The sequence below is a fragment of the Gobio gobio genome (genome assembly GCF_949357685.1).
Source record: "Gobio gobio genome assembly, chromosome: 3".
NCBI lineage: Eukaryota > Metazoa > Chordata > Actinopteri > Cypriniformes > Gobionidae > Gobio > Gobio gobio.
In genome coordinates this window covers 48,158,063-48,289,132 of record NC_137099.1, presented here as the reverse complement: position 1 = coordinate 48,289,132, position 131,070 = coordinate 48,158,063, and the positions used below count along the sequence as shown (strand labels likewise).

The following is a 131,070-nucleotide window of genomic DNA, read 5'->3' as shown; positions in this document are numbered from 1 at the left end:
TAAATTGTTCTTACTACTAATACTTTTCTCACTCTAGTAAAAGAGTGTGCGCATTTAAAAAAAAAAACATTTTGAATTACGTTTGGATTTTACTTGATGTATATAGCCTAAAACAATAAGCACAAATAACAGTTGGATTTAATCTTCATGATAATGTGGATATAACGTATGAAATGGAGTGAGAATTAAATGTCATTAATTCTTGTAATGTCATTAGATCTTATCGTTCTTCTCACATTTATTTTCTACAACCTAACTTCAGTTCACGACCTCACCATCTGTGTCGCCAATTCCCTTTGTCTCCAGAATGTGCGTACGCACGGCTCAAAGTTTGTTTAAAGGTGCGCACATTCTCTCGCCAAGTTTGTTTTTTATAGATCACAACCTTTGCATGGGAACTGGCGTACGTACGTTTCCAGTCCCGTTTTGTGCGTACGCACGCTTTATAAATGAGACCCCAGGTCTCTCTCGACTTGGTCTCGGTTTAGGTGGTCTTCACCATAGATATACATAATAAAGGCTAGATGTCTTACGGCGGAGTCTCTAACGTCATCACTGGCGGCCATCTTGTTACAGGCAGGGCTCTGTGGTACCTGATGTAAGGCGATCGATCTGCATGAACACAAATACTCTTATCTCACTGAAATCTTGACGGATTTACAATTGGTTTGGTTTCTTACAAACGTTATTAACGTGGCTATAATTATGGATGCTTGAACAAATTATGAATAATTTTTCATAAGTATGCTGTGTCATAACTACATCTCTGACGTTTATAACAAACCAAACCGTTTGAAAATCGGTAGAAAATTGAGCAAGTTATGGTTATTTAAAAAGTGCAAGTACCCATGAAAACAATGTTACTAGTGAGCGAGCTGACTGTGACAAGATGGCCGCCAGGTGCGGACGTCGAACTCCATTGGCCAGCAGCGCGGACGAGACATCTAGCCTTTATTATGGATATCTATGATCTTGACTACAACACTAGTACCTATCCTTGCCAACTACTGTATGTTCTACTACAATTCCTGGTTTTCACCTCAAAGCTTTCAATAACCATTGTTGTTTTTTATGGAGGCTTCTTTCCACCATGCATGGGGAAAAAAAATAAGTAATTGCAGCCTTATATCATAGTTCTAATGTTTCTCAGTTTGCAAGTTTATATCTCACAATTCTGAGGAAAAAGTTTAAATTCGAATTCCAAGTTTATAACTCTTTTCCCTCGGAATTATGAGAAAAATGTGTGAGGGGAAACTTTTTTTTTTTTCTTCTCCTTTCTTGCAATTCTGAGTTTATAACTCGTAATTCTGACTTGGCTTTCATAATTGAAAAATTTAGATTTTTAAAAAGTCTGAATATTTCATTTTTATTCCATGGTGGAAACAAGCTATTCATATCTAAACAAATAGCTAAAGAAACGCATAAAGGGATACTTCACCCAAAAATTACAATTCTGTCATTTAATTCCTCACCCTCAAGTCGTTCCAAACCCGTAAGACCTTCGTTCATCTTCGGAACACAAATAAAGAGATATTTTTGAAATCCGAGAGCTCTCTGATCCCTCCATAGACAGCAATTTTATTACCACTTTCAAGGCCCAGAAAGGTAGGAAAGACATCATTAAAATAGTCCATGTGACTCCAGTGGTTCAACCTTAATTTTATTAAGCGACGAGAATACTTTTTGTACGAAAATATTTTTCTCAAAGCCATGTTTCAGCTCAAGAAAATTACTTGTGTTTCTGTAGGATGGAGAGAACGTCCTCGCCATCATCTTGGATGGAAAGCAGTTCACTCTCTCGTGTCCATTTCCTTACCACCTGTCTCGATTTCTTCCCTACCCTCATTCTCATCCAGTCCATAAACCACTGCTGCACAATCAGGAGCAAGTGTCTTTTATCCCACATGTTCCTGCTCTCCCTGCAGTCCTTGGTACCGTACGGCAGCCCCGTAAACCACATTCATCTAAACCTGCTGTGATCCATCACCTTCCTTATGAACAACCTGCAGTACCGCAGTTCCCTCATACCTCTCATCATGACAAGCGTCCCATCCATCAAATACCCAGTTTTTATCAGCACCAGAAACCGCCTGCTCACATTTATCATCGTCCAGCACCTCCTGTTGAAACTCCTCCTGAACCTTCCTTACAACATCTGCGTCTACCTGTGGATCAAATATCACAAATGCATGAAGAGATGGTACCCCAATACCCAGTGATGCCCCCACTACACTATGCACCGTACCCTATATCCTGTCCCCCTTATCCTGAGTCATTCTGTTCTAAGTACCCCATCCAGTACCATCATCCCCCATATCATCAGCCAGCCACGACCACTGCTTCACAACCAGCCGTCCAGGCAATGCCATGGCTCTCATTTCCTCGACCTACATACAAGCCCCAGATCCCCGTCTTTCCTCCGACTCCCCCTGCAGAACCCGCCAAGATGTCTCAATCACTTGTTTGCACGAAGAACCGATTAATGGCAACTTTGCCCTCAACTAGAATGGACTCCATTAAAGTCAAAGGTGAGCTACAGTATAGTGACATTTTCATTGTACATGCCAGAATATAAACTGCTTTGATGCACATATCAAAACCTTGTGTGTTTTTGCTCTTCTCTGGTGGTAATATTTGAAGATGTGAAGACTGATACCTGGATCTCCATCACATCTGTCCCAGCAACCTGTAACTACACACTCCGCTCCAGAGGTGGCAGTGTTGAGCTCTCTTCACCACTTCCTTCCTGCCACACCCACAAAAAGGTTAGCCGAGCCCTCAGTGCTGAGATTCTGCTCCTTCATATGCAGTCACGTGCAGAGCGGGTGGGGGCTTTGGGTGCTTGAGCCCAAAATTAATCAAAAGTGCCCCTCTCAGACAAATATCAATGATGATATTGTGGTCAATTAAACAAAATAAATTTGACTTATAATAACATGACAATGTGTACAATAGTAACGAACGGCTCAAAAGTCGGAAAATTCCCATAATGCCATAACGCATTGCTATGGGTTGCGTGCGTTTTGATTGACTAGCTGATCTTCCACTGTCTGTTCGGAAAACGGCTCTCAACCCATGTATGGTTCTTTCAGAGAGTAGTGTCTGTGGTTTTACGGGGGGAAAAGTAAACCAAACATTTTTTTCATTAATCAAAGCTAATGTGTCGATTTATTTAAAAATCTATATATTATATATTTTGAAATATTACATAATTCATCAATGCCCGTTTGTCGTGTATAATACACCAACCAATTGTGATCTGGCAGAACAAGTTCAAATTCCATTGGGCAATGTGAAGTGGAGCAGTAATTTTCTGTTCTAATTCATAAATCGGTTGAAAATTACATGGACCGACGAACTAACGTTTGTGGAACGATTTCCTTCGCTGACAAAATGGATGTTAACTGGCAACAAACAAAGCACTTGTCAAAACCATGCAGCAACAAAAGTCACGTTAATGGTAAGTAGTATTAAATTCACTTTTAATTATGTATATTGATACACCATTTATGAAACTATCAAAGTTAATGAAGCCCAAGTGCCTACAGCAATATTGTGAAATATTATTAAAATAATGGTTTTCTATTTTAATATGCTTTAAAATGTAGTTTATTCCTGTGATCAAAGCTGAATTTATCTTCATTACTCCATTCAGTGTCACATGATCCTTCGGAAATCATTAAAATATGATGATTTAATGTCAATGTTGGAAACGGTTGTGCAGCTTAATATTTTTATAACCTGCTGTGATACTCTTTTCAAGATTCTTTGATTAATAAAAAGTTAAAAGAACATCATGTAGTAATATTTTCTGTATTTGAGCAAATAAATGCAGGCTTGATGAGCATACGAGACTTCTTGCAAAAACATAAAATAGTATCCAAAGTTTATGCACACACACGTGCATACATATATTATATTATATAATTTTATTTTAATACACCCCTTTTTAGGGGCCAAGCACCGAAGGTGCGAAGGCACCTATTGAAACCGTTCCCGTTCTTATTATTATTATTCATCTTCTTCTTCTTCTTCTTCTTCTTCTTCTTCTTCCGCCACGAAGTCTATGGCAGCCCATAGAACCGTATGGTAAAAAGTTGTGAAATTTGGCACACTAATAGAGGACAGTCTGACATGTCACCGTAGCAAATTTGGAGTCTCAAACTCAATCCCTCTAGCGCCACCATCAGTCCAAAATTTGACTCATGTTTATGCTAATAACTTTTGAACCATAAGGGCTAGAAACAAAATTCTTTTTTCCTCTGATTCCTTGGCTCAAGACGATTCCATTGCACCATATGACGTCATTTTCCGTCATAAAAATTTTCCCGCCATTTTGAATTTTCCAAAAAACCTACTTTTACGAACTCGTCCTAGACGGTTCATCCGATTTGCACGAAAATTGAACCAGATCATCTTCAGACCATGCTGACAAAAAATCTTGCAAATCAAGTTGATTCGTCAAATCATTTGCGATAAACGCGCAAACAAATTTTACGTAGCGGTTGCAAAAACACTCTTAAGGCAATATCTCCGCAACGCTTTATCGTATTCAAACCAAACTTGGTACATGTCATCACAAGCATGACTTGAGGCAACATACAGCGTTTCGGCGCAGTGCCACCTACTGGTCTGGAGATACAAAAAATTGCAATTTTTGCTTATAACTTCTGAACTGTTTGTCCAAAAATCATAAAAGTGGTCTCGTTACATTCAGGACGGCATGCCGAGTCGTCTGATATTCAATTTTACCATATCGGCCATTTTGGCTGTCGGCCATTTTGAATTTTGTCAAAAAATGCTATATTTTACAAATGCATTAGTATATTGTTACTAAACTCGGTATGTGACTTCCTTGCTATGCCTTGAAGGTACTCAAAAAGTTTTAGGGCAGTGCCACCTTGTGGTCAAAAGATATAACAAACTTGACAAAAATGCTAATAACTTTTGATTCAATTAGCCTAGTATATTGAAACTGGTCATAATAGAGTCATTGGCTCATGCCGATTCAATTGCAACCTATGATGTCATTTTCGGTCATGATAATTTCCCCGCCATTTTTAATTTTCCAAAAAACCTACTTTTACGAACTCGTCCTAGACGGTTTGTCCGATTTGCACGAAAATTGAACCAGATCATCTTCAGACCATGCTGACAAAAAATCTTGCAAATCAAGTTGATTTGTCAAATCGTTTTTGATAAACGCGCACACAAATTTTGCGTAGCGGTTGCAAAAACACTCATAAGCCTATATCTCCACAACGCTTTATCGTATTCAAACCAATCTTGGTATATGTCATCACAAGCATGACCTGAAGCAACATGCAGCGTTTCGGCGCAGCGCCACCTACTGATCCGGAGATACAAAAAATGGCTATTTTTGCTTATAACTTTTGAACTCTTTGTCCAAAAATCATGTCTTCCGCACCATGCTTTGAAGGTACTCAAAACGTTTTGGGGCAGTGCCACCTTGTGGTCAGAGGTTATAACAAAATTTACAAACATGCTAATAACTTTTGATTAAATTAGCCTAGTTTAATGAAACTGGTCATAATACAGTCATTGGCTCATGCCGAGAACAGAGATACTAATTTTTCCATATTTGGTCAAACATCCTGTCCTCAATGTTCTTATTTGATCAAAACCTACTTTTTCAAACTCATCCTAGACCACAATTTCCACCAAAATCGAATCGTATCATCTTCAGACTGTGTCAACAAAAAGTTAGGGATTTTGCATCAATAGATGAAACCGTTTTTGTAAACCGCAGCGACGAAGTTGAGCCATTATGCCAAAATTACTCTTGAGGCTGTATCTCTGCAATGCTTTGACATATTGGCATCAAACTGTGCATGTGTCATTGTTCCCTTATTCTGACCACACCACATCAATTTCGTATCTGTGCCACCTATTGGTCAAAAGTGATAAACCATTAACTTATATTATCAGTGACTCTATATATGATATTTCAGCCATTTTGCCTAATCTTCTTAAACTGTATAATTGTTAATTGTTGCAGTTGGTCTGACACTCTCAGACTACAATGCATTTTCAGCCTTTTGCTTAAAATCATCTTAAAACGTGATTAATTGCTCATTGCTCCAGTTGATCTGACACTGCCAGCCATTTTGGCATGTCTTGTCTTCTTCTTTGCGCTTGGCCCCGGTATTGCTGCTTGCAGCTATATTTTACATTTGAGTCCCTGCCCCTGAATAACTCTCTGCACGTCCCTGTTCATATGTGTTATTGAATAACTCAGTTATTGAATTGTCATGGAATAATTAACCTCAAGTCAAAGTAATTATAATTGTAAGCAATTGTAAGAAATGTAAAGAAATGTAAAGATTTCAGCAAATGTATTGAAATGCAAATTTTGTTTTTAAATTATTTTTTTTCTTCTAGTTAAAATGTAATCAAATTAATTATATATGGCACGGCAATGAACTTAAATAACTGCAATTACAAAATGTGGCTTTGGAAGTCAATTGTTGTTTGTATAGATTTCAGACAGAGGGCATAGTTAAAGGGTGTTTTTTTCCAAAAATATTTAGTTTTATGTTTAATTTGACTCAATGAGTTGATACATAACAAACATTTTCCAGTTGTTGTAGAATGGCTAGAATTATGTCAATAAGCAACTGGACAGTTCACCCCTTTTCCAAACAAAAACAATGTTGCCTTATGAAAAAAAAAAAAAAAAAAATCTTTTTTTTTTTGGTAACTAAACTTAGTTTAGGGTTAAGTTAAAGCTACACTAACTTTTTTTTAGTTTATTCTTAGCTAAAAACACTTAATTCTTTCAAAAATATATGTGGTCATTAATGTATATTTACTTCTTTCAAGTAATAAAGTATTCTCGTAAGTTTATAATATGCCATTGAAAATACATATGGGTAAGGGGTTTGAATGCGGGTCGCCATGTTGCCCCTCCATCTTGAAAGTACATTAGCCAAAGAGGGACATACCCGTAAATTCAAGCTTCGCCTTTTGCGTTTTAAAACTCGATGGCACCGTGTTGAATGTGGACGAGGTCGAACTGGAAGCCATGTTAATCTTGGACTAAATCGGCCACCGTAGGAGTTAAAACGAAATCGGGAATTGAGAGGAAGAGAAACTAATATTCACTGGATGGTCATATGCCTTTTAACCGCTAGATGGGGGAAAATATCACACAGTGTAGCTTTAAGAATGGCTTTCGTTACATTCTGCATATTGTCCCATGGTTATCAGGCATCTCATATGGCACTTTTTTCTCTCCCCTTTTATCTCTTCAGTCCGCCACAGTGATCTCTCTATATATCAGGTTTTGGGATTCCTCTCAACTGCGTTTTCGGACCCTACAGCTTCAGTGTCACCACGTTGAAGATGGAGGCACACAACATGCAGATCCTCAATTTAAACCCCTGCACGTACCCGCTCAACCACCACCTAAATTTCAAGTGGTGTGTTCTAGCCAAAATATGAGTGTAACACTGCCACCTGGACCAACATCTGGCATCATTGTACAAGGTGAGTTTGAGGTTGGTTCAGGGGATGAACATCTGTGTTTTATCAATTCCTATGAAAATGGGGAAATTATAGGTTGATTGAGGTAATTTTATTTAAATAAATTTGTTTTTATTAAATGTTTGACATATTGATTTCTTTTATAGCCGCTTCCAGTGGGATCAAAACAGAAGCTGTTCCTATTTTGGAGGCTCCAAGTCATTGTGGGTACTCTGTAAGAAGGGGTAGAGATGGTGCCATCCACGTCCTCCTGCCTTTCTCTTCCTGTCACATGACTCATAAGGTCTGTAATGTCATTAATTGTTATGCTAATTGTATGACTTTAACTTCATGAATATGTGTTTCTTTTAATCAGGATGGGCAGTACAGAATTATATTCAAATATCAGACACTGAAAGGGCGCACAGTTGAGTCCTTGCTGTCGTGTCAGGCTACTTTCAGTCAAGGTACCGTATGAATCCTTCTTATAAACAGTGCTGGGGAAAGTTACTTTTAAAAGTAATGCATTGTTACTTTTGCGTTACTTTTTCTCATCTGGGCTGGGCTGGGCTGGGCTTAGTCTCAGCCTCAGACGTCACGCCCACCGACCATTGGCTGAACGTCTTCTGCATAAGGCACACAAAATTGGAAATACTTCAGGAATGTCAAAGTCTTCATCTGATTTGCTGAATTCTACAGAATTTCTGGGAGACGCGTGTTTAACATTTGCATGAAAACAAGCATAAGAAGAAAGCCGTCATGTTTACAACTGTGAGCGCTTTTCAGGATAAATGAAACACTGTGCTGTCAAACGTGTATATAGAGTATGTAAAGTTAATGGTATAGAGTTTTACACGCCGGTCTGTTATTGTAGGGACATAGACTTTACATTTCCACTCCCCTAAACTTGATGTCAGACGGCATCTTGGGTGGTCCTTGGCCAATTAAGGCTGCCATGGACTCCGGGGCTGTGTTCCACTCCTTTTTAGACAAGCATGGGCGAACTTCCCTAAGCACATTTTGAAGTGCGTTCCACTTTGTGAAGTGGACGAGGGAAGTTTATATGGACAGATCCTCGTCCCCTCGATTTTGACAGAGGGAGCGAGTCTACTCCAATGTACAAGCAGCTCTATATCCCACAATTCAACTTGATTGTGACGTCACAGCAGATTGCGCTTAACTGACGGGTATGCTATATTAATTTTTTTGAGAATTAATTGCATACTAGTGTATATTAATTATGTTGAGATTTAATCGCATAATACTTGTAGCTACTTTATGTTCACAGTAAAACATTTTAACGTTTTTTTTTTTTTTCTCGTGTAACTTAGTTTTTCTCCAACAGCTCATATCCCTTTTCGGATATTATATATTTTTCCAAGAACTTAATATGCATATGGAACGCAGCCCAGACCCTCAGTCTGAAGTTCTGACTATGTGAGACTAGGCTGGGCTTGCTTGTTTGTTAATTTGCCCCCCCGCCCCTGTAACTCGCATTACTTGTACTGTTACCCCTAGCACAGCCACAATGTTTGAACCCATTCATGAGCATTCTAAAAAAACCTTGTTATAATTCACATTTTTGTTGTGTAGAATGCAATGTCGCACCTGAGCAGCGGTTGGTCTGTGGATCTGTGGCTTTATCATCATCAGAGTGCCATGACAGAGGCTGCTGTTATTGTGTAGACACCCAGTCCTGTTATTACCCCATGGACGGTGAGCTGGACAAACATTACATTCAAACAGAATAATAAACCTTAATTCAAAATTGGTACTTGGTGTGTGGTATGTATTTACAAGTGTAGTCAAATGAATGGACTATGGTGATGAGAGATTATTTACAATTACAAAAAAGTGGCTTTAGAAGTAAATATATGGCCTTAAGAATTGATTAAATGCATTCTTTTAACCTTTTAATGTGTTTATTTTTATTTTTTTTTGTACAAAATTTTAAATATAGATGGATAGATGGATGGATAGATGATAGATAGGAACATTTTCCGGAAGAGAAACATGGTACTTAACACCTGTGCAATTTTGTGTGTATCCCAATCAGAATGCACAATGGATCGACATTTTGTTTTCTCGGTTCACTCATCTGTCGTGGGTGCGCCCTTTTCCCCAGCGACCCTTGTCACGGCTGGAAACAACCCTTGCCCACCTCACAAAGTTACAGCTGACTTGGCCCTCTTCAAGATCCCGCTGGATGAATGTGGGGTGCACAGATATGTGAGTAGATTAGTTGCAATAGGTATGTATCTGAGGTTGTCTTCACACTTGTAGTTCGTTCTTTTTTTCTTACAGCAAATTGTATATTTAGTCCTGGTTCGCTTGGTGAAAACTTTTGAGCTTTGGCTTTTCACATATTTTGCTATGGAACTAGCCAAACATCTGAAACAATGCTGTGTGCTGGACTTAATGTGCGCACATGAACTGTACTGAACTGTAATGGGTAGCAGCTCCTATGACGAGAACAACTAGGTATTCTGTTGTTTTTAGGGTCACATCTTGTGACACCACGTCCTGTTTTTGATTCGTTTAGATGTCTCTGGTCCATGTTGTTCATGTGTCATTCGAACCGCACCAGAGTTCATCTGGAGCACATTTGAATTTGGATGGCAGCATTCATATTTATTCAAATGAACTGAACTGCACTAACAGAGCAATCCCACCAGAGTTAATTTTAATCGAACCAAATCTTCCAAGTGTGAACACACCCTGAGAGTATGTATACATGCAAGTCTAACTGGACTGTCTGTAGGAGGTGGGTAAAACGGTCATCTACATGGTAGAGATCCTCAATAGAGTGCAGCCCATCAGTCTAAATTACGGCACCATCACTAGAGAGTCATCTGTAAGGTATATGTGAAAATACAATCTCACCAATACTCCAAAGAACGAGCAACACGCTAAGACTTCATGTTCCCTGTTATCCCAGGCTACTGGTTGAGTGTCGGTATTTACCCGGGTCTGTGGTTAGTGTGGGTTACCTGGTGAAAAGCCCCTCCCTCGGACCTTCTATCAAAGCTCAGGGGGTGTTCGGAGTTCAGCTCAGGATTGCAAAAGGTTTGTTCACAACAAAACCTAGCTGAGTCATCTTATCAAACATAAATCATGTTCTGCAAGTGTATTCAGTTTCTGTGTTCAGGAAACTGATGCACACATTCATTACTTTGCAACGAAAAAGTGGTTTAGGATTTTGTGCATTAACTGCAGCCTCTCTTCATTCAGATTTGCACTACAACAGCTTTTACCCACAATACCACCAGCCCCTGCAAATGCTGCTGGGGAAACCCCTTTACCTGGAAGTGCGTCTGCTGAACCCTCCAGACCCCACAGCTATGCTGCTGGTGCATTACTGTATTGCATACCCGCGCTCTGCACAATCAGCCTGGATCCTCATTTATGACGGGTAGAAAATCATCTATCACTTGAACTGTCTATCTGCTCAAGCAACAGATTAATTATATACCATTTTTAGGTGCCCAAATTTTCTTGACCAGACCCCAACCCACATGCCTCCTGCTACGCCTGCAGAGGGCCTGACCAATCATGTTAGACGATTCACAATCACTACATTCCAGTTCCTGTCTGAAGATGCCAACATGAAGGCAGATGAGGAGGTAAAAAGCAGTTTTTGAAGTGTTTAGAAGATTAGATGTCATTAATGCACAGCTTTTAAAACGTCTCCTTTTTGGCTCGTCACAGATTTATTTTATGTGTTCGACGGAGGTTTGTCTGCCCTCAGATGGTCCGTGTGTTGAGGGCTGCTTTGCAGGTGAGTGTCAGCCATTCACCCAGTATGCAGTTATGGTCATAATTTATTACATTTTTTAATTTTTTTGAAATATATCTGGCCCTGAATAGGTCTACTGTACAGTCTCTAGAGCTCTTGACAAGAGAAGCTCTGTTTTCCTGCTCTCCTGCTCTTAGTCATTTGTTCAATTTGCTGGTTGTATTTCATTCACCCAAAGCACTCTCTCGCTCTCTCCAGATCCTTCTGTGAAGTTCTGAAAGAAGACTTGTGAGCTGGATAAAGTCCAAATAGTAATAAACCTCCAATTTTTGTTTTCTTTTTTTTGATTTGACAGATGTACAGTGTACACTAACAATTGTAAAGCAATAAAGCTTTGAAATGGTAATTTTCTTGTCATGCTTGTTGTTCTTGTTTTACTTAAATGGCAACAATTAGATGGATTTTAGAAGAAAAAGCTGAGAGAATACTGATGGTCTTGATTTGTTCCTATCTGATATCTCAACATATCATATTGTGAAACAAATAGTTATAAACCAATGCTTTGCAGTGACTAAAATGAACCTGCGGCTGTCAGCTGTATTTCTGTTTGACTCATCTCTGTATCACTGTATGAATCAACGTTGCATTTAATTGTGCACTACTTTTCCTTGCAATCATGGTTTTATTACTGGTATACACTTTCATTTACATCTAACATGTAACGCTGGCTAAAGAAATTGCTTGGTTTTAACAGAAAATATACACTTGATAATTTATAATACTTTTTGTGTTTTGTAAAGCTAATATATGTACATTCAAAAAGGTTGTGGTTTGGTAGCCACTCGGGTCGTGGAGGAAAGGGTGTTCAGCTGAAGGGTCTGTAGTGTTTTCTGCTGTGTGTGATCAGGTTGGAGCTCTGACTGAAGGCTTTACCACACACTTTACACACATGGGGCTTCTCTCCTGAACAAAACACAAAGTAAACCTTAGTGTAAAGTGGGGAGCAATCAAAACATGCACTCAATAAACCGTAGATAGATTGCAGTGGTGTTCTGACAAGTCATTTCATTTAATACAAATGTGTCTATTCTATTTATTTTTAAATCAACACGAGTCTCACCGGTGTGTATGAAAGTGTGTTTCTTCATGTCGGATTTCTGGTGGAATCTCTTGCCACAGTACTGGCAGGGATATGGCCGTGTGTCCGAGTGGATCAGGAGGTGGGTGGACAGAGTGGATGAGCGTTTGAACACTTTTCCACATTCCTTACACTCAAATGTTCGTTCCTGAAATGCAAAACTAACATCATAACATGCACTTTGTACTATGACTAAATTATATGACTGCTTAAGCAGCTCTTTTTATGATAACGCAAATAAGTTGTATGTGTGTGTATGTATTTATATATATATATATATATATCAGCCATAACACTATGACAGGTGACGTGAATAACACTAATTATCTCTTCATCACAGCACCTGTTAGTGGGTGCGATATATTGGGCAGCAAGTGAACATTTTGTCCTCAAAGTTGATGTGTTAGAAGCAGGAACAATGGGCAAGCGTAAGAATTTGAGCGAGTTTGACAAGGGACAAATTGTGATGGCTAGACGAAGGTCAGAGCATCTCCAAAACTGCAGCTCTTGTGGGCTGTTCCCGTTCTGCAATGGTCCAAGGAACAAACAGTGGTGAACCGGCGACAGGGTCATGGGCGGCCAAGGCTCATTGATGCATGTGGGGAGTGAAGACTGGCCCGTATGATCTGATCAAACAGATGAGCTACTGTAGCTCAAATTGCTCAAAAAGTTAATGCTGGTTCTGATAGAAAGGTGTCAGAATACACAGTGCATCACAGTTTGTTGTGTATGGAGCTGCATAGCCGTAGACCAGTCAGGGTGCCCTTGCTGACCCCTATCCACAGCCAAAAGCGCCAACAGTGGGCATGTGAGCATCAGAACTGGACCATGGAGCAATGGAAGAAGGTGGCCTGGGCTCACGTTTTCTTTAACATCATGTGGATGGCTGGGTGCGTGTGCGTCGCTTAACTGGGGAACACATGGCACCAGGATGCACTATGGGAAGGAGGCAAGCCGGCGGAGGCAGTGTGATGCTTTGGGCAATGTTCTGCTGGGAAACCTTGGGTCCTGCCATCCATGTGGATGTTACTTTGACACGTCCCACCTACCAAATCATTGTTGCAGACCATATACACCCTTTCGTGGAAACGGTATTCCCTGGTGGCTGTGGCTCTTTCAGCAGAATAATGCGCCCTGCCACAAAACAAAAATGGTTCAGGAATGGTTTAAGGAGCCAACCATCTCAGTCCAACCGAGCATCTGTGGGATGTGCTGAACAAACAAGTCCGATCCATGGAGGCCCCACCTCGCAACTTACAGGACTCAAAGGATCTGCTGCTAACATCTTGGTGCCAGATACAACAGCACACCTTCAGGGGTCTAGTGAAGTCCATGTCTCGACGGGTCAGGGCTGTTTTGGCAGCAAAAGGGGGTCAACATAATATTCGGTATGTATAATGTTATGCCTGATCTCTCTATATATATATACACACAAACTCACTAATATGATTAGAATCATATTGATTTCTGAAGGATCACGTGACACTGAAGACTGGAGTAATGATGCTGAAAATCCAGCTTTGCCAGAGGTACAAATGTTTATTTTTATTTTTAATTGTAATAATATTTCACAACATTACTGTTTTACTGTATTTAATAATCATCACAAAAATGCAGCCTTGGTGAGAATAGACATTTAAAAACGTAATTATTCCAAACTTTTCAATGGTAATGTTTATATATATATATATATATATATATATATATATATATATATATATATATATATATATATATATATATATATATATATATATATATATATATATATAATTTGTTTTAAAAGTAACTTTTTTCTGAAAAGTAATTACTTAATTCTGTACTCACATGTACAGAACTCAAAAAGGTATAGGACTACTAAACTACATATACTAGCATATATATTGATAATCGACATTATGAGAAATAGTTTCAATTTCAAGAATTACACCTGACTAATGCTGCAGTTACAGTCGTCAGCACCAGAGGGAGACCTTTAACAACTTTAACACAAAAATCATTGCAAACTAATATCATACCTTTACCCTGCATGGCATCACTGAGTCCTTGCTGTCGTGGAATACCAGAGAGCGCCCATGATGATGACTACCATGCGATCTGTACACGTGAGACTCCAGGCGAGCAAGAGAGGAGAAAACCTAATGGAAAAGTTAAAAACAGACCTGTTTAAAGAACACTTTTCCTCCTGTCGCTGGAAAGGCTTGAAGCCAAAATATAGTCTACTTAAGAAGTACTCAAGGAAAATGTTTAGCCATTTATTATTTATGGCCTGGAGGAGCTGATCAAGTGACCCCTGATCCCAGAGTGGATTTGTATTTTAACAAAAAAATGCACAGAGCAGTTTGCTTCAGTGTTTCATAAGAACATAATGATGATGATTATGATGATTTAAAAAAAAAAAATTTTTTTAAGACATAGTCTCCCTCTGGTGCTAACTACTGTATCTGCAGCATTAGTCAGGTGTAATTCTTGAAATTGAAACTATTTCTCTTATTTCTCATAATGCCGACTATAACTATATATGTTAGTATATGTAGTTTAGTAGGCCTATGCCTTTTTGTTTCTGTACTTGTGAGTACAGAATTAAGCAATTATTTTTGATGCAAAATGTTATACCTTGCCACATAAGCTGCAGTGTTTGGGGCCCAGATCCCTCCGAGGACCCGTCAGAGAACAGTCTCTGCTGTTGAGCCCTTGCATGTCTGCTATGTCTCTAGAGTTGACAGGTAACCAGGGCACTGGAGACGGAGGAGGGCCGTACCGGAAACCTGCTGGATCTGCAGAAACCAATGAAGAACAAGTCTTAATCACACAAGACGATCTGCAAATTTCAGCACACATTTATTGCTGTACTAACTTTGCTACAAAAGCAAAGGTGTTTTAAAAAAAAAACCTTTTGGGATAGTTCACCCAAAAATTCTGTCATCATTTACTCACGCTCAAGTTGTTCCAAACCTGTATAAATGTAGTTGTTCTGCTGAGCACAAAGGAGGATATTTGGAAGAAAATGGCTGCCGAGATCTGCTTGATTACAAACATTCTTCCAAATATATTCCTTTGTGTTCAGCAGAAGAAGGAAATTCATACAGGTTTGGAGCAACTTGAGCGTGAGTAAACAATGACCGAATTTTCATTTTTGGTGAACTATCCCTTTAACATACCTGTTTTCCAGCCATTATCGGGACTCTTGTGTGTGCTATTTTGCTGCATGATTGGAGAATATGGTTGTATCTCTTGGCCTGATTCCTCTGGAAGTGTAGCAACTTTTACGGGGACAGACCAGCCCACCAGGCCTAGATAGGGCACGTCAGCTATGGGAAGAGAACGAAAGCCTCCCTTCCTGCTCTTTTTCACCAGAAACGAACGAGGCATGATGAACAGAGAAGCTAGAACCAGTGACAGGGAAGACTGTCGTGCAGGGCTAGAAATGGAGAGAGGAAGATATATGACTACCATATAAAGGGACATGATGCATTTGAAATCTCAGCATAATACTGATTTAAATGACTGAATGAATGTGGAGCTCTAACATACCAAGTTTTGATTTACAAAATGTATTGAACCGTTTTCACACTATAGAGGAAAGCACAAATTCTGGAGTCTAAAATAATGCTATATCGCTCTGCATGCTCGGCTCTGATTCAGCATCTGTGACTCAATATTTTGCAAGAAACAGCTGTCATGAGGGCAAAAATGCATTTCCTTAATAAAAGGATAAAGCGATTTTTATTTTATTTTATTATAACTAATTAAATACAAACCCAGGATACTCATTTGTTCTCATCTTGTAAGACTCAACTGCTAACCAGAGCAACATGACAGTGTTTTTTTCTGTTGAAACACTAGACTTGGCCTTATTTATGATAATTTTAATAAATTAATTAGATGTTACACTGAGCCAAGGTGAACTACATTCAAATATTCTGTAGCGCCTGCTGTGGTATATCTCCTCTTATTTTTATTATGTCAAACAGGCCTCTGTTTTAAAAAAAATACTTAAATTTTAAATATTGGGGTATTTTCAAATATTTTTTTTTACATTTATATTATATTGTTGTATATTGTTATTAAGTTGATATTGTTATTTTTTTTAAAAACTGAAAATTATAACTTCTTAATGGTTGTTTCTGGTGTACATAAAATATATATTTAACAGCATAAGTCAAATTTATTATATGAATTGAAGGTGCATGTAACATTCGTATTGCCTTAATATGAGTTCATTAAATGCTCATACTGTAAGTTTAATTTAAACAGTCAGGATAATTGTTATGATAAATCATTTTGGTCTTGGTCCTGTTTGGTATCCTTCAACATTTAGTCATGAGGCTGGTAAAATATAAACACATAAATAATAAACAATAAAAAATTGTAATCTTGTGTTCTGGGACAAAAGCAAGCTCTAAAACCTAAAACAAATGTTTTAAAATTGTATAAAGTTTGCAAAATAAATAGTACGCTATTACTCCAATGAATGGATGAATAGAGACTACAGTGGTTTAAAAGTTATTTTCCTCTATTGATTCACCACAGAGAGAACATCTTACTGCTGAGAAAATATATCACACGTTTTAAAGGTAAGCCGTTTTGTGTTTCTGGTATTGCAATGATCTGTGTGTAATTACTTCATATTATTAATTTTAAATTTCAACAGAGACTTTGTGACCATAGTGAATATGGAAAAAATCTTTAGGGTGAAGACTCTGATATTACATAGCTACATTTTAAACATGTTTCCATAAATATCTGAGAATGACGCATCTGCAAAACCAAAATTATATTTTAACCCTTTCCTTCTTTCCAGGACACAGTAGTATTGTTTCAAAAGATATATAAATATATATATACATTTTAAAGATTAATATTTGATTTAATGATATAAAGTAGGCCTATTAATGTATACCTACAGGCGGTTTTAGGGGTAGCCTATTATCAAAATGTAATGACACGATTTTGTAAAGGCTATACATAAAAAATAAACCCTTAACCTAATTTCAAAGCAGATATGTCGCTATTTTCAAAAATAACCGCCAGTTTACTGCCATTGGTGCCAAACGAATTTATCTTAAACTTATCTTAAATGAATGATCATGACTTACCTGATGTACCCCGAGTCAGCCAATAGTTTTCGAGGTGTTTCTATAATAAAATGCACATTAAATGCAGTATAATTCTCACTTTTATCTAACTGTATTTATTGCAAAGAGATTAGGCCGAACTACGGTGTCGTATGTGTCTCTGTCACCAGCAGTAATAAATCACTGAGGACAGGTGCGCGTTCCTTAAAGCGCAGCAAAACTGAAACTTGGCGACGAGGTAACGCGCGTTCACAAGCGCCGGCCGACCACAGACGCGTCAGTTTCCGCCGCGCGCTCTGCCTCGAGCTCTTCAACCCGACTGATACTAACCGTAACTGCTGCTGCAGTGTGAAGGAAAACTACCAGCAAAATAAATCAGGGTGGTCTCGTCGAAAACAAAACACTTTCTGTTGCATATACATCTGAAAAGCACTTATTTTGTTCAGCTGTGGATGTGACTAATAAAAACACACTTGTGCGTTGCACAAATGCTGCAGTAGCCTAGTCATTCACTGCAGATCTAAACCATAAAAAGGCCCAACAGTGCGATATGGTTTTAAGGTGTGATTATGACACATCATTCTACCTCGAATTTGCTTTTGCCCTGGCATGCTAAGGCAGCAAACAGCCTCAGACCCCCATGCAGACGGATGAAAAACAGAGGAAGAGAGGGAAAAGTGATGAGACTGTAGAAAGACTGATGAACCGTGGAGAGTGTGGTTGTGTGAGGTGCAACAAAACTTTGCTTTTTCTTGCCCATGCCTTGAAACCGTATAACTGACATTAAGTCCTCATGCATTTAGGCCAACCAACATGACATTTTCAGTCTAGGCCTGAGAATAGGAAGAAACTCTCATAGTTTGGTTAGGTTTATTGGTTAAGCCAGATGTAAAGAAAGCACCATTCTGACTTTTTAAAAAGCAAGTCTACATGTTTTCCACAAAAATAAATGGATCTATCTTTTTTTTTTTAAGAGTTATGACAACTTCGAATTCAATTATTTTCAACCAGGAAACTACTGGTGTATTGATTTACAGGAACTTAATAATCTGGAACAAAGTAATTTTTAAATTGATTACTCAGCTAAATTAAGCCACTCCAGCTACTTGATTTGTAGCCCTGGAACCAATTTAAGTGTGTGTGTATTTATTTGCCAAATACACTCCTTCAGGATTTGAAGTTTCGGGAAAAAAAAATTTCTGAGTATGGCCCTGTATGATGTCATAAAGGGCGGAATTGCTTGTAAGGGCACTTCAACCAGAGCAAGAAAAAGAATTTAGTCAGCCACCAATTGACTTATCGGTAAGCCCCGCCCCCCTTAGTTACTGTTGCTAACTCGGACAAACAAACGGAGTTGCTATATCTTACAATGACAGCTGTCAGTGTGAAAACATTATCCCAAGATGTTTTTGGACACAGAATGTAGCGTATATCCCGTCCGAATGATGGCCAAACTTTACTGATGGTTTATCAAGTTTATTATGTCCTTTTTCACTCCAAAAAATCATCGTAAGAGCTGAACAAACAAAGCTTAAGAAGTGCGCATTAACGTCTCATCCACAACTAGCTCTCTCCGTTGCATTACCATTAACATACACAGCAAATTACACAAAAACACTCATACAACTAACAGTAAACAAACATAGACCGTATGCCTTTTCGAGGGTGCAGTTAATAACTGGTAAACTTTGTATCTGCAAAACAACTCCGAAAAACTGCGTGCAAGCTCTTCCTTTCACTATGTTACCCGTACGTTACCGTAGACTATAATACCCATCAAAATAGGAGTCCTCCTTAGTAGGACAGATAATGTAAGTTAGACCTTAAACATATCTAAAATTAAATTAATTTATATATAACCAGTTTAATATGGAGAGGCACTGAAATGTAGACCTTCGTGTTTTTGACCAAAGTTACATTGTTAACGTTACATGACGTGAGAACAGTTAGTTATTACGGTGTGTATGTTAGCAGGGACTTTAATCGTAACTTAACGAGAGTATGACAAACTCTCAAAAATCCTCTCAGGATCCCTGGAATCAGTGTTACAGTACCTCAGGCACGACATTTTAGCATTTTTGGAGCATAAACACCATCAAACCGATGAGAGCTTCGGATTTTCCAATGTTTCTCTATGGCGCTGAAACCTATAGATGTCCGAGTTCCGATCCCATCGCAACTGATACTCAACTGCTATTGGCTCATCTGCGTTCGAGGGGAGGGGCTTACCGATAGTTCAATTGTGCGAGAGAGGCCTGTAATTTTCATCGTAGGTACACTTCAACTATTAGAGACAGAATGAGAAAAAAAATCCAGAAAATCACATTGTCTGATTTTTAAAGAATTTATTTGCAAATTATGGTGGAAAATAAGTATTTGGTCAATAACAAAAGTTAATCTCAATACTTTGTTATATCCCTTTGTTGGCAATGACAGAGGTCAAACGTTTTCTGTAAGTCTCCACAAGGTTTTTACACACTGTTGCTGGTAGTTTGGCCCATTCCTCCATGCAGATCTCCTCTAGAGCAGTGATGTTTTGGGGCTGTTGCTGGGCAACAAGGATTTTCAACTCCTTCCAAAGATGGGGTTGAGATCTGGAGATGGGCTAGGCCACTCCAGGACCTTGAAATGCTTCTTACGAAGCCACTCCTTCGTTGCCCGGGTGGTGTGTTTGGGATCATAGTCATGCTGAAAGACCCAGCCACGTTTCATCTTCAATGCCCTTACTGATGGAAGGAGGTTTTTACTCAAAATCTCATGATACATGGCCCACTAGCATAGCCTGGGCCCACCCACATTGACAGCTTGCCCATTCTGTCAGATCCAGGGAAATAATTTTTTTAAAATAAAACTATTTTCTAACGTTTAACAATTCTTCAGTAATTATTTTAAATGTGATTTATTTTGTCATGTATTAGAACTCTATTCTAATATTAATATAAATATGCTAATTAGTCTCTTCAGTTACGTCACGCCAGTAGTAATGTTATGTTCGCGGCAATAAGCGGTATCGAATCCAACTAGCAGCGCCTTTTTGTCATTAAAAAAATGGCTAAACTGTAAGTTATGACAGTTTAAGAAAGAAACACGTCTTGACAAAGATGACAGGACACCATAACCCTTTTGTCGTTTGAAAGTGAACTAACTGATAAGTGATAAATATCAACATCTTCAATTCAAAACCCAGCCAACTCCGACTTGTTTAGAGCAGACATCAGCCATACAAGGTAAGCTATGGGTAGGTTTTTAGTCAGGCCCGCTGTGGCATGGCAATCATATATTTGCATGTAATATTTGTGAGCACGTTTATTATTGGCAGGTTGTCGATACAGGACATTGTGATTTCTCTTCGTGATATAGTTATCAGGTTACAGCATTACACGTTACAGCCGCCCACACTTTGATTGATCGCACGGAGCTTAGTGCTTACAGTATTTAGTTTCTGTGACACTATTACAGCAATAGCGGAATTTTAAAGCAACCTTGCAAACGGTCCATCCGCACGTCGTGCTCAAACATTACAAACATAGCTCGCACAGGGGCTTGAGAAGGCATCAACATGTAGAAGTTGACTATATTAAAATACAATAGACAATAAAAGGTCCAACATATAGGCTACGGAATACTTTTAGCTAAATTTCAGTCGGATATTTGGATTTTTCTTCCAAATTAAGGGGGTAATAAGAATTATTCCGGCCCACCCACACTATTGGAGGCCCACCCATCATCAACTTTCTGCCTACGCCACTGACATGGCCCCATTCATTCTTTCCTTTACACGGATCAGTCGTCCTGATCCCTTTGCAGAAAAACAGCCCCAAAGCATGATGTTTCCACCCCCATGCTTCACAGTAGGTATGGTGTTCTTTGGATGCAACTCAGCATTCTTCTCCAAAAACGACAAGTTGAGTTTTTACCAAAAAGTTATATTTTGGTTTCATCTGACCATATGACATTCTCCCAATCCTCTTCTGGATCATCAAATGCTCTCTAGCAAATTTCAGACGGGCCCGGACATGTACTGGCTTAAGAAGGGGGACACGTCTGGCACTACAGGATTTGAGTTCCTGGTGGAGTAGTGTGTTACTGATGGTAGCCTTTGTTACTTTGGTCCCAGCTCTCTGTAGGTCATTCACTAGGTCCCCCCGTGTGGTTCTGGGATTTTTGCTCACCGTTCTTGTGATCATTTTGACCCCACGGGGTGAGATCTTGCGTGGAGCCCCAGATCGAGGGAGATTATCAGTGGTCTTGTATGTCTTCCATTTTCTAATGATTGCTCCCACAGTTGATTTCTTCACACCAAGCTGCTTACCTATTGCAGAGTCAGTCTTCCCAGCCTGGTGCAGGTCTACAATTTTGTTTCTGGTGTCCTTTGACAGCTCTTTGGTCTTGGCCATAGTGGAGTTTGGAGTCTGACTGTTTGAGGTTTTGGACAGGTGTCTTTTATACTGATAACGAGTTCAAACAGGTGCCATTAATACAGGTAACGAGTGGAGGACAGAGGAGCCTCTTAAAGAAGAAGTTACAGGTCTGTGGGAGCCAGAAATCTTGCTTTTTTTGTAGGTGACCAAATACTTATTTTCCACCATAATTTGCAAATAAATTCTTTAAAAATCAGACAATGTGATTTTCTGGATTTTTTTTCTCATTCGTCCTTTCTTCGTTGAAGTGTACCAATGATGAAAATTACAGGCCTCTTTCATCTTTTTAAGTGGGAGAACTTGCACAATTGGTGGCTGACTAAATACTTTTTTGCCCCACTGTAGTTTTGCGTTTTTAAATTAGTTTTTATGCACATACAGACATTTTTGTTTTTCAGTAACTGTTGTTAATTTGAAGGATGCATATACTTCTCTATAGGTACTCAAGATTAACATGAGACTGTCAGAAACTGTGTGTGTTATGTACACTTTAATCTGATCTATTTAAGTTAAAATCCACAGCTATAGCATATGTTAAATGTAACCATTAGCATTCAATGAACATGATATTAGCTATAATTGTCACTGGCATTAGTGCAGTCATTGCTTATAGAGTCAATGTGTTTACCTTCATGAAGTATAACCACAAAATGTCAACTTTACCAAAACTCTTTTAAATGTCAAACATAACAGAATCAAGACTATCAGGACTTTCCCTTCACTAATAAACAAACAAACAAACAAACAAACAAACACATAATATCACTTAATTTCAACATTTATTCTCCTCATCCAGTCCTATGAAAAGCATGCTGCACCAGAAATGCGCTACCCAACTTCCAAATTTTCAAGACAAAGTTACTACATCTATAAAAAAAACAAAAAAACAACAACAATTAACAAAGATATTGTAGTTTAAATGATGCACAATGTTAGGTTAAGGTAATGATCAACACCATTATGTCAACTGAACTCAATACAATCATGTTTGCAACTTAAAATACATTTTTTATTAAATCAACACATTTGAGTTTTTAACTTGAACTATGCTTTTATTTAAGTTGTGGTAACCGGTCTCCTCAAATACTTTTTAGAGTGTACTTTTGAAATATGTTTAAAACGGTGTACACACATGAGATAAAGACTTTAGAGGCCTAATTAAAAGTGTTTTATTCAATATGGAACAGGCTTACTCATGGGAGACAGCATAATAGATTCACATTACTAGCTGAATTTCCAACCAAAAATATTTATTTTTGCATCATGCCACATAGAGTGAAATCTTTTATTGTTTTAGGTCCTGTCAGTATAAACCTTCAAGCAATTTTAAACTATTTGAGCGCACAAAGACGAGCAAGAGAACGGAACTTGGAACTCGCATGCTGTTTTCACAGAGCTACGCGAACACCCTCGACGAATGTCCTCGTAAACATTTGCTTATGGCTTATGTGAACGTAAACAATTGAGAAGGAAAATGGATGCGTATCATTATATTGGATCAGTGCATTAGCTCTTAAAGTGACAGCAGCCTAATATACCTGCTGTCATTCATTTTAATCAAACAAAATAGCAAAATAAAATCACTTTTGTAGATTAATTACAAAATCACCCCAACTCTTTCCAAAAAAATATATGATCAATAAGTTATGACAGCATATGTTTTTACTTTGCATTGCATAAAATATGTTAAGCCATTTTCAACTTTTTTTTAAAGTTATACAAGATTCAACTAAGTCCGTTTAATGTAATTTAAGTTGAATTAAATACAGTGTGGTAAGCAGCGAGGCCGAGGGACCGTGAGAGCGGAGGAGCTCGGAGGCATAAAAGGAGGAGCGATGACAGTAAAGGACGAGAGAGGACCAGGCCTGGATTTTACATTGTGTTTTGTTTATGTTTCGCCTCCTTCTTCCCTGAACAAAAGAACTTTGTTACATTGGTGCCGAAACCCCGGAGGAAGGAGGGACATGCTGCCGGAGAGCCCTCGCTTTTGAGGGGGATTGCGGTGCTGAGGAGGATGGGCAGTTTGGAGGAAAGCGTGAGGCAGTGGTGCTGGAGCGATGGAAAACCTGGTGGGACGGAGAACTTGCTGCCGTGCTCCTGGGTCGAGGTGAGGTGGCTCCCGCCCTAGAGAGAGCGGAGGAGTCGCTTGCGTTCGCTGTGGGCCGGAGCCTGCTACCATCCGCCATGACGGGGAGAAGCAAGGAGCGCGGGACTCGCTGCCGGCTGCCATCAACAGGAGGAGCCACTGCCGGCCGGCAGGGGACGGAGCTTCTCGACTGGCTGAGGTCCGAGCGGCAGTGTGTCCGGGAACTGGACCAATATTTTTTTTTGTTTTGTTCTCCTCTCTCCCCTCCCTCGTCTCTGTTGCTCCTCATGCTTACGACTCCTTTTCTCACGCCTCGTCTGTTTTACCCCCAGGTGCCGCGCCTGGAGTGAGGCGATGGGGGTATGTGGCAAGCAGCGAGGTCGTGAGTGATAGAGCGCCAGCTGCGCGCCGGCCTCGTGTCTCACGGAGGAGCTCGGTCCTCGAGCGACGACAGTGAAGAATGAGAGAGGACCAGGCCTGGATTTTACATTGTGTTTTGTTTATGTGTGTGCGCGGAAATCATCCGTTAGGGGTTGCCACTTTTACTTACTTTCTGTTTGTTTATTTATTTGATTAAAGTATTTAGAATATTCGCTACATATATATTTTTATTTGTTGAATTTCGTTACATAATGCAACTTTTTTTTTTTTTTTACTACGTATTCATCTGGTAAACCATATATATTTTTTTCATATTGCAATAGGCCTATATATAGCAGAAAAACTAAATATGGTAATATCAGTTTCGTCCAATATCATGCAGTAGAGCAATATCAATTTAGTAGTTTTGAAAGTGAAAATAAAATAATTTGAAAAATACTATGAGGTGGCGATTTTGTATGAATTCCTACTATGTGAATCACCAATACTTATGATTATTAGAAGAAAGTAAGCATGTAGGTCCACAATCTACAAATTAAATTGTACGAATTAGCCACCAATTCACCAAAACTTGAGATTGTGTTGGTCACTCTGGTGGTCTTCAGTCATTTTAGATGGATTTTTTAAATATATATATTTTTCTAATATTTGTATTAATGGACATAATTGTTGCATAATTCAGAGGTGAATATTGTATAGCAGCACCATAAAACCACAAAATTTTATTGAAACAAAATATTTAAGTATATTTTAAGTAAATATTTAATATAAGTTTTGCTGATTATCTCCGGCTGTTTTGACCACAAGGATGAATAAATGATGAAAGTGTGAAAGAAGTTAAAACAAAATAATACCTACACAACACCAAGATTTGAACTTTGCGAATGTAAATGTTTATTCTTTTTTTTTTTTTTTTTAAATACATTTTATTTATCATCAAATACAGAACACTGGATCATCATTTGATAACATTGCCATTTATATAATCTTTAGTACTGTCATTCTTAATAACACATCAGTAAAATTGTAGGAGAGAGAGGATGTAAATTGATGGGTGTAACAGGGAGACTACTGGACATTTACAGACTGGTGAAAGGAGGTAAGGCAGCTATTGGAGCACTATCGAGGAGATGTCACATCAGCCTCTGCTTAATGACTTCATACCCTCGCTGGCCATTTATTTAATATGGCTACACCTGAAAGCATAATGTAATGTGTATGAAGTCTTGACCGCTGCTTTTGGGGTTGCTGTTTTGATGCACACTGTGTTTAAAATAGCACAGTCATACTACATTTGAATACATATAGTGCATAGTACGCACATTTTCTCTATGCTTGTAACACTGATGGCATTACATGCGCTATATACACAAATCAAATAAAATAAATAAATAAATAATGCAGGGTTCTCCACACTTTTTTCTCATCTTTTTAAAACATCCTGATATAAGAGGCATTAAACAATACATGGAAAGTGTTTGCATACACTTAAGCATTTTTGTTGTAGTTAGGAAACAAATCGTGGTTTCATTATGAACATTGTTGACATGACAACCATAAAAAAACAAGAAGAAAAAAAAACTCATGAAAGATGCTACAAAAAACAGTATATAAAGGTATTCAGCTTTATCTGGAACAGGGATAGTGTTTCTGAGATTTGTGAAAGACTCTATGCAGGGAAAACTGACTCATAATACCACATCATAATCATCACCATACTATTTTTCATTCATCCGCAGTACTGATCACAAAATAATGTAGCCAAAAGGTTGAAATTAGAGCTCAAAATGAGACAGAAATGTGTTTGACCATCTTAGTCACCCCTTGACAAACTAAAAATGGTACGTTCCTGGTCAGGTTACAATAAATGATCTTTACAAAGCCTTTCAAATACTGTTAAAACAAAACCAAATCAATTGACAACAACAATGGTTACCAAACTCTCATCGTCTCAAGTTCCTTTCAAAACAGCCATTTCTGATTTCCTATTAGCAAATATTTTTCAGAAGCTAAAACTCACACCACAAAACCGTTGTGTGTGTTGTAATCAAGTTGTGAGGACAGTTTCCTTCAACTGTTTGAAATCCAACAGTCCCAAACCAGAACAAATGTTGGTAAATACTGCTTGAATAACTACTGCGTGTTTGAGGTTTTGCTTTAAGGACCAAGAAATGAAGGGTGCACAGCAACTTCCTTCACTTGCTGCTTCTCTTGTAAAGAACACCAATTTATAAACGTTACACAGTTCTGAAACCGGTTTTGTGGATGGTTTGAAATGTTACAGAGGTCACTGCGGAACAGGAAGTATGTTCTAAATCAGAGTAAAAACCTAGTAGAGTTGATGCTAGAGGTGTTTAGTTTTCATTTGCACGACAAAATAAAAGTCTGTATGCATAAAATATTATGATTGGACTGGTATTTCTCAGTCTATTTTCTTCTTTCTTTCAGCTATAACATGTACATAAGCTATTTTTTATAAGTAAAAGGGTTCGATGAAAGGAGAAATAGTCACTCCACACAATCAATTCCACGCTCATAAACAGAAGTGTCAGTCAATAAAACAGCAACCCCAGATTATCTCGAGAACCACTCAAAAGGAGACACGCTTTATGAACACACTAAAACGGCTTCCCATTTCATGTTCAGCACATACTGTAAATGTTTTTTCCAATGTCTTGTAATGCATCATAGTGTCATAGATATGACTGAGAGCAGCTTCTCACTGGCTTTTGTCAATAACCAGTAAAGGGTGCAAATGTCTCGTCTGAACAAAGGGACGGAAATGTTGTTTCGCTCGCAAAAAGTCATGTAAACACCTCAAATGTCGGATGAATGCAACGATCGACGAGCTTTAGCAAAATGAGGCAGTAGTGGGGAAAGGCAATGACACTGATGCACCATGTGTGGTCAGACAAACATGACATTGTAGACAGTACCGAGACAGATGGAAGTCTTAGACAGGTTACGAAATAGTGGGTAAAGTAATTAAAAGGAAGAAAAAAAAGTGTTATCAAGTGTATAATATACGTGTATATATACAAAATCTCACATTATTTTGTATTAACTCTCATGTAGTTTAGTAGTTACGTTTGTTTGTAAACCTTCTGTAGTTCAATCAAATGCAAGCAAGCAGTAGCTCCACAAATCATAAAGACTTTCTTCAACCATAAGCAAGCCATCACAAAAGCTTCAGGAAGCTGCTTTAGAATCAGCACAGACAAGTCAGGATCAATAACTGACTCATGGTGGTTAAACACGCAATTGTGAAATGCAAATCAAGATCGAACACAAGTCTAGGCAACTCATCGCCAATGAGTTCACAGTATATCTTGGACATGGATCTACTCTACATGGGAGAGGGGTTATCCTTGTGAACATACGTAAAAAACAATAATAAAAGAACTAGAAATGTCATAGCAGCAGTTGATTTTTTCTTTTCTTTACCCTTTTTAAAACTAATCTCTTTTCTGGAGACCCTGTAGTTTCAGCTTCATGCTGTTTTTCAGGATTGGCACAGAAGAATAGTATGAATTAAATAGTTTGGCCTCTGTATGCATGAAGTGCATGTACATTATTAAAAAAAAAAAAGTAAAGAAATAAACATATAAATAACATAAAAAACATTTGGCAATGTTGACACACAATAGTTTTCTTTTGCAATGGATTTCCATCCAAATGTTTGATCCCCTTTCTTTGTTTTGTATAAAACACACACAAATACACGGATGAGCTACGGTAATATTCATCTATGTATGTAACTATTAACATCCCTATTACATTATATAATACGACTTTGTTCATTCTTATTCTCCTTCAGCCTTTACCTCTCATTAAAGTGATTGTAGTGTCTGTTGCGTTTGAGATAAACATAACAGGTGCACATCCTCTTCAGAAGAACAATACAGAAAAACGAAGAACGTCCAGGCTGAGAGAGGCACCATTTCTGCTGCAAGCCTCTAAAGAAACAGTAGACAAAGAGAGAGATGGTCCCTACGTTAGGCACCAACTGAGCGTGACAATCCTATGATTTCCAAAGCCAAAGATTTGATAGGATGTTGCAAATCCAAACTTTTAGTGTGTATTTTTCTCTCCTCTGCCACCTCAGTTTAAGCCAGATGGCTGTTGTATTGGTGAAATTGGGATTGAATCTGGTTAAATTAGGGTGCTTTCACACTAGCACTATTTGTGCGCACCCGGGTTCGATTGACGTCAGAGTTTGGTTCGTTTCGATGATGTGAATGCTGTCGGGTGCGCATCCGCGAACTGTACTCAAGTCCACCTAAAACGGGTAGGTCTGGGGTACGGTGCACTTGCTGATATGAACGCAATCATACTAAATCGCCGAAGTGAACCGCTATTGATGACGTATGATTTGATAACTCTGTAGTTGCGTCCCAAATGATGCACTATACACTATTCTGGGGTTGGGAATCGAAAATCGATTCCAATTCTGGAATCGGATGCTTAGGGCCAGATTTACCAAACAGGGCAAATTAGCGTGAGAGCGCAATTCCAGAAAAGCGCCGATGGGAGTGCAAAGTTCTGCATGTGATCTACTGACGACGTGCCCACTAAAGAACACAGACGCAGCCAAAATGACCAACGCAATCTACCAGGTGGTGTCTGGTTTAAGACATGCTTTTTTGGGGGCGGTAAATAATGGCACAAACTGACGAGCGCAAACCTTAGTAAATCACCTCGCGTGATTCATTTAAATACTCTCCTCCCATACATTTTGCATCTGAAAAGGAAACTCCTACAAATGCATATGCAATAAGGTCAGCTGCAAAAATAACTGTCCACTCCGTCTCTTTCTCTTTAGTAAATCCTGACAGTAGTTTTTAACGCTAAAAGAGTGTTGGTGCTGACGCAAGCTGTTAGTAAATCTGGCCCTTAAGGTCAGGAATTGGATACTTGTTATAAAATTTTAATTTCGATTCCTCTTATCGATTCCTTTGTGTGCATTTAAATATGACTGTGCTGCGCACGTATCCAAAACGTGCGCACAGAAAGCTGCCTCTCATACTGAATAGTGCACAAAACTGAACTGAGTTCTCTTCCGTGTCTTTTTGCACTTCAACAGACAAATAGACAAAATATATTCTTGTAAACACAGTCAGTTATGTCTTCAGCGAAAGTAAACAGTTGACAAAGAAAACGCATGGTACAGTATATTGGATCCGTGCAGCTCTTAAAGTGACAGCAGCCCAATATTCCTGCTGCAGTCTCAATAATGACGTTAATCAAAAAACAAAAGACAGAGAAAATTCACACTTTGTTCTTGACTGAATAACTATTGTAACTATATTTGTAATGTATATTTTATTTATAAAGTGCAGTGTTATTTTACATTTGATTACAGCTTCTGTACCTGAAAAGCTTAAAACACTGTTTATTTCAATCGCAACTTTGTTAAGTTGTATTTATTTGTGCGATTGCTAATGTATGTTCTTTCTTTAATTACTGATTGTTTACTTGTCTTTAATAATGCTTGAAATTTATATTAATTAGGCTAGTAAATTTTATGGTAATTTAAACCACAGGCAAAAATTCCTTGTGTAAGTTATTTAGCCTGTTGATTTTTGTTTATGTTTTGTTTCTACAATTAAATATTTCACAATAAGAATTTAAATAAATGTGAATGATATCTAAGTTTTTTTTTAAACCTTTTTGGAATTCGACAAGAATCGGAATCGATAAGCAGAATCGGAATCGATAAAAAAGATATTGTGCGTGTTCTCACTCACTTTCCTGACAAGCGCGACTGACACACATAATATAAAAGTGAGGTGAGTAACGCTATGCATTTTGCCGCCTTCTGCATCGTGAGGAGTGAGGAGCAATCAAACTCGGGTTCGGACCAGGCAATCGTGAAAGCACCCTTAGAGGTAGTTTCAAGGTCACACTGTTTTCTTTGAAAGGAGAAAATGGCAAAAATTAGTGAACTTTCTGGCACTCTGAGAGGAGGACAGTTTGACCTCTGTGTGCATATACTGTATATATATGTTGGTATACATTACACAGAACTCCAAATTTAGTCCTGGGAATACAATACGTTTAAGAATTACATGTAGCGCAACAGACACACTGACAAAAAGACAGTAAAAGATTGAGAAAGAATTAGAGAGAGAGAGACACAGAGGCTGTGTCCGAAACCGAAGACAGCTGCCATGTATTTGTATGAACGTACCGCCTTAGGAAACTAGTTTCGGGACAGCTTCCAAGACACCAAACGTCACGTCTAATGATCTAGAACAAATTCAAGCGAAGTTTAGACAGAAACCAAAGGAATACTTGTGTGAATACAATGCAATTTCTGTGTAGAAATGTAATCTTATGTTTTCAAAAACATGAAAAAATGGACATTTATGAATTTTTGTATTTGTAATCTCTTCATCAGAGGTAATTTTATCATGAACCACCACACCGAACGCATAGGATTGTGGCAGTCGAACAGATGGAAGGCAAACTTTGGATTCGGACATGCCTTGGGTGCCCTCGTACTTTCGTATTCTGCCAGTAAAGACAGCGTTTTTTCCGATTTCGGACACAGCTGGAGTGAGGGAGACATATACTATGAGAGTGTTGCGCTATGCATCAGTTTCCTGCCCTACCTCTGACAGCTTTTGGGTGAATGTACATAATCTCTCTCTCACGTGATATATGTGTGCATTTTGTGCAGTCTAATCATGTCTTTTTCTAAAGTTTTCAATTCTCCTTGTCCCACAATTTCAAGGAATCTCAGTTCTCGAGTCCTTCGGCACACACCATGCCCGGGTAAAGCTGCTGCTGGTTAGGCAGCGGATCTTGGCAGGGGTTTTGAACAGGGTTCCTTTCCTCTCCATCGCTGTCCGTGCTGCCTTGACTGTCCAGACGGGGTGATGAGTGATGCGGATACAGGGCGGTCACAGGCAGGTGGCTCTGAAGAGGGTCCTCATCTGAACTGAGGTAATCGCCTTCTGCAGACGCTGGGCTTTCCAAACATAGGTCCTGATAAGTGCCACCACCGGAATTCTGGAACTTGGAGGGCTGTCCACGCAGCTGCCTGATCTAAAATGTTCAAGAAAAAGGGGTTGACAATTCCTATATTTCAGAAAATATTTTTTACAAACAGTGTTGGGGTAACGCATTACAAGTAACCTGAGTTACGTAATCAGATTACTTTTTTTCAAGTAACTAGTAAAGGAACGCATTACTTTTAAAATGTACAACAAAATATCTGAGTTACTTTTTCAAATAAGTAACGCAAGTTACTCTGTTTTCCCATTTATTGAGTGTCAGCTCTCTTGTCCCAATGTTGAGAAAAATCGTAAGTGCAGAAGGGTTGTGTGTAAACATGATGGTTATTGTAGTCTAGACTAAATGTGAGAATGCATTTACTCGTCTCACTTTACTAAAAATACATAAAATCAGTCAAATGGAAAATCAGAATACTATGCAAACCTCAAATGATTAAATATGTTAAATAAAACAAATATTTTTATGCATTTAATCTCACTTTATTGACCAATGTACTTGCTGCCATAAGCAAAAATGACTTAATTTTTGTTTTCACAAATTTCTTTTAGCCTGAGTGAGTATTTTTGGCCAAAAATCTAATATTTGTGTCATTAAAAAAACAAACAAGCCCAGGCCAGGTGAGAAAAAGTAAGGCAAAAGTAATGTAACGCATTAAAAAGCAGCCAAGTACCGCAATTAGTTACTTTTTAAGGGAGTAACGCAATATTGTAATGCATAACTTTTCAAACACTGCTTACAAATACACGGCCCTGCAGAAAAGACCAGTTTCCAAGGTAGTTTATGCTGGATTAATGCCCGTCTAGCCAGGGTTATTATAGTTGAGTAAAAAGAAAAGAAAAAAACCCATAAAAAAACATTTCTGTTGCTTTAAAATATAATCAACGTTAACTGAAATTAATTTAAAAAAATATATATAAAAAATTTACTTTTGTCATTGACTCACTTTCACTGATAAAAAAGGGTTAAATCAGAGAATGTTCATAACATAAGTTTGTGGTTTATTTTCTGGGAATCAAATTAAAATGTATTTAATTATATGTAAAATAAAAAAACATTGACATACCACATTTACTCTAATTAACCAGACATTTTTTTCTCAACAGGTTGGTATGTTTCCATAGCAACAAGTGGTGGTTTTCAATGTGTGCTGATGTAGAATTTAAGTTCTGCTTATCGGAGAGGTGTTAGAGCAAAGTATTCACATGCAATGTGATTAAGATCAGTTTGTCACTGTTATTTCTCTGTAAAACACATTGTGGTTTTGTTTTAATTGATGGCTACGATTTATTTGATGGCGACGTTACTGTGTAATTACACAAATAAGTACTGAAAGGGTTAGGGTTAGTTACTTGTAATTATGCATCATGTACTGTTAGTAAATTACTATAGTAAATACTTGTAACCTGTAATTCACCTTAAAATAAAGTGTTAAAATAATTGATTAAGAGGCTTTTTACTGATATGTTACACAATTCACAAACTATATGATACATTTTTGCAATGAAAGTAGCACTACAAGATCTATGGGTTTAATTTTAATTGGAATTTATCTGAAACTGTATCCATTTACCTACAAAATTGTTTAGCTACTAGTATATCTAAATGTATTTATTTATTTTAATTTGGCTTCATATCGACTTTTTACATGTTTGTTTTGACATGTAATGCTTGTGGTACCATTTGTATGTATAAACCTACATGTGCATTGGTGAATATGTTTCGCGACTATGGATGTGTGTGAATCACGTAGACAGTGGATTTTCTTGCGTGACAGAAATGGACCACAATTTTTTGCTCTCATTTCAGATCTTCCCTTCTGAGTCAGTGAGCCTAAGTGAGTGTGATTGCGTGTGTATGTGTGTGTGTTCCTGTCCTAACATTCGTGAGAGCCTAAAACAGGTATTATGCTAAAATCTCAGATCTGAAACGTCATGGATTTCCCAACAAGTTCTTTAGCAATTTGTAAGTGTGGGAGTGGGAGGGGCTGTGGTTAACCAATGGAAAAGCTTCCTGAGACAATCATCTACACAAGCCCCACCTCTCACTTCCTCTGTCTGGTTGATCTCGTTTCAGCCAAAACCACAGAGCAAAAGTCAGTGCACAGCACTTCCGAAATAGGACATCACCGAGATTTTTAAGAGTAAATGTTAATGAAAAGCACATTCAGTGCTGAAATGCTAAAAAACTGCAAGATGTGACCAAATGTGCAAAGAATGTTCATTTACATATGTACAAAAACCAATAAATAAATGTTGACGGCCTTACAAACTTGATAAAACTGCAGTTAAAGGGATAGTTCACCCAAAAATGAAAATTCTGTCATCATTTAGTCACTCTCAAGTTGTTCCAAACCTGTATGAGTTTCTTTCTTCTGCTGAACACAAAGGAAGATATTTGGAAGAATGTTTGTAACCAAGCAGATCTCGGCAGCCATTGACTACCATAGTATTTTTTCCCCCATTATAGTAGTCAATGGCTGCCGAGATCTGCCTGGTCACAAACATTCTTCCAAATATCTTCCTTTGTGCTCAGCAGAAGAAAGAAACTCATACAGGTTTGGAACAACTTGAGGGTGACTAAATGATGACAGATTTTTTTTGGGTTAACTATCCCTTTAAGTGAACTGCAGGCTAGGGACTGGTTTATGTTCAATGACATGGAAATAAAACAATATTTTGACGTATATGGTTACCTAAAGCCATGTTTTGCAATGTGTATTCAATGCATTTGTCAGCCAACATAAATGAAATGCCTGGATTTTTTTTAATGATTAAAATGTTCTGTGTAAATACTGATGTGCGATTAATTGCAAATAATTTGATTAAATCATTGGTGTTTCATGTCAAATTTGAATCAGCCCTAATAAATAAACAATATATCACAGAAACTGTTTTTATAGTAATTGATAAATTAGCTAGTTAGTACAGATTCATTTGACAGCATTGAAACTGAGACATTTACCCCGATTATAATATTTACCAGTTGTTTTATGTTTTTTTAAGTGCAAAATTTTATAATTATATTTTATAAAGTACAAAAAAAGTTTCTCTAAAATCATATATATTAGTTATATCAGTTATATTAGACTGGGGCTTTCTTCACGTTGTTTTGTTTTGATTAAAAAATATTCTAAATCTTTGGCACTACAGAACATATGGTGACCCGATTTCATGGCTGAATATGAGCACATGTAAAACGCTGATGTAAATCCGTCCTTTGAAAGCGCCCACAATGCATCTCAACTCAGTGATTACAGTAACCATGAAACTGGCGCACAATCACTTCACATTTGTATGTAAACACTGACACAAGCAAAGCAATCAATCAAGAGGAAACGTGAGTTGCGATGACAAAATCAAAACTAAAAGAGGGATGAAAATGAGAGATGAAAGACGGAGTGATACATGAACAGAGAGGTGAAAGGGAGGGAAATAAATACAAGAGAAAGAGAATGTCACCACACTCTCACACCCCCCTGTCACGAAAGGTTTTTCTACAAATGAGCAAGATCATCACATGAAGTGCGTGAGACCGGGTTGTGACTGGGTGCGTGGGTAAAGCACCACAGTATCAAACCATCAAAGCACCTGTGTGTGAGAGGGCATATGGGGGGAATGGGGAAAAAGATTTTCGAGTGGTTTTTATTGTGGTTAGGGAGGGTCCCGAATGCCAAGAAAAGCACTACAATACCACTCTAAAATGAAGTAGACAGGTAACCGCTCATACAGCGTACTAAGAAAAATGGTGGCAAAGTGCAGACTATGAAAACATAAAATAGCCATACTAATAGGAATAAATGTAAATTAGCCTTTTTAAAGTCAATCATTTTATCATTTAAATCTCATCTTTTGATCACCAAAATATCATATTTCAAAGATTTATGACTTAAAATAGCTTGAATGTAACTCTACACCCTTGCCTCATTTACTATACGCGTACTCATGAATATGCAAATTATCCCCGTCTCCACTCACTCACACCAGCTCAGAATATCTGATCCACTCGGTCACCTTTACTGTAGTAAACGCTGCACAATGGGAATTGCAAATACTGGTTTAATTCACCCATATTAGTTTGAACCAGAAACTGATTCAGAAGAAGTGAAAAGTCGATGTATCCGATATCGCTCACATCATCGGACACATAACAGTAATTAATATGATTAGCCTTTTGCTTGACTACATTCTCAAACAGCTAATAATGTGTTGCTGCTTTTACACAAACCATGTTCCCGTTCTCCATCTCAGAGTCAAAATTAGCATCCTTAGAAACGATTTGAACCACTCACAACGTCAGTGGAGAAAGGCATATAGTTCATCAAAACATCGTACTCAGTGTTGGGGAGTAACAGAATACATGTACCGGCGTTACGTATTCAGAATACAAATTATGAGTAACTGTATTCCGTTACAGTTACAATTTATATAGTTGGTATTTAAAATACAGTTACATTGTTGAAATCAATGGATTACATGACGATACTTCTCTGTTTCACGAGTTTATTCACTCTCTAAATAAATTAAGGCAACTCAATGCATTTCCCAGAATATGAAAACGAAAAAATGGAGTCGGAATGTCAGTCACAATGGAGTCGGAAGAAGAGCATCGGGAGCTAGAGGTAGAGATGGAGTCAGAGAAACAGAGCCACAGTAAAGAAAGTGAAGGGAGAACTAAATATAACTGCAGTGCAATCTAGGGCTGTGGCGGTGGCAGTTTTTTACCACCACGATGGTAATGGACCAATGGTAATGGTTGGGGGGCGGGTACAAACACACACACACACACACACACACACACGCACACACGCACACACGCACACACACATACATATAGTGCGCGGGAAGTAACAGGATTGCAAATGCAATGCAAATTTTTGTTCATTTACATTTCTTCATTTTTAGCATTTAGTAATTTATTTGTAATAAACACTTTACTTGGCCCATTAAAAATGTATATTTATATGTTGAATTATGTTGTTAAAACATACACAACAAAAAGTTGCGGTGTGCGTAGAAAGAATGTGTAGAGTGGTAATAGGCACTCCTCCAGAGTGGAGAGCGCCTTTCTGAATATTCCATTCATGAGCACCGCGCGCTCAACCCAGGACGCCCTTTATGACATGCTGGTTCGAATATAGGCCCATCTGAAATAAGTAGGGCTGCCCCAACAAAAAAAATGTTTTCTAGTAGTTTAGCCGTTGTTCACGCATTTAAGCATTTGTTCACACGGCGCTGGCACCTCCATGTCATTGTCTGCTATATTTGCTTATTATTTATTAAATCCAGGTAATTGGTTAATAAAACACTGATTAAAATTAAGATACAATTTATACAAAACGAAATTCACTTTAAAGAAAGGCTTTCAACAAAACAAAACTTAATGAAGCGGTCAAAATCATTTCTGACCCCCATGTCTTCTGACATTTTGCGCATCTTATGTGTCCTGTTCACTTTTCATAATCAAAGTAAATGAAATAAAAAAATTACATTATAATATTTAAACATATGAAAATAAATATGTGTTTTAATGGCTAGAAGTGGGAGTGGGATTTGAGCGCACAGTGTTTTACCAGTTCATGAGCGCCGCTTCGCTCTCAGGGGTGCGTTTCCCAAAAGCATCATTAGCCAACTATGGTCGCAAGTTCTATCGTTATAAACATAGTTCAATGAGTCGGTGTTTCCCGAAACTATAGTTCCAACGAACATTCGCAAACAGCATCGCAAACTTGTGTGGTTGGAACGACAGCTCTTGACCTGTGGTTAGAAGCAGTTTCTTGTTTGCATGACATGTGGACTTAATACTAGGGCTGTAACGATTTGACCAAAAATAAAAATCTTGATTAATTAAACATTTTACCTCGATTACGATTAATGAACGATTATTTTGCTCTTCTTTTTTTTTTTTGCCCTCATAGTTCACTAATAAGGTTTTTACTGAGATGTTCAGATGGCGCCGCCGTGCTCGGTCGCCGTTCAGGTCGCTCCGCTAAGACTTTGCTTTTATTTATTATTCTACTCTCTTTTACTCTCTATTTTTTCCAACGGATCATCTGCTTTGATCTGTTACGACAGCAAAACACTTCTGGAAATTGGTTACCGCTACACTGACCTGTTTCAGGACACTTTCTCCAATCTTCCATCTGATATTCGCCGGGACGCCGAGTTGAACAATGGCCACTCGAGTCGACGGCGAAGATTCAAAAAACACAGCGGGAAACGCGCTGGGATCCGCAACAGACTGAGAAAAAGAGCATTCAGTCCTCCTCTCCCGAGCATTTTGCTCGCAAATGTCCAATCCTTGGAGAATAAGATGGACGATCTTAGAGCCAGGATAAGTTTTCAACGGGACATGAGAGACTGCAACATCTATTGTCTGTCCGAAACATGGCTCACGCCAGCGGTCCCGGATACAGCCGTGACGCCGTCCGAGAACTTCTCTGTTTTTCGGATGGACAGAACAGCCGAGGCCGGGAAATCTAAAGGCGGTGGAGTGTGTTTCATGATAAACAAGAAATGGTGCGATCCTAGGAACATCTCCATTCTTTCGCGATCCTGCTCGCCTCACTTGGAACATTTAACTCTCATGTGCCGGCCTTTCTACCTACCGAGGGAGTTTTCCTCGGTCATCGCCACTGCCGTTTATATTCCACCACAGGCAGACACGGGGCTGGCTTTATCTGCCCTCCATGATGTGACCAGCGGCTTCATAAACAAACACCCCGACGCTGCTTTCATCGTCGCGGGTGATTTTAACAAAGCTAACCTAAAGAAAGTATTGCCAAACTTTCACCAGCATGTCTCCTGTCCCACACAAGGAGCAAACACACTGGATCATTGCTACTCTCCGTTTAAGAACGCCTACAAAGCTCGTTCACAGCCAGCTTTTGGCAAATCGGACCATGCCGCCATTTTCCTCACACCGGAATATAAACAAAGGCTCGTTCAAGAGCCCCCGGTGAGGAGGGAAGTCAAACGCTGGTCATCCCATTCAGAGATCACGCTACAGGCAGCTCTTGATGACGTCGACTGGGACATGTTCCGCGCGAGTTCTGAAGACGTCAGCGAGTTCACAGAAGTGGCGCTCTGCTTTATTAACACACTGACAGAGCAAGCCACACAAACAATAACTATAACGTCCTTCCCTAATCAGAAACCGTGGGTGGACAGTTCAATCCGCACTGCAGTTAACACGCGCACTATCGCGTACAATGCCGGTCTCCAAACGGGGGATATGAGGGAGTACAAAGCTTCATGTTACGCCCTCCGGCGCGCCGTTAAAGCCGCAAAACTCCGCTATAAAGACAGAGTGGAATCTCATTTCCAACTCAACGACTCCCGGCGGATGTGGCAGGGACTGAGGACCATCTGTGCTTTTGGAACTAAATCCTCTGCAGAGGTGAGAGCTGATCCGTTGCTGGTTAACGAGTTAAACTCTTTCTACGCTCGCTTTGATGGTAATCGCGGCAGCGCGACTCCGGCGAGTGACGCGTCAGAGAGAGTCCCTCAGAGCAGCAACGGTCACGTGATCTCTGTCTCGGAGGACGAGGTTCGGAGGGCACTCAAACGTGTGGATGTCAGGAAAGCTGCTGGGCCGGATGGTATTTCAGGTCGTGTTCTGCGGTCCTGTGCTGATCAGCTCGCAGGGCTCTTTACATCCATATTTAACGAGTCCCTTGCTACATCTGTTGTCCCCACCTCCTTCAAACGATCCTCCATCATCCCTGTACCTAAGATCAGTAAACCCTCTTGCCTAAATGACTATCGTCCAGTGGCTCTCACATCTTTAGTCATGAAGGTCTTTGAGAGACTCATTAAAAACAACATTTGCTCCTCCATTCCTGACACTTTGGACCCTCTTCAGTTTGCCTATCGTCCCAATAGATCGACTGAAGATGCCATCTCTCACGTCCTTCACTCCTGCCTCACTCACATCGACAGCAAAAGTGGGAACTATGTCAGGCTGCTATTTATTGACTATAGCTCAGCCTTTAACACCATAGTTCCCATTAAGCTAACACACAAACTCCTGGATCTAGGCCTGAATTCTTCTCTCTGCCTCTGGATTGAAGATTTCCTCACTGGCAGACCCCAGGCGGTGAGAGTAGGCCAGTTCACCTCCACCTCCATCACCCTGAGTGTTGGAGCTCCACAGGGCTGTGTGCTGAGTCCCCTGCTCTACTCTCTCTACACCCATGACTGTTTGTCCACACACAGCTCCACCTCGATCATCAAGTTTGCTGATGATACTGTTGTCCTGGGTCTCATCTCCAACAACAATGAGACGGCATACTTGGACGAAGTGGAGCAACTGACATCATGGTGCCAGGACAACTGTCTCTCTCTGAATGTTAACAAGACCAAAGAACTGATTGTGGACTTCAGGAAGAGACAGCATCGGTCATACTCCCCTCTCATGATCAGCGGGACACCGGTAGAGAGAGTGAGCAGCTTCAAATACCTGGGTGTGAACATCTCCGAGGATCTGACCTGGACTACACACATCCAGACACAGGTGAAAAAAGCCAGGCAAAGACTGTACCACCTGCGCCAGCTGAGGAAATTCAGGGTTTCACCAGCCATCCTGAAAACTTTCTATCGAGGGGCGATAGAAAGTGTCCTGACTCAGTGCATCACAGCGTGGTACGGGAACAGCACCAGTCACGATGGCAAAGCCCTGCAAAGAGTGGTGCGCTTATCTGAGCGCATCTCAGGCTCAGCTCTCCCGTCTCTGCAGGACATCTACACCAAACGCTGCAGAGGTAGAGCTACCAAAATCATCAGAGACATTAATCACCCTGCAAACTCTCACTTCACCCTGCTGCCATCTGGTAAGCGCTTCCGTAGCCTGATGGCAAAGACTGAAAGACTCAGGAGGAGTTTCTTCCCCCAGGCCATCAGACTCCTGAACTCAGTCACGTGACTTCACTTCACCCCCGCACACACATAAACATCCAGTTTAAACATTAACATCCACATACTGCCATTGCACTGCACTTTACTTTCCTATTGTTACTGCGTAACAACCTGTAATAAACCTTGCACATTATACTTCTTTATATATACATATATATATATTTATGTTAACCACTTATTTCTAAGTCTACAGTTTATCTCACTTATCATATCCACATATTTTTGTATATTTTTATATTTTAATTTTTATATTTTTATTTTTATCTTATTTCCTATTTTTATCTTTTACTTGATTTATTTATAATTCTACTTATGTTAATACTTTTTATTCTAATTTAATTCTATTTCTATTTTAATTTCTTGTAACTGTTATTTGCAATGTCCATGGAGCGGACCTGTTTACATTTCACTGCCAGTTGTATATTGTGTATATAACTGTGTATGTGACAAATAAAACTCTTGAATCTTGAATCTTGAATCTGTAAATATTTTCTACCATTAAAGGTGGGATATTTTTTTCTAATGAAAAAGTGCATTTCTTTGTGATTTTAAAATACTTGAAGGAAACAACTCACTTTTCAGCAGTTATTGTCTATGGGGCAGATTTCTGTTTGTTGTACATCAAATAAATTAGCACAGTAGGCCTACATTACATTTATTTGAATGCATTAACGAGAGAGTGATTGTGTGTGTGAATTAGTCAAAAGTCTCTAGTAATCCTGAAGCTGTGGTTTGTACTTACTTCAAAGGTATTACAATTTATAACGGTTGAGTTTCTAAGCAACTTAAGTGATAAATCACAGGGCAGAGTTGACAATGAGTTTCTGCGCTCCTCTCTGCGCGCATTCTTCACGTGATGTGCGAGCTACTGTCTGTGAGTGTTCGTGTGTCAATATATCAGGCATTAGTTCAACATAATACACATCTGATGGACTAAAATAGCTTCAATGTTCAAACTGGCAGGCCTTAAAACACATACAAATGACAAAGCTTTGTGAGGACGCAAGTGAACGTGTTCTGGCTTCAGGGCTTGCACGCGGCGTCTCTGTGTGTATCAGCGCATATAAGAACGGCGATTAACTTGCGTGTATAAACTGTGTAAAACATGCAATTACCATAGTAATTCGGAGCATCTATAAACAAAGATAACTGCTCCTGAGTCCTGTATCTTTCCGTGTGCCTGCAAACTGCACACATTACTAAAACCGAAATAACCGACATGGGAAAATTACATTGGTTAGTTAGAGGTTCTAAATTTCAGTTTCGATTAATCGTCCAGCCCTACTTAATACATCCTAATCTTGAGTAAAATAAGCAAGCTGACATTCAGTAAAATATATATCTTTCATTTAGAATACATACAAATGTCATTTACGTCTTTTAGTTTGTCAAGAGATTTAAAACACCGTTTTTGAAGAGTGCGCATGTGAGTACGTGCTCTAGTATGTACGAACGAGCTTATGATTGAATCTGGAAATAAAGGAAAATAACTGAGAAAAATAAGAATTAGTCCTCAGATGCCATGTCTGTAATTTATAGCAAAAAATCTAGCATGAATTCGATCTCAAAATAATTAAATAAAAATAAGTTAATACTCCACCACCTGCGTGACATCATTAACCAACATGGTTGAACGACAGATTTGCGAGGGAATTGTATTATTGTTTTCGGGAAACAGTCATGACTAGCTAGTTGATTTCTTCATCGATGCATCGTACTATGTTAGTTAAGCAGCAAGTTACATTGTTGTACGGGAAAAGCACCCTGGTTAGGTAGGCAGGTTTTTTGCATTCACTTTTATTTCCTGTCGTTGTGCAGGCTCTTTTATTGTAGGTTATATGACAGTGTAACAGCTCAATAACACCTTTTATTTAAAGGTTTAATGTAGGCCATATAGTAGTCCATTCCAAGAAGGATCAATGTCAAAAATGTGATGTGCAGTCAAATGTCTCGGTGTGTTGTTTATACCAGTGTTCTCACCGATATGCTAGTTGTGCCAAAAAAACAGCACCCCCAAACTAAAACATCTTCCCGTGCCTCTTTTAATTAAATAGCCTACATTTAAAAAATATATACAATATAAACAAGGCTCAAACATGCATGTTTAGGCAAGTTTATTTTAGTACTTCCATCAGTGAAACAACATAGCTACTAGGCTACAGCCTGTAAAACATCGAAATAAATATAAGTAAATAATTGTAATATAAATAATATAAGTTAAATATTAGTTAAAAAATATTTCCCCACAGAGGTGCGTCATATGCCGCTTGCGCTGAAAGGGATGTGGGACACACACAGGAAAGAGAGCATCGCTTTTCTAATATAATGATGTTCAAACTGACACTTGTAGCAAAAGGTGTGAAGAACGAAATTATCTTCCGCTTTCTACTTTTACCACAGTAATGATGCAAAAATTATGCAAATATAGCCTACTCCTAATTAAAAGCAAACAAAAGGAATAAACGTTTAATCCCCTGTATGAGATCAAATTAAGATTTGGGAAAATAAATAAGAGATTCCATGTCCAGTAGAATAAAATGGAGTAAGCCTATTGTTAAATTCGTGGAAAATTGGGTGACCAGATCACAAAACGCAAAGCTTAAATTTGGCTCACCTCACAAAGCCTTTCTCTCGTTCGGCATGAATCCATATGTTTCCATGGCTGCGATTAACATGTAATTGCAAAACTATTATTTATTTTGTAAATAAAGCTTTGTGCTTAACCCGTGTCATAATATTCACGTAAAACAGCGCTCAAATACCAAAAAAACCAAAATCACTGCTACTCACCGCCGGTGCTACCCACGTTAGCTGAATATTTTATTATATATGTTTAGTAAGCAGGATTTGATGGCCGCATTCCTACAATTATAAAATGCGATTCAATGTGGAAGTAATCCAAGTATTCAGAATACGTTACTCAGATTGAGTAACGTAACGGAATGTTACAAATTACATTTTGTATACACAAAAAAAGTAAAAGTATTTAAAAAGTTTTAAAAGTATCCTTCCCAACACTGATCGTACTATACATCATATACATAATTAATCCGCTATATTGCTACATGTACCCAATTTTTCAACAGAAAAATATAGGAATAACCTGGCTTCTCTTGAGACTCCCCTGCTTCAGAGCGGTTATGGTAAATGATATCCTAAAGCCCACCTGCGCGTTGACGTGATTGGTTACAAGGTAGTTTGCGACATAAGAAACACAGGTGTAAGTCTTTTTCACTGCAGTTTTAAGGATAAAATACTCAGCAATTGTAATGAATTTGCACACTGTTTGTCTTAAAGTATATTAAAAACTACATTAAAAACTTTAAGAAAAGGAGAAACCAGGTTTGTGTAGTATTTAGGGATCATGGTACTTTTTACCAACAGTAATGTGGGTTTTAAACGCTATGGATTTTTTTCTGATCACAGATTACGATGCAAGTGCAAAGATTGTGACAGATAGCAGCTGAACTTGCATACTAGTGCATGTATGCATGTGTTTGTTTGTGAAAGCATCACCTCACTCTTGAGTTCAGCGATCTGTTGCCTCAGTTGAGTTATATACTGTTTGGAGTCTGAGTGATTCAGCTGGCCTTGGATCAGTCCTTCCTCTTTCTGTAGGCAATACATACACACACATTTACACTTGATTATACTGTGTATATATCAATATATACACGGAAAACAGACCAATATGTAACACATACTTAGTGGTCTATCAATATCGAGAGAGCTTTATCTATAGAGCAATAACCAATGTAATCCTGATATTTGCATTAAACAATTCAATGACATGTAAACAACATTGATAACTTATTGCTAATATTTACTCAAAATTCGCAAAAAAAAATGCATTATACCAACTGCAGGGCTTGACAGTACGAGCATTTCACTCGTTTCAAAGCCTGAACGTGACGCTGTTGTATGTTCGACAGGCTCGCACAACAGTTCACAATCAATGAATAGCTCACATTTATGTCAACCGATTGCTTATGAGCTAATGCTGATAAATTATGAAAATGTTTACTTCACGGTGTTTATATAGTAACATGTTGTATACGGTTGTAAGAATGCATATTTTGTCTCCCTCATTTGAATTTGAATGAGCAGCCTGCAATAATAAAGCATATACATTTCAAAATAAGAGTCCTGTGTATCTCGGTCAAATTCCATCCCGGAAGGAAAGACTAAGAACATTATTTGACACATATTATTAAATATATAGATTTTACTAGCATTAATGTTTTTAAAGTTAACAAAAACTAAAACTATAAAAAAAAAAAATCATTGCTTGAAATATAAAATATTAAAAACTTTTCATTTAGTTGAAATTAGCCTGATGTACCAAACTAAAACTGAAATAAACATTCATTAAAAACTATACACACATTTTTAAAAACAACAAAATTACTTTAAACTAACATTTAAATGAAAGCAGAAAATATAATTCAAACTATTAATAAAAACTATAATTGTATCTCAGTAATGCCAAAATAACACTAGTATGAATAACACTAATATTAATAAAAGTCAGAAATAGTTAGTTGCTCCCTTAAAGTTTCTTAATGCACAGGTGCCCCTTGGGAAAAAAGTAAGTGTCAAGCCCTGCCAACTGTCAAGGTTATTTTACAGAAGAGAAATACAACTTATTTTAAATAGCCAAGTAGACACCGTTATCGCACATATGTTGTAATGTAGGCCTGTATTTCTCACCTGTATTTCTAGATCGGCTATCTTTTGTCGGAGTTCAGCCATAGCGGCCATGCTGTCTGCTTCTCTTAGACGCACTGCCATCACCTCTTCTTTGCTCTAAAAGAAAGACAGCTGAATTATTTCTAGCGATCAAAACCATTTCTAAAAAAACAAAACAATCTACATTCTAATTAATGCATTAATCTATAAATGTAATTTTGGTTGTAGTCTACCTACTGTATGTCTATTTACTAGGAATGCACTGGAATGCATACTGATAAGGTGATAATTATTTAATTTTAGGGTTGATGACCGATAAATGACATGTATTAAAATTCTATACTATTATGTCTAAATAAATAAATAATAAAACATTAAAAATGTCTCATGTTTGGCAATAACCGACATGGCACTGATTTATTGCACATCCCATTTAAGATTTATCTAATTGAATCTGTCCTTCCTGAATTGTATGACTGTGAATGCACTGTACCTTGCAGTCAGACTCGGCCTGCTTTCTCTTCATTTCGTTGAGCTGGCTTTGTAGTGTTTTGTTGTGAGAGAGAGCATTCTGCAGTCTCTCCTGCAGGCTGGCACTCTCTTGCTCATGTCTGCCAACTAGTTTACAGTTGATCTGGTTCTAAGGAGACAAGGAGGTTATGCAAGTTTGTTTGGTTGCTAAACTATCTCTTAAACTACCTTTTGATCAGCTGGGTATCGATATAGTTGAGCCATTAAAGAGGATTTAGGCAGGGAACCATTATATGTTGGTCATTACTAGGGGTACTGAAACCCTATAACCGGTATGTAACCAGACCGAATCAGAATGCAGATTTTGGTGCCTCATTTCGGTGCCACTTAAATTCAAGCGTGCTTTCGCGCTTTGGCTGGCGCCAAGCCAGAGACAGATGCGCTCAGCGCTCATCACAGCTATTCAGTGTTTTCAACCACATAATATTTATTTTAGGTTTCAGACATTTAAATGCACTTAAGTACTAGCAAAAAATACACACTGATGTCTATGGAAGCGGCAATTACAATCCTTTCAGACAGTTATAATTTGACTACATGTTTAATTTACATCAGATACACATTATATAGTTAATTATATAGTTTACTCTATTCTTCTCCCAGTTCATCGGCATGTATTTCGTGGACGAGGATGAATTTATGTGATGTAAATCCGATAGATCCGATTCTCTGAGGCTCAAACTAACATGGCGGCGCCGATCGCGCAGTATAGATCAACTAACACACATTCACTCACACATATTTGAAAATCAGAATATCAGATAGTTCATGACATAGTTAACAAGTTTATGAATATTTTGAATAAAAAAGAAAAAACGAAATAAAACCGATACAGCTGTCATAGCACTATTGCGGCTGCTGTGTCATGTAAGCATGATGCGTCACCATGGAAACAATAAGGCAATGCATTCTAAAATATTTAGCCAGCGAATATGGTCATATTTCAAAATAAAGCAGAACCTTGAAGCTGGTTTGTAGCATACCAAGAATACCGACTACTTTCTGTTATTAGTACTGTAAATGTTATTTAGTGTTAAATTAGTCCTATTGTAATTGGGTTAGGTGGCTTAGGTTTTACTCTGAATTTGTGAAGTAAATGTGAAGTGTTTTGTATCTATTTATATTTACATATTTAAGTATACTTTAAACTTTTAATAAATTGTTCAATTTTAAGTATTTTACATTATTTTTTTTCAATAAAAAGCCATTCTTTAATGTCATCCACTGTTGTTTTGTGGCTTTTTTTTTTCTTTAAGTATAGGTTCAGGCACCGTTTAGGCACCGGCACCATTTTAAAAGTATCGGTTTGGCACCGGTATCGAAAAAAACCCTAACGATACCCAACCCTAGGCATTACAGACTATGCCACAAAAAGTCCTGCAGTTTTCCCCCACAAATCCATCAAGGCAGAGAAGTAGCTTACTCCCTTATACAACTGTTCTCTAGAGTAGGTTTTCCTTAAATTGTAGTTACAGGCCAAGAATCTAACGTTATGTCTGGACCATCCCATATCACCCACAGACTGACAGGTTAACAGAGTGCTTCAATCAAACTTTGAAACAAATGCTTCGTAAGTTTGTCTAAGACAAAAGTGATGATTGGGATCAGTGCCGCAACTGGATTTTCTCCATTTGAATTATTATATGTATGGGAAATGTGGGGACCGCTGATGCTACCGAAAGACATGTGGAATGGGGAACGAGACAGTGTAAGTTCTACTAATGTTACTGACTATGTTGTTCAGATGCATGAGAAGCTGGAAGGCATGAGTACATTGGGCCAGGAACATATGGGAGAGCCACAAAAATGGCAAAAGACATGGTATGACCAGTAAGTCAAAGCAAGGAGCTTCAAGCCAGGCACTCAGGTACTGGTGATGTTGCCCACTGATGCGAACAAGTTGACTGCCAAATGGCATTGTCCCCTTGGAGTGTTGATAAAGCTAGGACCTGTTACATATGAAGTTGAGACTTCTGGTCAGAAGCGTTCGAAATGGACTTTACATTTTAACTTACTCAAATTGTGGTTTGTCAAACACAGGGATGCAGCAGGGGTGTTCCTAAATCGGAAGGTAGGAGATAAGGAAGAGATGGAGGTCCAGTATCAACTGTTTTAGCTAGTCTGTCTCTGAGTCACTTGTCTCAAATTCAGCAGAGACTGTGTGTTTTCCAGAAGAGACCAGGACATAGGCCTACCAATTCAGTTGAGCATGACATTGTGCTCAGAGAAGGAGCTTGCACAAAATGTATAAGCTATTGGATACCCGAGCGCCTCTTGGAAGCTTTGCGCAAGGACTTAGATGAAATGTTAGCCATGAACATCATGGAACCATCAAAAAATAAGAGGTGTAGCCCAGTTGTTTTGGTGCCCAAAAAAGAAGGCAGTATATATTTCTGCATTGACGTTAGATATCTTAACTCATTGGCAAAGTTTGATTCTTATCTGACCCCAAGAATCGTTGAACGTTTGGGTAAAGCCAACTATTTAACCACTACTGATTTATCTAATGGTTTATTGACAGGTCCCGTTAAATGCAAGGTCCCGGGAGCTGACTGCATTCCGAAACCCCTTGGGGTCTCTACCATTTTTGTAAGACTCCCTTTGGCCTTCATCGCGGCTCATCGATCAGGTGCTAGGTGGTTTGAATACATTTACAGCTGCTTACTTAGATGACATTGTCGTTTACAATTCGACTTGGGAAGAACACCTACAACATCTGGAGGTGGTTATTGACTATATTAGATCAGTTGGGCTCACCATCAATCCTTCCAAGTGTGCCACTGCAAAAGCAGAAACTGAGTATTTGGGGTATGTGTTCAGCAATGGGGTTAATAAAACCTCAAGTTCAAAGAATCCAGGTGATACAGAACTGCCACCTGCCAGACAAAGTCTCAAATAAGATCCATTCTTGGAATGGCGAATTGGTACAGGAGATTTGTGCCTAATTTCTCAGTGAGGGCAACTGTCCATACAGATTTGACTTGGAAAAACTGTCAGAACCAGATTTGATGGACAGAGGAGGTGCAGCAGGCCTTTCGGGATATTCAGGATACTCTGGCCAGTTTTATGCTGTCCTGATTTTGATAAACCTTTTATACTGCAATATCTGACACATCAGATATTGGAGTAGGAGCTGTTCTTCTCCAGGGGACGCAAAAGCCTACATTAGTCGTTCAGTTGTTCACCAGAGAGGTTCGGTTGTATATATATATATATATATTAGTGCTGTGAATCGATTAAACATTTTTTAACTAATTAATCACATTTTTTTCTGTAATTAATCATGATCAAATCCCAATTTAAAAAACATTGGAATTTTTAATATTTTGATATTGTTATAATTTCAGTTACTCTCCAAATTAATGAAGAAACAATTCAAAGACTAATTGAAATATTTGTTGTAATGTCATCTTTTTATGAATGAAGGCCGGTATCACTGATACTAATGTCTCTATGAAACATTAATGACTTTACATTACAGTATAACTGAAAGCTACCAATTTCAGCATTTATTAGGCTTTAAAAAATAACTTTTAATTTAAAACAATCTTTACATAAAGCCATTATAATAATTATATATAATTATATTTACCCATGGCCTTCCCTGTTAGACATAGCCTATACAGAAATTGAATAAAGTTATCAACACCTTTCTTAACTGCATAAATAATAAATGAAATATAGATTAATCATCATTAAAGCTACAATTTTCTCTGTTCCCGTTGTTCTTTGATGAACATTAATGACAGGCATCATCAGTGCTGCTGTCACATTAAGATCTGCCGTTGCCAAACATGACGCGGATCTGACGCGCCGTCCCGCGCATCTCATTTTCTCACAAGTTCATTTAAGATGTTATTTAACTCATTTAAGACTCCTAATATGAGAATACTCGACAAAACTGCCATTTTGGCAAAATTGTCTTTGTTGTTGTTATTGTTTGTTCAAGAGCAAAAGAGAACTCGATGTGTGCACGAGACTGGTGCGTGTGTGTGTGTGTCGGGGTGTCCCTCGATTAGCTCCCTAGCTTCCTAGGTGGTGAATCAGTATATCGTGTACATGAATGTGGGCGACTCCCTGATCAGTGCCCTGACTACTGAACTAGGGAGCGGATTGAGACACACCCACACAGACAGGACATACTGCGCGTTCTCTTCTGTCTTGTCGCACTTAGAGTGTTTAAAAGCATTTACATGAATAAGAGCGTGATCATATAATGTAACGCTGGTCAAAAATGGATATAAAAATGGACGCTGCATTAATTGCGTAAAATATTTTTAATGCATTAAACTGAAAAAATTAATTGCCCATGTTAACGCGTTAATTTTCCCAGCACTATATATATATATATATATATATATACATATATATATATATATATACATATATATATATATACATATATATATATATACATATATACATATATATATATATATATATATATATACATATATATATATATACATATATACATATATATATATATATATATATATATATACATATATATATATATACATATATACATATATATATATATATATATATATATATATATATATATATATATATATATATATATATATATATATATATATATATATATAGTCAAAATCTTGACAAATTATAAAAATATATCACTTATACTAAAATAACACTGACATGGACAGGCATTGTTGTTCTAACCTGGCTCTCCAACTGCAGGTTTTTAAGTTTGACCTCTTTGAGTTCAGCCTGACCCTGAGCCTCTCGCAGTCTCAAACTCATCAGTTTATCCTGCAGCTCATTCAACGCATTCTTCTTAGGAGACTCCTTCCAATGGCCTCCTCCTCCTCCACGAGACGTATGATTCTGTCATAAATAAATTAGGTTAGCAAAGAATTAGATTTGATTAGATTCATACTTTTTAAAATGTCAAAACAATCAACAAATGAAAATGACAATGCCGTAAAAAAAACAAAAAATCTGAATTTTGTAGAGTTTAGACCAATTGTGTAAAGATCAGTAAAGTTGTGTAGAGTTCAGTAGGGTTGTATAGAGATTCTGCACCTGCCAGCAGTGGTTGAGGTCAGTAACGGCCTCTTGCATCTCTCTGAAGGAACGTAGGGTCTCCTGCTCTCTCAGTTTCACCAGCTTCAGCTCCTCTTGCAGCTGAGCTACATTAATTTCATCAGGCAGAGAGTTGTTCCTCTACAATATACAAACAATATTCCATTAAGTTTTATACTTCAGTAACATTTAGTACTAAAAGCAGTGATAGAACAGTTTTTTTCATGTAAGTCAAAATAATTTCACTTTTTCATAATTTGCGTGTGCACAAGCCGTATCAGCCATATCATCGCCACTGATGATCTAATCATCCCCACTGGAGCAGAAGCATCTTTCCAATTCATACTTGAAAATTCTGACTAAAAAGTCAAAAGACATGCACACACCTTTTCCAGATCGAGAACTTTGTCCTGCATTTCTTTCAGAGCACCGAGTAGTTCTGCCTCCTGTAGACGAGACTGTTCCAACTGAGTCTGCAGCTCACTCACAAACTCCTCTGTATACTACAGACAGAAAGACAAAATGGATTGAAACACTGATGAGTGCAGAGTGGCTGCCATTACATCAGAGTATATGAGATATAAGGATTTTGAACACAACAACATTAAAGGATTAGTTCACTTTTAAATAAACTTTTGCTTAAAATTTACTCACCCCATGTCATCCAAGATGTCCATGTCTTTCTTTCTGCAGTCAAAAAGAAATTAAGGTTTTGGATGAAAACATTCCAGGGTTTTTCTCCATATAATGGACTTCAATGGGCTTCAAATGGTTCAAGGTCCAAATGACAGTTTCAGTAGGGCTACAAAGGGCTTTAAACGATTGCTAACGATACCAGACGATGAATTAGGGTCTTATCTAGTGAAACGATCAGTTTCTGCGAGAAACCGAGCAGTTTTTATGCTATTATTTTACCTCTTAACAGACAAACGTGATTGTCTCTGAGCTCCGCCATAACATTCGCTAAGTGAGGTCAAAATACGAGCATGGTCATAGATGTATACGTAGAGTCCTCATTAGCGCCTGCATGGATCAGTAGAATGAGGCATCTACGATCGATAGATCTATGGCCACGTTCGTATTCGTATTTTGACCTTACTTAGCGGAAGTTATGGCAGAGCTCAGAGACAATCAGGTTTGTCTGTTAAGAGGTAAAATAATAGCATAAATACTTCTCGGTTTCTCACAGAAACTGATCGTTTCGCTAGATAAGACCCTCATTCATCGTTTGGTATCGTTTAAAGCCCTTTGAAGCTGCACTGAAACTGTCATTTGGACCTTGAACCGTTTGGTGCCCATTGAAGTCCATTATATGGAGAAAAACCCTGGAATGTTTTCATCCAAAACCTTAATTTCTTTTCGACTGCAGAAAGAAAGACATGGACATCTTGGATGACATGGGGGTGAGTAAATTATCAGCAAAAGTTTATTTAAAAGTGAACTAATCCTTTAAGCTTAACTGTACAAAAAGGGCATTTCTTTATTCCGTGCAAAAGAAGGGTTCTGAAAGTAAAAATCTCAATCATTTTATGCACAGATAAGATGATAAAACTTTTAAGACAGCTCTGACATCCCAAAAAAGTATCATCCATCCATCCATCCATCCATCCATCATCTTCCGCTTATCCGGGGCCGGGTCGCGGGGGCAACAGTCTAAGCAGAGACGCCCAGACTTCCCTCTCCCTAGCCACTTCCTCCAGCTCTTCCGGGGGAACCCCGAGGCGTTCCCAGGCCAGCCGGGAGACATAGTCCCTCCAGCGTGTCCTAGGTCTTCCCCGGGGCCTCCTCCCGGTGGGACGTGCCTGGAACACCCCCCTGGGAAGGCGTCCAGGAGGCATCCGAAATAGATGCCCGAGCCACCTCAGCTGGCTCCTCTCGATGTGGAGGAGCAGCGGCTCTACTCCGAGTTCCTCCCGAGTGACTGAGCTCCTCACCCTATCTCTAAGCGAGCGCCCAGCCACCCTACGGAGAAAGCTCATTTCGGCCGCCTGTATCCGGGATCTTGTCCTTTCGGTCATGACCCACAGCTCATGACCATAGGTGAGAGTAGGAACGTAGATTGACCGGTAAATCGAGAGCTTTGCCTTGCAGCTCAGCTCCTTCTTTACCACGACAGACCGGTACATCGACCGCATTACTGCAGAAGCTGCACCGATCTGTCTGTCAATCTCCCATTCCATCCTTCCCTCACTCGTGAACAAGACCCCAAGATACCTGAACTCCTCCACTTGAGGCAGGAACTCTCCACCCACCTGAAGAGGGCAAGCCACCCTTTTCCGACTGAGAACCATGGCCTCGGACTTGGAGGTGCTGATTCTCATCCCAGCCGCTTCACACTCGGCCGTAAACCGTCCCAGTGCACGCTGAAGGTTCTGGCTCGAGGAGGCCAACACGACAACATCATCCGCAAAAAGCAGTGATGAAATCGCGTGGTCCCCAAACCGGACACTCTCCGGCCCTTGGCTGCACCTAGAAATTCTGTCCATAAAAATTATGAACAGAACCGGTGACAAAGGGCAGCCCTACCGGAGTCCAACATGCACCGGGAACAAGTCTGACTTACTGGTGGCAATGCGGACCAAGCTCCTGCTCTGGTCGTACAGGGACCGAACAGCCCTAAGCAGGGGGCCGCCGACCCCATACTCCCAGAGCACCCTCCACAGGATGCCACGAGGAACACAGTCGAATGCCTTCTCCAAATCCACAAACCACATGTGGACTGGTTGGGCAAACTCCCATGAACCCCCCAGCACCCTGGAAAGGGTATATAGCTGGTCCAGTGTTCCACGACCGGGACGAAAACCACACTGTTCCTCCTGAATCCGAGGTTCCACTATCGGCCGAATTCTCCTCTCCAGTACCCTGGCATAGACTTTCCCGGGGAGGCTGAGAAATGTGATCCCCCTATAGTTGAAAAGAGGGACCACCACCCCGGTTTGCCAGTCCAGAGGTACTGTCCCCGACCGCCATGCGATGTTGCAGAGGCGTGTCAGCCAAGACAGCCCCACAACATCCAGAGACTTGAGGTACTCAGGGCGGATCTCATCCAACCCCGGTGCCTTGCCACTGAGGAGCTTTTTAACCACCTCGATGACTTCAGCCCGGGTGATGGACGAGTCCACCTCTGAGTCTCCAGCCACCGCTTCCTCAACGGAAGACATGTCGGTGGGATTGAGGAGATCCTCAAAGTATTCCTTCCACCGCCCGACGATATCCCCAGTTGAGGTCAACAGGTGCCCATCTCCACTGTAAACAGTGTTGGTAGGGCACTGCTTCTCCCTCCTGAGGCGTCGAACGGTTTGCCAGAATCTCTTCGAGGCCGACCGATAGTCTTTCTCCATGGCCTCACCAAACTCCTCCTAGGCCCGATTTTTTGCCTCCACGACTACCCGGGCTGCAGTCTGCTTGGCCTGCCGGTACCGGTCAGCTGCATCCGGAGTCCCACAAGCCATCCAGGCCCAATAGGACTCCTTCTTCAGCTTGACGGCCCCCCTTACTTCCGGTGTCCACCACCGGGTTAGGGGATTGCCGCCTCGACAGGCACCGGAGACCTTACGGCCACAGCTTTCCAGCACCCCTCCCAGAGACTCCAAGAGGGCCGAGTACTCCGCACTGCCATTTGGGCCGTAGGCACAAACGACAGTGAGAGACCTATCCCAGACTCGAAGGCGCAGGGAAGCGACCCTCTCGTTCACCGGGGTGAACTCCAACACATGGCGGCTGAGCTGGGGGGCTATAAGCAAACCCACTCCAGCTAAACCCACAAACCCACTCCCAATTTGTTATGCACCAGCCCCTTACGCTCCCTCCTGCAGGTGGTGAGCCCACAGGAGGGCGGCCCCACGTCACTCCTTCGGGCTGAGCCCGGCCGGACCCCATGGGGGGAGGCCCGGCCACCAGGCGCTCACATACGAGCCCCAACCCCGGGCCTGGATCCAGGGTGGGGCCCCGGCTGTGCCATGCCGGGCGACGTCACGGTCCTTGGTGTAATTGTGAACATATGGGTTTGTGAACTGTTCTTGGTCTGGCCCGTCACCAAGGACCTGTTTGCCTTGGGAGACCCTACCAGGAGCATATAGCCCCAGACAACATAGCTCCCAGGATAATTCGGATACTCAAACCTCTCCACCACGATAAGGTGACAGTTCAAGGAGAGGCAAAAAAGTATCATCCTAGGGAGAATTCCCCAAAACAGATATTCCTCAGATCCATCAATCATAATTGAGTTGTTAACATAGAAACGAGAACCATGACAAAAGATCTCAGCATTGCAAATTATGCAATCAAGACAATCTCAAACTACTTTTTTATTTGTACATATTTTAATATTATGCAATAACCTTTAATATAATGCATTTTATAGGGCTGGGCGATATGACTTTATATACATTTCATGGCAATACCGTGTAAAGCTTTTGCTATATCATGCATTTGTAAATATATTTGCGCAGGGCTGCTTAAAGTTATTGTAAGTTAAAATGAAAAAAGCACATGATGTGCTTGATGTTAAAAGAGTTATTAAGCACAATAAGCCCCAAAAATGAGGTAATGGAGGTATTTTTTAACAGTCAAATACACACAATTATGTCCAAATGCCTGTCTTTAAAAGTATTCACAAACACAAGTCTGTTAAGTGAACATAAACAGTTGGGAGAAAATAGGATGTGTGTCAATATATTTGATCCGTGCATCAGGACTTAAAGTGACAGCAGCCTAATATACCTGTGCTGCCATCTTTGTCATTAAACAATAGTGTGACGAGATCTCATGCCATGTCGTTTCACTCTTTTATAGAAATAAAATATTCAGTTGGATAATGGTCGCTTAAATTGGTCTGCTCTGCTCATTCAGCACAAACTGCCTCAGAGTCGCACACAGTGCAGCAGGAATCACAGCTTACTGATCATGCGACACGAGTAAGGTGAGATGAATGACAAGACCATGGTGGAGGATTCGTTGCGCAACAGAGCATAAGCATCTGATAAATGTCTTATCTTGTAGAATGCGCGCTCAGCACTGGCGCTCCCTATACACGGAGTATTATGCAAATTTGCGAGCTTCCTGATGCGTGCAAATTAGGCTACATACAAGCCTGTCTCCCAATATCAAACCTATCTTAGGCTGGGCTGTGTAGTTGTAACAACCCTTTTAGCTCTTGTCTCTGTTTGCAATTTGAATATTGAGAGAGTACTTTGACTATGGTTGAACTTATTGTTTGCACTTAATAAGACTAAGAAAAAACTATTAATTTTTTTATTTATATGTTCTATTTGTGGAAAGGAATTAAATTAGAAGGTCACACACAGCCTCAGTCAGAAGTTCTGGAAGCTCATAATTCGTGTACAGTAAGGTCTGAAGAGACTTGTGTGAAATCATACAGGAGAGAAGCCAATCAGTTGAGTTTGTGGCAAAACCTTTTACAGTGCTTGTATATTGTTGTCTTTCAATGCATTTGATAATTCATACTCAAAAAGTAGAACTGAAATTACATTCATTACAAGATGATTAGTTAAAATATTTCTAAATGCACCTGCAGACTATTTTTCCAGTCATGAATTTCGTCATTGAGGACTTCTTAAAAATAGTGTGCACAAATCTTGAATCTTTTTGATTTCTTACTTCCGTGCTACTCTTTATTACAGAACTTGAAAAATGTAAAGCATTGTTTATTGTATTGTGTGTCCTATTGTTTGTAATTTGCTGTTTTTGTTCAGTCCTAAGTCAATAGTGTGCAGTCATTTTTTTGGGGGGGATACATACGTCATTCTCTCACATACAGTAAGACATTAAGTATAAAGTCTTGTAATCTTTTTGTAATGTTCACAGATTTTATTTCACAGATGGGTGGTTTGATTTATGGATCAACTTTTTATTGAAGAAAGATTTTTTAAATCCCTATGGAGAAATATTATTTTGAATCCAAAGATGCTGGAAAAGTGACAGGTCCCCGTTGAGCTCAATCGATATTTTGTGCTTAAGTTGCTTAGTAACCACAGTCAGACTATTCTTATTACTTGGTGGAAGAAATTATATTCTAATTGTTACAGTAATAAAAAAACATTGGTGTTATATTTGACTAATTTACCGTTCAAATAAAGTGATAAGACAATCGAGGCCAATTCCCTTATTGATAATGTAATTATTTATAATACATTAATGGTTTGGAAAGATGTGAAAAAATATTTGAATATTCCTCAAGTTATTTCTGTTCGATCTCCCTTGGCTTTGAATACTGATTTTTCAATTTAGATTAGGAGAATAGGTCTATCGTCCAAAGTTCTAAGGGTCTGTCTGATTTTTCAGGCCTGATGATTTCTGAATTTTTGAGGTAATTTGAACAACTCAGAGAAGAGTTTAATATTATTCCTGTAGATTTTTTCAAATACCTCCAAATTTGGCATTTCAAAGAGATTCTTTTTTAAGGCAGAATAAATTCCGCTTAAATTTGTCAGAATTGGAAGAAAACATGATTTCAGCTAAATCTCTTTCCAAGTTGTATGCCTTATTGGTATATTCTGATTCTTCAGTGTATGATTCTTTGAAGCCGTTGTGGGAATGGGACCTGGGGGTATCAAGATCTGTAATGGCATTTTTCCAAAATGTACTTCAATTTCTCTACATTAACAATTTTTTTTTCACAGGATTTACTTTACACCTGTTCATCTTCATAGAATGTTCCCTAACAGTTCAAACCTTTGTTTTAAATGCAACATATACATGGGCACATTCTTTCACTTATTTTGGTCCTGTGATCACATTAAGCCATTCTGGAAAGGGGTTCACTCTGCGATCCAGGAGATAATGGGTAAATAGTTTATTTCATCCTCTTTACTCTACCTGCTGAACCAAACTCCCAAAGACTTTTTTGACCTGGATACCAAGCATTTATTTACAATCCTTTCATTTCTGGCAAAAAAATGCATTCTGTTGAGGTGGTCTGCATCCTAAATTCTAACGGTTGCCATGTGGATATCCCAGTTATCAGCCTTTTTTCCTTTGGAGAAACTAACCTGTGATATTAATCAAAAATCAGACAAATTTTGGAAAATATGGAAACCTGTGCACTCTTTTCTACAGAAACTCTGACCACCTGTTTATGGGTTTTTACTCTCTTTTAATTATTTCTTTTTTGTGTCATGTTTCTGAATAAATTATGCAGGAAGAGATGTATACTTTGTATATTTTGTATACTTTGTATAGATGTATATTTTCTATACTTTGTATAGATGTATATTTTATATGCAAATGTTAATCTCTCAGTGCTTTGGGTTTGTTTGTCTGTTCTTTGATGTTATTGTATTGTATGTGATTTTATTTGAAAATCAATAAAAAAAGTTTTTTTTGCAGTAACTGAAAAAAAATAAGATAAAGATTTCTTAGAACGGCGAATTGGTACAGGAGATTTGTACATAATTTTTAGTGTTAGTGCCTAAAATAACAGTAACACATGGCTTTTAGACCCTTATGTCATAAAATAGCAATTTCAGCCTATTTTGCATTTCCAAAGAAATTTAAGATGATGTATGAAAAACAAACAGTCATTCTGTACGTGTCAACTCAGATCAACAGATGTGCTTCTGGAAATTTTTGATAATTTTAGCATTATCTATCACTGAAGCGTCAGTGTTGATGTGAGTGTGCTTCTGCTGTATACTGTGTGCATATACTGTGGCCTACCAGAGGGGGCTGTGGCCTGCCCTGGAGACTTGTGTGAACACTAGTTCCCACGGACTTTTACTTCTGTTTTTCTTACCTTCCTCCAGGCTTCCAGTCACTTCATCATACCCGTATTACTCAGATGTGTCAATCACATAAACTCTCGCTCATTCTACCTCTGTATACTTGTAAAGTGCTAGCAGAAGGACTGGACTCTGAGCTAAAAACTAAATGTTTTCCTTTCCAGACAGCAAAGCACAGCATTAATGAACTTTTCACAAGAGAAAACAAGGGCTGCCAAAGATCTACCAGACACAACGTCATTTCACTGAACGATGATACATGGAATTTAAAATTAAATTATATAGGTGAATATGTATATATGTATCTATATATATATATATATATCTATATATATATATATATATATATATATATATATATATATATATATATATATATATATATATATATATATATGTGTGTATTAAAAGAGGATGTGAACCGTAGACCACAAATAACATTTCATGTCAACCACAGCAAGCCACAGGTAATGAAACCAGATTCATCAGATTTAGGTTGAATAAGCAACATAATATCTCACTCTTAAACATACTAAATCCCTGTCAGATCTAAACAGGAGAGTGTTTTTATTATAGCTATCAAGAAATTGATATCTCTGTAAAACAATTCCATAACTGGTCTAAAATAGTTAATTTTGGGGGTGTGCATGCAGATTTTTGCCAAATGTAAGAAAAAATGGCTTTGTTGAGTAATTAAAACAACTGGTTTATATGGTTTACACTGAAAATGTAAGAATAACAGCCACAATCATGCTGATTTTAGAGACGCGTAAACTGTCATTTTAAACAGTGAAAAATGTACCATCAGAAGGTAATCCAAAATGTCTATAAAGTTTTTCCTTCAGAACTCATTGGTGGTGATAAATATGAATACCTATTGTTTTTATGAGTTCTAGAGAGCCAGAGACTGCCTCATTTAATAAATGATGCTGCAAGAAACACAATGGTTGTCACAAAAAAAGCTGTTAGCTGCACATGGTACAATAGTTCTGTTGACATCAGCACCACTATGGGATGGTGGTCAATTCTGAGTAACACAGGAAAATACATATGACCAGAGAGTGTTGCTCTGAGTGTGAAACATGTCAGGCTCACACTCAACATGACACACACCACACCCCAGCCTCTTCTCACACATGCCTTTCACTCACACTTAAACGAAAAACAAAAATTCCAAAATACCCCGTCTGTTAAATAGTGAAGCATCCATTCTACTAGCTTGTGAGGATGATGAAAGTTTTTAAAATGTAATGATGGGTTCAAACAGTCAACTTAGTACCAAGTCATTTTCATAAATCTTCCCAGAAAATAATCTCTGACCCATCTCTGACCCAGTTTATGCTAATTCCGCTGTGCGAAAGCAGGTCTCTTGACTAAGAATAGCCTGCAGTCATGTGTACAGCGAACATAACGGTTAAAAAATATTAAAAACCTGTTCATATGGCATGTGACTTTGCTCGGTTTTCCAATAAACAGTATGATATCACACTGCCACTATATAAAAGAGACAATCTTTCCTCATAATCCAAGGCTGTATCACTTTCAAATGTAATGCTAATTTAATAGTAGGTACTTTCAAAAGGCTGAAGCTAAATAAACCTTTTTGCTGTTTTTGGCCAATGGATGTGATTGTTAAGTCTGTTTCACACTGCACATATAAGCAGTGAGAAAGCATAAATGGATTGACAGACCTGCGTTGCAGTGCTATAACACTGACAGCATTTCAGAGCTGTGGCGCTACACATTGGGAAACTCCATTGATTTGTTCCCTTTAAGGGTTAGTTCACCCAAAAATGAAAAGTCTGTCATTAATTACTTACCCTCATGTCGTTCGACACCCGTAAGACCTCCGTTCATCTTCGGAACACAAATTAAGATATTTTAGTTGAAATCCGATGGCTCAGAAAGGCCTCCATTGGCACAATGCACATTACACTCTCAAGACCCATATACGAATCATGATTCGACTCGCTGATTCATAACGCTTCAAAGCTTCATAATGCAGTGTTTTGAATTCGTCATCACTATATAAGTCGTTATTTAGGTTATTTTTGCGCACAAAAACTATTCTCGTCGCTTCATAAAGTTATTGTAGAACCACTTTAGTGAGATGGACTTTGTAACGACATCTGTAGTACCTTTTAAGGGTCTTGAGAGTGTACAGTGCATTGTGCCAATGGAGGCCTTTCTGAGCCATCAGATTTCAACTAAAATCATTTCTGTTCCGAAGATGAACCTCCGAAGAGGTCTTACGGGTGTCGAACGACATGAGGGTAAGTAATTAATGACAGAATTTTCATTTTTGGGCGAACTAACCCTTTAAATAATGGATATAAATTGTAAAATGAATAATGCAAACTATGTAAACTACTTAAATAATTTACACTGAACAAAATTAAAAATGCAACACTTTTGTTTTTCATAAGCTGAACTCAAAGATCCTATTTCAAAAGGCCTATTTCTCTCAAATATTGTTCACAAATCTGTCACAGATTTGTGAACAATATTTGAGAGAAATAGGCCTTTTGTGTACATAGAAAAAACTTAGATCTTTGAGTTGAGCTCATGAAAAATGGGGGCAAAAACAAAAGTGTTGCGTTTATAATTTTGTTCAGTGTATATTCAAAAAAACTTGCTGAATAGAAAATGCTTGTGTTTTGTCCGTCAGGTTTTGTGCAAGTTCCACAAGCAGTGGCAGGCATCTTTTTTTAAATGATGGGTGAGCAGTTCACTCCAGTCATTTTATGTAGCTTCATAAAAGCCTATATTTAAAAAGACTGTATCAATAAATAGGTTTTTGTAGCATGTTATCAATATTTCTTGCTGAGGTCAACTTGTAAGCTAGGCATCTGCTGTTACCTTGTGTTGCTGAAGCACGCGTATGGTGTCCTGAGCCTTTTCCAGACTCTCACTGGCTGTATAACACTGCTGCCGAACCACAGCCAGTTCACGCTTAATAACATAGTTCTCCTCAGCCTCCTGGGCTCGTGTCACCTGACCCTGAGAGAAGAGAAATAGAGTAAGTCTCTTCTTGGGAGATGTGTCTCTTTACTTGAGGTTAAGGCGAGATAAGTATGGCATTCCAGTCAAGGTAATGAGAGGGGCTTCATGCAATTATACCCCGGTGTCATAAAACCAAAAGAAGAAATCTGATCAATTCAAGAATCAAAAGAATCCCACTGAATTTTGGAGCTTAATGAATTACATGATAAAATATGAAAAGTGCCACCGGACCTAATACGGAACCCTGATGCACACCTATGCTTCCACATGCATTCCACATATGCTGCCGGTATAGAGTGTCAGAGTTAACCTTCACTTGGAGCACCTCTGGGACATTATTCCAGCCATACAGACAAATGTGCTGTCAAGGCAGTGATGGGAAACATAGAAAAACAAATAACCATTTTTCATGCAACAGGCCCATTCTCAGAATAGTGTGGAGGAGGCAGTGCAGAGGAAGGAAAAAGAGTGGATCATAGGAGGAATCGTGGAAGTTTCAAGGAGAAGAAGCATGTGATTGAGCAATGAGAGGAGGAAAGGAAGGAGAGATTAGTGAGCAGCTGGCTTGACAGTACTGTACCTGAATCAACCTGTCTGCTAATGCAGCACTCTCCTACAACACCACAAGAGAAGAGGAGGAAAAAGGAAAGAAAGGATACAGAAGGAGGAAAGAAAAGGTTGAAGATAGAGACAGAAAGAACAGGGAAAAGGAAGGAAACAGTGGATAAGAAAAAAGACGTTGAAAACCACAGACACACATAAAGAGAAGTAAAGGTAACGTTTTTAAAAGTTAAGTAGGAAAAAACAAGGGGAGAAAGTTGTAAAAGTAGGTATAAAATTGAGTATAACAAAATTAGTTTGTTTGTGGTGAAAATTGTAGGGAAGTAATTTCAACAGAGGAAGATAACACTTAAAAAATGTACCATCAAAAACAAGACAATATAGCTGAGCCTTTGTAAAGATCGACATGCTCTAAAAGTTTACATGACTCCCTTAATAAAGATGTCGACACTGTTTACTCAAACACAAACTAATTAGGGCTATTTTAGGTTCATGCATATCAATTAGAAGATTGAAACCATCTCACTTTCTCCAGTGTCTCAATCCTCTGCTTCAGTAGTCTATTTTCTGTACGTAGTCTCTGTTAAAATGAAATAGTTTTTTTGTATTTTATTCAGAAAGCAAATGATTAAACACCTTTTTTTCCAATTTTATTTTACCGAAAACATTTTGAATAATTTTAGTTAACAATAACAACACATGCTATTAATTAAATGTGTAACAGCATAAATCACATTTATTCAGTTTGAGGTAATAATTGCATGTTAACTAGGTGTAAGCATTGTTGTGTTCAGATACAAAGCTCCCAGTGGAGCATTTATTTATAACTAAATGAATGGGAACAACACTCTTCATTTATAATTTAAATCCAGATGGTGAATTAAACAAAAGTAAAGTAAAGTCATACATTATTTGTATAATAAAATGTATTTCTTAATTAAGTTCAAATGAAATATCATTGGGTAAAACATGCACATACAAATGCAATCTACACACTCTAAAATAAAAAATAAAAATAAAAGTACAAAATTGTACCTTTTAAGGTACAAGTGGCTGTCACTGTGTTGGTACCCTTAAAGGGATAGTTCACCCCTCCACCCAAAAAAAAAAATTCTGTCATTAATTACTCACCCTCATGTCGTTCCAACAAGACCTTTGTTCACCTTTGAAACACAATTTAAGATATTTTTTGATGAAATCCGAGAGCTCTCCGACCTCTCCATAGACAGCTATTTAATTAACACTTTCAAGATTCAGCAAGGTAGTAAAATCAGTTTACATTGTAAATAGTGCAGCGTTTCCAGAACACCGGCTTACCATTGGCCGACGCTCTTCATGTGAGCACCATGACGCATGCGCGGGAGCTGCACTGTAGCACAGGCTAGAGCGAAATTGTTGAATAAAGTTGTTATTTTTGTTAGTTTTCACGCACAAAAAGTATTCTCGTCGCTTCATAAAATTAAGGTTGAACCACTGGAGTCACATTGACGATTTTAACAATGTCTTTCCTACCTTTCTGGAGCTTAAAAGTGGTACTTAAATCAGGGTTCCCACTCTTTTTCAGCAACCATTTTCCAGTACTTTTCCAGGACATTTTCAATTTTACTACGGCGGGAATAAAAGACAAGGATCATGCCAAATATTGCTTTCTAAGTCTTTAAAAGCCGTACAATTTATTGCCATTACTTAACAATCCAGCATTTTTCAATATGAGCTCTTAATCATACATTATGATTATGGAAGCTTGTTTACACCACAGAATAGAAAGAAAAGGTAATTGTGACTTATCTCGCTATTCTGACTTTCTCGCAATTGCGAGTTTACATATTTGTGATATAAACACGAAAATTGTGGCAATTCTTTTTTCCTCAGAATTGGACTTTATAACTTGCAATTACAGTTTAGATCTCACAATTCTGAGAAAAGAAGTCAGAATTGCAAGATATAAACTCGCAACTGCGCAAAAAAGTCAATTGTGAAGAAAAGGTCAGATTTGCTAGTCTATATCACGCAATTCTGACTATATCTTGCAATTCTGACTTTATAACACACAAATGTGACTTTTTATCAAAATGATGTGATTAGGTAGCAGCTTACGAGTTAACATTCACTGCATACATTTGAGCAGTTAATAGCATTAGCTAACGGCTGCAAGTGGCAACACAAGACTTAACATAATTATTCAAAATACTACTCATACGCATCAAACTCAGAATTCCTGAACATGTGCTTTCTGCAACTAGCGCTAATTGTTTGGGCCAGCGATAAACTCTTTATACTCGGCTAAAGAAATAACTTTTTTTTAAAGAATTTTCCCAGACAACAACAAGATTTTCCAGGACATTTTACATTTTCTATAATTTTCCATGTGTTTTCCAGGACTGGAAAATTTGTCATAAATTTTCCAGTTTTTCAAGGTTTTCCAGGACGAGTGGGAACCCTGTTAAATTGCTGTCTATGGAGGGATCAGAGAGCTCTGGGATTTCATCAAAAATATCTTCATTTGTGTTCCGAAGATGAACGAAGGTCTTACGGGTTTGGAACGTCATGAGGGTGAGTAATTAATGACAGAATTTAAATTTTTGAGTGAACTATCCCTTTAAGGGTACATTTTTGTACCTCCATGTAGAATAAAAACATTGGTATAATTGTACCCTAAGGACCAATTGTGTACCTTTTATGTGTACAGTTATACGTTTTGTTCCCCAAGGAACAAAATTGTACCTCCACTGTATCTTTTTTCTGAGAGTGCATGTTTTTCAAAAAGTTGCACCAAATCCAGGTTTACAAACCTTAATCTCAATCTGTTCCTCCATCTCTTTGTTTTTAATGGTGGTGTATTCCTTTTCTAATCTGTGAATGAACATCAACAATCAAATCTAGAGACGAACCAAATCTTTGTCTTTATTATCATAACATTTAAATATCATATATTTTATAATAATAATCATATTTAACGTGGAAGCTCATTTTACTATTTACACTCAAATCACTCACTTTTTCATTCTCTTGGGATTGTATTTGACCTGATAGGCCCGTAGGATAAGTTTATCCGGGCAGCTATCAAACTGATGTGGAATCACCTTCTGAAAGTGCTGTGGTGAGAATATTAAACAAATATCAGTTCAAATATTGTTTATGTTGTTCGATGTATAACATATTGATGTACATAACAGAGATGATTCTCTCCTAACCTGTGACATTCCCTCCATGTCTAGCTGTATGAGGTCTGTCTGGTTGTACTGCAATATCGCTATTCCAACTCGGAATATGATCTCCAAACCCTGAACAAAATATCAGACAGTGTGCATACAATCACAGACTAACAGCTACAACAAATATCCACATTCTAATATATTCATGTCTAGTAAGTGTTTATAACCCCCTAGATGCATTCACTCCTTTAAAAAGCCTGAAAACTTGCATTCAACACAAATATTGCTTGTCTATCATTGACTTTACTCTTTACTCTCTACTTGTACAAAACTTTGCATGTTAGATAGTATACTTAAGCGTTTTCTTTGTGCATTTAGTCTGATTAGGACAACCATTTTTCCTTTCGAGAAGGAACTTCCAGGAACATTGTGTTCATACAGCACATAGCCAAGTCAGTAACATGCATGGATGCACAAAGTGTCTTGTGTTCGTACCTCATACATAAAGATGTCAAAGATACGTGTAGCTATTGGCAGGGGCAGGAAGGTGAGAAAGAGAGTGAGGAACCAGGATGAGGCGTACATTGATGTATGGAAACTCTGAGAACGGAAGTGAACGTTCAGCTCTGGCAACTGCTCCTGATCACAAAGATGCAAACATGGAAGAGATACAAATGAAAAAAAAGAAGAAAGACATTAGATAAAAGTACTTCTGAGAAGAAACAAATGCATTGATTCTTAGCCATGACTCTGTTTATGCACTATAAATCTGTTGCCTCCTTGTGGACAAACGTGGCATTACTCCAGACATCTTGGCATGCAGTATACTGTATAATAAGAGAGATTTGAAATCACCTCATTGGAAAAATTGCAACATAAATGAGATTTAAATCATGCCCGCCTCTTAAGTCAATCATATCACATTTTTACATTTATTCAAATATTAGAGATGCACCGATTGCACTTTTCTTGGCCGGTTCCGTGTGTGACCTGCCGATTTTTGCCATTTTCTTTCAACATACTTTAATCGAAGGCATATACAAAGAAAAATCTACTTTTCTGAAATGCTAAATTTTATTTTCATAAAATTTTTTTTAAAAAAAGTTAAAAGACAGTAATAAAACAAGAACAGATAAATACATTTCAAACAACAGTCTTAAATGTAAAAATTAAATACAGATGAATGCTTACAATTAGCTACAAAAGTTATTCAGTCAAGAGCAGAAAGTGATTTTCTTTAACTGATTACTTGCCAAGTAAGGCCATTTGACCATTTAAGCGCAATAAGCCACTCATTTTGGTACTTGCGACTCACAAGCTGTTTGAGAATTTAGAGCCCTATGAAATCTGTTTTATTTTTTCGCAAATTATGTTTTCTTCCATTTTAATATTTCTGGATTCCATTTTAATGGTTTAATAAAAAACATGTCTAATTAATTGAATTAATAAAATAAAATAAAAATAATTTATGAATTTGTATACAATAATAGGGCCCTACGATTTTTTTTTCTTTTCCCAGAAATTCTGTGTGTGTATTTTAGTTTTTCTGGTAATCAAAAGAAGGCATAAAACATACATTTATTTTTAATCAAATTAAATTTAAATAAACCCTTTCATTTCTTGGCAAAGGTTTACTGTTAAAATGAAAACATGAAAGAAAAATTGTGTGATTAGGCTAAACATTTAAAAATAAAGTTTGAATGATTATTTTATTGTTGTTGCTATTTTTAGTAGTAGTTTTACATTAAAGCCGCGTTTCCACTGCAGGAACTTTGGGGTGGTTCTCGTGTGTTTCGACCGCAGGAATCAGGGTCTAAATTAAGTTCTGTGTATAAATATCCCCCCCCCAAAACGCCCTGCTCGCGAGGTAGTACTTTTTTTAAAGTTCAGGAACTTTCGGTGTGGGACTTGGGCGCTGAAAATGCTGATTGGGTGAGTTCACGCAGCAGTTTGATTGGTCGACTCAACGCAGTATTTTATTTCAACCCCTATTTTTAAAAGTCTGTTGCGGACGCGGTGCATGCAGTACGAGTTTTTTTGCTATTCGAATCAACAATGGAGTTTAAAAAATACAACCGATGGGCCGACGACGAGGTTCAGGCTTTATTCAATTTATTTGCAAAGGACAAAATCCAGTGGGAACTGTAAAGTCGTGTGCACTCCTACATCACCGGACTAATCTACACAGTACTTTAGACCGCAATGGAAACGCAGACAGCAGCAAGTCTGGGGAAAAAAAAAAAGAGTTCCTGGGACAAATTGTTTCAGGTAATTTCGGTGGAAACAGGGCTTTAGACATACATTTTACTGTATTATAGTAATACAATAGTACATAGTACTATACAATAGTAAAATATATCTGTCACAAGTTACACCGAACGTTTCTGTTTGTATATATGACAATAGTTTTTCTCAAATTCAACAGTAAAATGCTCATAAAATGACTCTCAGAGCTGCTATGGAGATGAAGTTCATGTGTTCATGTCGTCATATAGTAACACCGCAAGCATCACTAATGTGTGTGTGTGGGATATGAAACCACGCACCATTCATTCATTCATTCACACAGAACATGTAGGATTCACATTCAAATAGTCTTCTTGTGGTTTAATATTCACAGACACTAGTCCATATTGTGTTGTGATTTAAAGTGTACTGACCTACTTTTGATTTATTCATCTTAAAATTTGACAAATTCTGTGACAATCTGTGTTATACAGTTCCGTTTTTATGACTGGATTCCGTCTGTGTTTTCCACTTATATAAATCAGTGGTGTGCGCGCTTTTGGTGTGAGCTTGAAACCTGCGTGAATTAGTACAATTATGCACAACAGAAGCACTTTTTAACCTTAGCGAATGAGATGAGTGAAAGAGAGGAGACGTGTGTGTGTCACTTCGCCGTCGAAGAGAAGAGAGCGAGAACGCGCAGCTGACGCTATTGCCGGCTCAGAGACGGTAAGTCGTGAGACTGACCGGCTGCTGGTCACCGATCTGGGCCGATCATGTGGAAAATCGGACGATTCCGAACCCTGACCGTTCAATCGGTGCATCTCAACCAAATCTGAAACACATTTCAAATTGCAATAATATTTCACAATATAACTGTTTTTATTATATTTTTAATCAAATAAATGCAGCCCAAGTGAGTACAGGCGACTTCTTTACATTTAAAAATCGTATTGACCCCAAACTTTTGAACAGTAATGTACCTATTGTAGAAGTCCCGTGACCCTTCTTATACAACAGTTCATTTTTGTTGTAAACTCCATTATCAGACAAGCAGTCTGATATGTCTATATCCTATAATGATCCCAGAATATTATATGTATATCTATTTTAGCCTGGCTTCTGGAAAGTGTTCTTCCTTACCTGTAGCAAGTGTTCAAACTGGTAGATGCACAAACCCAGCTCAGCCATGCTGGGTTTAAACAACTCTCTAAGCCTGTACTCCTGCATTAGTCTGACAAACACACAGAACGCCTCTTCCTCCGGCATCTACAAACACACAATGAATTTGGTTTATGGCTCACAGACATTTCTTTACATTATTTAAGTTCATTATGATAAGCAAAACACAGAAGCAAACCTGCATAAGTAGCAATCCTACGATGAATGCACTGCCTTGACAATAACCAACCTCACGATCCACCAGAGAATATGCCTGTGAGATAAGTGATAGTTAAAAAAAAATCTTATCTTAACAAAAGTGAATGTGAAATCACATAAAATCTGTTTGTGGCGCTTAATATTTGAAGCTTAACATTTCCTGGTGACCAGTGATTTTTTTGTTGTATTGAAAAGCACGGCGTTAACGTACTGTTAAATTTCTTATTTTTTCATCTTCAGAAGAAATAAAGTTATGCCGGTAAATAATAGCTGCGTCTCATTTCGGAGGCTGCGTCCTCCGGAGGCCGCATTTGAAGGCAGCATACGTCTTATTTAAAAAAAGTAGCCGTAATAAAATTGACTGTTATCCTCGTGAGGATGTAAAATACGGTAATTTCTTTCTTACTTTGCAATCAAACGGTTACTTTTCTTAAATGTGACCACCTCGATGACGTATGCATCCTTCAAATGCCTTCGAAATGAGATGTAGCTGACACTTTTAATTTTTGGGTGAACTACCCCTTTAAAGGTGCAGTGTGTAAATTTTAGCGGCATCTAGCAGTGAGGTTGCAAAATGCAATCACCCACTGCTCACTCCTCCCTTTCAAAGCACATAGAGAAGCTACGGTGGCCGACACAGGATGAAGATGTCGTCGTCTGAGACAGCAGAGAGTGACTAGCGCTCTGTAGAGCAGTTTGTCCGTTTAGGGCTACTGTAGAAACATGGCGATGCAAAATAGTGACTTCACTGTAAGGGGACCCGCGGTGTATGTGGATAGAAACGGCTCATTCTATGGTAATAAAAACATAACGCTTCATTATGTAGGGTCTTTATATGAAAACATAGTTATGTATATTATATTGCATTTCTGTCAATATATCCTCCTAAATATTACACACTGCACCTTTAATTATTATTATTTTTTTTAATCAGTGTGAAAATTACCTTTTGTCAATTTAAAAATGTGTTAAATAAACCACCTCTTGATCTTTTTTGTTTGCTCTACATTGTCTCCACTTCCATCTGATCTGCTTTCTCTTTCTTTCATCACCCATTTCCGTATTTCTCACCTTCATAACATTAAACAGAACTTCCTGTCCCAAGCTGTCCTGGCCTTTGAAGAAGTCGTGTTCAGGATATGTGCGAGCAATATCTCTGCGTATGAGTTTTTCACAGGGCGAGGACATCTTTAGGAGTTCAGAGTACTGATTCTTCACTGGCATATCAGTGGCATTACATAACAACTGCCAAACGATTGCTCGGAAATGATGAGGAATGCCTTTTCTTATAAGCTCCTGCGGAGAGAGGGAGGTTGAATCAGAAAAAGAGATTTGAAGAGTTTGAAGTGTCAGATTCTTTAGTATTTGAAACTAGCGTCAATGATGTGGGTCATTCACATTCTTAATGAAAGAAGGATCAATCAATCACCTTCAGAAGTTTGTCCTTCTTTCGTCTCCACTCCTCCCACTCGTTGACAATGCGTCCCCACAGGATCCAAGTGTCTTCTTCCAGATGGGACAGGTTAGAAGACGCAGATGAGCTTGACACCAGAGAGGAGCCACTATTCCTCCGAGATCCACTCATTGAGCGCATGGATTTGGAATCCGCTTCTAGCAACCTGAATGCAGCACAATACACTGAGATTAAGGTATATAAATGGTAATGCAGTCCAGGGGTTAAAGATCTGGGATGCGGTAACACTTTATTTTAAGGTTCAATTCTTGCTATTAACTAGTTGCTTATTAGCATGCATATTACTAGGATACTGGCTGTTTAATAGTACTTATAAAGCACATATTAATGCCTTATTCTGCATGACTTTATTCTACATCCCTTAATCCTACCCACTACCTAAACTTAACAACTACCTTACTAACTATTAATAAGTAGTAAATTAGGAGTTTATTAAGGCAAAAGTCGTAGTTAATAGTGAATATGTGTTCCCCAAACTAAAGTGTTACCTGGGATGCTACTCAAAAGGTTGGTTCAAATTCTGTTAAGGGGGTTGAACCTGCACTACCATTCAAAAGTTTGTATATATATATATATATATATATATATATATATATATATATATATATATATATATATATATATATATATATATATATATATATATATATATATATATATATATATATATATATATATATATATATATATATATATATATAGAAAACAGTTATATTACTGTTTTTACTATATTCAAATAAATAAATTACTTGATCAAAAACAATGCAGCCTTGTTGGGCATAAGATTACATAAAAAACTGTTACTGACCAAAACTTTTGGACAGCAGTTTACATCTTTTATTACGGACCTATCACCAATGTGTCCTTGAATTTACCATAGTTGCATAAAGAGAACGGTCCCTGTAATAGGTTTACTATATGCCATTTTTGCATAAAGAGTTGTCGAAACAACAAATGAGCAATTACTGCATTTATACTGTGTATTGAAGGGGCTTAGGATTAAGAATATGGACTTTCAGGGTACAATCTGCAGGAAGCCTGACTGCCTGAGAAAAGTCACCTTCACACTGATAGTATGTTGCTTTATGGTTCCTAAGCTGCTTTGAGTGGTTTTGGGACGCCTGCCTTTACATGCACATTAATTTGAATGACATCCCATTCTTAAAGTCCCTGTAAAGTCAAAACTAAACATGTGTTCTGAGTTCCTCACACCACAGATAAATGTGTTATTAACCACCCAGCCAAATATGAATCATAAAAAAATCCGGGAAGTACATAAAATAGCTTATCAAAAACCTGAAAAAATTAGCAGCATTCTCTGCTCTCAAACGCTGGGGGTGTGTCCGCTGTCGGCGCCGAAAACAAGCCCACTCGCGGGAAAGCGGCAGTAGCACACAAGACAACACTCACTGATCACGACGCACCAGATGTCGGCGGGACGGGAGGATGAAGGCCTGGGCGGGGGATAGTCGGTTCTGCAGCGGATTATCAGTGAATCCCAGTTGTCTCCGGTGAAAGTTTGTAAAACGATCCGGTGTAAAGTCACTGCAGAGGTAGGTGTAGGTGATGATCCTCAGCTCTCCATCAAGGTTGCTGTTCACAAAATTAATCCACTTCTTCATCGTTTTTGTTTTGTAAGCTGTTATGTAAGTTTTTGACTATAGTAACTAACAGTACTAACAGTAACTCGCGATCGAACTGATGCGAATGTGCTCTAGTTATGATCGTGTTAGGGGAGGAGCCAGGCTCAGTGGCTCCAGTGCGTCATCGAGACACCGTTTTAGCCCCGCCCAGAAAATCCTGAACACAGCAACGGTGAAAAACTGTTTAACGGTCTAACTTCTGAATTCAGTACTTCATAGTTCACAGTCTTTGTAATGTGTTTCAGCAATACATTTCTAACATTTATAATGTGTTTAGAAACAAATCTCAGAATTGCCTTTACAGGGACTTTAATCCATAGCGTTTAATATGGAGTTGGCCCACCCTTTGCAAGTTTGCAGCTATAACATCTTCAACTCTTCTGTGAAGGCTTTCCACAAGGTTTAGGAATGTGTTTATGGGATTTTTATGACCATTCTTTTAGAAGCGCATTTGTGAGGTCAGGCACTGATGTTGGACGAGAAGGCCTGGCTCGCAGTCTCCACTCTAATTCATCCCAAAGGTGTTCTATCAGGTTGAGGTCAGGACTCTGTGCTGGCCAGTCAAGTTCCTCCACACCAAACTCGCTCATCCATGTCTTTATGGACCTTGCTTTGTGCACTGGTGTGCAGTCATGTTGGAACAGGAAAGGGGCCATCCCCAAACGGTTCCCACAAAGTTGGGAGCATGACATGATGATACTAAAATGTCTTGGTATGCTGAAGCATTAAGAGTTATTTTCACTGGAACTAAGGGGTCAAGACCAACCCCTGAAAAACAACCCCACACCATAATCCCCCCTCCACCAAACTTTACACTAGGCACAATGCAACCAAAACCCAGACTCGTCCATTGGATTGCCAGACAGAGAAGCGTGATTCACTCCACAGAACACGTCTCCACTGCTCTAGAAACCAGTGGCGGCGTGCTTTACACCACTGCATCATGATCCAACACTTTGCATTGCACTTGGTGATGTAAGGCTTGGATGCAGCTGCTCGGCCATGTAAACCCATTCCATGAAGCTCTCTATGCACGGTTCTTGAGTTAATCTGAAGGCCACATGAAGTTTGGAGGTCTGTAGCTATTGACTTTGCAGAAATTGTTTTGTACATATAATTCAAGTATTTTATGATAGTAACTGTAAAGGGATAACAGCGTGTAATTGAATATAAATGTAAGACGTTTCATATAACCTTTTTACAGGATAAAGAAATGACAGCAACAGGTTACTTTGTCCATGGTGAATGTGTGTGTGTTCCTGCAGAGCATTCCTCTAATCTGGTTGTATTTTTTAAATATCATTTTAATGTAGGGATTTAAACTTTTTTTGCATAATGTATTGCACAAAAATACCCTTATGAAAATTAACCATGGTTTTATTATAGTAAAACCATGTTTTTTGGCGTATTGATTACCATTTGTGTAACCACACAAACTATCATAAAGTTAAACTAAGGATTTGAAGCCAAACCATGTTTAATTTGTTGTTACCATTAAATAACTACAATAACCTTATTATTATTTTTGTTTGTTTTGTTCATCGTAAAAACCATGGTTAAAATGTATGTTATGGTATATTCACTATGTATGTTTTCATAGCACTCAGCTGACATGTTTGTTTGAAGGACAGCATTGGGCAGGATGTGGAATAGTGCGTTTTGTCAATAAAACAAAAGAGGGCTTTATATCCGATTAATAATTAATCAATCAATCAAAAATTAACTAATCGATTATAAAAATCAATGAAATCAATAAAGTCACGCACGCACCAGAGAACGCCAAAACATAGTTCCTGTTCCATCAGCAGCTGTTGTTTAAAGTCCCTACTAATTTTTACTACTGCTGTCCTCTTAAATGGTCCTTTAAAGTTCTACATTCAGGATGGTTACTGTTGCTATTGTCATTGCCAGGCAACCACCACAACTGATTAATAGCGAAAGGTTGTTACATATCAGCTGTTACAGGAAGAGAAGCCTGACTGCTCAAGTTTCACATTATGATACACGCAGGTCAAATGATAAACCGCAAATGTAGCTTTCGGTCTCAAGCACGCACAGCGGTCCCTTTGTAGAGGCTCAGGTACCTTCAGAGTGATGTCTTTCAAGTATGTGCACACACACGCACATAGTGTGTTGCAGTTTGACTCGCTTGACATTGCAGACACTTGCTCTGTGCCTCATGTTGTTTGGAACAAAACTTTCTTTCTTCCATTGAACTCAAAATCTGATTTATAAAAGAATATCCTGGGCACTCTGTAAAAAATATATTTAAAGTGAATGAGAACTGGGTCCATCAAGCTCCAATATTACAAAAAAAAGTATTATACTGTAGATGCATCACAGAAGTCCATAAGATATATTTCTTCATTAAGTCTTCATTAAGTCTGATTTGTTATCCAATTATTCAGATTAACTGTGAACTGGATCAATAAATTAACTGAAAATAAATCTGATTCATTAGAACAAATCCGACACATCTTCTCATGAGAATCTAGAGGGACATCTAGAGGGATTTTCAGGGAATAACGACCTAATAAAATAGATGTAACGAGTCTAGCAAGAGATCTTTTCTTTCATTTTGTGACGTGAAACGCGTGAAATGGATTATCGAAAAAGAGAAAAGAACGTAGGTCTGGGACTTGATTCTATCTGTCGGTTAGGAGCTGGTTTAATAAGCGGACTGAATGATTAGAGAAGTCCAGCATACATCACCAGAGGGAAGTCTGTTATTTAACCGGAAGGTTGAGTTATGACATTTTGATCAAAATGAAAATATGCATGGATGAACTGTCATGCCGACTTTTAATTTAGATTTGTTCCTTAAATCTATCACATGGCTCCGGGAGACCAATTAAGCATGTTGTATGGGCATTTATTTTCATTTTGGCACTTGATAGTAGAGGGCAACCGATAGTGGATTTTAACGATAACAATAAGTAGGTTGGCCCATGCTGGCCGATATCCGATAAAATGGATTCTGAATGAAAACAAACATATAACAGATAAAATAGTGCTGAACTTTATTACAAAAATTGAAAAACCGCACTGAACCATTAAAATGTACTGTACATTTTAAATATATAAAAAATGAGGTAACACTTTACAATAAGGTTTCATTAGTTAACTACATTAGTTAACATGAATTAATAATGACCTGCACTTATTCATTTTTTGTTAATGTTAATTTCAACATGTATTAATACATTATTAAAATCAAAAGCTGTATTCGTTTACATTAGTTAATGCACAGTGAACTAACACGAACAAACAATGAACAGCTGTACTTTTATTAACTCAAATGAACAAATGTAGTAACAAATGTATTGCTCATGGTTAATGTTATTTAATACATTAACTAATACTAACAAATAAAACCTTATCGTAAAGGATTATATAAATATATAACATAAATGTATGTTAAAAAATGAATACATTAATTATACCTTGATCATTATTTTTGTTAGCTCCTAGTGCATTAACTAATGTTAGGAGATACAACATTAAAATGTAAAAATCGATTAGTAAATGTTGAAATTAACAACAAACAATACTTTTATTAACCTTAGTTAATGTTACAAGTGGACTCTTATTGTAAAGTGTCAACGTTTCATATAAATCCAAACAGTCATGCTTATAGATGGCCATCTTAAAATATACACAAAGGCCATAGCAGTGAAATTCGACACATATGTATATTGTATGCATACTCTCACACTTTATTTGCTTCTATTTTAGAACACTTGATTATGTAATCAAAATAGAAACATATGTGTTAAAGTGACTTGAAATCAAATGCGTTTCTCATTTGTTTATATGTTTCTGTCGGCTGCATGAACATATCAGTTTTCTTTCTAATGTCACTAGCTTTATATATTACAGCTTCACTGCATAATGAAAGCATGACAGCAACTAGCTGGATATAAACTAATGCAAATAGGTGGCAACAGTCGGGACATTAAACATTTGGGTCAGACTTGCGTGTATTTTTTTCCACTGTTTTAACCGTTTGTGGCACTACCAATGTTAGCGTCCTCTTGGCCTCGACGGCAAATACACTGCTTTTCTCCACTAATGCAGCATCTAGCCAACAAATTAATAACTTTTTAAAGATATGAAAACACGTACGGTAATGTACTGTATAACGTATCGTTTCATTGTGCGTTTTAAAACAGCGCACCCTTCTCAGCTGCTCCAGTAATGGACGCAACCCGGAAAAACTATTGGTATGGATTTTTGTCGATAACCGATCGTTCCAGCAATCGGCTATCTGTGCCGATTACCCAGCAAAACCGATCAATCGGTCGACCTCTACTTGATAGCCGGGTCCTCATAGGCTACTGAATAAGATATTGACCTAAAAATTCACCTTTTGCATTCCGAGGAAGAAAGAAAATCATGTAAGTTTGGAACAACATGAGGGTGAGTAAATAACGACATGTTTTTTTTTCATCTCTTTAACTGCATGGCACTGCCAAACTGTTTGCGTGTACGTTGCTCTTGTTCTACCTGTTCTGTTCCTCCAGTTTAGCCAGAAGCTCGAGCTCATCTGGACTGAGGTTCTCTGAGTCAGCCGGGGAGGCTGCCGGGGCGGAGAGCGCAGCATCATGGGAACTGGAATCCGGACTGAGCACTGGGCTGCCAACAAAAGGAGGGTCAGTTTCCAGTCCAGGAGGTGAGTTGAGGTCCTCCAGTTGAACAGAACCTGCCATCCCTCCCTCTCTCTCTGGGCTGCTGCTAGGGCTTGACATGACGGAAGAGCCCAGGACAAGAAAAGTCAAGCAGTGATGAGGGGACGTGGAAAGGTGCTGCAGGGGTCTGGACGTAGACAGGCCTCCTTGAAGACGTGTATATCAGGCCTGGGTTAATCTGTGGAAATGAGAGAAGTAAGATTATGCATTGTAGGGCTGCGTAATTAATTGAAAAAAATATTGAGATTTCCTAATTATTCACTAAGTGATAATGATAAGAGGGCTCCAGACTGAGACTAAATGGTCGCATTTTGTGACCTTTTTTTCCTGCTGGCAATCGATCATGAAAACGATAAATTTAGCGTTAGGACAGTATACCGTCCAGACTAGCAAAATAAAGTGAAACTATTGATATGAAAGAGTGCAGTGATGCCTGGAATCACTTTAATCATGAAAATGTATATGGCAGCACCAATCTACCATATACAAAACATTAGAATGAGAACACTATTATAATAGAATGTGTTAAGTTCTTGGCGCATTAGTTTCAGCATTGTTATTACACATTCAGACAAGCATGGTCAATTCACGTGGGCATTTGTGTCCTTTTGTGCAGATGTAAGTTGTAATATTACTTTTATGCAGTGTTCGAATTGAGGGGGGGATGGGGGTGTCCCGGACCTCCCATTAGCATCAAGTGACCCCTCATAAGGCCCAAAAAAATGACCTTGGGGGCACCGCTGGTTATACAAGAATAGAAACATAATATATAAAGTAATATAGGCCTGTAACAATAAAAGGTTTGTTTTTTTTTTACTAATTATTTCATTGCCGCTCCCAATTTCATGAGAAGCAACTCCAAATAAGATTACGCCACACGCTGTATTTACAGACATCATGTTGCTGTGTGATACTGGCAGAGTGGATCCTTGTTTTCACCTTACGATGATGGTAAGCAGGTTCAGACCTCTGTATTTTTGTGTATATAATAAAGGTTGTGAGATAATTGCCTAATATTTACTCTACTTTGGTGGTGCACGGATATATTGCACAATGCCAAGATAACCGTCCTTCTCATCTGAGCTGTCAGCGGTCTTTCACCGCTCATTAATATCAAAATTAAGACTTGGGCTATTTATTTTTAAACATTTGTTTACACAACAATACTTCCACAGCATTTGTTAATCGTAGTTGCTGTTAATTTCAACATTTACTAATGCATTATTAAGAGTTGTATCTGTTAATATTATTTATTGGACCTGAGCTGACATGAAATAACAATGTTGCATTTTTATTAACTAATATTAACAAAGAATAATATCTACTGTAAAGATGTATAACTCATTGTTAATGTTAGTTAATACATACAAACATTACCTAATGGGACCTTATTGTAAAGTGTTACCAACTGGTCATTATAGTGGATCATTCATTGCAACATTTAACCTGATTCTCATTTTTAAGTATCAGGATGTGCTTGACAAATAATGTATGCTATGGTTTTAAAGCTATTGTTATCCAATTTTTGGCTCTTAAAATGCACATATTTACACCAGGGGAATCAAAATTTTCTCTGGGGTGCATGCCCCCAAACCCTTCTAGCAAACTCTATTCTGCAACCTCTTTTTTTAGGCTATGACACCCTGCCTATATGGCCCTGATGGTTGTTTGGTACACCTAATTTGACGCAATTCGAACACATGCTTTTATGTTGTATCTGATTAAACAGTGTGCGCCTCTGCATAACGCCTGAAAGGACAATAAAGTTCTTTTTTCTGAGATGAGACTTTTTATTTCGTATCAAGTTACAAATATAATGTTAGAATACTGAATCAGGATAATGCGCACTCTTTACTTAAACTGCGTCTGACAGAAGAGTAAACAGCTTTCGTCTTTCAAAATAAAAGTATCGCATTAGAGAAACATTTAGAAGTTTTTGTTCTTGTTGATTCTTTGACTGCACACTCAAAATAGATATCAAGTTACACACTTGAGAAAGACGTACTCAAAATGAACAAATTCACAAAAATTCACCTCCCTAATACAAACCCAACACAAAAGGTGGCTTAAAAGGATAGTTCACCCAAAAATGAAAAGTTAATTTACTCACCCTCAAGTTGTTCCAAAGCTGTGTAAATTTCTATGTTCTGCTGTACACAAAGGAAAATATTTGGAAGAATGTTTGTAACCAAGCAGATCTCGCCCCCCACTGACAAAAAAAAAATCCTATGTGGTCAATGGGGGGGCCACATATCCAAATATCTTCCTTTGTGTACAGCAGAACAAAGAAATGTACAGGTTTGGAACAACTTGACGGTGAGTAAATGATGACAGAATTTTCACTTTTGGTTGAACTATACCTTCAAACTAGTTTAAAGCCAGAGTAAACAGTGCTGAGATTTTTAACAGCAATGATGCGGAAAACAGGAGAAATATTGCGCCACAACAATCTAGTTAGAAGGCTTTTCAATCCACAAATCACCAATCTTTACTGTAGTAACACCAATGTAACCATGGTACTGCAGCAGAAATGTGGGATATTCATATAGAATTTGATTATATTATTAATGTAAACATGTATTAAATGTATTACAGTATTTTTTGTTATTAATCTATAGCAGTTTTTGTGCATTTGTACTCATATTAATTGTGTTTAGGTGACTGCTTTTCATAACAAATACCACAGAAACCATATGGTTATTTTTACCATGGTAGTGAGTTGCCATGCGTGGTATAACCTGTGGTTATCATGATCTACAAATGTATGATACTATGGAAGACAAATAGCTCATTCAGTCAAACTATTTAAATTGGGTTATCACTTTTACAGATAAATTAATTTACAATAACTTTCTGCGTCCCAACTCAATTTTAAGCTACTGCTAACTCAAGCTAGTGTTAAATGTGCATTTCCAGAGACAAAATATGCATTAATAATATTTTTAATATACCTCCCCTCATCTGTAGAACTTGGTGACTCTCGTGCCACAGCTCTTAAAAGTTAATCTAGTTGTTACTTGTTATGACACCCATTTCAGGGATATCTGTCAGGTAGTTGGGACTGTACGGTGTACGTGAACTGTGTAAGTGTTTTGTACAGCATGACAACAAGATATCTGTGTGTCCTACAACAAACCACACACAAACAGAGCAGCTAAACCACAGCCATAGCTTTATAAGAGAGAGAGAGAGAGAGAGAGAGAGAGAGAGAGAGAGAGAGAGAGAGAGAGAGAGAGAGAGAGAGAGAGAGGGGGAATTTGAATAACATTTGAATATACAGTGATTATTTCATTCTCAACAGTGCTCATTTCAAACCAATACCTTGTAAACACAACTGTTTCCGGGCGGACTGATTTAAAAAAAATAAAAAACCCAAAAAACCCCTGTGTGTCCTTGAAGTCAGCTAATCAGATTAGAGGATGCCAGACTGAGACAGCACTTTCCAGTTTTGTGTGTAATATGCATCAGATACAACTGTCAAGGCAATCTGTGGGTTGACGCTGCTATTCCAATAATTCGATACCAAGAAAAAACACTTACTGATTATAAAATGACTTGAATGACTTGGATAAAAGTTGCCATTGGCTAGTAAATGTTTTATTTTACTCACCAGAATTTTTACATGGAATGCAAGAACAATGCAAATGAATACAGCCTATATAAAATACACATTTTAAACATTATTAAAGACAAATAAACAGTCTAATTAAATAACATAATAAAACTACAAGCAATAGCACAAATAAACACAATAGAACAAAGATACAAATTAAATAAGCAGTGCTATACAGGTAGAACAGTAGTTAGATACAAATTATGTAGATTACGTACATAAATTGAATAAAGTAATCAAATGTAAAATAACAATATATAGTCTTCACGGTATAAATTAAATACAGATGAATCCTTATTAAAGTTACAAATATTATTTAGTCAAGAGCAGTGAGTGATTTTTTGCAGTCTTTTGTTATTTGATTAACATTAAAAACACAGACAGCAGGAATATTAGGCTGCTGTCACTTTAAGACATAGGGCCCTATTTTAACGATCCGAGCGCATGGTCTGAAATGCATGGAGCAGGTGCGCTTAGGGGGTGTCCAAATCCACTTTTGTCAGTTTAATGATGGAAAAAACAGATGGCGCGCCAGGCGCATGTCCCTAAAAGGGTTGTACCTATCCTGCATTCCAGGCAGGTTTTTGAGCCGGTAAGTAACGACTTCAAACCACGACTCACGACTTTGTAGTGTTCCAGGCAAAGTCACGCCAAACTGCCTGAGCGAAAGGAATTGCGGTAGCTAGATGTAAACAAACCATGGTGGACCGTACGGGGCTTATGCTCAATCATTTATATCGCCAAAGGTGCTTACTCCTTGCTTATTTGAGGAGCTTTTATACCTTTTATTTTACGTTATTTGTAAAATAACGTGATCGACTTCCATAAACACTGCATCTGTAGGGGCTGGCATTGCTGGTTTGCGGGCTTTGTGACGTCAGAGCTCGTAACTGTAAGAATATCGATCTAGTATGAGTTCACGGGCGGGAAGTCACGGGTTTGACTGCCGTCCCAGTGCACTTTCACGGGTAGAAGGTTGGAAAAACAAAGGTTACGGGTTGCCTGGAACGCAGCACTAGTCTCTTAATGAGTCATGGGTGTGTTTTGGGCGTAACGTGCCATAAACCAATCAGAGTCTCATCTCCCATTCCCTTTAAAAAAGCCAGTTTTTACTTATGTGGTCCTCAAGATAAGATGAAAATAAGGCAGAAGTACAATGAAAGTATCTAAAGTAATTTCAGGATGTTTGCTATCATTTTAAATTATCAGAATATCTATGACAAAGGGTTCTAAAAAAGGTTCTAAGTTGATCCTAGTCAGTGGGTAAGTTGCACCTTCTGGGTGTAAACGGACCATCTAACTGAATCTGAATCAAACCAACGTGAAATTGTAAAGATAATTTACCTTTTAATTTTAAAAACACCTTAAATAATCAAATTTCCTGTTACAAATAGTCATTTTTCTTTTCTTCAAGCTAATTTAAACATAAAACCAACCAAATGAACTTGAAATTTCAATATCTTTAATTGTTTGCATTTCTGAAACAATATGTTGAACACCAAAGTTGTAACCTTCCCAAAAACAGACTAAACAGAGTTTGTTGAGTCAAAATGACATACAAATAAAATAAAATAATTAGAATGAAGGAATGTCGTTGAAACTAATAAACATTTTAGTCAAAAGGTTCTTGGCATGGTAGTTTTTCTGCAGTATTGAACATGTTCGGTCATTAGGTACTGGTTCTTACCAGAGAAGGATTTGGTGTACTTGTAAATTGTTCCAATCAAATAAACTCAAACTAAAGATTTTTTAAGAAAAAGACAAACTAAACCAGTTGTGTAACATTATATTGAAATTATACCAGTTTATTCTTCAGAGATTTAACTTAACTACAGTGCCTACAGCATTTGATCACTTTGCCCAATAGCTGCAATTTTGGATTAAACAAGCTATCTTACCAATTCAGGCTAATATTTAGCTAAATGATTTGCATGGTTTTAAACATGACTAAATAATGACCAATATGGATCATAAATATTTTAGACCTGGACAAATTTGCTTTGATACAACAGCCATTACATCTGTTATGCAAAGATTTTACTTTGACAAGCCAAAAACAGTTTTTAAAAGTAAATGGGTGCCTTCCACTCCTCCCATGTGCTTCTCATTTTCACAGTTTGGCAGAAATGATGAGTGGTTCCAAAATAGATGGTCATATGACAATAAAAGTGTATAGTAGCCAAGATAAAGGAGGTGGATCAACTGACCCACTGGCTCATCTTACCACACTCTCCTATATTGCCTAATCGTAAGCTTGTTTAGAAATTATGACGACAGACTTGATGAATAAAAAAAACGGCTTTCTCATCATTACACATCATTTAAATAAACAGATATTCAAAATATTTTTATGAGCCCAAATATTCGAATACAATATTTTTGAAAAAGTAGTAAATCCGGTGCTGTCAGACGCGGATTTCTGGGCGTGCGCTTCGAATGCGTGCACACACAAATGTTTAACTTGGCAAGCCTTAAAAACACATGCAAATGATAAACTTTCATGACGATGCAGCACTGGCCCGTTCGGGACTGTGACCATTTCCGTCAACTCTTGGCCATCGGGCAGTCCTTATTGTCGAGCCCTGAATTTAGAGCTAGGACGTCAATTCGCTTTACGTGGCATGTGTAAGCCCCTGTCTCTCTCACGTTGAGAGCGTGTGTGAGAGAAAGCAACAGAGGCCACTCTCAGCCAAGCAATGGTGCGTAAAGCTCAAGGCAATGAAATTATCTGTGCTAAACTTATTTTTGGCCTGTAACTCATTGGCTAATTTAAGAAATGTTTTGTCACTTAATGTGAAATTTGGTCACATATGCAAGTGATTTACTCGCATTGCAGAGGGTTGCAAATGCATAAAATGTAAATGCCCAAAACATGCCACAGGCATTTTCCTCTAAGATATGCAAACAAAAAAAGCTCCCACAAGGAAGAATGCAATAGAAAGCAAAACGATAACCCATATCTAAAAATAAAGTCCAAGATGAAACCTTTTTAAACAAGCTAAACACACACACTGTGGACAATGGCAGTATTCACATCAGAGGAGCAGCCCAATCAAAAGAACCATTAACAAGCGCATGAATCCAACACCCCCCCCACCCCAACCGACCAAGAAAACACACAAACACACTCTCATCTCAAGCCAGTCGACGCAGTGCAGTCACAACCAAACACAACAGCAACGTCCTGAACCTAGCAGTAATCTCTGTGTAAGGCAGAAGGAATGAAGAGACAGTCAAAAATATGATTTTCAACTAAGAATATAATGCAAGATTAGAAGAGTTTATTACAATCATCATCATCCATTTTAAAATTAAAGTGTGTAATTTTTTTGGATTCATTTTTTTTTTTCACAATTTGTTGTTGCATTTCCTTTTGGTGCCACTAGTGACGCCAAAATTGTACCCTTCACCTTTAAATTTTAGCAGCTGGCCCCTAAAGAGAAAAATGCAGCGTCTGTGTAGCACAACCACACTGCAGATCTACAGCAAGCCACAACAACATCTCCCATATTCAAAGTCACTACTATGAGAACCTCAGCAGATTTCAGGATGAAACATTTTAGATTGTCTCCAGTTTAGCCTTTGACCTTTTCAAAATATATCTGAAATATATATAAATTTGAATGGCCACAGGAAACAATAAGAGAGATGCAAAGGCCTTGTAGTCTTGGTAATGGCAGAGAAAAACGAAGTCTGTGTGTGTGAATCTTAGTCACTGAATACAATAACACCACTGTGTGTTTGCTGCATCTGTCTCTTTCTTCTCCTGATGAGCAGCATAAGTGTGGTTATTGTAGCTCTTAGCACAGTCAATGTCAATCACACACACCCCTCCCCCCACATGCGATTAAACCCAAACCTCCAAACCTCAATCTCTCTGTCAGTACAATCACCTACATTCTTCATCACAACCTTTTACACAGTGTCACAGTAGCCGCGTTTCCATTACCCTTCAAATTGCGCAAATTGAAATTGCGAATTGAAAATACGCCCAATGGAAACGCGTCAATTTCGCAAAACTCCCATATATCGCAAAAAAATTTTTACGCTCGCATGAGGTGGTTTTTCAGGCAATTCGAAAAAAGGCATTTTCGCAAAACTGCAATGGAAACAGTTTTTTCGCATTTACAGGTCACCTGGTACGGTCACGCATTGCTCTCATATAGGGCCTACATATCATTTTTTTCCCACTCAAGTATGTACGAGATCTTATGTCGTTAAAACGACATATATTTTCTCCTAATAAGGAAAGTGGCGTAACTTTATAATGACGGACCCCGGTGCAACCACAAATATCATAACTATCTATAGGCCTATACTGTAATTATGACATATATTCAAGAAATGTATTAAAACAGAAAGACGCTATAGTTTCAGCCTTGCTCAAAGACTAGGTCTATCCATTCCCGACGATCTTGGTTTGCTTCTTAATATTAAATATAGCCTACAGCCAAATAGTTGTTAAACATTGATCAAAATTAAAATACAATTTATACAAAACGAAATTAATTTTAAAGAAAGACTTTCTAGAAAACACAATTCAATTGTGCTCAAAATCCATTTCTCCAGACATATGCGCATCTGATTATGTGCTTTACTCATGCTGCTCACTTTTCATAATCAACATATGAAATTAAAAGATTATAATATTTAGACATAGCCTAACTATATGAAACTAAATAGGCTACGTTTTCTTTAACCCTCTTTCCGACGAAGTCGTTGTCACCTTTTGATGATTTTTTTCCTTAGGCTATTCCATCGGAATACTCCGTAATTTTTAGCCATACAGATAAGTGCAAGACATAATTATAAACTATAAACTGTCTACTTTTATTTGTGTACATTCACGATAACAGCAAAGGCCGTGGACTCAGGGAACAGATTATTTTGCACTCCACTCCAAACGCTGTCTTCATTTCAAAAATATATTTTGTTTATTAAACGCAAAGTTTTTCATTTCAAAAGCATTTCTAAATTCAGTTTATATTTCCAAAAACGAAATTCCGAGCCAAAATAACGAAGTGGTAAAAAAAACCGTTGAGTTACCACCATGCAAATTCAAACTTTTCGTTCGTCTCTGTATGTGGCAATGCGTCACAATAACCTGGCTTATGTAAAAGTCTATCATTCTTTACAGATGATGGTATGTTTGGACAGAAGACGAGTTCTTTATTAAACTCATAAAAAAACAATAGAATATAAAATGCCACAATTTATCATAACACCTCATATGTGCCGCTCAAGTATAGGCCTAAGGTGCATTCCTTGCCATCAGTGCTATACCACGCACGTCTCTTTCCATTAAAAATAATGGCGTGCGGTGGCTGGGATATACATAAACCTAACAACATACGTAGCATGATTTTTGGAATGATTTATTACGAGAGGAAAAAAAATGTTTTAGTCGCATAACATCAGTTCATGGAAACGCTGTCATTTCGCAATGTTTTTTTGTCGACTTTTAGAAAATATCGCAAAAGTTTTGCGCAAATCTGTAATGGAAACGCGGCTACTGTTACTTTTTGCCATTCCAGTGGCTGGTGACCTGAAAAAATGTAATGTTGACATTATTTTATATATACACTTACCGTTGAACCGTTTGCGGTCAGTAAGAATTTTTTGAACAAAAGAAATAAAAAACTTTAAATCAGCAAGGACACTTTATTTATTAAAAGTGGCTACAAGGATTCCATTTCAATTATATTACAAATACATGCTGTTGAATATTTTGAACATTCTATTCGTCAAAGAATCTTGAAAACTTTTGCGGGTTTCACAAAGATATTATCTCGATTCAAACACCCACGTGATCTCAATCCTGAATGACAACGATTCAAAGCTTTATAATGGCAGTCAATGGTTAAGTCGTTTTTGAAGTCCATAAAAGTGCATCTATCCATCATATGCTCCACATGGCTCCGGGGGGTTAATAAATGCCTTCTGAAGCGAAGTTTAAAACTTTACAGACTAAAATAACTAGCTTCTGGCGGTCAGCGGTGCGCGAGTCGACTTGCGCTAAAAAGAAAAAGAGTAACCCTTGACCCTTGACGCATGGGTCGTGAATCGTGATCTCTGAATTTTTTCATTTTTTTTTAAATGCGATTCTCAATTAATCCAGAATCGTGCAGGTCTAGCAGCACACCTGATTTTATGGTAATAATAATAAATGTATCTTGTGCACCAAATCATCATATTAGAATGATTTCTGAGGGATCGTGTGACACTGAAGACTTTGACATCACAGGAATAAATTAAATTTTACAACATTTTAAATGGAAATATTTCACAATATGCACAACATTTGAGATCTGATACACTTGATGGAAATACTATAAATATACTAGGGAAAGACTTTATTTCAGTGTCAGTGTGGATGCAGCATAAATTAAAAAAAAAAATGCATCATTTGTCACACTTATTATTGAAACATGTCTGATAATGAGATAGTTGAGCAGTATTCGTCAGGTCATGTGATCTCAACATGGCAGCCAAACATGAGAGGTATGTAAAATAATATGTAATCTCAAATGTGAGCGGACATCATTTTAAACATTTAGAACTCTTTATAAAGTAAAATATTCTGTGATCTTTATAAAAGTTAAGATGATAACAAAAGTAACACAGGCACACATACACACACCTAAACACACAAAGCTCCAAACAGAGACATCGCAGAACAAAACGTGTCATGCCTTATAGGCGTGGTGGACTAACTATATGACTCAAAATTCACACAATAGCTTTAGCTTCATCATGGAGCTCCTCTGCCCTGTGTGACATTCCACAATCATTGAGCTCAGAGACGCACAAAAACACACCCTTTCCACCATAACTGCCCTTCACAAAGACATATAATGACTCACACACAGACTACATGACATGACTGAAGGGCTGACACAGTCATTGAAAGTGGACAATCAAGTTTCATAAATATGATCATCAATATGATCAGTTAATCTAGGCATAAAATGATTGATCACTGCAATAATAAGAGGAAGAATTGCATTACATGTATGATCTCTTGTTGCACAAATCTTTCATTGTGTTAAAGGGTTAGTTCACTTAGGGCTATTGTACACATGGCCTGTTCCTGGAAATTACACTTTATCAGGGTCTCTAAATATGAATATTCTTGTTTGTTATCTCTACTCAGCTTTAAAGTTCAGCTGCATATGTTTTCTCATTATAAGGACTGATGAGCCAAGTTATCCCTCATGATCTTACCTGAGAGGCCATTGTGTTGTATATGACATGCTTCTTTCAGATGAATAAAATCTGAGTTATTTTAGAAATGTCCTGGCTCTTCAAAGCTTTATAATGGCAGTGAATGGTTTTGTCGTTTTTGAAGTCCATAAAAGTGCATCTATCCATCATATAACTACTCCACACGGAATATCGAAAGTTTGAAACTGCAGTCTTTCATAATTTAGCACCCGGGCTCATTTAATACCGGGTTTCGGTACCCATCCCTACCCACTGCTCAACCCTCCCTTTCGAAGCACATAGAGAAACTACGGTGGCCAACACAGGACAAAAATGTCGTCGTCTGAGACAGTAGAGCGTGACTAGCGCTCTGTAGAGCAGTTTGTGGTGGTGCAAAATTCACTGTAAGGGGACCTGCGGTGTATGTAGATAGAAATGGCTCATTCTAAGGTAATAAAAACAACGGTTCATTATGTAGGGTCTTTATACACCACTGAAAACATAGTTATGTATATTATAGGGCTGCACGATATATTGTTTTGGCATCGATATTGCGATGTACGCATCCGCGATAGTCACAATGCAGGATGTCAAGAATAGGGATTTGAGCCGTACGGGCCAGCTGCACCCCGGTTCAGAACGCATGTGATTCCCCAATTATTTGCAAAGTTTAACCATCATAGAGTGAAAGTTTTTAAGTCGAGTCAGGCATTAGGCGCAAGAGGATTGTAACACGCGCAATGTTTTCTGTGCGCACACACATGAACCGTGCACAAAGCAATTGAACACTGAGCTGCGAGTTTGATTGACAGGCGATCTGACCAATCACAACGCCGAATCCGGCGTTTTGTCTGACAAAGCAGTCAGGTGAGTTAGTAGATTAACATTGGTGGACTTGAACTTGAAAAACGGTGTGTATTGACGTCTTTCTGCGGTTCAAACAACATTTCATTCACGTTTATTTGATGCTATCAATTAACTAAAAGGAAGATATGATAATTTCACGAGCAGCTTTAACTGAGACGCTATAGCGATCTGTGAAGACACATTAAAGAGCCACAAACGGTATTTTTTGTTTAAATGTCTTTAAAAATGACTCAATTTAATTGCCCTTTTTTCATTGTCCATTTTGCTCCACAATGTATTTTTCCCTGCGTGAGAACATGATGTGTGGTGTGAGAGCGCCATGGCTTGTCAGATATAGCAACAATAACTAAAGGGGGTGGGTCCATTTGTGAATGGTCTTTTGAGCTTAAACAGACACGTTTTACGCCAAATAAGTATCCTCGTCAGTTATATGTTCACTCTAAAAAAAAAAAAGGTTCTATATGGCACCAAAAATGGTTCTTGGCTCGTAATCATAGGGGAACCTTTTTTAGTGCTATATAGCAGTGTTTCCCAACTGGGGTGCCGTGTGATGAGAGCAGGGGTGCCGTGTAAAAAGTCCTTCAAATATATCATTTTTTTTTTTTTCAAATTTTTCAAATAATTATCTCTTTGTAAACTTTGTTCAATGCATGCGAGTGCTGCCGTATGTTCGAATATGACCAGTAATTTTCGCCGTCATCACCCGGGTGTAGTGCCAGAAGACGCGAATGAGAAGACGCGCGCGCTGTGAGAAAATTTGTCTCTGTGCACTCATCCGAAAGCGCGCACACGTCTCACAGCGCGCAAATATTGAGTTCTCTTTCAAGTCTTGTTCTTGAACGGACAAACTCACACAAAAAGTATGTCAACATGTCCATCTTGATGAGTATTCTAGCAGACATAGTCTGTATATGCCTTTAGTAAACTTTATACAGTCGAGAAAGACGACGCATATGCTTTAGGTCTTAAAGGGGCAGTAGCCTTTACTGCTGTCATTAGTCCCTTTTTTCCCTGAACATATACTGTATATACTGCCAATACTGAACCGTACCAAAACCGTGAACCTAAAACCGTGATACAAACCGAACTGTGAGCAATCTGTACCGTTACACCCCTAGCGTAACGTATGATAAGGGGTGCCACAAAATGGAGAACATTTTCAAAGGGTGCCATGACCGAAAAAAGGTTGGGAAACAATGCTATATAGCACCAATTTTGGTGCTTCAGTCGTTCTTCACCGGTTCTTTGACTAAGGTGCTATATAGCACCTCCGAAGAACCGCTGAAGAACCACTGAAGCACCACTGATATTGTTGCCCTTCGACTGCTCTAGCTGCTTCTATTGCCCCCATTTGTAAGTCGCTTTGGATAAAAGCGTCTGCTAAATGACTAAATGTAAATGTAAATGTAAATACCTGCGATTATGATGTCAAAATCAAAGGTGGTTTTGTTTAAAAACAAAAACAAATCGACCATAACAATGACAACCAGTCATAGAAATAACAGCAAAACTTTTATTTTCCTATGACACAGATTAATAAACAATTTAGATGGCAGAAAAAGAATAAGACATCTGCTGTGAACCAAGAGCAGCTGCAGTGCATTCAAATTAGTATGACTAAGTAAAACCCAACAAACAGCAGCAGCGGAGACTCAGATGGAAACAGGAAAACGTAAGTACAGGCCCGTTATGATTGTCATGGCCAATGAGCCCCAGCTGCTCTGAAGCAAAGCCATCGTCTCTCTGTCAGACACACACAAATTCTTCAAAACACATGCAGGGTTAGCCCAGCCTTCACATTCGTGTGCTGTTTGAAACGATGATGTGAAGTTAGCCAGCAGCTGTAAACCAAGAGAAAGTGTGTCGGTGCCCGAACACTTAAAACACAGATAAAGAAAGGAAAAGAGAGACACAGCGAGTAAAAGAGGTCGCAGAGGGCGGATAATGCCTTTCTCTCTGGCTCTCTAGGGCATGTTGTGTACTACATAACGGCTTATTTGTCCTGATGAAATCACAACAGTAACCATATCAGTTTACCATTCACGGTTCACATGACCAATCAAGCACTCACATGAATCATGATGTCATTTCAAAGAAACAAAGACTGAAGTGCAGCCGTTAGAACAAAAATTTGTCCATCGTTTATTTATATTAGTACAAAGTGAGAGATCCAAAGAGTTAAGTTTCATGGAAAAATCTGTTAACATTTGTGCACCAATCATTCAAATTGTAAATGCTTGCTATAGAACTAAGTACTCTGGAGCTGCAAGGCAATAACATCATGACAATGCTGACTGCATCACAAGAACACCAGAAGACTGGGTAAAATATAAATAGATAAATACGGGCAATGTAGCTATGTGTGTGTGTTACTTGCAAACAGTTTTCAGTGGCCACTGAGAGAGAAAGACGCTTTTTCACGGGGAATGGTGCAGCAATGACAACTACTTAAGGGGGTCGCACACCAGACGCAAAGCTCAGCACCGCGCCACGTCTTTAAAATTCGAACACATTGTTTTCAATGAGTGTATGCACACCGGCGGCGACATTCGCCACGGCGCCCAGCTACGACTCAGGAAGATCCTGCCGCACCACAGAGCGCAATTTCAAGGTTTTATATGAAATTTATATTATATTTCCCTCAAATCGTCAATGTACATACTGATTTCACCCTGTGCTACAAGGACTCACCCATCGTGCAGCTCTTCTGTCAGAAGTCGATTCAAAATTGAGCTTGCGCGTATAGAATGTGCACGTCCGGTGTGAGATACCTGAGACGCGGCGCTGAGCTTCGCGTCCGGTGTGCGACCCCCTCAACAGTGGCTAACTGGACCATGCAAACCAGCCAATAATTGAACATGTTCAGATCATATTAAGTTCCAGTAAATCTTTTGTTTTTGTCTTTACTGTACTGTCTCCACAATAGTTTTAGTAAATGTTTCACCAAACGAGTACTGATGCAGCATGACTGGGTTAAGCTGGAACCTCAAGCAAATCATAATCTTCTCAGATGTCTTTAGAGTTCACACACAACCTGTCGGACACCTGGATTACCACATATTGGCTTTGTCCCAAATGGCACACTTCATATGCCCTTTCAGTCTTGTGGACTTACTGCCGCATGCGCATGTCCGTTAAGTCCACAAGACCGTAGGGTGTCCCATTTGTCATTTTAGGTTTCAGAAGGGTGCTCAGCATTACGTCCTCAAAGTGCGGACTCGTAGGAAGACCATTTGGGACAGGGCCATTGTGTATGAAGAGCAAGGCTGTAACCACCATATTAGACAATGAGCTACAATTAGATATGGCCCAAATCAAGAATCCCCTCCAAATACTTGATATTCTTGATGTTGATATTCTTCATACACATTGTCTTGTTTGTTGTTAGGATGACAAAAGTTTATAAAGTAACATTTTCAGGCCGGTCTGCCTTAGTGATCTAAAATAATTTGACAATGTCAAAATGCTTGAGTTGGCCAATCAAAACAAAGAAGGCTGGCTTTAGTGTTCACAAAAGCTGAGAATGAATTACAGTGCAACACTTAAGTTTTAAAGGTGCTGTTTGTAATTTTTTTGACTGTACTAAAGCATAAAAATACCATATTATGTTTGCAAAGATTTAGGAAACATGCTACGTTCACATATTTGTTTATAACAGCCAGTTATTCTACTTCGAAATGTGCGTTCCGTACCGGAATTTCTGTTTTTATTTGGTCTGTGTGAACCCGACCCCTGGCAATTTACTCAATAGTATTGACGAAAAACACAGCGTATTGTAGCCATGGAAGCCAGCAAACAAACTGGGTCAGAGATCACAGATTCTACGACCTAAAAAGCCTTGGCATTCATCTAAGAAGCTCTATGTCCAGAGGCATATTAAATCACGGATAAATCAACACATCAACTTACAGTGTAAGGCTCATCGCCTTGTAAGTCTTCCATTGTCAATTGCGCTCACTCCTGTTGCGTGTCCTCAAACTGGAAACCTGCGTGAGCGTCGAGTCTGAGGAGGGGGGGTCGGGGCAAAAAGCTCTCTCCAATGTTTTGAATTTGGACTGCAATACCCATTTCAACCACTAACTGTCAATATTACATATTGCACCTTTAAAGGTGAAAGAGTGCAAGGTAATATGCAAGTAGCTAAACATTTAATTTGACAACTGTTTTTTGTATATCTGCGTATATGCTGCAGATATGCCACCGTTATGAACGTGCGGCCAGCGTCTCACAGCACGCAAATATTTATACAAATTAAATCAAAATGCCGGTCTTCATAATTGAATGTGATTAGACAAAAAACATAACCAGAGCATCTAAGCATAAGTTAGGCAACTTTTCAGCATATTAGGCATACGTTTAAGAGTGAATATGTGAATATAAAAAAAAAAAAAAAAAAAAAATTATATATTATATATATATATATATATATATATATATATATATATATATATATATATATATATATATATATATATATATATATATATATATATATATATATATATATATATATATATATATATATATATATATATTACAAAAACCTAACCTTTCATTAAAGTAAAAGATTTGGAAGTGGGGGGTAAATCACATAATAAAATAAATGCTTTTCTCCAAAACACGTCGGCCATAATTATTGGCACCCATTTATTAAATACTTTTTGCAACCTCCTTTTGCCAAGATAACGGTCTTGTTCTATTATGCCTGACACAGGCGAACACCTGACAAGAGATCAGAGACCATTCCTCCGTGCAGAATCTCTCCAGATCCTTCAGATTCCCAGATCCATGTTGGTGCTTCTTCTCTTCAGTTCACCCCACTCATTTTCTATAGGGTTCAGGTCAGGGAACTGGGATGGTCATCGCAGAAGCTTCATTTTGTGTTCAGTGTCACATTTGTTTGCTTGTTTTTTATTTTTGTTTTGGATCGTTGTCCTGAGGGAAGATTCAACCACTGCCCTTTATAAGATTTCTAGCAAAGGCCGTCAGGTTTGGATTGTTTATCTGTTGGTATTTGCTAGAATCCATGAAACCATGTATCTGAACAAGATGTCCAGGACCTCCAGCAAAAACAAAGGCCCACAACATTAAAGATCCAACTGTATTTAACCGTGGACATGGGGTACTTTTTATCCATGCTTGCACCATCTGGTGTGTTTGTTGCTAAAAAGCTCTTTTTATGGTTTCATCTGACTACAGAACCAGGTCCCGTTTTAATTTCCAGTCGTATCTGACAACTCAATATGCTGAAATTTGTTTTTGGATGAGCAAGAAGGATTTTTCTTGAATCTCTCCCAAACAACATGTGGTGATAAAGGGGTTGTTTGATTTTTTTTTTTAAGGCTTTCTGACCCCAAGACTCAACTAATCTCTGCGATTCTCCATCTGTGATCCTTGGAGAGTCTTTGGCCACTGAAAAACTCCTCCTCTTCTTGCATTAAGACAATAAGACACATGTCCTCTTCCAGGCAGATTCGTAACATCTTTAGTTGATTGGAACTTCTTAATTATTGCCCTGGCCTGATGGGGATTTTCAATGCTTTAGCTATTTTCTTACAGCCACTTTCTATTTTGTGAAGCTCAGCAATCTTTTGCTGCACATCAATACTATATTCTTTGGTTTTACTCATTGTGATTAATGATTAAGGGAATTTGGCCTTTGTGTTTCCTCATATTTATACTCCTGTGAAACAAGACGTCATAGCTAGACAATTTCATGTTCCAAATTACCCTGGTGTGCGAAATTTTTTTAATATTAATGGGAATATACTTCAGAGATATTTTACTCATAAACAATTCTAGGGGTGCCAATAATTGTGGCCAACGTGTTTTGGAGAAAAACATTTATGTTGAAGAATGTCAGTAACCAAAGAGTAGATGGGCCCCATTGACCAGTATGGGATAAATATGCTATAGAAGTCAATGGAGCCCATCAACTTTTTGGTGACTGACATTCTTCAACATAACTTCTTTTAGGTTCAGCAGAGGAAAGAAACTCATACAGGTTTGGAACAACTTGACGGGTGAATAAATGATGACAGAACTTTCCTTTTTGGGTGAACTATGCGTTTAAAGGTGCAGTGTGTAGTATTTATGAGGATCTACTGACAGAAATGCAATATAATAATCTTGTTTTCAGTGGTGTATTAAGACCTTGCATAATGTACCGTTATGTTTTTATTACCTTAGAATGAGCCATTTCTATCTACATACACCGTGGGTCCCCTTACACAGTGAAGTCACCATTTTGCGCCATCATGTACAGTAGCCCTAAACGGACAAACTGCTTTACAGAGCGCAAGCTACTCATCTCTGTCTCAGACGACATTTTTGTCCTGTGTCGGCCCTCGTAGCTTCTCTATGTGCTTTGAAAGGGAGGTGTGAGTGGTGGGTGATTGCAATTCACAACCTCACCACTAGGGTTGGGCATCGAGAACCGGTTCCAACTTGGAACCGTTTAAAAAATAACGGTGCCATTGGAATAGTTTAGAAATGTTGTTTTCGATTCCGATCATCGGTTCCAAACGCGCAAGTTTTCGGAAGTGCTTGCCGCGCCCGTTTGTTCTGTTGCAGCCATGGAGCACGGTAAACGGCGCTCAAAAGTGTGGCTTTATTTCACTTAAAAAAAAAAAAACGCCTGGGTCGGCACTAGGGGTGGCACGGTACATGGAAAAAAACCGAACCGTTCGGTTCGCTTGTGTCGGTTCGGTGTGTGTGTGTCGCACGGTTCGCGCCTGCGCAATGTATCCTCGTGCCCGCATGTTACCTCAGACAGCTGGTGTCCTTTTCGCGCGAAATAAGAGGTTTGTGTGGACATACAGTAAAGTAAAAGTGGAGTGCTGCAGGTCACGTCACATGTAGAAATGAAAGTGGGAGAGATAAGGAAGGCTGCCGGAGTTGGAGGATGCGCTAGCATCGTATAGCAGGGAAGATGCAGTGCGAGAGCGGGTGCTGCGCGACTCGCGAGACAAACCCTGCCAGTGTGTGTATGCGCAGCGGGCACGCGCGGCGCGGCACCCGCTCTCGCACTGAACCGCGGCTGGTGTGAGAGAGAGTGTGTCTGGTGTGTGTGTGTGTGTGTGTGAGTCTGTGGGAGATTGAGTGTGTGTGTGAGTCTGTGGGAGAGTGTGTGTGTGTGTGTGTGTGTGTGTGTGTGTGTGTGTGTGTGTGTGTGTGTGAGAGTGTGAATCTGTGGGACAGGCAAATATAGTCTGTCACATTTTCCGGTGTTCTCCTCTGACCCCTGTCTGTCTCGTACTTTGATTTATGAAGGGCAACATATCTGCTGCAAATGCGACCGTGTTCCCCTCTGTCTCATACACACATTCATATAACATGCTGTGTATAAGTAGTTCACATGATAAATGTAACATTTAAAAGTTAAGATATGCTTCTAGTTCTAATAATTTAAACATGCCTTTGAAGTTTGGGCAAAAACTTCTGGCAGTGTTGTGTTTTCGTGTATTTTATGTTATTTTTTCCCAGCGCTGGATGTCATATGGTGATTGTGAAACACACGGGACACTTGGTGAAATGTGTTAATCAGGTCAGCTGAATTAAAGCCACAGTGCATTGTTCTGATCAAAATTGATATGATTAACATGAAAAATGTACGGCAATGTGTCGGACTCGGTTGACAGCCAGTTAGGAAACAACTTGATATAACAATTTTAATACTGTATCCTAATTGTGGATGATTAAGCCATATATATCATATGCTGAAGTAAATTTCTGGAGTGTTAACGATAAAAAACAACAACAAAAAGAACCGTACAGAACCGAAAACCGTGACCCTAAAACCGTGATACGAACCGAACCGTGGGTTTTGTGAACCGTGCCACCCCTAGTCGGCACAGTGCAACACATATGACAAACTTATTTCTTGCACGGGAGGATGCACTACAAATATGTGGTGTATAAATTAACGAGTGTAGCGTGTTTGAAATGCTGCGCAGGTCTGTCCTCCTCGGGCAACCCTGTGCTAACCAACATTATTAAAGGGATAGTTCACCCTGAAATGAAAATAAAGCCTTCTTTTACTTACCCTGATGTTGTCCCAGTGCCCTATGTCCTATGACATTTAAAATACTGTTCCTGCACGCGCTCCTTCCTATTATGGCAGAGAATGGCGATCAGCTAAAACATTACAAAAAATAAACAAATGTATCACGCAATGATACAGGGAGACGCGCGCCATATGGAAAGTGTTCAGGGGGCACACTATAAGGTTTCGTGAGAAAGAAACCGTATTATTCAGTCAAAACACTGAGCTCTTATTCTGAGCGCGCTCCTCTGTGTAAACTATGAGCCGTCAGCAGCCGCCGGCGCTCGTGCCTACTATAATAACTCGCACTGTTGTTGTCATTGCACCCAGGATAAGCACACACACACACACACATGCACCATTTTGAGAAATAAAGCTCAATAGAAAAAAAACGCGATTCTCGTCTTTTCTATAACGTATATGATAAGAAATAATACTAATAATAAAACCTCCTGAAGTGAATATTGTGTACCGGTTGTCATGACAATATTGCACGAGGCTACTGCGGCTTGGAGAGTGCACACACAGGAACACGCGCATTTGAACAACAGCTGGGTGAGTAAAAGATGGCTTTATTTTCATTTCAGGGTGAACTAACATTATCCCACCTCATCATAATCAGGTAAGTGATTGTAGTGTAATAACAAAGCCCTTGACCAAATTGCGAATTGTGGTGAACAACAATGTTACTGAAATTATTTTTCCCCCTCGTAGATAAATGTAGCTATACGCAAATTGCCCACGCTAGTAGCAGTCCTAATATGACTGCTGTTAATGCTATTGTTAAACCGGGACTCTGTGTGAAACTCCATTCACCTTTGCAGCAAAGCAAGTGAAAATGCCAGCGGAGAAAGTCCCAAAACTAAAACTCATTATTGAATTAGGGATGAAACGGTATGGAAATTTAACATCACAATTATAGTGACCCAAATTATCACGGTTATCAATATTATCACGGTTTTGTTCAAGTTTTATATTTGAAAATCAACAAACAAACTAAAGCAGCTCTATGCACTTTTTTAAGCAAGATTCTGTGGGAATTTCTTCCTAATAATGGCCGTCGTCAATAGCAACGCATAAATAATAATAATTTCTCGTAAATATAATCTCTAATATTATCTCTGTAAATATATTCTTAAGCAATATTCTCATCAGTGTTCAGCAATGATGCATTTAAATCTAGCATGTTTTGTGTAAGAGCCCAAACAGTATCCTAGTGAAATAATGCATATCCATATTTCCATATGATTTGACAGTTTATTTTATTAAATATCAAAATGTCTGCATCATACCTGACACCTAGATGATCATTTTACAGACAGTTTTATGACTTTCATTCTCTTCAAATGCTATTAAAGTTTCAAACGTGTATAACGTTACCAATGTTGTGTGTAACTTTAGAGACGGTCCCTAAATTCACCAACTTTATGCCAGTCACATCAGATGCGCTGTGGTTCTGCTGTGTTTGAAACTATTTTCGCTGCTGAAATAGAACAAAAACAGTCAACCTCTGTATGATGAGTGAATCTTTTGCGTACATCACACACACATCTGCTTTTAGTGTAGATTTCAGCGCGTGAGAGCGGCGCGCGCTCTGAACAAAATTCCGGATAATCTGAATGCCTCTGATTATGAGACATTGCATTCATAAACTCAATATAAACACGTGTGAGTGGTTATAATGCGCAACGCGATTATAACAGATGGCTTTTGAGAAGACTATAATAAGTTCAACAGCCAGAGTGGCTAGTGTGCAGCCGAAATAACGTTAACTTACACCCGCAAACGGCGGTTGTTAATGGCAAACCCTGATTATTATCCCTAAAATGTCACCCTAGTCTTGTCTGAACTTGTTCGTTCGCTTCACGTTATTATTTCCCAGACGTAGTTTTGATATTCAGGTCAAAGTCCACTTGCCTTGCGTTCGTAGTTTTGAAGTGTTTTCCCCTATTACAGCGACTTCTGGCATGTTCTGCAGACAGGGTGACCATCTTCGATTAAGTTTCCCTCAGGACTTTTGTAAAAGCCAAAATATGACAACGCCTCAGATTTGGTCCTTTTAGATAGGCCTATCTGAAAAATCTCCCGGCGCTGTGTCACTGCCTTCTGCCATTTCTTCTCATTCAGAAAACAGCGGTGCGCGCAACAGACTGACGCTGACTGGACAAGATTTACCGCGAGTTTTAAAATCGTGATAATCACATGTGGTTTTAATGATAATTAAATTTTATACGATATTACTAACGTGGTTTATCATGAAACCGGTAATCGTTTCAACCCTATATTGAATCAAAATACAATTTTCCTCTGTGAAATGAGCCTGTGACATGTTGTGACTCCACCCCTCAAAGAATCGGAATCGAGAATCGAAAAGAACCGTAATCGAAACTAAGAATCGGAATCGGAATCAGAATCGTTCAAATCAAAACGATGCCCAACCCTACTCACCACTAGATGTCGCTAAAATTTACACACTGCACCTTTAAGTGTTAAGCAAGCTCCAATTTAACACCCGCCAATTGCAATGACATCTTTTTCACTTAAACATTACAAAATCTACTTCTTTTTAGACAAAAGTAAATAATTAAATAATCATTCATTAAACAACAACAACATGGGTTCCCACAAACATATTTTTCTTAGCTGGTAGCACAACCACAGTCTAGCCTGTTCATTAAATACCAGCTCAAACAAGTAAACTCTCCTCCCTACTAAAACATGTAATCAGACTGCCCTTAATCATTAGTAAGAGCAGACAAGAGCCAGACAATAATCTCTTAAACTGTGACAAACCAAAATAAAAGAACATAACAGCTTACCAAGACATTTTCTTTTGGTTTGTCCAAAATGTCAACAAAATGCAGGGACAAAAATGAAATGTGCATTACAGCCACGATGACGGATTACAGTCTGATGCTTGTTATACATCGCGATATATAAAATATAACAATAACAAGCTCTTCAGGTCTTTCAAGAAGATAGAAGGCTTAAAATAGCCATAGCCGTTGGTCAACGTGCACAGTGTGTAATGCAGGCAAAGTACAATAAAGCCTGTAGTCTGGACTCAGCAAACCCTCATGCAAATGCACCACCAGGGGGGTGCCAGTTCTTACTATAGGTGAGCAATGGATAAGTAACACATTATATTAGCTATTACGAAGGGGAATTTTGGCGATATGACTGTTTTGATTTAGCGGCGTTATGGACCTTGAATGCAAACGCCTTAGCAATGGAGAACAGCTGTATTGAATTCAAAGCACAATGGTATTTAAACGCAATGTGCATTTGGGTGACTATTAAATTATGTCATAATCACATTTTTCCCCGTGTAAAATAAGGGTGTGGATGATGATTTTCCCCCATGGCAACCAGCAGATAGACGGGTTGCAAATCACCGCTGCTGGTCCAGAGATGGGAGCACGAGTGTGATGCGCTGGAATTTCCCCGCTTTTCCCAAGACTACCTCTCTATGTCATTTCATCCTGATTATCATTTTCAAAATAAACCTTGTGTACCAATGGATGAGTGCACACATAATAAACCAGCCACCACACACTGTCAGTGATGGAAAACGCATAGAGCAATGCCCACCTGAATCTCGGTCTCATTACTGAAGCTGCTCCGGCGATCTTGCCATATTAAAGATGATCGGTCACAAAACCGCCAGATACCGCCAATCCTTTCTTGTACGAAGCCGTTGGACCACTACGGTAAGTGGGCAAATGAATAGGGCACCATATTGGATATATTGGATGAGGATGCTCATCTAGAGGAAAATATGAGTCGTCAGGGCGAGCTTCCTCAAGGAGAGCTGCGGTCGACGCCTACAAGAGAAAACCCCGCCCAGGTCCCGCCCACTACCTCGGCCGTGATTTAATGAAAATGCTGATATACATAATCATAAACTACCTTATTACAATAAATACCCGATGAAAAACAATCCATATTGTGCTTCTGTTTTCCGTTTATTTCACGGACTCGGTCGAAATGAACCATAGTGCAATGCCCTAGCGTCAGCGGATCTCGTGCGATTGACAATGGTTTAACCAATAGGAGGATAGACTCGACTGGAATAGCCATGATTGACGGCCCATCCCACCAATCGTTATTTTTCTTAGCCTCCGCCACAGTGGGTAGCGGGCAGGTGATGTTGCGGTGTTGATTGGTGTAGTGTTCAGACAGTTTTGTCCGCTGACGGTTTATTATCTTCTGAAGACGAGCCACATTCTTTACTATAATTTATCATAAATAATGTACAAAACGGCAAACGATAAATGTAAATGTAATATCTGAAGGTTCTTTGAACCATAGATATAGTTCTATAGAAAAATTCTACATACAGTGATTTCACACTATTGTGAACTAGTGAAAATGTTTATATTTTTCATTTTTCATTACAAATTATAGACATTTTTTCTCCCAGAATTTCAGAATGCCAGAGACAGAGTATTCAAAGGGAATTTTACCTAAATTCACTCAGTGTCACATATTTACATGGGGATCATATAGGCAACACCAATTATATTTTTAGTAATTTATTTTTTACTTACACCGTACTTTATATATAAATTATTCCATAATTATCTTTTAATATTTTATTTGTTTCCTAATTCGGCAGCCTATTTTCTGTATCGTCATTGCCATTTTATTGCCTTGTTAATATTGAAAATATGGTTTTTATTGTGCCAAAGCTTTGTTTACTCTGGATTTAGTGTTATATGCCTATATAAAATAGTTTTTATTTTTATAAAGTTTTGTTTTTTCGGTTTTCACATTTAAAAACCGTTTAAATGGGAACATTATATTATATATGGTCTTAGAATTTCAGGGCGCACTATTTATACCATACACGTTTGTCATTGAAGGCCACAAATCAGAATGCATAGAGCGACATCGCGTGGACATTTTCGAGTATGAAGGCTGGCGACGGGTTTTTGAACCCGCCCACAACATCGACGCGCGTTCATGTTACCCAATGGGCGGTATGTATTTCTTCTCAACTATCATTGACGTTGAATACAGCCAATGGGCGAGCTCGGTTTTTATTTCCGGGAAGCGCTATAAACTTAAGGCCTAACTACACGATTCCTGAGTGCCGACGTTCAGTACCAATATCGAAAGGTAATTTATGTTTTTTTCTTATACATTTACAAACTTTAATTTATTAAACGCAGGATAATTAATGCGAATCACTTCCCGATTGAACCTTATCTTTAACTTTAATTAAAAAATCTAAGTATCTAACGTTAAACGAACAGTTGTAGGCTAACGTTATACATCTCGCGTTTCTCTAGCTGTGCAGAACCTGCAAGGCTCAACGCCTAAACGAAACCCATTTGCGTCCAAACCGCCTTGTATTTCATGGCTTCCCATGTATCAAAAGACTTAATAGTCATGGATATTCTACATACTTTTGAAAAACGCGTATTGTTCAGCTGGTTTAGATCAGAAGATCTGTTTAGATGGGACAGTGAATGGCGGCTCTATTGTCTACACGCTGGTAGTCAATCGACTAAATTAGAGCAGGTTTTACATGTATAGCAACTTTGTATCATGGTTAGCCGTTTCAGCTTTAAACTAATGTTGGTAAGTTAGAACTGATGAAAACAGAACAATATAAGTGTTCATTAAAAGAGAATTTCGAGGAGCTGCGTAATGCCATACAAATTTCATTCATTAGGTTAGGCTTTTTCAAAACCGTGAGCAGCATTTTTGTTTGTTTTCTTCGTGTAAGTATTGAACTGTATCGTTGTTATTTACATCTATGCGTTTCCTCTTGTTGCTCCCAAAGTTACCATGGCCGAAAACGATGTTGATAATGAGTTGTTGGACTACGAGGAAGACGAGGAGCCGCAGACCGCCGTGGACAGTGCCGTCCCAGCCGGCAAGAAGGAGGTGAAAGGCTCCTACGTCTCCATTCACAGCTCCGGCTTCCGAGATTTCCTCCTGAAACCAGAGCTGCTCCGCGCGATCGTCGACTGTGGCTTTGAACATCCTTCTGAGGGTGAGGATATGCGTAAAAGTTCAATGGTTTTTAGAGTACATTGCCATATGTGTGCAACAAGTTAACAGGTATTAGTAGGGATGAACCAATATGTTTTTTGGCCATACCGATATTAACCCCTTGCCTGTCACCCCCCCCCCCCCCTTTGGGCAAGTGGGGCATTTTGACATACCCAAGATAAAAAGGCTGATGCTCAAGTAATTCTGAATAGACACATAACCAACATATTTCTAGAAAGCCAACACTTGAGAGTTTACAGCTGAAGACAGAATTACACAGACCGTTATAAATATGCAGATGTATAGGCTCAAACATTAAAACAAAAATTAAAAGTGTATTTTTAAATGTATAAAAATATTCTGTGAATGTAGTATAACAACAACTAAAGTGAAGCCACAAGTGTGGTCATGCTTCATTTAAAATCTGAGGCTGTTATGTCCAAAACTATGAATTTTATGAAACATTTTCTAAGACTATGTGATGTGAGTTTTTGTTGTTGTTGAGAAGGCTAGACAAGATGCTTATCAAATGTTGTTGGCCTGTAAACACCCATTTGCAGTCTTTTGTCTAATGTCCGATGAGGAGAACAGCTTAATTCATGCTCTATTGTTCTCAATCGCACATTTCACACTTCTGGTGGTATGAGACTGAATTCTCATTCTTTTATTGGTATTCTTTTGTTTGTATTCAGCCATTATAGCCTTTATTCTGGAACTATGGGAAATGGGACTTCCCCATTAACAGCACTTAAGTTATCAGCACATTATCTATAGTCTTCCTAGAAAACACACAGACTATAAGCATATCTTTGGAACCTTATGTGAATTGTTGTAACATAGACTGTGAAATAGATATAGCTCCTGGTCCAACAGGTGCATTAGAGCTACAGTTAGCATCAAGCTACATAACACAATTTAAAAGATTTACGCTTTCATTTAAAACTCCCTTTTAACGAACATTGAGCGTTTGTATTATCTTCATGTCGCAATCTAATGGGGATTCCATTCATATGATGTTAACTTCTTAACCCGCATCGGATCGTGGGCTGGGCGGTTGACGTGAGGGGGCGTGTGTGTACTTTTATTTACTTTTGTTTTATACAAAATATTCAATCAACTATCACAAACTATGCATCATTTGAAAGCTGTCATGTTATATTCATGTAATCATGTTATATTTAGCATTTTATATGGAGCGCATCGCTACACAGGCTTGGCATGTATACTAGAAACTAGGGCTGTACGATTAATCGAAAAATAATCGAAACTGAAATTTAGAACTTCTAACCGAAGTATTTTTCCCATTTCGGTTTTAGTCACATGACTCCGCCCCGTCAGTCACATCAAGTGCAGTTTGCAGGCACACAGAGAGATGCAGGAGCAGTTATCTGTATTTATAGATGCCCAGAATCACTATAGTAACTGCATGTTTTACACAGTTTATACAGGTGCGTGCAAGCCCCGAAGCCAGATCACTTTCGTCCTCATAAAGTTTGTCAAGTAAATGCGTTTAAAGCCTTGCCAGTTTGAACATTGAAGCGACTGTGCACTATTCAAAAACAACAATACGGAAAACTTATCCGTTCAGTGCTCAGCTTTTTTCTGTGACACAGAGAGCCGTGTCGCGTCTCTGACAACGCACGCTCGCCCTGAAGGCAGACCTCTTTTCACGTGAAGATTGCGCGCAGAAACGCAGTGTCAACGCTGTCCTGTGACTAAAGTCACTAAAGTAGCTTAGAAACTCAACCGTTATAGGCATATATTTGAATACCTTTTGAAGTAAGTACAAACCACAGCTTCATAATAGAGATGGTATGAGTAATTCACACACACAATCTCTCTCATTAATGCATTCAAATAAATGTAATGTAGGTCTACTACTGTGTTAATGTATCTGTATCTGATGTAAAACAATCATAAATCTGCCCCATAGACCATAACTGCTGAAAGTGAACCGTTTCCTTCAAGTATTTTAAAATCACAAAAAAAATTCACTTTTTGCATTTGTTGGAAAAATTCCAACTTTAATAGTAATAGTACTTAACAGGAACTTACTCTAAAACCTTATGAGGGGAAAAAAATGGAAAGCAAAAAAAAGAGCAAAATAATCGTTCATTAATCGTAATCGAGGTAAAATGTTAAATTAATCGAGGTTTTAATTTTTGGTCAAATCGTTACAGCCCTACTAGAAACATTCTTTATTCATGTGAAAATACACCAAATCGCATGCAAAACACACACAAGCCGTATGCCATTGTAATCGTGCGTTTATTTGCCAACACATTGAAACGTGAAGCTATGTTTATCACGGAGAGATGAGGGATGCAGTGCACTGAACAGCGTAACCAGAAGACTATTGGCTTATACCTGTCATTTGTTTTCTTATCTGAACTTTTTTCATTAAAATGGTTTAGTGTTTTAAATTAGCAGAGTTCATGCTTTTTTCGTTCTATAGCCAATATGCAGATGGTTTTAAATTGATAAAATATTGGCCGATACATCGGTGCATATCTGGCCTGGTTTCACAGACAGGGTTTACATTTAGCCAGGATTAGACCTTAGTTCAATTAGGGCATTTAGTAGCTTTTATAAACGTGCCTTAGAAAAAAGCATAACTGGTGTTCGTCTTGAGACATAACACTGGCAGTGACGTATTTTAAGATATAATAAACTTGCTGGAGCTGTTTTAGTCTGGAACTTGCTTAAAGCCTGGTCTGTGAAACAGTGGGTCAAAGTATTGTTAGATATTTTTATTGTATTTATTACTATACATGATTGCATTTTGTAATGGTAAATTCTGAAAAATAATGGTAAAATGTATTGTTTTGCTATTATTATTATTATTATTATTATTATTATTATTATTACACTGTATAAAAACCTATTATAGTCCATTTAAGTTACTCCACAAACAACACATTAGTACCTTAGTTGATCTGAGTAACAGACAAAAGTCAATTAAAGATTGTTTAGCATTTAGCAATGCATGGAGCTACAAACCATGTTCTTTCACCTTTGTTTAATTTGCAAAGGCCAATTCCCCCCATTAGGTCCCTCTTTTGGGGGTGTTTTTGTTTTGTTTTGTGAGAAATAAAATCATAATAAAGATACAAATGAAGTAAGTAGTTTAAGTTTTATCGAGTAGGCCTAACAGTATTTGGGCAAGCACTTCTACAGAAATTGAATAAGGAATCAAATGTTAAATAATGCTAGTGCTGAATGCTTTAATGTTTAAATTGCCAAGATTTATAAAGATGAGCACATTATGCACTTAAGTGAAGATGCAACACTGGCTCAGCTGTGCAAGTGTCAATTGTGCAATGTAAAACTGTTTGTTCAGATGACTCTGGTTTGTAAAGTTTTGAATTAATACTTAAGTATTCAACAATGTAAAAGTTGTACTTGAGTTCAACTTTTATTAGAAACATTTTAGAGTATTCTTGTTCAGTTCACATAAAATATTAAACTGACTCCTATTATAAATATCTTTTAAGCTACTTTTTATTTTATATTAACATTCGTTATAATGTATTTTTATATTTTCTCCTTTCCACAGTCCAGCATGAATGCATTCCACAAGCCATCCTGGGCATGGACATCCTGTGCCAAGCAAAGTCTGGTATGGGAAAAACTGCTGTATTTGTGCTTGCCACACTCCAACAGATCGAGCCAGTGGATGGACAGGTGTGTGTTAAATGCTCTAGAACTTACAAACTCAAAAACATGTAATGGTTAGTCTTAGCATTTATATAACCGAACAGATAAATTGTCAAGGAATGTTGGGGCACATTGTCATGAGCTAGTTTGCTTAACTTTTTGCCCCAGTGTAAGATTGACCAAGACAAACATTGTTCCAATAAATTATTTTTCTCTATTGATCTCAGAAAAATGTATAGGTTTAGCATCATGTCTTCCCACTTGCAAGAAAACCAGCAGTTTACTATAATTAATCTTCATCTGGGTCTATGTAGTGGTTTGCTATCCTGTTGCAGACTGTAATCTTGGATAACTACTATCAGCTCTTGTTGTAGTTATCGATGGCGGAGCCATCTAAAATGTCTCCCTCTGCCTTCTCTGCAGGTTTCTGTGTTGGTTATGTGTCACACTCGTGAACTGGCCTTCCAGATCAGTAAAGAGTATGAGCGCTTCTCCAAGTACATGTCCAACGTTAAGTGTGCTGTCTTCTTCGGTGGCTTGTCCATAAAGAAGGATGAGGATGTGTTGAAGAAGAGCTGCCCTCACATTGTGGTTGGAACACCAGGGAGGATCCTTGCCCTCATTCGCAACAAGACCTTGAACCTCAAAAATGTCAAACACTTTGTTTTGGATGAATGTGACAAGATGCTGGAGCAGCTGGGTGCGTTTCATTTTTATTTATTTTTTGATTGCTTGGGCCATATATATATATATTATATTATATTATATTATAATATAATATATTATGGTGGTGGATGTTTTCCCATTCACCAGAGGTCTAACTGTGTGTGATTTTGTGTATTAGATATGAGACGGGATGTCCAGGATATCTTCAGACTGACGCCTCATGAGAAGCAGTGCATGATGTTCAGTGCCACATTAAGCAAAGAGATCAGACCGGTCTGTCGAAAATTCATGCAAGACGTGAGTCATCCTTTTCTGTTCTCCTTTATAATTGTTTTAATGTGCAATTTGAATTAGTGTTGTGCAGTTTTCTCTATGGATGCACCCACAGTCCTCTCAAACTCTGATATGTAAAGGTTCTTCTCCTCTTACAGCCAATGGAGGTGTTTGTTGATGATGAGACTAAGCTTACACTACATGGTCTTCAGCAATACTATGTCAAACTGAAAGACAGCGAAAAGAACCGCAAATTGTTTGACCTTCTTGACGTTCTCGAATTTAACCAGGTGACTGTCATTTCATGTTTTTACAACTTATTGGCTTTGAAAGTGGGCCCATGTCAAAACGGTTTGTTTGGATGTGTTATAGGTTGTGATATTTGTCAAGTCAGTTCCACGCTGTGTGGCTCTTTCTCAGCTGCTGGTGGAACAGAATTTTCCTGCCATTGCGATCCACAGGGGAATGGCTCAGGAAGAAAGGTGAGCCACTTGTTGATCCCATGATATTGCAATGGTTGGGTAAGAAATGCAAATGCTGAAATCACTTCTCATTCATTCTTCTGCAGATTGTCCCGGTATCAACAGTTTAAAGATTTTCAACGGCGGATCCTGGTGGCTACAAATCTGTTTGGTCGTGGGATGGATATTGAGCGTGTTAATATAGTTTTCAACTATGACATGCCTGAGGACTCAGACACATACCTTCATAGGGTATTTATGCGTCATGCGCTGTGGCATTCTACTTTTCAACAAAACCAGAAGTGCAACTATAATGTCCAACGGCAAGATTAAAACTAGGGCTGGGCTTGCAAACATGGACAACTCAAGATTGTTAAACTCGTCATTCTCCTTACTTTTAGGTTGCTCGTGCTGGTAGGTTTGGAACAAAAGGATTGGCGGTCACCTTTGTATCAGATGAGACCGATGCAAAGATCCTGAATGATGTGCAGGACCGGTTTGAAGTCAACGTAGCTGAGTTGCCTGAGGAAATTGACATCTCTACCTACAGTAAGAAATCGGCACAAGAAATGTGCATTTAACTTTTCTAATTATGATCTTTTGTATGTTTAAGATGGGAATGGCCTGATTATACTTTTTTATGTTTGATACAGCAACTTTGAGTATCTACTAATCCAAAAGTAATAGGTGTTTTTTATATATATATATATATATATTTGATATCTATACCTTATCTTGCAAACTATTTATTTATTATAAATAGAGAAAACACATATGCTAATGTTTTTTTATATTATGTATATCTATATATCTCAATATAACCGCAGTTCTAGTAAATTTTAAATCTAAAAAAGACAAAAATAAGTGAATATAAGTGTAGACCTCTTACTGCTACATCTGGTAAAATCTTAATAAAAAAAAAAAAATTACTTTGCACTCACAAGACCCATAAAAGGCACTTAAAACGTTGTTACAAAGTCCATCTCACCACAGTGACTCTACAATAATTTTACGATGCGACGACAATAGTTTTTGTGCGCAAAAAAAAAATCTAAATAACGCCTTTATCCAACTTGTTCTTGTCTTCCGTGTGTGCCTCCACGACACATGCACGAGAATATTACGTAGATCCGGCGTTCGGACACATGACCCAGAAGCGATTTGTTTAAAAGCAGAGGAAGACGCGCGTATCTAAGCTGTTGAATTCTACATTGATCGTGCTTTAGGTCTCGGCGTAGTGCTCAAAATGGGGCTAAAGTGTGCATTTCATGGATTCCCGAACCCCAGCGCTACATCATATTCTCGCGCATGCGTTGTAATTAATGACAGAATTTTCATTTTTTGGGTGAACTAACCCTTTAAAGGTCCCATGGCATGGCATTTTTCTATTATTTTTATATGTTTCCTGAGGTGTACTTATATTGTTAGTATGATTTTTACATCATAAAATGTCAATTTAGAAATAAAAGGCATTTTTTCTATACTGATGTTTGCCCTCTGGCTGAATGCCCTGTTTCAAGAGGTGTGTCTGCTGTGAGACTTCAGTAAAAACGCCCACTGTTGTGATTGGCTGACATCTTTGCATTTGAATGAGTATCAAATCTTGTAGCGGAGGGGGCGTGGTTTAACGAGGTCTACCAGGCACGAGCCTGCTGCCAGAGAGACAGATGAGTTCACTTCTCATCATTTCTCTCCGCACGTCTCAGTTCAGTGAGCTGTTGTAGTTACTAGCATATACTACAGGTTATTCGTTTATTTCTAGTCAGAGGGACTGTCACTCATGTCAGAAACTTAGTAACTCTAGTAAATTATGGATCAGCGCTGACTGGAGACGCGAACTGTTTAGAACGATTCAGTCCGATTTGGTGAACTGGTTCGGTTCACTAAAAAGAACCGGTTCAAAAGAATGATTAGTTCGTTGTGGGGATAGCTGGCTAGACCGGATACGCTCACGCTTACCCCCCTTCTGTTTAATCTCGCGCCACGTTTGGTGCCTCCGCTGTGGGTCAGATGCAGTACTGGGGGTCGGTGATGTTGAAGGCCGACCGATCAGTGCAGCCCGAGCTTCGGCGTGTGTGAGGTTTATCTCTAAAGATGCTGCTCTGCCGATGTTGAGCAGAAACTAACGACTGTATGCACATTTTAAAACAGATAGACGCGACGAGGACGTACAAAAACACTCACAAGGCTCACAAGATAGAAAACACGAAAACACCGTTCTGTCGCGAGAGAGAGAAGCCGCTGCGTGTGCACGAATAATACAGTTCTGTGGGAACTTGAATAATTAGCTACACATCAGAAATCACTGATCACAGATCAGAAAGAACTGAAAAAAGACTTATGTTTTCATTTATACATCCAAACACTGAGAAACTGCCAGCATTCACTCGTTCACAAGCCATGATCTCTCGAGGACAAATATGGCGCTCGTATGGGCGTGCCAAATTCTCTGGGTGGAGTAAAGGGAGGTAACCGTTCCTGTTATGACTTCATCATAACAGGAAAATTCCAGATCAGCTCGTCTGGGCTCTCATTTTCTCAAAGGCAGAGAAAGACACCCAGAACTCAGTTTTGCACCGATCAAAAATTCTAGCCACTTGGGGACCATATTCAGGCTAGGGGAACTCATATTAATGTTGAAAAAACTCATAAAATGAAAATTTCATGACATGGGACCTTTTAAATGATATTCATGATTGGACTACTTCTTTGGCATGCATATTTTTTTTTTATTGGACAACAAACATGATAGATACCATAGACAAAACAAACATAGTACTATGACAAACTTACTTGTATTAAACATAACTTTTTTTTTATTAACGAAAGCAATAAGACTGCTTTATTAACTAAATGAATAAGCACGGCATTCACCATGTTTTGTGGTGCACTTGAAGGTGTGTGTAAATTAGAAGTGTTACCTTCAGATGCTGCCACCTTCATCAGTCAAAGTTTACAGTTTGCCTCATTAAAGGGTTACTTCAGTGATTTAGCATTAAGCTTTGTATCAGTAGAAACCCGGTAGTATATTCGAATGTTCGTACTTTCCCCTCATGTCCCCCTGAGACGAGAGAATTATGCATTTTATTTCTGGAAAAAATCCTCTGACGCAATAATTTTGCGTCATCAGGATTTTTTGGCCAGAGGCTAAAGACTACAGCCAGTAGAAGGAGCTAGTTCCGCATGTTTTCAACCCACCCGTAGAGGTGGGATCTCACTCACAGAATGTAAATGCGCATGGCTGCTCGGCTCAGGCATTAATAACGGAGCAGTACAGAGCAAAGTGAGAGACACCAGACTGGACACACGTTGTGAATGATTGCTGCGACCCGCGCTTACCTCAGCTCTTCGTTCTCGTGATGAATGAAATCTGACTGCTGCTGCGTCTGTGCCTTTCGCTCGGCTCACTCACACTTTATTGAAAAGAAACGTTCAGTTTTTAATTGTAGTGTCCTTTCTCTAATACCCCATTTCCACCAAGGCAGTGCTGGTGCTAGTTCGGAGCCAGAGCCTAGTTTCAAATCGGTTCTTTGTCTTTCCACACCCAAAGCACCATCTCCGAACCAGGAAAAGTGGTTCTTAAGTAGCACCAAAACATTGCTGGTCTAGAACGAAGTAAGAACCGCTTGCATCATCGGCTGGGGGTGGGGTTAACGTGACCAACAAGACTAACACAAACTTGAGATCTGCCATTTTTTAAATAGCAGCTAATGGAGCTAATAGCTGCTGCTTGTTTGTAATCTCCTTCTATACAAATTACGGCAAGCTGCACGAATGCGTTGGATTCGCTGTGTTTTGATGCCGATGTAGGCTCGTAAAGCCACGTGCATCAATGGTAACACAACGTTCGCCATTGTTGATGGAAGGCTTGTTCGAGATGCATCGGCGCTGTGCAGACCGATTGCCGAATGACAACGAGAGCAGACGACTCCTTATGCTTTTGATTCGCTCGCGCGGTGTTTTGATATCATACGCTGATCATCTGCGCATCTCGAACAAGCCAGGTGTGTTTGTTTCCCGCTGCCTCGCTAGCGTTGCTGAGAAAGATGAGACGTATACAGTGACTTAAGACCTGGCTCTGTGTTGGCTCTCTAACATGTGGAAAGGCAAACCGGTTCTTAGAAAGCACGTCAGTCGTACCAACTAAGAACTGGCACTAGTACCCGGTTCATTCTGGTGGGAAAGGGGTATAACTGAACAAAATTATTTTATTACTTTGAATATCAAAACAACGGTGGGGTGGGGGTGGTGCCACGGTGGGCAAGAGATGTAACCAGTAGCCGTGGCTTTGGGAGTGGCCTCGTAGGGCAGCAAAGCAAGTGCATTCTGGGAGTTATTGTCTTTCATCCACATGAGACAAATACATTTTCTGTCTTTTCTCGGTCTAGAAGGCACCAAATTCAAAAATAATTTCTACTACATAAATGACCCAGGCGGTGCCACAGAGGGCAAGTGATGTAATCGGTGTGCGCCTGAACACCGTGTATATCACAGCAACCCAGGCGCAGAATGTTGTGCTGTAAAGCAACATGGAGTCACTGGCAAGCCTAGCTTTGTTAGCAATGAGAAGTTTATAGCAGAGCATAAAGAGGAAAGATATTGTGTGTAGGGCTGGTCCGAATACCCTAAAATGGATTTAATTATAATATTCTCTATCTGACTCCATTTATCATATCGTCGAATTTAGGATCGAATACCAATTGGTTGTTTGGTCATTTATATCTAATAGTTAATCATACATTTAATCATTCCGTTTTAACCTTTTGTTGCAGCTCCGTTCTGGAGATAGTGAATAATTCAGAAAGGATCAAAATGTAACAATTTTATTAACAGTCAGGTAAATGTATAATGCCAATTACATAATCAATTCAAAGATAATTCATACATAACATCAAATATTCCGAAATAGCTTAAAGAGTGAAAGATTTCCTGATTTTTTTTTATTATTACGTGACACGGAGCGTTTTCTGTTACGGGCCAACCTTGTTAATAGTATGGGCCCCGAACTCATTGCTGCATCGCTTTAAATAACTCAGACCAGACCAAGAACTGTTTCAAATAGAAATGCATGAAAACAAAGGGAATTTAAATTGAGTCAAATTCCCATTTGGCTTGATTGAAAGGAAACCAAATGGATCCAACAGCCACACCCACCATCATAAGTAAAATACCTATAAAGCTCTAAAAACTCTTATTAACTTCTTGTATATTTCTGTGCTTATGAGATTTTTGTACCATTCGAGACATTTCAAACGATACCAAACACAAATAATATTGTATAGTGAGAATTGACATTGAAATATACCCAAAATCTATTGGATTTTGTGATCTCCCAGGAGAGGGGATCAGGAGTTTGGGGGAAGCTTGGGACAAGGTTAATACATGCAAATGAAGCCATTCTCAGTTGATTCACTCAGTGGGACATTGTCTCAAATGAGTGATTATTGTATGAGTGGATTCAGAGGTTAATCTCTTTCATTTCTTTTCAGACAGTCTTTATGAAAATTCCTCATCCAGAATATTTGGCCTGGTTCTTTACATTCTTACAGTACTAAAAATAATTTAGTTCAGTTAGAGCAGTGGTTCTCAACCTTTTTTCAGTGATGTACCCCCTGTGAAATATTTTTTAGCAAAGTACCCCCTAACCAGCGCAAAGCATTTTTGGTTGGAAAAAAAGACTTAAAACAGAGCACTGCGCCATCAGTGTCTGATTTATTAAACTTTGATACAACTTTGATATGACGCATTGCTGCCACATTCATATTATTTCCCCACTCAATTATGTCGTAATAACGAGATGTCATTTTAACAACTTTTCACGTAATCATAACGACATACATTTTCTCCTAATAAGGAAATATGTATATGTTGTATAGTGATATGTATAAAATATGCATTTATCCACATTAGAGAATGTGTATAACCTATGTGCCTTTATCGCACCGTTGCACTGTCTTTATTTAAAAAATGTATTGTTTATTAAACGCAAAGTTTTTAATTTCAAAAGCATTTCTAAATTCAGTTCATATTTCCAACAAACGAAAATCCAAGCCAAAATAACAAAGTGGTAAAGAAAAATTGTGTTATTGAAATATTGTAAAGTGGTCACATGAACTACACGAAAAACAATATGCAAAATAAAAATTGAATAGCTCCGTATAACGGATTGCGAAAAGTGCGTGCAACCTATTGGAAAGCCCGGATGAGTCATTAGCTGGGTTAGTAAAATAACAAAATTATAGTTAAGTAATAAAAAAAAATGTATGTATAAAGATATAGTAAAATAAAAATTGCTTAAGTGCACAACTCTTCTTAAGTGGAAGAAAGCTACGCATTTCCCCCTCACGTGCAACCTATTGGAAAGTGCAGATGTCATTAGTTGGGTTAGTAAAATAACGAAATTATAGTTTTTAAGTAGAAAAAAATATTTATGTAAAGAGATATAGTAAAATAAAAATTGCTTTTTATTTTAAAGCTACGCTTTTTTTCCCCTCACGTGCAACCGGAAAGTGCAGATGAGTCATTAGTTGGGTTTTTAAAATAACAAAAAAATATGTATGTAAAGACATAATAAAATAAACATTGCTTAAAAGTGACCAACTCTTAAGTGGAAGAAAGCTATGGAAAGTGCAGTTGAGTCATCATTTGTTTTATAAAAAATAACAAAATTAAGTAGAAATAATATTTATGTAAAGAGATATAGTAAAATATATCCTTCAACATCAACATTGTGAACTAGTGTATCACCCATTGTATGGTCAACTGTGTAACGTACAATTCTTACCATCATCAAAAGTAAAAGCTCAGAATGACACATTACAGAATGTTATGTTTATAGATAATTACTGAATTTATGGGTTAATCTTTAAAGTTGTTAGCCTAATAATTGTGAAAATAAAAAAAATTATAATTTGCTCATAGCGCTTAATCTCCAGGAAAAAGTGAGTGATTTAAAAAAAATAATATATTATTATTAATATATAAAATAATATAAATATATTATGCTTGTAAACAGATGATGACATCAACGATTTACAACTTTGTATACAATGCACAATATGTATCAATAGGCCTAATGTATTCAATGTCATCAGAACACAGGAAAGTAAAAGGAAAAAAAGTTAACAATGGTTAATAATAAATAACAAAGGAGGGATAAGAAAATCTAGAAAAAAACAAGGATAAGATGCTTTATTGTGGTGGCATTTCTCAACGGCGTTAGTCTCACCCCTGTGGTGCGACGTTGGTGTCACGCGTCTCTTGTTGCGAGGTACCCCTTCTCTCACGTAAAAGTACACAACTGTTTACTTGGGTTAGGCTAACATGGGTTATCCATGGCATGATCCGCTTGCCATAGCTAAGAAGCAAATATATTTAAGTATAACAAGGTTGGGTTCCTCAACTGTCCATCCTATTAAAAACGGCTAGGCTGTAAGATAATTGTAAAAAAAATGGTATTGTATTTCGGCCGGGTATTATAGTGTAAACATTAGTGCTGGGCGGTATGACCAAAAATTTATATCACAGTATTTTTCTCAATTATACCAGTTTCACGGTATATGATGGTATTTTTTTTTTTCTTTTCCCTTATGCATGGCAGGGTGTTAACCACATTTTCTACTGATTGAGAGAGGAAATGCTGCAGTAGGTTGACTATAATGCCCTATTTTACTGTCACGAGTGAATATTGTAGAAAAATTCTACACTGGAATTAATACAGGTTTGCCCCCCTCACAAAATGATGCTGTAAAACCAATAACCAATAAAACAGACCTGCAAATTTGAATGCACTTGTTAAGTGATGGTCAATATTCCCTATATTCACTGTAAATCTAAGCTTTAAAATGACACCTATTTTGTGTTGGATAAGTAACTTGGTAGCACCCTGCTTTGGATTTAAGAGGCTATGGCTAACGATTTGTTCGATTAATTGTTTATTTAAACCACTATCGATTTTGGGAATTTATGTAAATTGACATTCCCCACTCCTAAAACTTTGTCTCTTTCTCTCCGTCTCTCTAGTTGAGCAGTCCAGATGAGCTAGATGTGTGCTGAAGTGAAGGTGGTGGTTGTCCAGCTCTCTGTATATGTGTCTCAGTGTAGTTTCTGTGACTGCGGAAGAGAGAACCGCCCAGTTTTATTTTCATATGATCAAGCCCTAAAAGCCTCTTTTCCATTTGTGTACTTTATTTTATTGTTCCAGGGGATTGGTGGGGAGTCCTTTTTTACTTCTGTTAATTGTGATTGTTGAATGATTTTGAGAATTAAAAACTTTTTATACTACATGATTTGTCTGTGTGGTATTTGAAATTATTTAAAAATCAAGTGTCAATTTTTCATTGTTAATGCTTTCTTCCATTCCAGTTTAATGTACAGACAGCTATAAGTAATCTTTTTCTGTTGTGCTTTTAAAAGCAACATTGGTCTGTTGGAGTGATCTAATATGTAAACTGGCTCCTCAACCTCTTCATTTATATTATATACTGGAATAAGGTGTGTAGTTAGCAATAGTGAAGAACTACACCTCCATAGTTCTTAAGAATAACAGATCAAGAAAATTGCTATTATCATGGAAACCATGACTTTATATTGCACTACTTTGTCTGAATTGATTCTAATTTGTAATTGATTCTCTCACTCTCACTCTAAATGTCTATTCATGTGTTTTTAATCCAATGGATATGGAAACTTATTTTTATTTAACGTTTAAGTGGACACTGTTAAACATCTACAATTAAACATGAGATTTGTGATGCTTTTCAGTATGCCACGCAAAATCATTATTCATTTGAATTATAGATGACCTGCTGTGAATGTGAGAACACCTTGCGTCATGTCCAATTTGTCAGTGTTTTTTTTTTTTGGGCAATAAAACTTGCTTCTTGTCATTGGATCCTTGTCAATGAAACAGACCATGCCTATGTATTTCCTTGCCGAAGAGGTTGCACTGGCATGCAGAGAACAACCTGGCACTGTTATAATAATGCATATGAATGCATGTGCATCTTTAAATTATTGATGACTGACATCAACCTTAAAATCTTTTCTTGGCAGCCCCCAAGGAGGCCCATCTTCAAGCAGATTTAAAAATGTGGTTTGGAGTGAAATGCTGAAGTGAAGGCTGTGGATGAAACGGCAGGCACTGTGGTTGCCTAGTGAAAGAGATCCTGCTTAATTATACAGCAATGAAAACATGTGCTCCAGCTTCAGGGTAAAGGGTTAAAAGACTTCTATGTGGCATAACATGTTTAAACCATGTCGCATAATTTGTTTAAACTTTCTGGATGACTCGCAATATATTTGTTCATTGTGGCCCTTTTGCTTCCACATTCATAATGTGAGATGCATCACATAGTAGATTAATGAGTTTATTGATAGTTGAATTGGCAATTTGGCAGACTGATTATTTAGCCTTTTTTGCATATCAATAGCCTGGTACTATCCTTGCCCGATCAGTGACTGAAGATGGTAATCAAAAAGTGCCTTATAAAAAAACAAAACAAAAAACATTTCCGGTGCGCACACAACACAAAGATATTTAGAATGCCGTGTCAAGCTAAACAAAGTTCTTTTAAAAACACGTCCCCAAAAAAAACTTGAATTGTAGTCATTCCGCTGCATATCGAACAAACGTCTAAAATGCTGCCTTCACGCTATCGGAAATTTCCTAATTTCCCTTTAGAAGTCGTGATTACGAGCTTGTTGCATTCAAGTGCTTTGTTGTCGGAGTGAACAGGAATGGTGGACACCAGGGGCCTGTACCATGATGGTAGTTTAACAAACTCAGGGTTACAGGATTAGTTTCGAGTTGACAAAACCAAACCAATCTATGGTCCCATGATGCTGATCATCAACTTTCTCTGTCAACTCAGGCTTTGATCCTGAGTTTAGGATTTTAGCTGTGACATCAGCAGTGAACAGCCAATCACACGCTGTGGATCAGTGGAACTGAGATTCACTTCTCGCGAGAGAAGCAGTGTGATTCACTTCACTCTTCTGCAGAATATACATGATTGAAAAATATTAAGAATTGAAACAAATTTACACAGAAGAAAAGAGCTGTCGAGGACAACTTTAAGAAAAATCTTATACGTCAATGCAAGTAAAAGTTATGAAGTTAGTTTAGTTGATATATAGAGAGAATTGAACATTTATGCTCACATGTATTTTTTTATAGATTTAGTTATTGAATTTAAAGCTTATTTGTATGACCTTTATATAGGCTATTTATTTTAACATTAACAAAATGCATATTAATGATTGATTTACTAAAATTATACATGTGTAATTGATTAAGGGTATAATAATTAGATTATTTTTAAATAATTCAAAATTATTATTAAAAATAAGCATTGTTAAAAGCCAGAGGTTTAAGTCTTTAAAAACCATTTGCTATGTAGTGACCTTTAATTTGGAGTAGAAACAGGGGGAGTGGCTTTATTGCATCAGAGGTGTGTCACTTTGATCACAGCTGATTGGTCCAATTTCAGTTTGAGATCTCTTATCCAGAACATAACCTGTCCTGGAGCAGGTTAGCCGTGGAGCGTAAGTTACTATGGAGATGAACACGGCTAAAAGCCAAACCACTTTAATGGTACCTTAAACCCAGGATTGGCACAAACTAAGCTTAAACATATCTGGCTAGCCAGCTAAACCGGCTTCATGGTATAGGCCCCAGGTTATTCTGGCCTATTTATGGGGAAAATCTAATTAAAACCAACATCATATGCACCGACAACCATATAAACATTCCAGATAGTCCGCTTTCTGCTGATTCTGTAATTTCAGTCAAATGCAGGCTATTTTCGCTGTGTACCAAACATACAATACGCTTCACATGATTACATGTAAATATGTACTACATTAATGTCAAGACAGATGACCAAGCTGTTTTGGAAAGACCAATAAAACAACACCTGCCTGCCACAGCAGTCTAGTTCTCCCCGCCACCATGTTTAAAGCTTATGACACGCCCATCTCGGGAATTGGGGTATCAAAATTATTTCCGAACTTCCCAGTGGTAAACACGACATCAGAGGGCGTTCATGTGCAATTTTTTTTACCTAGGAAACTCGTATTTACGATAATTCCGATAGCACGTGAAGGCAGCATTAATCCGTGTTCAGCTTTATTAAAAATGTCCCTAATTTGTGTTTACACCCCCACTGGATCCTCTCCGTCTCCACGGCACACGTGCATCAACATCTGACGACTAGTGAAGCTACCTGAGGTAACTTAAACATTTGGTCGTATAGTTCACGGAGCGACAACTTTGAGTTAATTAACCGGATTTAGTTGCACGACCTGCTTTCCCGTAACTACCTGCGTTTAGGAAAAACGAAGAATTTTTTTTCCCTCTTCTGTTATTGTGAGCAGAATTTCCAAGCCCTGCTGATAAAGTGTCTCATCTGGTTGAATGGTGGTAAATCAATCCAGTGGTTGTGAATGAACCCTTGTAGAGTGCTCTCAGCCATTTTTATTTTTTTTACGCTTGTCTTTTGCACTGTAAACGTACTGTTTTGTAAGTAAGAGTATGACTTATCGCCTACTACCCCACTGGAATCTCATTGGAAGGAACGTAGCACTCAGCACTCCTCATCAATGTTAATCATGCACCGATCAGGCATAACATTATGACCGGTTAAGTGAGTGAATAATACTGATTATCGTCATCACCGCGCCTGTTAGTGGGCGGGATATATTAGGCAGCAACTGAGCAAGTGAACATTTTACCCTCATTGTTAAGGAAAATGGCAAGCGTATGGATTTGAGCGAGTTTGACAAGGGAGGGACAAATTGTGAGAGACGACTGGGTCAGACTCAAAGCATCTCCAAAACCGCTGCTCTGGGGTGTTCCCGGTCTGCAGTGGTCAGTATCTCTCAAAAGTGGTCCAAGGATATGGAGATAGATTTGTGTCTTTATTACATGCGATAAAATAAATGATCCGAGAGAAAAAAAAAGTTTGAGAGAAAAAGTTATCACAATGATAGCAAAAAAGCATTTCATGAGAGCAAAAAAAAATATTTGAGAGAAAAGGTTTTCATACCAATAGCAAAAAATAATAATATTTGAGACAAAAAAAAGTTTTGAGAGAAAGAACATTAAAAAAAATACATTTGAAATTTTTTTTATTATTTCTGAGAAAAAAAAATCTCTCAAAATACTTTGAAAAAAACTCTCAAATATATATATTTTTGCTATCAGTGTGAAAACATTTTCTCTAAAAAAAAAAAGCGTTTCTCTCGAAACGCTTTTCTTTGCTCTCGATGCAATTTCTTGCTCTCGTGTCAGATTTTGATTTCACTGTGAGAATTGTGTCATGGGCGGGGCCACGTTCCTATTGGCCAGTCGGGTGAGCATCGTCTTGTCTTGGGAGTCGAACTGAATCATTACACCATTGTTCGGTTCACCTGCATGATACCGCCTCCGCCTTATGGCTGGCAGTGTTGAGCACGGACACTCCAATGTTTGGGTAAGATGATGACACACAGCTGGCTTAGCAAGTTCAGCATCACTGAAGATTAAACGTTAAAAAATACCACTCATATTCAGGAATGAGTGTGTATTATATTATAGCCATCATGCTAGGTAAACTTGCAAACTCACCTGGTTTATATACTATTTTTAAATCAAATGCCAAATGAATGTTTTGATTTAGATAGTTTCACTGTAAGTGAAGTTTTCACTAGTTTCGTAACGTTAGTTCACTGACAACCGGGGCAATTTCCCCTTCATTATCACAGACGTATAGCCTGCGATAATTAGGGTAGAGTGGGGGAAAACGCCCCTCTGGGGTAAAACGCCCCCCACCTGTTTTTCCCAAAATAACCACTAGAGGGAGTCAAGATACATTTTCACTGTTGCTATGCACTACGTTTGACAACGGAGATAAACAAATCTCCTTGGAGAAGCTGACACCAGCTACGTATTTGAAGAGAAGAGGATTACATGGCAAGCGCTATAATTTTCAGATATTAGTAAACAAGTGTTTAAGAGAATATTGTTCTGCAGGATATCACAGTGATATATGATAGATGAATAGTGAAGTCTGTAGTTTGAGAGGATATGTTATTTATAAGGAATATAATTATATAATTATTATTTTTTTTTTTTAAAGTCATAGCTTGTGGGGTAAAACGCCCCCTACGCTGAGGGGTAAAACGACCCCCAGAGGGCATAGTAGTTTCTCATAATTACTAACATATTTCTGTCTATCAAATCCTTTGTTTTACACTTAATGCAGTATAACTAGGTGGTAAAATCAAAATATTTGAAAAAAATAAAAATTAAAATTCCTCAAGTGAGCATTAGGCTAGCTTGATAGCACAGTTAGCTCACTGATGGAAGGTGGTTAGGTGGAAGGTGGTTAGCTTTTAATGCATTTATTGAATATTTTTCACAACATAAATATACAAATTTATAAGTTTAATATTTATTTATGTATTTATTTATTACAACATATTTGTTTGCATGACTTAGTTATATGTATAAATTTAAATGTTGAACATTTTTACATGTTGGACATTCCTCAAATAAATATTAATATATATAGGCCTATACATGTTGATACATTACTTGCCTTTTACTTTTAGAGATTAAAAATTAGTCTGTTCATTTTGCTGTTGATCTATGAAGCAAACTGGTTGGTAAGAAAGGGGGCATTTTACCCCACCTTGGGGGGCGTTTTACCCCACTGCTGGGGCAAAACGCCCCCTTTGTACAAAAATATTTTCAGTCAAAATACTAATTAATTATGAAGGCTGAGCAATTTTAATAATTGGTGAATAACTCCTGCCATAGTCACTCAAAACCGGGATGGCAATTCTAGTCACATTTATGTTTTGTTTCACTGTAATGTCACATTTTCCTTAAGGGGGGCATTTTCCCCCACTCTACCCCTAATGTGATATGGCTCAGCCAAGTTCAAGTTGACATGAAGGCTATGCATATGTGAAATATATGCTATAAATATAGCAGCATACATTTAACCTCTTAATGTTGCTCTCAGAGTGCACCAGAATGATGCATTTGATTTAAACGTACAAATTTCGGGCCGGGGTGCATACCCCAGGACCCTCGTTGCGTTCCCCAGGACCCTCTTTGCGTTCCCCAGGACCCTCTTTGCGTTCCCCAGGACCCTCTTTGCGTTCCCCAGGACCCTCTTTGCGTTCCCCTGAACTGAGGTCCAACCATCGTCTCTAAAAGTTCTGAGGGAAACTCTGCTTACATAGTTACATTATAATTATAACCAACGTTAATGGCAAACACCTTAGAGTTCAAAAGATCTTTACATGACTTCAATTCATGGGTTTATTTTTCATGTAGTCTCATCATTTCGAATACCCACACAGCTGTTTCATTTGTCTGATTGGCTCTACTTCATAGACTTCAAAGACAATGCAATCAATTCATTAGAAACACCTGTGGGTCCTCAAAATGGCAGATCTGGGACTAAATGGTACCCATAAATAGAGGAAATGTAAATGTTTAGCCTACGATATATTGGAGGACATTGTTATTTTCATCTCATCAGTAAAGCCGGTTCCTTGATTAGTAGTAAATCGCCATCATCTGCTTTCAGATGGAGAGGCATTTACTACCATAAGTTCACTGACAAGCTGAGCCATATCGCATTAATTATCGCAGGCTATACGTCTGTGATAATGAAGGGGAAATTGCCCCGGTTGTCAGTGAACTAACATTACGAAACTAGTGAAAACTTCACTTACAGTGAAATCAAAACATTCATTTGGCATTTGATTTAAAAATAGTATATAAACCAGGTGAGTTTGCAAGTTTACCTAGCATGATGGCTATAATATAATACACACTCATTCCTGAATATGAGTGCTATTTTTTAACGTTTAATCTTCAGTGATGCTGAACTTGCTAAGCCAGCTGTGTGTCATCATCTTACCCAAACATTGGAGTGTCCGTGCTCAACACTGCTAGCCATAAGGCGGAGGCGGTATCATGCAGGTGAACCGAACAATGGTGTAATGATTCAGTTCGACTCCCAAGACAAGACGATGCTCACCCGACTGGCCAATAGGAACGTGGCCCCGCCCATGACACAATTCTCACAGTGAAATCAAAATCTGACACGAGAGCAAGAAATTGCATCGAGAGCAAAGAAAAGCGTTTCGAGAGAAACGCTTTTTTTTTTAGAGAAAATGTTTTCACACTGATAGCAAAAATATATATATTTGAGAGTTTTTTTCAAAGTATTTTGAGAGATTTTTTTTTCTCAGAAATAATTAAAAAAAATTCAAATGTATTTTTTTTAATGTTCTTTCTCTCAAAACTTTTTTTTGTCTCAAATATTATTATTTTTTGCTATTGGTATGAAAACCTTTTCTCTCAAATATTTTTTTTTGCTCTCATGAAATGCTTTTTTGCTATCATTGTGATAACTTTTTCTCTCAAACTTTTTTTTTTCTCTCGGATCATTTATTTTATCGCATGTAATAAAGACACAAATCTATCTCCATACAAGGAACCCTTGTGAAAAAGTAGTGTGCTTAATTGTATTGTGTACTTTTTGTGTACTTAAAATCTTAAAAGTATACTTTATAAAAAGTGCACTTGCAGATATGATATAATTAAAATTAAAGTCCACTTAAGTGTACATAAAGAGAATACACTTTAATGGCAATATTTATAAACACACTTAAGTGCACTTTTTATAAGTGCACTTTGTAATAATATCTATTTTTATTTAAGGAAAGTATACTTTCATGACAATATTTATAAACACACTTAAGTGCACGTTTAATAAGTGCACTTTGTAATAATATCTAATTAATGTTTACTTAAGGAAAGTACACTTTCATGGCAATATTTATAAACACACTTAAGTGCACTTTTAATAAGTGCACTTTGTAATAATAAGTAATTAATTTTTACTTAAAGTACACTTTCATGACAATATTTATAAACACACTTAAGTGCACTTTTAAAAAATGCAGCATTGTAATAATGTCTACCTATATTTTACTTAAACATATTTAAAATAATTATTGTTATTTATATTTTATAAAGTACACTTATTTTTATATTGACATACTAAAGCACATGGAAAAAAATGTTCAACATTACATTTGTTAATATTTTAAAGAGCACCTATCATGGAATTTTGAAATTTACCTTTCATGTAGAGTGTAACATAGATCTAAGTGAACAAAAACATCCTGTGATAGCTTGAAATATGACAGTGCACCGTATAAATAGTTATTTTCTTTCAAAAGTAAGAGTCGTCTCGGAGTCATTTTTAAGAATCGTTAGAAGACCGAAGCTTTTTCTCTGACTAGATGACGTCAACTTGTCAAGTTATTTGAATACGATACGCCCACTTATTGCGCTCCAAGACGCCAGTGAAAACTAGAAAACATCATGGCCACGAGACGCTGTGTTCTGAAGTGCGACTCAAAAGCAAACTTTTTTCATCTGCCCAAGGATGAGCATTTGAAGACTAAGTGGCTTGAAGACAAACCATACATCGTCGCGATTGAGTGTTTATTATTAGTCGTCAAATGTATGTTTCGCGATCTCAGGAAGCTTTTATTATGGACTTTTATTATGGCACATGGTATCTTCTTCGTCTGTCTGTACCATATATGGATTACATGTGCACAGAGCGCCCTCCGGCTGCCAGTATGAATTGAAAACAACACATAAGAGACTCAATCGCTCATGATTAGGCTATTTCTGCCCATTTTGAGGAAGTATTGAATAAAAAATACTCCTCTGTTTAGAAATTTGACACAGACATATGAGAATCTATCAATATGTCTCCTCATCTGCACACTTTTGAACTAAAAGCCCTGAGGGATGTTGATTTGTCGCGAGTCTTCGTGAGGAGTTTTTTTATGAATGAGATCAGCTGAGGCTCATATTACAATCAAACACTACCGACGCGGTTTTCATATTCATAACTCCTGACACATATTAACAAATTACTGTCATTATAAGACTTTGATGGGCGTTCCGTTTCCGAGAATATCTGCACAGACTATACCAATCACAACTGACTGGGTCATCTGACCAATCACCGCAGATTAGCGTCACGTAAAGGCGGGGTTTTGAAAAGTGAATCACTAAAGGAATCGTTTGAGAATCGCTGTCAAAACAGGTAAAAATAAATGCATATTATAAGAAAACTAAAGTCTTTTTTGTCATTGCATGCATGCAAAACTGTTGTTGGGGACTTCTAAAACAATATTTGGAACATTTTAAATGCCATGATTGGTGCTCTTTAAAGCTACACTGTGTGATATTTTCCCCCATCTAGTGGGGAAAAGGTATATGACCATCCAGTGAATTTTAGTTTCTGTTCCTCTCAATTCCGATTTCGTTTCAACTCCTACGGTGGCCAATTTAGTCCAAGATTAACATGGCTTCCAGTTCGACCTCGTCCACATTCGACACGGTGCCTGTGGGATATTCTGTGCTCAGTGGGATGGTTGGAACTCAACTGGCCTAATTATTCGGCTAGAAAGAACTGCAGCTAATCCAGAGTGAACTTTGATGATAGTAATGTTTATTCAGTCATCCAATTGCAAGGCATAAACAGGTTTGTGTGGATTTGTACATAAATGTGGTTTCTGTGAGAGAACAAATAAGGATGGTAAATATACATACACAGTTAAGAACTGTATAACTATACTTATAAGTTACATTTGCATAATGTAACCCGTAAACCAGAGCTTATTGTACCATATATAGGCACTAAATGCAGCTGCATTAAAAGGAGAGGAGCTGCCGCTGCTGCTGCTAACAAGCGGTGTCGGGTTACAAAAGTGTGTGCGCTGCTTAAATGTTAGCACTGCAGTGCGCTCTGTACATAGACCGTAAAAAAATATGGACGACGCGACTCCATTGACTTCCGCTGACCAAAGTTGAAGCTTTCATAAGCCCGCTCACGGCGCTGACATCTTGGGACCGAGTCTGCGCAGTAGCGATCTCGGGACCGGAGTTGCGCAGTAGAGAACAGGAAGTAGAGGCGCGATTATCAAAAGCCCGCCCACACTCTCGCAGATGCAGAACAATTCATTATGTTGGTGTGAAATAAACAGTTATGGAAGTGTAGAAATTAAAGCTAAAGCTCCAATCTCCTCCCAAAAATCCAGAAAAAAGTCTGTTAGTGCCTCAGTGACAACTTCACTCAGAGAAGCCGTCAATCTCAGCTGTCAATCATGATGTCACACCCCCCGTTTTTATAGTATCAAATAACTCACTAAAACTAAACTTATTTAAAAAACGAACACTTGAAATGAAATTATTGTAATAAAAACTGCCTAAAATGACAGAAACCATCTTTAGGAAACAATTATTTGAAGTGTAATTAAATTGTTTAGTGTGTCTCGCGCCCATTCTAATACATGGAGAGGCGGGGTTTAGGAGCTATACTGGGACCGGCCACCGGGGGGCGATCGAGGCGCGAAAGCTTCAATTTCTGACTGAAGCACTACAGGCTTGGCTCTGTATAACAATTGTTAATATGCCAATCAGACCTGATACATATTTCCATCAACATACATTACAAGCAAATATTTTCTATAAACGAATAAACATGGTTGATAACAAAACTGAATGATTATTCAAATAGGTGAGCATTACGCTATTGTATGTTGACACAAAAATACTTCTGAGGTGACATCAACTGAATTACGCGATGACACACTCTGAAACACATCTACAATGACAATAACTATTATTACTTACGGAGTTATTAACACACAGAAATACCACACAAGGAAAAACAGACTTTTGAGGAATAAACAAGCCAGTAAAACTCTGTATAACTCTGTTACTGGACGCTGCTGGGATGAAAACTCTCTGCACATGCACCAGACAAGTCTGAACAAGTTGACGTGCACATGCGCGAGGCATACAATTTTGTACAGTGCCATCGAGTATTAAAACCGGTTAAAACACGAAAGGCGAAGCTTGAATTTACGGGTATGTCCCTCTTTGGCTAATGTACTTTCAAGATGGAGGGGCAACATGGCGACCACCGTTAGATCCCATTACCTTATGTATTTTCAATGGCATATTATAAACTTACGAGAATACTTTATTACTTTAAAGAAGTAAATATACATTAATGAGCACATATATTTTTGAAAGAACTAAGTGTTTTTAGCTAAGAATAGACTAAAAAAGTTACACAGTGTAGCTTTAAATGTGTTTACTCTATAATGTATACTGTGTGCATTAATGTATTTCTTCTAGCTTCAATACACTTGCTTCAGTATTCTCCAGTACAACTTAGTGTTGAAATTTTTTATCACTAGCTCCTGCTCTATGAACTCAACTACATGTGTCAGTTTTTTACATAATATTTGACATAAAGTTTAATTCATGAGAGGAGTAGCCTAGCTATTTGTGTTTAATGTAAAAGCAATGTAGTAGCCTAGCCTACTGTACAGTACTTTACATCTGTGTACAGAATACTTTCAATATCATTATGTTGTTCTACGCCGATTAAACACACATTTAATTGCATTAATTGCGAGCAAAAGTTGAACAAATCTAAACAAAATTCATTTGCATTCAAGTTCAGTTAAAAAACATTTAATTTTAATCAGACTACACTACACTGTAAACATGATTGACTTTTAGTTAGGTGAATGAGTCACGTTCTTTGAACTTACAGTCCAACTACACAGAGAGTTAGAACAACTTTAACTTGAACAGAAATGGAAAACATTTATAATCAACATTTAACCATGTTTGAAATATCTATTTCTCTTTAATATTTGAATGCGCATGCGCCAAAAATACTACGTCATGGTTTTGAAAAATGCGCTGTCTGCCATGTTTCTGTAATCGCGATGCGTGAGTACTGAAGCTGATCAAACAAGAAGAGAACAACGGAGTGAACCATTTGGATCATTGGATGATTACAGATGAGACATTATGTGCTGCAAATAACGAGTCACGTAAGTATCTTGATTTAAGCTTTCTTGATTTTTAATTTTCACCGTTACATGGCAGTTCATTCAATTCAGGAATGTGATCGCGTGTGTGGGCGTGTTCGAGGAATTTGGCTGCTGAAAATACAATATTTTAATCGAACTCCGAATTTTTAAATGAACTAAATGACTTAAAGTTATAGTAACATTAGACATTTATATACAATTAATCCATATTATAACGACCAGTAATATTCAATATATCACCCACCTCTAGAAATAATGTTTGTAATGTTTTTTTGTTTTGTTTTTTGCATTTGGAGAATACGATGTTAAGTTACTATTTGTGTTTTTGTAATATTTTGTGCTTAGTTATTTTATGTTTTATTTTGTATGATCAGTATAGATGTGTTATTGGAGATCCAGTGCAAGCTGTGTGGAATCACAGAGCCGTATTGATGATGTGAAGTTATTGTTAATTATGAACTATGCCCAGCCATGATGACACTCTGATCACACACTACTAAAACACTGCTATCAAGTCTATAGCTTTTAAATGCTTTGCATCTTGTCCATTTGTAAGTAATAAATTCCCACCTGTGCATTTACAGATCCCCCTAATCATTATATATTTTACAGGTAACAACCATTTTTTTACGGTCTATGGACCCAAATGAATGAACCCAAAGGAATGGGGCCGCAGCATTGCTGTGCCAGCCGTGGCAAATACAGGAACATCCTTCATGGAGATGGTCAGATGATACTTGCTGGGCATGATGAGGAAAAATGGAAGAATAGCTTTCTCAATTTGCATGGGTCTTGGGTTATTTATTTATATTTAAGTTATAATTAATTCCCTGTAAAGTAGGAATAAAAACGATTATTAAAATTTCCTCTATTTTTTTTAAAGCCCAGTGTCAGTGAAGATGATGTGGTCCGTGGGATCTGGTGTTTGTGGGAAATGTGAAGGAACCTCTCCCAGCATTCTACTATGACGTTGCCCTGACGACTGAGGTAATTCATCACATAGGTGATGCAGTTGCGGTCAGTTTACACACACCTTGCAGAATAAACTGCTTCATCAGGGCAGTACTAAATAAAAAGACAACATGCTAATTTTTATGATCCCTCTTATTGCTAATTTTTTTTATTTTTTTTTAACAGATACAGCAGTGTGATTATGAACTTTGGAGCGCAACTGTACATCTATCGCTTTCATTTAATTCAACCAATTATAATAATGGATAGATCTGTTTTATAAACAATTGTTTTCTTTTTCTTTCCTCAAGGTATATATTTTTTGCTTTCCTGCCTCTTTGGAACATGTCCATTCTCATCTACTGTGGAGAGATGGTGCGCAAGTTTTCTGGCGATGGAGAGCTTCTGGAACATTGACATAAACAGCACTTTCCAATAACTTCAAAATAGTTGGTGATGAACAATTAAAAAAAAAAAAAAAAAAAAAAAAAAAAAAAATAATATATATATATATATATATATATATATATATATATATATATATATATATATATATATATATATATATATATATATATATATATATATATATTTTGTGCCTTTGGAGTTCTTTTTATTTTATTTTTTATTTTTATTTTTTTACTTCATTCACCGTAATGCTGGAATAAGATGTTAGAATAAACCTTTTGGTCCTAACTTTGGTGCTAGTAAAGGTTTAAGAGCTTATAAGTTCGGTAACACTTTACAATACAAGATCTCATTTGTTAACATTATTTAATTTATTAGCCAACATGATCTAACAGTGATGAGCAATATTTATTTTATTAATATTTGTTGACCTTAGTTAATAAAATATAGTTCAAAGCTAATTAATGAAATTTATAGCCATTGTTCATGTACGTTAACAGTGGATTAACTAATTAACAAATAAAGCTTTCGATTTTAAGATTGCATTAGTAATAGGGGTGTAACGGTACACAAAACTGACGGTTCGGTACTGCAGGGGAGAGAAAACTAAATATAAAATTGCTTTTTTTTAATTAAGAAGTGGTTTACTGAACAAATTATCTTTGTCCTTAAATTAATTCAATTATAACTAAAAGTTTCTTAAAGACATAAAAATTATCTCTGCTAATGCTGTAAAGTGTAGACTATATAGGGAGCCCTTACTTGCACTTGCACAATACACAAACATGTAAACTTTACATTAGGCAGTTTTTGCATTAACTTCTAAATCTAATTATAAAATGATGTTCTTACTCCAATTCGTTGTTGAAATATAATCATTTATACACAGTGGCTGTCATTTTCATGAGAGATTTATTTAAACATTACGTACATTACTCCAATACATTAAATAATCAAGACATCACTAACAGGTTCAGTAGACTATAATGAATATATAGGCTAATATAGGTCATATATTTAGTGAAAAAGTTGATTTTCCTAGTGAACTAACAGCTGTGGACACTGAATGACTTCTGAGGTAAATGTGATGCTGCATGACATTGTTTACAAGCTGTTTTATTGACGTCTTTCCGCCGTTGAAACACTGATTGAGCGATTACACAACATGTGATAGGTTTCAGTAAGTTGTAATGTATCCTCAACACACCTTCTGATGTTAATTCATGTTTATTCTTTGACTATGATTGCATTTACTCACTCCGCCCTGCCGCTTGAACTGAACTTTATATAATTATTAAACTCAATTCAGAAAATTATTGTAGATAATATCTTGAATTATAGTACTTGAAAATCACAAAGAGAAAAAAACCCCAGACATGAATGTTTAAAAAATTTGAATTATTTGTGTAATTGTCTTAACAGTATAGTATACATTAACATTAAATAAAAATAGATAATTAAACTATTTATATTACAGTAGCTTGGTGTTTGTTAAACTGGAAAATGTTAACATGAACAATTAAAACAATGTTTATTTAACATTTACTAGACTTCATTATCAGTAAACACACAACTGAATTGAAAAGAATACATATAACTTTAAATCATTTTACATGAACACATGTAGTACATTAAATATTGTTGAATTGTCATTAAATTATATTATTACTCTACATATATTATATTTTAAATTACTTTTAAATTACAACATTTTAATGATTTGTACATTTAAAAAAAAAATCAGTTATGTGTTGGTTATTACAGCGTTACAATAAAGTACAAGATCAAAGAAAGATATTACAGTTCCATCAAAAAGATTTTGATGAGGATGAAAAGAAGGAAAGTGACCACTTCAGTGAGTCTGCTCCTTGGCACTGCACTGCCAGATGATATAGTTGTAGCAAACTGACTGCTTGCCCTAGTTGTTGCACCTGTTGTGGTGCTCGGAGTAATGGTTGATGTGGTGAAATTCCGTTGATCTGTGTTAAGAAGGTTTTGAGCAAATAATTAAAAAGACAGTTCATGTTTGTATAATGATGATTCTCATTGAATTTCAATTTTAAACAAAAGATAGTTATTCATAAGTGCATTTAGAGAGAAAATAGTACACTTTCTTATGATTCTCCTAAGAAAACTTTCTGTAAGATTAAAGATAAAACAAAAACAGATTGAGAGACTCACCAACATGAATACTGGAAGGGATGATGTTCAAGAATATGATATAATCATTAAGTCCTTCTTTTAGGGAATCCACTACATTTGTTATGTTGGGAACCACACTCTGGTTTTGAAAAATTAGCTGAGATGTTACCCCCACTGAGCCAGGCCTAAAGACAAAAAAATTAGTGTTTATTTCTTTAATTTGTGTTTAAAAAAAGGAGAATGAATGTGACAACAGAAGTAAAATCAATGGCTGTTATTATTAAAGCAACTGTTTTTATTTTTAATTTTTAATTTTCAACTTTCCCTTGAGCTTTTGATGTATAAAAGGTCATAGTAATATAAGAATATCCTGTAGGTTTCAGAGCTGAAAACTTCCTTGTTAGTCATAGAAAAGCTTTTATTGACACCAGACCCAGCAA

The 131,070-nt window shown here is 38.0% G+C and overlaps 2 protein-coding genes across 3 annotated transcripts; one reads left to right on the top strand and one right to left on the bottom strand.

Moving 5' to 3' along the window:
• Positions 1–9,425: 9,425 nt before the first annotated feature.
• On the bottom strand, positions 9,426–99,953 carry evi5l (ecotropic viral integration site 5 like). Its single transcript, XM_079813029.1, has 24 exons — positions 99,717–99,953; positions 76,217–76,576; positions 70,023–70,212; positions 69,665–69,889; positions 68,574–68,648; positions 68,357–68,482; positions 65,483–65,626; positions 65,027–65,116; positions 64,830–64,927; positions 64,625–64,685; positions 62,359–62,412; positions 61,852–61,884; positions 61,128–61,268; positions 50,916–51,032; positions 50,530–50,670; positions 50,167–50,331; positions 45,440–45,586; positions 44,968–45,063; positions 43,774–43,869; positions 31,168–31,375; positions 14,976–15,136; positions 14,378–14,497; positions 12,342–12,507; positions 9,426–12,184 (listed from the first exon to the last, which is right to left on the bottom strand). Exons 2-24 carry the CDS (start codon positions 76,456–76,458, stop codon positions 12,087–12,089), a joined length of 2,994 nt encoding a protein of 997 aa, XP_079669155.1. The 5' UTR covers positions 76,459–76,576; positions 99,717–99,953; the 3' UTR covers positions 9,426–12,086.
• Positions 99,954–101,176: 1,223 nt separating this feature from the next.
• ddx39aa (DEAD (Asp-Glu-Ala-Asp) box polypeptide 39Aa) lies at positions 101,177–115,468 on the top strand. Of its 2 annotated transcripts, none has more exons than XM_079812113.1 (10): positions 101,177–101,246; positions 101,917–102,129; positions 105,685–105,812; positions 106,209–106,485; positions 106,630–106,748; positions 106,883–107,014; positions 107,097–107,206; positions 107,293–107,437; positions 107,587–107,734; positions 115,208–115,468. In XM_079812113.1, the coding sequence occupies exons 2-10, from the start codon at positions 101,922–101,924 to the stop codon at positions 115,222–115,224; spliced, it is 1,284 nt and encodes a 427-aa protein (XP_079668239.1). In that variant the 5' UTR covers positions 101,177–101,246; positions 101,917–101,921; the 3' UTR covers positions 115,225–115,468. The 2 variants fall into 2 exon arrangements, with proteins under 2 accessions (XP_079668239.1, XP_079668240.1); XM_079812114.1 differs by lacking the exon at positions 101,177–101,246 and adding an exon at positions 101,374–101,711.
• The last annotated feature ends 15,602 nt before the right edge of the window (positions 115,469–131,070 follow it).

What these genes read in the sequence shown, in the direction of transcription:
- evi5l (XM_079813029.1), bottom strand. Translation starts at nt 76,458, where the DNA reads ATGTCAAGCCCTAGCAGCAGCCCAGAGAGAGAGGGAGGGATGGCAGGT. An exon ending in TAGGATTGCTACTTATGCAG is followed by an intron (nt 68,483 to 68,573) that starts GTTTGCTTCTGT and finishes GTGTGTTTGTAG; the next exon opens with ATGCCGGAGGAAGAGGCGTT. An exon ending in ACTGCAGCTTATGTGGCAAG is followed by an intron (nt 14,498 to 14,975) that starts GTATAACATTTT and finishes CTTTTCCATTAG; the next exon opens with GTTTTCTCCTCTCTTGCTCG.
- ddx39aa (XM_079812113.1), top strand. Translation starts at nt 101,922, where the DNA reads ATGGCCGAAAACGATGTTGATAATGAGTTGTTGGACTACGAGGAAGAC. An exon ending in CTTTGAACATCCTTCTGAGG is followed by an intron (nt 102,130 to 105,684) that starts GTGAGGATATGC and finishes TCCTTTCCACAG; the next exon opens with TCCAGCATGAATGCATTCCA. An exon ending in CAAGATGCTGGAGCAGCTGG is followed by an intron (nt 106,486 to 106,629) that starts GTGCGTTTCATT and finishes TTTGTGTATTAG; the next exon opens with ATATGAGACGGGATGTCCAG.